Here is a 144,179-nt window from a genome sequence, read left to right as displayed (position 1 = left end):
CAGTATAAATATAAATTAAAAATCCCACGAAAGAGCAGAAAATTAATTCGTAGACCCAATGAGAATCCGTGTAATCTATCGTATTACAATACTTCAGAACGATCCTCAACATACAGCGAAACCGATAAAAGGTTAATATTGAATTCGCCAGTATAAATATAAATTAAAAATCCCACGAAAGGGCAGCAAAATTAATTCGTAGACCCAATGAGAATCCGTGTAAATAGACCGGAGTAGCCCCTAGAAACGCAACGACAGAGGCGAGTGAGAAAGGGGCCGACAGTAGTCCAAGTCCAGGAAGCTGAGACGAAAGATCGGGCGCTATTACGTCACCTGGCCAAGGCTGCCACCTTGCAGCTCGCGTCCGCACGGCAATCGAGGCGAAGCTGCGGATTATTAATGTTTGCGTCGGGTCGTTAATGGATCGGGGTCTCCCATTCGAGCGCGGGGAACGTAGAATGCGGGTCCAGCTGTGAACGCGTTATAAGATCCTTTTTTGCGCGGTACAATGTCCTGGCGACTCCCGGATGCGGCATCATTAAGTCACCTCCCTCCTCGCGTTCCCGTCGCCCTTCTTCTTCGTCTGTTCCGCCGTGGAACTTTTGCAACAAGCTCAGCCGGCGAACCGACGGAATCGAATATCGAAGCTGCGGGGCCCGTGACCTCCCGTTTCTCTTCCTTTCGTTAGGTTATTAACTCTCGCCGGGGTAATTAGCCACCGTTGGTTAAACCGAGTCAACCGGCCTAATGGTCTATCGTCACCTTCGACTCGCCGTCCTTCCTCGCCCTTACCGTCCGTCTTCACTCCTCGTCACTTTTATGCCACCTGTTAGTCGACGAAATCGGCTGTTTGGAAATTGACGTACGACTTGTTTGAACATCATTACCCGACTGCCTTGTCGGAATCGAATCAAGGACGACCCAGGTACGATGGATGCCTCCACGCTGACGAATTTGCAAACATCCCGGTGGTCGAACGAGGTCGGACGAGTTCGATACAAAATTTGGTTTCCTCGTTTAACGACCTTCTTCGGCGAATATAAATAAAGGAAAATGACGGAAGCCGAGTTACAGTTCCGAAAGCGAAAGTAATAGGGTCGAAAGGTGAGCTCGGAACAAAAAACCAATATTAAGTCCTGTTTTAAACTTGGTAAAACGTTCCGAGGAACGCATCAATTGATGCAAAAAGCGCACGGTGGTAATTGTTTATCTCGTACGTGAGTTTACGACTGGTATAAACGGTTCGAGGCGGATCGGGAACACATTAAGAATAATCGGGTTGCCCGAGAACGGGAATCGCGAAAAAAACGACAAAGTAATGCGCGAACTGATACAAATTTAGCCAAAGTCTTGGCAAGATTATTGGAAAATGAGCCGCCATTATTAAAAAATACAATTTATGGCGCTTCAAACGACCGTTTAAATGTTCGCATAATTTCTTGATCTCGTTAAAATTGTTTGCGAAGACCTAACTTCCTCGAATCGATTCCTACTAGTCGTCGTTATTGGTTGGTGAAATAATAATTGACGAAATCACAATTGTATATTCATAAGACTTTATATACAAAGAAATACGTGTTCGCTTTAGCTGTCGACACAAGACTGTACAGAGAGGTCGACAACGTGCACAGCACTTTTCTAAAACCTAGATGGCACCAATACAATGTCTATTATATGATAACAGATATCGCGATTAGCTCCATACTCGAATTTCCATATTCCAACAGTCGTTTTTACAGAATCGACGATAGGACAAATTTTAAACTATATCTCTAAAAAGAAGGATCTTCAAACTTCTCGATGTCAATAACCATAATTTATCAAGTACCTCGCTGACGTTATATTTTTGAATATACAAAGTATTTCGTGTCTTGTTTCCATAGTTTGGCCTACATACGCTGGCAGTTTCATGCCGGATTGCAACGATTAGATTAGTTTTAACCGTTACGGAAGAGTGTTTCGACTGGATGAGAATTTCATAGACATGCTACGCTCGAACAACAGAACGAAGCTATAATATATCGTGGATTTTAAAATACGAGGGTGTGGTTACGCTCGTGCGAAATCCATAAGTTATTCATAACAGTAGATTCGCAGAATCTATTCGTAATGGAGGTCTGATAGGGATGTTTGCGTCAGCTGGGTCGCGTTGGGTGTGTTGATTCTGGGGCTATCAGACATCGTCTAAAGTCAGACGCGTGCGATTGGACCAAATGCTATAAGTGGAACATGGGAACAGTCCGGATTTCTGGTCCACGATCACGTCGCGCACGTCGGGCTCGTCAACGAATAGATAACGAAGGAGAATGAGCTAGTTGAGGCGGTTTGATACATCGGCGACATCGCCGCAACATTCATCTGCATAATTCATTCTTATCAGTACGATTCCCTCAAGCAGGGATTCTCAACCATCGGGCCAACCGTTCTACAACCAACTTATCTACGATCTATTCGATCTTCGACAGTATCACATCGTTCGAACGTTCTCAAACTCGATCCAATCGCGGTAGATTTAATTTCCAACCTGTGGAATACGCAACGTTTGTCGTTGGGAAAAAATGTTTTCGTACGTTTGTATGTTTGTACAAACGAAACAATTTAGATTCGATTATATTTTACCAATGCTCTCACAGCTTTTTCGACGGACCGTTAATTTTCAACGAATGCGAAAGTTTTGGTTGGTCGTTCGGAAACAAAATATGCCCAAGTCTGTGCACCGGAACAGGAACGTTTAGCTCGCCTCTCCCGTTAAAGCGCCGACGTCGTTAACGTCGTTAAACCTGCCGGGGTATCCGTGGATAGGCGAACCGACGCCTTTGACGCGATGTCGCGATATTAAGCGTGGTTCACAGGTCGCGGGATTCGCGTTCACAGCACGTAAGAATAAGACGCCCACCGTATTTACCCGCTCTGAATTCCTGAGTCCGCGGTTCGCCCCCTCGCGAATTGTTGCGCAGCGCAAACCCAAACTCTTAACTCTTAAGCTCGCATGACTCGCCCGCCTGACCATCTACGGGGTGTCCTCTAACGTTCGATCGCCGAAATTTGTCGACGTTTGCAAACTACGCCGTTCGAAACACGTGTATTTTTATCGAGAAAAATTAATAGCTGAACGTCTTTTTTTTGGGAGGGGGTTAATTATTTCTACGGTACAGTTCGCGATGGGGGACTGCTAAATAAACTGTTTGTTCCGTTGTTCCGTCAATGTCGTTGTAATCGTCGCGAGTCCACTTGCACGTCAACGGTTGATTTCTTTATTTTCTGTCCAGGATGAAGGCCACCGCTGAGGCAGGCCGAAGATAAATCGCGATACTTCAAGAACACCCCGTACCTACACAGATGTTTAAGAGCTAAGCAACTACTCAGAGCGAGTGAGTTGATGCGAGCCGCGTATCACGAGAAGGAAGTTCAATTTAACCCAATAAAGGACAATCAGAGGCCGACGGCGACCAGAGACGAGTACCTACTACTCCTCTGATGGCTAAACGGATCGACCGAGGGACTTCGCCTTTGGATCTTTTCGGCTCGGAAGACGGAATATTTGTGGACCAATTCAGCCTCGAACGGCGTCCTACCGTTCTTCGACCATCTTCGATAACTAACAACTTTTTCGTTTCACGATTATCAAAACATTGATTGATGAAGTTTGAAGAAGTTTGGAGACAACGAGAAGAAATTGAAAGAAACACTTTTAGACATCGTTACCAATTTCGTACAAAAATTCGAAATTAAAATAGTAATAGCACCATGTTCAAAACAATAATTAAACGAAGTCTGAAGTAGTTGTTCGTCCTCAAACACCGAACACGATTCCCAAGTATTTCCCTCGTCTTTCAAACAATTTCAAACAATATATCAAACTGCGAACGATCTTTGATTCATCGACGAACCAGCCAGCTGGTCCCGTCGTGGTTCTTTCTATGCATCCAGGATTATTCGTTTCACTCGTCGGGAAGAGTTTTCGATTGGTAAACGCGTATTACGGGAAAATGGAAAAGGCCAATTCGACTCATTCTTCCGAGGAAGCGTCCAGCCGTCCAATGGACCGTGAACCTTGTGACATGGGCCAAGTGGATTTTCGGGAAGCGTGTTACTTACAAAAGGCCACGAAAAGGCCGCAAAAAGGCTGGAACGTTCGGCCGTGAGAAGGAAAAGGGGGTTAGGGCGAAACGGTCCCCACAAACTGATTCAAAATCGCTGATCGGAAACATCCCTCTTGACAGATTCGAAGAGAGCCGATCACCGGCGTATTAACGATCCCAGAGTTCGATGATCCGCATTTATGGACGTTTCCTTAACAATAAAATCTCTGACCAATACGTATAACGATTGCAATCTCTCTTGGTTGACCCTCGACTAAGATAATGGCGATTATAAGAACTTATCGAGAGTTGTGTGCAAACAGTTTGGTAGAATCAGTTGTAGCCAAGTTTTTGATTAACCACTTGACGCCCAGCGTCGGCCACTACAGAATTTCACAGCGACGCGTCTCACATGCCATAATTATACGTTATAAAATAGTACGAAATACGTGCATGCATGAATATTCAGGAGACACCGCTAGTTGTACATAACGCGTTATTTGTTTCGTGATTTATTTACTCTTCATCGTTTCGTCGACATTTATTTGTAACAACTTGCATCTTTAGACTATTTTTATAACAGATAACCCGATGCTATTTTACTATCGACGAAAACTAAATATTACCGCGATTCTTGCGATGGTAGGTTTCGTGAAGGACCATTTCTGGTCACAACTATATCAAGTAAAGATTTGTACATTTATATGTACTATACAAATGTACAGATAAATACAGACAAATTCAATAAGCATAAAAACCACTCGACCTAGAAAGTACCATTTGTACTATACAAATGTACAGATAAATACAGATGAATTCAATAAGCATAAAAACCACTCGACCTAGCAAGATTATTTTTAACGAGAAACATCAAGTTGATTGCTAAAAATCTGAAGGTGGGCATTTACGGAAGAGATTGTAGATACTCGAGATACTCGACAACTTATGATTCCTTCACACAATGTCCACTTCGGAAAAACACAGATTGGGCCTTTCCCCTGTTAGTACGTTTTACGAATAGTTTGAACATTCGGGGCCCAACGTCTCGGTGGTAATATTGACATTGAATATTGGCGATTGCAACGAATTTAAAGATCGTGCAGAAGAGGAGGATGACCGGAACCGATGGTGTCTCCAAAATCTCACTGTGCCCATTCACGTCGCCGTCGAAAGAGCGAGAGACACGTACGAGATTAGCGGGGGTTCAGCCTCAGCCCTCCCCGTGAATGGATAAGGGGGTTTGAGCATTAGCGATTATACGCACCGCGGAGCCCATACATCGAGTGTCTCCGTGTGGAACTAAACAGACAAAATGGCCACGCTCTGGCTCACCCTCAATTCCGTTTTCCTTTTACGAGCCACTCTAACTGTCTCTCTTCTTCCTTCCTCCCGTCCTCGCGGCTTCTCCTTTTTATCTAGATGGTATTACCATGACAGGGAAGAGGCGAGTCACGAGATTTTCGAAAGTGCTCCCGCCTCTTTCGCGTGTCCCTCTTGTGTACCTCTTTCGAAAGCCTAGCAATACATCTCTGTGCATTTACAATCCTCGAAATATCTATTGGATCGAATTGCTACAATATTTTATCGATATTTTCCTTAAGGGTGTCTTTTACTGTAAAACGCGTTTTTTTATGTTCTCTTTGGTATTTTTTTATAAAGAAACTATGCAAGTTCTTGCATCGACATTTCGCATGTATATTTATTACTCTTTCAGTAATATTCACAAATTTTTACAACGAAAAATAGTCAAAATTAGTGGCAGTACAGAGCCTCGAAAAAGTGTTCTAATGTCTTCCATGATTCCAGTTGTTCTGTTTGTCTAAATCAAAAAAATGAAAATGATTCTTAATTTGGATACATTTTTCTATAGCCGGTACTAAAAGGACAGAAAAAAATTGATAATTAAAAAAATGACAGCATTTTGAAGTTGAAATATCGATTTTTTCTTGTTTTTAATTTTAACAGGCTAAACAAAAAATAGAAAGCTATAGCGACACATGCACTTAAGGCACACGTCAAATTTGAACGAAATCGGTCAAGTAGATCTTGAAATATTATGGAAACCAATTGAGAAAATATAGTTTTGACAAAAATGCATTTAAATGCAGCATTGGTAGTTCTTAGACGCCCATGAAGAATGAAGAATTTCATTCTGATCGATTTAAACCCTTCCCAAATCGGGTATTTTCATCAACGTTAATAGTTTCAAAGATTTATTTGTTTTTCTATTTTATTTGCACAGTTTAGACATAACCTTAACATGTATTTTGCGTCATTGCGAGGTGTCTCATATTTAATTTTAAGATTTCACTTGTACCGAGGGCTCACACTCGTTAATTTAATAAAATAATAATAATAGAGGAAATTGAAAGAAAAAGAACTATATTTGGAATTTTATAAAAGAGAAACTGTTCAAGATATCGATTTGACACTCTACATTATTATTTATACATGTCTCACCGAGTTGCAAAAATTTTTTCATAGTAGAATACACTGTAGTTTCAAAGAGCTAAAAAAGAATGTACTCTTTGGCACCTCCAGTCGATCGAGTAGACCATATTTGGAATTTTATAAAAAAGAAACTGTTCAAGATATCGATTTGACACTCTGCACTATATTAATACATGTCTTGCCGTGTTACATACATTTTTTCAAAAAAATCCGTGCCCTACGTGTTCGTCAAAGTGCCGCCATATGGTTGGCGTTGGTCCGCAGGAATGTCCCGAAGGGTCGTCGGTTGTCGCGGCATGTTGCGGTATGCATCGCCAAACGAAAGTAGCTTACCCGTCGAGGGTAAGATCGGTGTCATCCCCTTAAGTGGGGACAATGGCTCTAAATCCGATTTTCGAAATGATCGCGTTAAACGCGCCCGGGGATTTACCGAGGGCGGATGCCCTTCTCAATAGCCGATGTTTACCGGGTCCCAATGGAAAGGGATTACCCCGTGCATATCCATTGCAACAGGAAAGAGTGCGTTGCGACGGAACCCCGCGGAGACGAAGGGGGGATGCTCGAAAGTTTAGCGCCGCAGGGTGCACGGGGCGTGATCTCGTCGAGTTCTTACGGCGACCCTGTGTCCGGGTGACAGAAACTGGAAGATGAGTGCAAAAAATTGGACCAATACACAGCTGCCTCGTGTGAACTTTCGTCCCAAACAATATTCGTAGACACGGTTAAACGATTCGATACGATATGTTACAGTAATCAAAGTATAGTTCTCGATATTGTTCGCGGGAGTCACCAATTCCTAGAACTGCTTTGTCTGGACGAAAGAACAAAAAAATTCCTATTTGGAACTGTGAAATTATTTTAATCGCAAGGGTATATTTCCTGTTACGGATCAGAATTGCAAAAGATTATAATAGTAACGTTAGTAAGACGAGAAATACCAACAAAAATAAGAAAGTAGTACTATAACTCAAGTATAAAATAAATATTATACAAGGTGATCGGCCACCCCTTGGAAAAATTTTAATGGGAGATTCTAGAGGTCAAAATGAGACGAAATTCAAGAATATTAATTTGTTGATTGAAGCTTCGTTAAAAAGTTATTAACGTTTAAAATTGCTTAATGACATATCGATTACCGTTCTACAGGCGGAACTTTAAACGTTAATAACTACGTAACGAAGTCTCAATCAAGAAATTAGTATTTTTGATTTTCGTCTTATTTTGGTCTCTAGAATCTATCATTAAAATTTTCCCCAGGAGTGGCCGAACACCTTATATATGAAGGACCTCGATACAATAGTAATCTAACCGATATAACGTGTTGAGGCTCCCACAACATTGGACCAGGACAATAAAGTCGTCCAGTGCTGGTGACACGTTAATTATTTGTAGCGTCGTGCGTTCGCAGGAAATTTCGTGCGACGTCGGGACGGTTCACGGATCGAGTTCGAGTGTGCATTGATCGACGGCGTCTGTCAGGAAGTTCATTCAGAAATTAAGACAACCAGCATTCGGCCTTTGCCGCGACGACTTTAATTGCGGCTAATTGTTACGAAGGTCGGAAGCGGCCTGTAAAGACGCGAACCCACGCAACTGATGGTCACACCACGCGATAATACTGGGTGATCGAGTAGTAACGGGTCGCTTTCCCATTAGAAACCTAAACAAGTGCTACGATCATCCGAGACAAGACGAGAAAATTCAAAGTGACGATAAACGGAGAAGCACACTGGAGTTTCCGAACTCGGGAGAATATAATCTCCAACCGCGACGAATGTATTCGTTCGCCAATAAGACGCAATATCCATTTTCGTCCTTGAATGCTCGAACGATATTTTATCGAACGTATCCAAGAGACAACGAAGGTAGTGGGGGGGACTATTGCCCGTAAACACGTCGAAAGTATCAATCACCGATAATTTATTTCTCCGGGAAGCTCGCGGGATCGTTGTAATTACTTCATTAGTCCTGGAATTCTAATCCATCATTGTCAGCCGGTTTGTCCTTTAGTCCCTGCCCGATACAGTAAGGAATCAATTATAATGGTGCCCCACGGGTAATCGCATTAGCACACAAACGCCCGCCTATACGCTTCCAGCGGCGGAGAAAGAAAGAAGGAAAAGAATCTGTTCGCGGTTGCGTAACGCGGATGAAATCACAGAGACGGTTTTCCCAAGAACGGACGGATATTTTCCCGTGAAACCGCGACAAGCAAGGACACGAGGCGTTACTTAACGTTCATCGATCGACTTTTCCGCTCGTTACGCGCGCCGCGGCCGGAAATTTCGCAATTATTTTTCGTTCGCTCAAGAATTTGCATTCCCGCGTTTCAGCTTCGATACGAAAGGCTCGAGAGGTCGTGCTCGTTCGAAAATCTTTAAAAATTCGATCTTTTCTGGTCGAGTATTTTGTCATTTGCAGTCTAAAAACTAAATACTTTGTGTCATTGGATTTGAATATCTGTCAATATTCCGTTCAAGGACAAATTTAGACTATCCAGTAGAGAAATATTTTTGGTACTTGATTTTTATCGAAGGCTATCCACTGCAAAGTACGTTCTTTTGGAAAGCACTCGTAACTTGATCATTCTTGCATATTAAAAAAAATGGAATTAATAGTACATAGTCTACTTCATAAAATAAAAAAAAAAACATTGACTGCAAAGGTTTTAAAAGTTTTGAGAGAAAAATTCCCAAGGAATATCACTTTTTGTTAACTCCCACGCATAACCCCTTAAGTGAACGCATTGTTTTACTCGTTATAAGGACACTAGTGCAAAGTTTCCAGGAAACGAGCTAAGATCAAAACAGAAAAGTATTATTCGGTTTTTATGATTGAAACGAGTAACCTGAACGTCGATTCCGTGAAATCCTCGCCGTATCCTTCAAGGTGGCTGGAAAGGAACTTAAGAAAAGTCACGGGAGCGCAGAGGGATAAAGAAGGGACGAAAGGGAGCCGCGAATGAGACGAACGCGAGGGAAAAATCGTAGCGTGCACACTCGCCCGTTGTGTGCATCGTATTCGACTCTTTTTACTCTCACCTTTATTCCACTTTACCGAAGGAACTCGCGAGGTCTCTCAAGGCTGCGGCTCTCGTGCTTTTCGTGCCGAGCCACGCAGACGCAATTTGCCTTTCGGCCATTGTCATTTCTGCACGATGCGAGCCGCTGGTACGCGCCGTCTCGTGCGTGTATCACTCGTGTTTCCTTCCTCGCATTGGCGCCTATAAAGAAATATTTCAGGCGACGCGTAGCTTCGAACGTCGCAGAAATTCGAGCAACTATCGAGGTAACCGATCCAATAACTCTACACAGTTTATCCCCACTACTGCTCCCAACTTTACTTGTTGCCGTTGGGTGAATAAATTTAATCCTAGCTTATCGATAGAGTTTGGTTCTAGATGGAGGATATATGGGGTGGGAATAAAAAAGGTAAGTTGTCAAAGAGGTTTAGTTAGTGCAATTGTGTTTAAAATAAATTATGAAGACCATAGACTTAAATTTACAAAATTATCAGTTGCCCCTTCACAATTAGACAAATCTAAATAGTTCATTTAATATTTTTACGCGATGTTGGATAATTCTCGCGTTGTAAGAAATTAGATTGTGGTCGCGTCAAATATTTTATTCTTTGCGTATGGCTGAAATAATTAGCGAACAAAATAAAAGTCGACAAGGAGTCGCGTGAAAGAGCACGTTAATTTTACCTCTGACTGATGTCAACTGAGTGTTTGGTACTCCAGGCCATTCAGGGTTAACCACATCCTGACGGAAGTGGACTGACGACCCCTCGATTTCGATTTCGTTACCTGTCCTTCCGCCTCGCGTCCACCCGCATAATTAAGCCGCGAGTACCCGTGACGATTTCATTCGAAGCAAAGATCGAAATAAATTCGAAAAACCGATCTTCGGGCGCCACGAAAATCTCGTTCACGGTGAGTTCAACGCGTTGATCACATCAATATTCATAAACCTACGCGCGAGTCCAAATTCTTGAGTTAAAATCATTGGAAATTATTCAATATTAGCAAAAATATTTCTTTTTAATTTCTATAATTTTTTTAATTTATGGATAGAGTATCTTTCGAATAAGAAAATGGTTCTTTTCATTTAATATGGGAACGGAAATATTCATTTTCGAATACATTTCGGACGAAATAATTGGAGCACCGTGCGTCAGTAACGAAGGAAAAGTGGGAACGAGATTCGTCGCGTTATTAAATTGGTCAGATCGTCTAATTAAGGGCCATGTACGTTCCTTTCTCGTCGACCTACAATTGAAACGACGGTGACCAGCAAACGAAGCACCTTTTCGAGCTTCGTAGTCCACCTGCCGATAAGAAAATTGACGGGGAGAATGAACGAAAGAAAAAAATAATTGAAGCGTACAGTGGCAACTTTCGAGGTTCGTTCGGGAGAAAAACTGGTCGTAATATCGGGGTGTCTCAGAAAATACCGCGCAGTTCGATCACTTTGCTTCCTGGTTATTTTTATACCGCCGGGCGAAGTCTTTCATTATTTGTTCTTAGATCTTTTTTCTTATGGAACTTATTACGCGGAAAAAATTAATCGTTACAAAAATTTGAATTGCTCCAGGAGATATTCAAAATTGGGGGTGTACGCTTTCACGCTAAGAAACGCTGCTTCATATGTAATTTATTTACAATTGTTTAACCGCCTTAAAAATTTCTCAAAAGATACATAAAAAAGGTCAACAGATACGTACGTATATTATTTGAGAATAATTAAAATCTATGTAGTTTTAAAAATTTGTAATATTTTCTGGGACACCCCGATGGGTTCGCGAAGAAGATGGAGGAAGGAGAGTAGATCAGCTCGTCGACGAAGCAGACGGCAACTCCGTGGCCAGGTATAAGCCGATGGGATTCTGGGATTCATTAGCGTAATGAACGGTCCCTCATTAAGCGTATTATGGAATGAACGGGGCCCGTCCTTGCTTAGCGAGCCCCAGCATCGGGTGGCTTTCTGCAAACGGAACCACGCGTCAATTAGATTCGAGTCGCGTGCTACTCGTTTCACCGTGTGCGTCCGTTTGTCTTTTGCCATTCGCCAGGACCTGTCTCCTTTCCAGGGGTAAAGAAGTTCGCGCACTGTTTTGTCGTAATTAACCCTCTTGAGCTGGACGCCGAATTTAATTCCACGACGTATTTGGTAGTAGAGCTTCTGGATATAATAAGGAGAGCACAGACAATTTTAATCAACCGAGCAATTATTAACGTTTCGATATTCCTATTTGGGATCGCCTTTAGAAATGCAAAAAGGCATACGAATTGTGATATAAATAAGAATTAAAACCTAATTGTCCAACGTATACCGATTACTCGACAACAGCTGTCGGAAACATTTAGAGACGGTTCTGCTCCAGATAAAAATCAAGGATGAAAATTTCGTTTCATATTTTCGGTGTTCTAATTTGGGATCGATTTTAGGAATGCAAAAAGACGTACGAACATTGTGTTATAAATAACAATTAAAATTTGATCGTCCTACGTATACGGATTGCTCGACAACAGGTGTCAGAAACTTTTAGGGATGATTCTGCTCAAGATAAAAATCAAGGGTGATAAAATTTCGTTTCATAGTTTTGGTATTCTAATTTAGGATCAACTTTAGAAATGCAAAAAGGCGTACGAACATTGTGATATAAATAAGAATTAAAATCTAATCGTCCTACGTATACGGATTATTCGACAACAGGTGTCGAAAGCTTTTAGGGATAATTCTGTTCCAGATGAAAATCAAGACAAAATTGAGTTTTTATATTTTACATCTAAATCGTGATGACTGAGTTATAACGGCGATGTATAGAGTATTGTACGGCCGCGATAATTATCGTCTTCGATAACATATCTTCCCGTAATGAATTTCTGTCTCGTGCTGAATTTCAAATAGGACTCGAACGTTCCGCGTACTCGCGCTATTAATCCTAGAGCACTTCGGTGGGGTCTGACAGACCATAGACGCGTATTACTTTACAAGTAGTAAATGCAGTAGATGCACGAGCTTTTATATACCTTTCAAGTGATTCACGGTACACGTGTCAACGCACTGACAGTGTTTTCCGAGCCTATAATACTTGTAAACTAAAGATAGAGAGCAATTCGTGGGACTCCACTTCATCACCGACGCGAATTATTTCGATCGAAGCGAGTATAAAATATCAAACTGAAGTGTTATTTGTGTTAGTTTATCGATGAAATTTGAGAAGCACGAAATATACACGAATTTCAACCCCCGATTTTCTCCAATAATTGAGATAATATTGTGAAATTATCCCTGTTTTCTTGTCGAGAATTTATCTCTCTCAATATTATGGCTGACAAATTCCACCGTGGCTTTTAACTAACAAGTCCTCTTATGTCGAATGATAAACTCGAAAATAACAGCTCGACGACCCGTTGTAAAATAAAACGCGCGATGCGTGCGCCCGACAAAGGTCGAAGGGTGCCGCCGTAAGAGGGGTTGGCACGTGCCACCCGAACCCTGAAATCGGAGGCGATGATAGATTGAAACGGTGATCCGTCGTCGTAGCTTCGACTGTTTCGTTATCGGGGGATCCTTCTGCTCTACGCCCCTTAACTTTTCAACTTACGCGTCTCGAGCGTTAAACTCGTTTTACCCGATGTACACCTTACCTTTATCAGCCGTAAACATCGTCCGTAAGAAGGTTAGAAACCGAAAATGGGGGCTATGGAAGAAGCATGTGCTCCTAATTTATACATCGCATGAATATGTAAAATACGACAAATTGCTGTTATATTGCTTCAATAAGAGCCGACTTGCAGCCTCGAAAACACCTTAAAGTAGTACCTAATATTCGTAGCTTCGAAACGAGTGTATCCTATATCTGGAGAAAAATTTATTTTAAATTTATTTTCGATGAAAAGTTTAGATTAATATTTTCAACCACGGTATTTGATTGAAAATAAATTTTTTTCGGATTCAAAGACGATGTTCGGTGTCCAACGAGCGAGTCTGGAACGATTTCGCCCGCTAAAAACGCGGGCGTGGCGCGAGGGGGGTGCCGACCGGAATATTTTATAAATTAATGTCAATGCGAGCGGCGATATCCGGTTACACCGGAAGCACCCGGTACTGTGGCGCACGCGGCCGACTTACCGCCGGGGGGGTTGCCACCAAACGGAGAAAAGACAGAAAGAGCGAGTGAGAGGGATGCAGGGCGAAGAAAAAACTTACTGAGGGAGGGGGGGGGGCGCGCACAAAATTCCTCCCACATTGTAAAGTACCCCTGCACTCTCGACACCGGTCGGCTTTTTCATCGCGAGCTTTTTTTCTTTTTTTCTTTTTTATTTTTCTCTTTCACCCTCCTCTCAGCCGCGACCCGATCGCGATTGTGTCCGAGACACCGGGGGCGTGAACTCGCCGATGCTGACGCTGGCCTCGAGGCGTTTTTCGCATGTACGAGCGTCCCCGGAGGACCGTTGGCGTTCGCCAGTGCTCGTCCACCTGGCGACCAGCGAAACGCTCAAGGAGATTTGTGCGAATAAATCGAATTCCGTATTTTAGAAAGACGGGAATTAATTAACGATGTCGTAGCCTTTGTTTTAAAAACGAAGGGACGCTTTAAAATTGTTATAGACTATGTTGGGATTCGAATGTCCCGCCAAAACTACTACCTAAACGACAGTGATCATGCTCAAAATTATTATTCTAATCTCCTCCCATTCTATTCGTTCATTTATAGTATATTAATACCACAGACGACTTATACGAGTATACCTTTCAACCAATGTATTTTTTCGACCCATTTTTCTGGGATCTCGAGACCCCATTACCATTTTCATGTCACTCGCAACATTATCAACGGGTTTAGAAATAATCACAAGAGAAAGTGAGACAGAAAATGAAATTACAAAAATTTGATTATTTTTTAACGGAATGAAAGCTGTGCGGTCCAGAATTGGGGTTCAATCGATTAATTTGTTTAACGTTCTGCAGAAATGTTGTTTAGTACTTTTGTTGAGTTATGGTAGTTTTAAAATTGAATCATTTTTATGGTTTTTTCCCACTTTACGGGGTCAAGGAACAACTTTTCGAACATTCTTAGATTTTCTAAATTTTCTTCATCAAAATACGCGTTGTTTGATTTTTGAAACATTAAAATCCTCCAATCCGTTCAGGAATTATGATTTTTTAAACATACACATAAAATCGCCTCCGAATTTTCAGGCCAGTATGACAGTTAGATTAGAAAGGTCTACTTCTATACCTCGTCTGTGTTAATACCAACTAAATATATATTAAAACTAACCTTTTTCCAATCTATATAACATAATACATGTACTATTACAAAAAATTCAAATATCTTCCAAAGTAAAAGTTTTCTGGCACAATTAGTTTTATACTTTCTTATAGAAAATGACGAGCTAAATCGATCAGTATATCAAAAAATATATAATTTCGATCAAAAAAACAAACTTGACCTCTAAGTGTTGTCCATGTAAAAAAATACAATACTAATTATATCGAATAACAGCCGCTTTGAAACCATTCAAGTTAATGTCTTTTCCGATATGACTGACAGTTTCGAAAATATTTCAGATTCCAGTCTCAGGTGACTGACCCTGTATACTCGTTACACTGATGGTGAAAAATAAATAACCAAGAATATATAACGTAATGGTAATTGGTGTTTTTCAAAAATCGATACATTTTTTCTTGCAAAGATATTGACGTGTTCCCTTTCTCGTGACTCACCATTGTTTTACAATCCTCGACCGACGAAGCGAACCCTCGCGAAAGCAGCGAGTAATTGCCTTCTTCGATTTCCTTTCCTTTGATTTGATTTACAGAAGAGGAGAAAAGAAAAAGAAAAACGCCAACTCACCTAACTTCTCCAATCATTTATTTAGCGTATAATCGCGCGTTCGCTTTCCCTTCCATCTTTTCCTCATACGATTTTCAACCGTTCAATCTTCGGGGGATCTAGCTCGTGTCTCGAAGACGCTTGGGGTGCCTCTATTATGGGTGTATAGAATATTGCAGTTCAGGGGTGGCGAGCCGCCTATTCCATCCCCTCGATCTTAAACGTTGACCTCTCTTCGTTCCCCTGAATAAATTGTGACGTACGATTGATTTATCGATATACAACCCGCCCGGAAATTAATGCAAAAACTTTCAAAAGTGACCAACCGACGACACATCGCAAGAATGAAACAGGTTTCGCAACATTCTTAATTTTTATTATAGAAAACTTGAGACATTCTTCGGAATAAGAAACTTCCGAGAAACGTTCTATTCTGTTATTCGAATTTTAGTAACTATTTTAAATGCGTACTTTTAAAATTCAAATCTTTAAAAAAATAATAAAGTGAGTTTTCTAAAATAGAAGGACACCCTTACAAGAGCAAGAACATTTCAAAAACAACCGCAAGTAGATGATCGACATCGTCCACTTTGCGAGTGAATAATGCATGGAATGTTAGTCTTTCCTGCACGACAGACAAAGTATCGACGTAAGAAAAACGCACGGGGTACAGAATGTTCGTTTAACCCTCGTCAAACATGCACGAACAACAAATATACGTATCCCGTCGAGTCTAACTCAACTAATTTCTACCGTTCGATTTGATTTAAACAGTCACTACAGCGTGGACGATGGCGTTTCTAATCATTTCTGGGAATCGAAGAAGGCCAAATTGTTAAATAAAATTTCCTGCACCCCTCATTTTTGATGATCGTAAATTCATCGAGTCTCGATAAATCGACCAAGAGTGGTCGTTACCGCGTACTTAATTTCGTCCTTGTTCCAGTCCCTTAGATTCTTATCTAAGACGATCGTGGGGCCCCGTTAACGTCAGATTAGTGTCACCAGCCCTTCTCCGAAGTGACCCCACTCGAAAGAGTAGGTCAGAGGGTCGGACGCGCGCCCGCTGTCCAATGGAGTTTAAATTCAGCCGGCTTTGCGACTACCGTCGTCCCCGGTCGAATCCTGTAAATCTGTTTATTTTTGCACGGCTTTGGTCGACAGATAGAGCAGCAAAGAGGACTCGTGTTCCTTTGGAAGCCGTCCTAATCCCCTTTAACCCTTCTTAACGTCAGAAATAAAGGAAGACTTCGATCAGTTCGACGCACTTGACTTTCCACACGAACGAAATCGACGAACGCGTTTTTCGATTTCCAATTGACCCGAGCTCTTGCAAATTTCTTCGTTTATCTCCCATATTTGGATAGATGGCTGGTATCGAGGGGCACTTCGACATCACAGTGAATAAAATAATTAATTTATAGTCTAGAATGCATAACCAACCGAATACAAAATAATTGTACAAAAAGTGGATGGTATATTTCGGAGCATCGAAGCGTCTCCACGATACCAGCGACGTTTTGGGAGTACAGGAACACTGATTGGGGCTACGGTCGAAGATTCTGCCGAAAAACGAGCGACCAAACATGCGGCGTTAAGGCACGAGGCGTTTTATGAGGTCAGAAAAGCGTAAAAATTTACGAGGAACGAGTACTTACTTGTAATAAGAAACGAACCGAGACACGATACGACGGGATTAGCCCTGGCTCCTTAATGAGCGTTAATAGCACGTGATTTCTTAATCACCTTAACGATCACCATGCGCATAACTCGTCACCGTGGACAGTGGGGACCAATAAAAACCAATTTATCCGATATAGTCTTCGTATTATGACGATTCTTATTTCTCCTTATTCTTTTTACTTCTGCGACACGTCGATGATTCATCGACGATCGTCGCCAATCATTATTATTATTTTCTGCACGTTTTTTACATCGGCAAAGTGATAACTTCGCCGCGACTCTAATATGAAGTAAATCCAGTTCACAAAATTGCGAGACGAAAAATATCAGAAAGAACGAAGAATTTTATGGAACAATGCGATATACGGAGACCCATGGAATTTATAGGGCCACGATATATCTCCGGAGGGTTAAAATTCAGCTTGTGTGCGTTCTTCGGCCACGTGGCTTCAACCCTTGCAAGACAAACGATCCGCTGGGCGGAGTTCCGCGTTCGTTTCCTTTCGACCTTTGTGCCTCTGTACAGCGTAACTTCGCCAGCTGGGTGTCCAGAAGGCGTCGCGACGGTTCAACGTTCAACCTACTATACAGTGTGTTTCGTTATTAGCGGGCACGTTACTCCTGCTCTATTTAAAATATATCGCTTTTACTCGAATTTATGACAATAAAAATTCTCTGTACCGAATATTTGAATTATCAAAATAATTTAACAGTTTAATCAATGAATCATGTTGTATCTCGAATCAATCGTTGACACTGATGACGTATAATATTCTCCACGTAAATAGATAACTATTAAATAACGATACGTTAAGACGCGACAACTCTAGTTTAATTTAATTAAGCGTCGACTATATCGTGCCGAGCCTCGGTAAAGAAACGATACGACGACAAAAGTCGACTGTGAAACAGATAATTCTCAACCACACTCGTATTAAGACGTTCTCGTTCCTTTTTATCAGTTCTGCTAGCCGGTCGAGTTTAGTTTAATACCTGTAATTGCGAAAGCAACTGTGACACCGTCGCTGGTAAACGTCGTTTCCTCGAGTTGCGGTCTTCAAGGGCGAATTCATTGGTTTTCATCCACATAAGAGAATTACTGGATTAGCGCGCGAGGGTCGTCGAGAGAAAGATGGCAGGGGTGGCCAGGAGGTTAGGGTCGGCCGACAATGTCGCGCAAACGAGCGAGCCACCCCATGCGCGAGCCCGCCACGCCCTTCTTGCTGCGTGGAATCGCAAATTGGCACCCCCAACCTGACCGCCTCTTGCTTCTTCCGCCTCTGGCTTTTCCTCTTTTTCCGCCCCCCCCCCAACCGCCCCTTCCGCGAGCCAGGATCGTCGAACTCGGATTCCCATTTCCCACCGATGGAGATCAGACTTGACAAAATCGTTAAATTTTACAGACAAGCCAAAAAGTTTCGGAGCACCACAGGGTCATTTTTTAGCATTCTGAATTGTGATCTCGATATTACATTGGTAGATTTATGGTATGATCCGAAATGTAATCTTCTTGTTGCTCTTTGGTCTCAACCCTTTGCACTCTAAAAATTTATTTTGATAACCTGGTCGTTTGGATGCAATTTTGTCTAATTAAAATTGTCAAAAGCCTCGAGGTACCATAGGGTTAATTTTTAGCAATTCTGAAGAATTCTACAACATTTAACCTCGATATTAGATTGGTAGATTTATGGTACGGTCAGAAATGTAGCTTTCCTGTTGCTCTTTGGTCCCAACCCTTTGCACTCCAAAAATTTATTTTAACACTCGGACTCCAATGTAAGCTCACATAAAATTTTTTTTTGTATTCGTCATTTTGGTAATCTTCTGGTTTTGGGTTAGCATTACTATGTGATGGACACTTTTCATAAGATGAAATTTCACTGTCACTATTACCTTCACCATTTATCAGCTCTTGAAAGACTTCTTTATTTCCAGACGATTGTTCTTTCTTATGAAATGATTGCAAAACGATATAACACGCTCAAATAACGATGATCTTTTGATCAGGGCCCAGAATACGACTTTGCGTTTAGAGGTTTCGCAGAATACTGTCGAGAAATAATCCTCTGAGCTGTGTTCGTTTTGTTACCGCTCTAACGTAAACACAAGGCAGGACATGCCAAGTATCTAAGAAGCGAGCGTTTACGTCTAGAGTGTTAATAACGTAAACACTATCACGGACGAAAACAACCACGGTAGAAGAATGAACGACAACTAAATCGTACACAAAGATGAACAAACTGTAAAGTCGATTTTCTCGAAAACGAAGCTTCGGATAGAAAAATGTTATACCAAATTTTTTCTTCGTATTTTTCGAGCGCTTATGTCTACAGTGGGGTCCGAATGGACCCGGGCGCCGTCAACCAAGTATTAATAGACTAATCGGTTGGATGCAATTTTGTGGAATTAAAATTGTCTTCATTCCCAGAAAAATGTATAATTGCTTAAATTTGTTTATTTGTTTCGTTAATTGAGCTTGTATTATCATACGTAAGTCTCGAATCAAGTCGTGGTGGATACTATGTGCCAAGTAGCTCGTATCATTTTTTAAATGTCTTTCACGTTTCGCTGGTTGGGAGGGACAGAAACGTTCGACTTACGAAGCACGTCTGGAGTTCATTTAAAGAATCATTACTGCACCGCTTTTTACATTTCGTCCTTCACGTTTCGTTGACTCTAATTGGAATTTACTTAGTTGGGAGGGACGGGAACGTTCAACTTACGAGTCACGTCTGGAGTTCATTTTAAGAATCATTACTACACCGGCTTTTAATACATTTTTGCACTGTTGTATTTTGTATTCTTTATATGATAATTTTATAGATAATCTTTATGTGACTATGCGAGGTTTTTATAAGAGTTTAAAGAAAATGTTAAACTAGATACGTGCTGTAATAGTAGAATAAAGGAAAACTAAAACTAAACTACGCTTTCTAAATTTCGTCCTACACGCTTCGTTAGCTCCAAAGGGGATTTATCCAATTGGTAGGGATAGAAACGTTCAACTTACGAGTCACGTCAGGAGTTCATTTAAAGAATCATTGCTGTAACTCGACGAATTAGTAAATAGTATCAATTCCTTGTGGTTCTAGTATTTAGCAAAGACTTTAAACCACCCTTTGGGGAATATCGGGGTACGGCGATTGAACCGAAGGACACATTTATCAGGCACTTGTCACCGGCCGTCACGGAACTGTGTCGTCCCAAAGACAATCTAGCGACGGCGACCGAAAGAGGCTCCCGTCTAACGATGATCCACGGTAGATAGAACGTCGCGCACGGCGGTGGAAGGAAGGGACGAAGTAATAGAATTAGTTCGACCAGACGAGGAGGCCTCCTCACTTAGCTCGCTATAATACGAGCCAAGTTCCGTCACGAAGACCTTAATATCCGCCACTTCCTCCGCACTCCCACTCGTTCGTTTGTTTATTCGATATCGTCCGCCGTCTTACGAGGCCGAGGCTCGCTCTTCCTGACCCCTTGCACGATACTAATTCCCTTTCCTGCTCTACAATACGTCTACGAATACGTGCACACGTACAGGGTGTCCACGCGATTAACTCAGAAACGACCACTCGCGAGGATACCTTTTTTTCGCATTCGAGTAAATTTTACTTGAAACGTCGCTTTTAAGTTACGAATTCACCCTCTCAGCATCGATTCCTCTTTCTTTCTTCTTGGCAAAGATGTTCTCAAAGTTTCTTTGCCTTTCTTTTATCTGTCTTTCGTACTTTCTAAGAATTTCTACAACTATCGTCGATACCACCGCTTGAAACTGTACAGCGTTGTGCAACCCGGCCATCTTGAATGCCATATTACTATCATTGACACTCGACTCGTAGAATAAATCGTTACGTCTGTGACCCTATTAAGGCACTCCGTTCTCTTTGTTGAAAGTAAAACTCTAACGTCATTGTTCCACACAAAAGGAGCATAGAAAGTTCACGAGAAAACAGCTAGATTCAAAGAACACGAAAGTCGGAAAATCGAAATATGCTTAATATTTATTTTAGCGTAAAAGAGAATTGGAAAAAATTGAGCGGAACGATCGAATCGTGGAACGAGCTCGCTTTCGTTTTAAATAAATTTTCATCGCGTCTGACGCGCGAGTGTAAGCGCTATCTTGGATCGACGTAACTCTGTTCGCGAGCGGGATGGTCTCACGGACAAATTCGGTTCCGGGCCGAGGCGAAATCCGATGTGGGTTAAATGCTAATTGGTCGAAGTCGAGCAACCCCGGTTGGCCGGGTCGTAGCACGATCGCAAACTACGATAAGAGGGAAACTACACGAAGTCCGCGCGTTCTTCTCCTCACCTACGTACTCGTGGCCCGACTGAGATGATCGCGACGCGCGATACTTAACTTCTCGAGCACTTTAATAGTTTAATTCTCTCTGCTCGCCTCCTGTTTGTTCTCCGGCAAAGATTCGGATCTCATCTTCGGGAATGCAATTAAGGGAGAGGGGGGGGGGGGCGGCTAATAGAATAGGGGATGTTGAAGGAAGTTGAATTAAACGAGGCTTTATATACACGGCTCGGAGATTCGTCTAAATCGCGAACTAACGCGTCGATTTTTTTTGAAACACCTTACTGAGACAGTTAAAAGATTCTTCAATTTTGTTTAGAAAAAAAAAAAGAAAACTTACTTTGTATGTGCAAAGCTTGTACTTTGGAATATGCAATTTCAGTGTCGTTAATGATTTTAACTGGAAGATTTTAGCAAAATGCATATCTCGATATTTCCTTGCAACGATGTAGATCCGATCTTTCGGAAAGATAGCAATCTAGATGTGTGTAAGGAGAATCTATCAACCGTGGTCTTTTACATAATGAGATAATGTTGCATGCGTGCGACGTATCGAGCAACTTGTTAGACCTGATTCTACTGGTTTGTCGATGTCTACCGCGTGCACAGTTCGAAATTTAATGCAAGATTTCGACTCCTTTTCCAATTATACAACGCAAGCTTGGTTTAGAATTCTACTATTCCAGGAATTAGTGTAGTATTCCAGGAATTGTCGATTCTTATCTTTGTCAGATTCATATCTGTGTCATAAACACTGAGAGTGAATGAGAAAGGGAGAAGTGTTCAACGTTTGTTGATTCTGTTGAGTCTGTTGATTAAATTCTAAACATTCCTTTAACGTTTATCTGTGTTTCTGTAATCGGTACGCGTCAACCATTTACGACTGCTATTAATCGAACGATTAGAATGTCTGTAGACTGAACAATTTTCCAATTATGATTAATATTATTATAATTAAATACGAATACATATTCGATTCAGATCAGTCATCGAAGCAACTATTGTAACTTTGTACTTGGAGCAACATAAGTGACTTCCTTTTAGCCTTCGAACGATGTGCACAAGTAAAGGTCATCTTTGCGCATTTATAATATCGCAGTATGATTGATAGTAAGAAACTTCATGAAAACAATTGCAAAAACACAAACACGATAAGTAATAGCAGCATCTGACGCAACTGGTAATAATGTTGCTCGTCCTTGAGATTAGAACAACGTTTGACGAACGAAAGTCAGCATTGACTAACTGGCACAGAAAATTACGTTCCGTTCAGGGTTGATTCACGAACTCACATTAAATGGACATTTTTGATTCATTCTCCTACCAAATTATTATACGCAAATTTAACGATAACATTCCCCTTTCTTGTTACGACAAATAGTAAAACTGGTTTCACTAAAAATGATTACAAAATGATTGGCCAAAGTGTTTTTAACTTCCATTTATGTTTCGTTTGTAAAGATATTCGTAAATTGGAATCTATAAATTAATGTTTGAAATTGTCGTTCCGGCGAACGAAGCTGCGGGTTAAGTCTAGACTTAGAACGTATCTAAAAATTTTGTTCGTTAATCGTGAATCGAGGGTGTCTCTTGAGAGCATTATAACAGGTGTTTCGATTAATCTGTACAGTTTTACAAACTTTTACACTCGCCATATCTACCCCTAAGAAGAATTTACAAATCGCGAAGGTCGATGAAAATGATGATTCTTAAAATGAACACGTGATTCGAAAGTTGAGCATTTCTATCTCTCCGGGTGCAGCTTAAAAAAGTTTTTATATGGACCATGACTACCGTAAAAAAAATTTGGAAATCAATGATGATTCTTAAAATTTCTATCGTTCGCAAGTGGAGAGATCCGCCTTGGAGCCACGAAAGAGCGACGTTCATCTTACGAATAATTACCGTTTCCCTGTGTTTCGCGATAAAGGGTCGAATTCCTAGACAACGTCGAACCGTTCCGACGCCGTGGCATTCTCCAGGACGTTGGAAAAGCGGCAAACATCCACTCGACATAATCTTTTGGAAGGTATAGCGGTATGAATAGCGGCGCCTTCCAGCCGAGATCCATCGACCATTGTGTCCATTATAAGTTTTTGTCCCCCGTTTGCAAGGAGGTTTCCCGTGCGTCTTGTGAGACTTTGTGCCGCTGCATTGTCGTGTTCTCTCTGTCTCTGTCTCTATCTGGTCGGGTCTGCGTTGCTCCGCTAACCTTTTTTTCCCTTTTCACCGAGTATAAGTTTACGTTTGGAAACCGCGGCGAGGCGCGCACGCCTGCATTCATCGGGAACATCGGTACACCTTTTTCTGCCGATGGTCCCGCACGGACGGGCAGGCGTAGTCGCGCGTAGCGAACGGCCGAGAGCCCGAACATGGCTGCTTTTGTCGGGAAAAAGAGTGGCTCTTTGTCTCGCGAAAAATCAATATCCAGATAAACGAACGATTTAATCGCTCCGGATAGATAATCGCCTTATTAAGCTCTGTCACGGTTATTACCGTCGGCCAGAAGTGGTAACGGCCGCGCATTACGAAGTCAGCGGACATTTGGATGAGCGATAATCGATTCTTGATGGCGTTGGTCGAGTGGGACAGGGATTCTCAACGGGGCCCGCAATCAGCCCCTGAAAGATCCAACGAAACGGGAGCTTCCGAGAGGATCACCGTAAAAACGGTTACCAATTTTGTTTAAAACGAGAAGTACACGGACGCGAGTACAAATTAAAATTTTGTTCACTTACAGCATACGATACTTACGGTTCGTCGATGGGAGCGGAATCGATCGTAAACAATGCGTCGCGCCGATGCTAGAAAGTCGTACGCTTTGTTTCCCGCGAGCTTCCCGCGGATATGACTTTTCCAAGACACCGGGTAGACATCCAGCAAGACGTGGGATAGTCGGTGGCTTCGCTTTAAGCGAGATAGGAGTACAGTTATCCATAAAAGTAGAGCATGCGTACGCTGACTCTAGAACGGCAGGTGGTGTCCGCTACCGCTGAACAAAGAGAAAAGGAGAAAAAAAAAGGAACTGGAACCTACCATCAGGACACTGCGCGTCCGTTTGGCGGTCGTTCCTCAGAAATGATTCGATAATTGACCGGTAAGCGCGAAACGGCAACTATTTGTCGGAAAGCTTCGCGACGGAACGGAAGAGGGTGAGGGATGGAAGAATAAGGCGGTACGATCGTCGTTTAAATTGAATTAATTAGTTATTATTCATATTTTATACAATAGTAATCATAATTAAGGTATTTTAGTCCTCGTAATATCTATATTCGTACAAGGGTACTCGATAAAATTGATAAATTGGGATCTGCCGTGTTGTTAACCTATATGTATATAGACGATTTCTGGCTTCTCTCTCTCTCTCTCTCTCTCTCTCGCTCTCTTTCGCGCTCTTTCTCTCGCTCTCTTTCGTTCCCATTTCTTTACACTCTTATCACAATATCGTATTTTACACAAATTTTTTCATTTACGGCTTACGTGCTAAGGGTGGGATTTGGGGGAGAGTGGGGAGGAGGAGGGGGCCCGGTGCAATATGTACACGCGTTCGGGGGTACGATCGCCCTGTCCACGGTGCTCTCGGATCGATCCCCGTGGCTTGCACCGAGACTAGTAACGCTAGTAAACTCTACGGACTCTTTCTCTCCATATTTTTTCATTTTCATTTATTTTTTTGTCGCCTCTTCGAAACAGCGCGTTCGCTTGTTCCGCGTTCGCTCATCGCGTTAACCCTTTGCACTCCGCTCGATGCTCGTTCGAACAAAGCTTAAATCGAGTTCACAAATTTTGTGAGGACACGCTCTAATTTTCAGAGTCCTACGAATGCAAAGGGTCGAGTCTTCCGGGATCACGGGACGGACAAAATTCTCTGGACAAAAATTTCAAAATGTGGAATCAAAAACCGATCGAACAGATGTCGCGTACGGTGGAAATTATTTTCGAGTGGAAAGATCGAGCACTCGAAAAGCACAAAAATTTGTCCTACGAAATTCGGTAACGATTAAAGAAAAACACACATTTCGGTAGTTTTCTCAGACAACCAACCATTTCCAATAGTAATATTTTTATCGATCGACGTTCCACCGTAGCCCGTGTTTCTGTTCGCTCATCTTCGAGTAAAATTTCGCCCGTCTCTGTTCAACGACCCGACGAAAGCGTGACGAAGCCGAACGAAGCGAACGCGTCCTCAGGCGTCGTTTGATTCGTCAACGACAGAAAATTGCGGACCGTTGGAGACGTTTGTCGACAACCTTTCGTCTCTTTTTCGTTCCTCTTTTTCTTCCCCCCCTGTTTTGCCCTCGCCGGAACCTTCGAACGGGGAAATAAACTCGCAGGATAACGGTTCCGTGGACATTCAACGGCACACGCGAGCAACACTTTCGTCCAGCTGCGTCGTTTTACGCTCTTTTCGTAATTCGCTCGCGCTCTGCGCGCAATTTAGGAACTGAGGGAGCTTCGTCTTAAATTATACACGCGCGCAGTTCTTTATTGCACCGAATCTAAAACGCGACCCGTCTCTTTGCCCGAGGTCGTTCCGCGCCTCTCCAGCTCTGCGGTCGGATCTAACGGCACTTATTAGCGTACACCGAGGAATCATCGTCGTCATCGTCGCGCTGGAAGTTGGAACGTTCTCCGCGAACCGGGAATCCCGGATCGATCCCGTGCGAATGATCGATCATTGTCCTTCGTTCTCCACCTTCTACGAGTTAATCCTTTGAAACCCTGTCGTCTACGTTTTCGAAGCCCAATTAAATCAATCAGAATATACTGTGGTAACACAGCCTCCATTTTTATAAATCAACAAAAATTTACCCTATTGTAGAATTTTGTTAAAGTAGAATCGAATGATTTTTTGTATTGGATACAACTTGGAGGGTTAGGTCTGGGATAGGGTCAGTCAGAATATATTGTAGGAATACAGTTCTTGTTTTTATAAATCAACAAAAATTTACCCTATTATAGAATTTAGTTAAAGTAGAATCGAATGATTTTTTATATTGGGTACCACTTGAAGGGTTGTATTTGTTAAAATTTATTTTTCACTTTACACCACGTTATTGGTCGTCGTATAATTTGGATTATAGGAAAAATTAACTACTTTTGTTAAAGTAGGATCGAATGATTTTTTATATTGGGTACCACTTGGAGAATTGTATTTGCTAATATTTATTTTTCAATTTATACCACGTCATTGGTGTTCGTATAATTTGGGTTATAAAGGGTTAAATAAAAACTCGATTGGGTTCTCATCATCCCCTAGTTAACCAATTCTTTAATTCCTGAGCCTACCTACCACGGAGTGCTTCGTCATTTTGATAGAACTCGGGGGAAGTACCGGAACGCAACTTCGTCGATCCTCGATAACGTTCAAAAACTTGTATTTTGAAATTTCCCAGTGGGCTACAAAATTCATAATTATCGTTCAGACAGTTCTATGGAACGACATTCACGAAGGTCTCTTTCCACAGAAAAAAATACTAAAAAAAATTGTATACCCTCGCAAAAGTTAACCTCTTCGATCTTAATGCGCACAAAATTATTGTAAACGATCCAATCGTACCGTGAATGGTAAAATCTCAATCTAGATAAAAATGTGGGATAAGGGGCAGCGGATTGTTCTATCGAGAAAACGTGACGAGTAAATTGTCGTTTCGTCATCTGTGTCTCTGACTCTGTGACTCCGGTTGTTAAACGAATGCAGACCAATTTCTGATGCTCGTTTAGAAAATGGTGATTCCGGTCGAGAAAGAACGTCCTTTCGAAAGGAATCCTTTAGACGTACTTAGTTTCCGCGGGTTTCGTGAAAGAGGGCAGAATCAGGAAGTGGAGGGACCGCGCGAGACCGCGTTCTCATGAGACGACCATTGTTGCACCGACACGCTGAAGGATTTGGGTCAGCGGTGGGGCTCGCTGGCCCTCCCAGTTTCCCGTGGTCGCAAACCGCAACCGTCTTTTTTGCGGTTTCGTGGCGTCTCTTTGAAAGCTAGCTGACGCTCGCGGGATGCAAGATGGCAAAGGTGACGCAGCATGGCCGACGGGAAAACAGTAAAAACAGCGTAAAACACGAAAGGTTTCACGGATACCCCGGAGCGCTCCGTAGTGGATGATGCGTGCCCCAAACGGAATTTTATCCTAACTCGTCCGCCACTCGACTATCATTAGACCCAGAAAATATTACACGTTTCGAAAGTTAATTTGTTTAACGATTACCAAAGCGAAACATAATTTCCAGATCGACGATACCTGCGATTTTTTGCCACCATTTTGAAATCGAGTGCATTCCTTTGCGACAGCGTGGCGCTTCTGACGCAACGGGCGCCATTTTACTCGAAAAAGAAAAACCATTAGAACTTTGATTAAACTTTCTAGAAATTTCGTGCGTAATAATTCGTACAACTATAATTGATACTACTGTTTGAACGATAATTGTGAAGCATACGATAGTGCAACGCTGTTATACGATTATCGAACAGTAAATTCTTGCGTTTATGGCTTCTGTTACTGGCCATTATCAGAGACGACGTACTGGCCATTTTCAAGGACAACGATGCACATGCACGAATGTACTGCAAGAAGCTATAAAGAACGCCTCTGAGTGATGTTCACGATGCGAGGGAATATTTTTTCGTCCATAAATTGTACTTTCATCCTGATCGGTAAATGTGAATTCCATCTAGAGGCAGTCTTCTCGACTCTTCGGTACCAAAAACATTGTGTATTCATCTTTATTATGTCACCCATCTATTACTGAGAAAAGTTTGTATTCTTTGAATGAGAAAAATAATTCCATGTTAAAATTTAGATTCAAATAATGCATTCAAATTGTATATTATGCAATAGACAGTTCAATCAATTTTGTTTTCATTAAAAGAATTTAAATGGCAACGACGTTTATTAATTTTTACGACATAAGGTAAGTTTCGAACGACTATTTACAACAACATTTATGTTAAATGCGTTTAAATTCTTTTTTAGAGTACAACGGGGCATCGAATCCGTTCGTTAATGTTTCTGGGGCATAAGAATTTATCATTTTGAAACGCATCCCACAGGTTGCGTATCCGAAGCAAAACAATTCACAGAATCTTGCGTTCGTCTCCGAAGAGAAAGTGTTACTACGCGACTTACATAAAGAAATAGAAGAGACGCGGTTAAGGAAATAACTCCTGAAATGCATGCAAATGTGTACCATGCCGCAACTGACCGATTTGACGTTTGCGCAGATACCCAGCAGCGTGCTTGGAAACCAGTAATTATAGTTTGTAAAATCTTTCTTATAGGTTCTCAGGTTTGTGCACAGTTCCTTACGATGCAGATAAGCGATTCGTTTGAAACTTAATCGATTTCAACGAAATAGGTACGTTTGGTACACTCTTACGTCGATCTTGAAAGAACAAAATTATGAATTATGAAAGCTACAGAGGACAATTATTACTTCTTCAATCGAAACCTTTGTTCCAGTCGGATCAGCGAGGCAGTGGACACGAAGAATGTTTCCACATTTGAAATTCGATCGAAAGGTCTTCGTGAATTCAACCCCTTTAAACGATTCGTTTAGTACATCGAAGTTCACACATTTTAAAACAGAGTGGAAGCAATTTTACCCCTATTTCTATATTTCTTACGCGTATAAGAATATTAATAGTTTAATACAAGTTGACACTTTGCGAAAAAAAATTAAAAAATATATATATGTAACTTGCATTTTTAATCAAAAAGTGTTAGTGACTTTACTGAACGAAGTAAACCATTTGCTTCCCAGTGATTTCAATATAGTTTTTCCATTTTTTTCTGTAACAGATCGATTATCGAATCAAAAAGAGATCGAGTACTAGAATTTTCAATGTTGACAGGTGTCGCGTTCTACAGTTTTCGCAGAAGATTCGACATAATTACACATTGCACGCACGATATATTTTAGCCTTGCGAGATAATAAAGGAACAGTTGGCACGTGGATCGAAATTTCATGTCATCGTTCAAACAAAACTGAAAAATATGTACAAGTTCTTGCGACAATGTTCTTTCAAACTATCAACTTCTAGGAACGTTTTATCGTTTCTACAGACAAAATTAGTGTATTTTAATTTAGTTTCCGCGATAACTCGTAGACCAATGCAGCAATTCTAGTCAGATGTTGGCAAATTTGAAACGATTTAACCTGCTTGTTAACAAAAAATCAATTCATTCACAAATAATAAAAATCTTGAGCGACACTAAATGTGATGAGAAGCAAGGGGACGTTGAAAAAGATGTGCCTCTAAGATATTGCTTGAAATAAATTGAAGACAACGACTCGCCGCCGTATAATACGCGCAAAAATATCAATTCAATAATTTTACCTTTCCATATGTAACAAAAATGTATGTTCCTCCTTTGATGACGACTTTTTTCAGATCAATTTTTTCATTATATCTTTATGAGAGCATCATCGATGGATCGATGATGTTTTCCCAATTAAAACGAGCCCAAACAAAACCCTATTCGGAGACGCTTCTATTTTTGAAATTCAAAAATTTTTCGTTCAACACGCGATTTGAACAATTGATTCGAATCTGATCGTATTTGTACTCATTTTCATCAAAAAAGCCTCACCGAATCTACTGATGAAACAATTACAAAGATATAAAGCAAAATGCTCTCGATGTTCAGCCAGACGGAAAAATTCTGTCCCGAACCAAGGGACTATAATCTACGAGTTCAAAAACTTTCGGCAATTTAAATATTTTAGAAATGAAAATCTATGAATCTCGACGAAATTTTGGTTGAAATCAGCGGAGCCTTCGGGCGTTGGCGTAGTCCCTGATATTGGCTGCGTTAAAAAAAGCGACCACGAATAATTATGGTACCTCGCCGTACCCTTTGAAATATACGAAACTCCGCGAAGAAAGCTACCTGTGCGAACGTGTTACGAATCGTGTGTCCACTCCTCCCGTACGATTCGCGCGCGTCTCCATCTCGGAGTTGGGTCCCCGCGTCGATTGCCCCATCCGAACAGGAGGGACCCGGTGATTACGTCGCGCCACCGTGATCGCCGAGATCATTCGACTCACGAAAATGTCATTAGGATTTCGTTGCCCGCCTCGACCGCCTCGAGGAACGGCTCGACGAAGTTTATGCAATGGCGTCCCCCACTCGTCGCCCCCCGTGTTCGTGTTCGTGTTCGTGTTCGCGTTACCCTTTTCCGTTCTCCGCCTCTCCGTGGCGCTCGTTTCGTCGTCGTTCGATCCGCGTAGATCCAGCTTCCAGCGCGAAGTGACCCGAAGACCCGATCCAACGTCGTCGACGATTGACATTTACCAAGGCAAACGGGGACGGGGGGACGCGGGTCTCGTGACGGACCCCCGGGGTAGCAGGGCTAGGTGGCGAAAATATCCCTCGTCCTCTCCGGATAATCGTTCGCCGGGGTTTCGAGAGACCGACCGCCATCTTGACATTTAACGAAGGAGATTGTCCCGTTGGAGTGCGTAATCGTTCGCGATCGTTCGACTTCTAGCGATGCTGCCTCGTTCCTTGCCATCGATCGACCCGTTGTTTACGTTTCCTAGCGTGACCGGCCGTCGTGCGATTAAAAACCCATTTAAGATCGACTTTGTATTCGTTGAATTTGTACTCGATCGCGAGAAAAGAGGCAGCATAGAGCGCGTCCTGGTTCCATCGCGAGGACGGACGAAATGATTGCAACGTCTAGGTATGGGAACGAGATCTTCCGGCGTCTCCGGGGTGGTGGGAAAGGAGGGGTTTGTCTCGCGCGAGTCGTGGTCGACGCTCCTCGTTTCCGTTGATGCCGTCGACCGGGAGCCATTTTTGCTCTCCGTCAACGTTTTGATCCTTCGGGAAACGAGCCGCGAGTTTCGTTCGTTCTCGCGTGCTTCGTCGCGCGAGGCTAAAATTACTATTATCGTTATTAGTTCCCTAGCGGACACGTGTCACGACGTCGCGATTAATCTTTCACTTCGACGGACGGGCCGCATGGGAGACCGGCCGGCCTCCCTTGTTAAACGAATAGAAACAATATTAACATCGAACGCGAATTCCATCGCGACAGGTGCTACACGTATTCACACTTTGGGGCTGGGCCGCTGGCGCGTCCGCGGCGCTACGAAGAAACGGTTCCTCCTGAACACAGCTCGAAGGACATCTTCGTTAAACCGCCGGCCACACCCTGAAAAATACGACAGACGAACGACCGATTAAAACCCAACCCTCGGAGCCACCGAGGGATATGTAAATAATCGAGGGGCAGAGACGTTACTGACCGATTTCTTAGCTTCCTTCGATCGTAATGAACTTTATGTCTATCGATTGAGACGTTACACTGTTTTCGTTGTGGAATACCAAGTACAGATATTCCTCTTTATGAAAAGAATTCTTATTTTATATTTTTCGACAGCTTCGAGCTTGATAAATATTATGGAATTCGAGTAGTATTTTAGGAAAATTACATTTTCTAAGTTTAGACACTAGAAACAAAGAGGCGTCTCTACCCCCGTTACTTTATATCTCAAACCAATTTTTTTAAAACTAAATCGAAATTGAAAATTTGTATACTATTGTTTAAAAATCTGCGGCTTAGACGATGCAGAAAATACTGAACTTTTTTTTTAGCCCAGTTTCACCAAGTTCGAGTCCTTGACTTTATCGAAAAGAAAACACTACCCTAAACGTCCTAGTACTAAACAAGATTTTTCTTATACAGACTGGACCGGAATTTGTAGTACAAGCGTGTGGGGGATGATTCCATGTGAACAAATGAGGAGAAAAGTTAGTATAACATTTTTCTATCCGGAGCTACGTTTTTGAGAAAATTTACTTTAAAGTTTGTTTATCTTTTTGAACGATTTAGTTGTCGTCCATTCTTGTATCGCTGTTGTTTCCGTCCGAGGTACTGTTTATAAACATTGACAATGATGGTCAATTTGATTTACTAGATAATTCGATTTACGATAGAAGACACAGTTTATTCAGATATCGTTAATTCACCGAACAAACCTGTCTATGCAATAAAGAGAAAGACATTTTCAGCAATACTTGTAATACTGTATTGTAGCATTGTAATAAAAAGTAGTAATAAAGAATACAAAAATAATTATCAAGTAAAAACACTTTGTACTGCTTTAACACTCGGACGGTGGATTTCACAACGTAAGCTCACATAAAATTATATGTAATTGATTGTTTTTACTGATTTCTATTGTCCGTTAGGGTTTCGTCGGATTCTTCAATATGATATTCGTCACTTTGATAATCTTCTGGTTCTCTTCTACTCTATAATTAACATTTTTCATAAGATGAAATTTCACTGTCACTATTACCTTCTCTATGTATCAACTCTTTAAAGTCTTTATTTTTTGACCATTGTTCTTTCTCATGGAATGATTGCAAAACGATATAACACGCTCAAATAATGATGATCTTTTGATCAGGACCCAGAATACGACTTTACGTTTAGAGGTCTCACAGAATACTGTCGAGAAATAATCTTCTGAGCCGTATTCGTTTCGTTACTGTTCTAACGTAAACACAAGGCAGGGCATGCCAGGTATCGAAGAAGTGAGCGTTTACGTCTAGAGTATTAATAACGTAAACACTATCAAAAATGTTATATCAAATTGTTTCCTTATATTTTCGCATAGAATCACTCCTTGCTGGGTTGTACTACAAATTCCGGCCCAGCAATATTTCGAAAAATATTCTAAAGCTTGGTGAAACGATGAAAATTCAGTGTCCTCCGATTGATCGAATGGTACAGAAGCGAGACTTACGTGAGTAGTGCGGGATTAGGATCCGCCTGGTACCAGGAGTACTGTGGCATGTAACTCGCGTGATGTGGCGGTGGCGGAGGCGGCGGTGGATGGTGTCCCGGCGTGTGGGGGTGGTGATGGGTGTGTGGCGGCGCGTGAGGATGCGGATGGTGCTTCATCTCGCCCGGCCAGGAGGGCGCGGGTGGGCTCTCGTTGTGCTGAGGCGACATCTCGCTTCCGGGGCTAGAACTACCGGGGGTGTGACCCCCTGCACCACCGCCCATGCCTCCGAGGTAGCCCGTCGTCGGACTGCCCGACACGGAACTTCCGCCTCCTGAAACGTAACGGAGAACGTTCGAGATCGATCTTCCAGATACTCCCTTATCTTTCCACTGACGCCGCGGAATGTATTTTTGGGTTGCCTCTACGCGATACGCATCTTCCATCGAGATAGTGCGAACTTTTAACCCCTTCACGGAACACTGACTTCGAAAAATATTTTACCGTTTTCGATTAGTTAGTCTTCTTATTAGTACTTTGCGCCAAGTTTCGCAACAACGAGCGACGAAGTCTTGTATATTAAAATCAACGTTCGTTCTTTAGCGTAACAAATTTAATCCTTAAGCGGACTCTCAATCTGAATCATTTTACTTAATGTTGATTTTTAACGAATTGGTAAATGGAAATTAACGTTTCTTTAAAGCATTTGATCCTTAAGTGGATTATTGGGACCGCTGCAAGTTTAAAATAATAATTGTTTAATATATGTCAATGTAATTATATGAAAATTTATGCAATCCTCCATTAGTTCATTGTTTTCTAAGTGCTTTAAAGGATAGTTGATTTCCATTTATCAGTTTGGTAAATATCAACATCAAGTAAAATAACTACATATACTATACCTACTATACGATTATACCTACATATAATAAATGATCGACTTTATATTCCAAGATATTTGCAAAAAACTTTGAGTATCATTACACTGAATTCGATCACCTATTATACGTATAGGAAAAAATTGTCAAAAATATCTTTAAACATATTTCAGGCCCATCAAAATGCGTGAGGGAGCGGACTTTCAACAGGTTGACCAAAGGAATGACTAATTATAAAAAATTTATTTAGTAATTTTATCTATCAATCTGAAATATATGAGAATATACGTAGTAAAACAATAAAGCGTATTATATGTGCTGTTGAAGAAAGTACTATTCCTGGTCCATCAACAGAACTACAAGAAAAGCGGATGAAACGTTCAAGTTGTCATTTGTGTTTAATAAAGAGTCGTGTCTTTTAAATTTGCCGAAAATGTACACAAAGAACATTCGAAAATAATTTGTAGCGACTGTTTAAAATAAAGAAGCATTGTATACTCTGTGTTTGACATTAGTCATAAATTAATCTCACCTACTTCAGTTTTCAGATTTCCAATATCTTCATGTATTTTTAAACTTTTTACACCATAAAACAATTGGCATTTTAAAGAATCTGTTGCATGGTAAGTGGAAGAGAAATATGGGCCCAACGATTAACCTAAACTTGAGAGTCCATTCAAGGGTTAAAAAATAATGAATAAATGGAGGATTACATAAATTTTCAAAGAATTACCGCCCCAATAATCCACTTCAGGGTTAAACAATATGAGTTTCAAATTATGCTTGTAACTAAATCGTACGCCCAGAGGTTGATACGAGATCGCTCGCGAGATTTATATTTTGTTGATTTTTCACAGGACTTTTTCGGGAAGATTGCTGGTCGGAAGCGGGATTCCAAGGATTCTTTTGAAAGTCACCGTGACTAGGAAGCTCCGATGAACGGCCACGCGTCGATAACTCGTTGCGAGCTTCAACGAAGCAACCAGTCGTATCACGAGGTCAATCCTGAGATGTGGATCGACAAGGTTGTCGAACGGTTCTACATCGGTGGCGTTAAGATTCGATCTCCCTAATTGATTTATACCTTCCGACTGGATACGCGAGTTTCGCTCGTGCCTGCGGATCAAAACGCCACAAGTGCCTCGGTATTTTTCGTCCCTGGAATCGCGGCGTCTATTAGTTCCAGACAGCCCAAGCTCATTTCTTCGGTCAATACTTTACAAAATGGAAAATTCTTTTCCCGTTCTAGATTACGAGACTCTTGATCGATCGATCTCCATGATACTTTCGGTATAATTAAAAATGTATCGTGAGCATGTCTATCTCCGAAACGACGCGGGATAATTATTACCTTGTAAACTTCGCAATACGACGGAGAGCGGGCTCGTTTTCTGGGAGCCAATGTCACCGGTCAGGGTTTCTTAAAGTCCGTTTTCACGTGACGCGAGACAAGATTTCGCAACGACCGTTCACAGTTGGTTTAACGCGACGCGACGTCTGCAATTGCAACGTCACGACAATGCTGTATTTAAGTTTTCACGATTTTTCGTATCTCGCAACGAACAATTTTTACTTTCAATGGCACGTTTTTACGATTTTAAATTATTTTTACCGAGCAAAAATTCATTCTCCCGAGATAATTAACGAAAGGAGTCGCATTTATTGCAACATCTGCCGCATCATGCGTGAAGACGCAGCTTTGTATCGCGTGAAAACGGAGCTTAACGGATCTCCGTGGATCCCGGTCGGGCGTTCGATATTATTCATAAAGCGATTATAAAGCGACTGGTACCTCCTTGCATGAGACTTCCGGGTTGGCCCGGTTGAGGGGATGGTCCTCCGGGTAGAGCGGTCCCACCGGCTAGAAGGCTGCCGTGCTGCCCACCGCCGCCACCGCCGCCTTGCTGGGCAGCCTTCATCATCTTCTTGTACTTACTCCTTCTGTTCTGGAACCAGATTTTCACCTGCAACAAAAATCGAAAGAACGCCCGGTCAGGTGAAACTCGTTTCGCGAGTTGTCAGTAGCTATTGCCCAGGAACGAACAGAGGGGGTACGAGAGGGGCGGATGGAGGTAGTCCGTCGGTCGGGTTGATGTACTATTTGACGTAGTTCGAGAGACGTGGGAAGCCAGCAATTTTCACTGTCTCTGCCGCCGTCCTTCCGTCCGTCAAACATCCGATAATTACAGACTCCGAAATAAAAGTTTCTGCGGGGTACACACGTACCGTGTAATGATACACGCTTGTTCGTTCGGCACATATCAGGTCATTTCACGAGTCCTTGCGTATTTAAGCGTGGCAAACCTTTTGACCCGCGCGTAAGCGTACTCCCATGTGTTCCAAATCACGCGATCCTCGAACGCCAAATGTTGAATCGAGCTTCAGCGAGATACGCGAGAAAATTACGTTCAAAATAAATAATCGAGGAACTCTTTCTAACGTTGGTAGTTGATCATAATATTATTTGTAACGTAAACAGAATAGGAGGCATTCTTCCGTCGACGATACGAAGTCTCGATGAAGGTGTAGGGGAGACTGGGGCTAGAAGTTCCGGGGATAAATTCTTTACCCCAAAAAGTCGGACATAAGATGATTTTTTAAATTTGACGTAAACTACAATCTTTTTGCTGTTTAAGGTAGTTAAATATGTGAGGAACATTTTAACAACATTCTTTTTTCATTTGTGCGCTCATCAGCTACCATGCTTCGTAGAAAGTAAAGAGATTTTATGGCACACGTTTCTACCTTACCTATTCTCTGAAACACTGTTCGCTTATTAATAATTTTTACATGTTCCAGTGAAGTTGTATAAATTTTTTCATTATGGAAGCTTTTCAGTTAAATATACAGGGTGTTCGGTCACCCTTGGGAAAAATTTGAATGGGAGATTCTAGAGATCGAAATAAGACGAAAATCAAGAATACCAATTTGTGGATTGAGGCTTCGTTAAAAAGTTATTAACATTCCAAGTTCCGCCTTTAGAACGACAATCTGCGAACAGCTGCGCATTGTTTACATTTTGAATCATTAAAATCCATCAATCCGTACAAAAGTTATGATTTTTTAAACATACGCATAAAATTTCGGGGCAACATTTCTGGTCACACATTATATTTTCGGCAATGAATTTTTTTCTAGAAAGTACGTAGGATTTCGAAGGTATGTGTATTGACCAAAAATGATTGTAATTGATCCCCGTAACTAAAACTAATTTTTTCTGAACGATTCGAAATTTTTTTTTCGCCGAAAAATTTCAGTACCTACTTGAATTTTTTTCTCGAAAGACCGTGGGATTTCGGTGGTATATGTATTCACCAAAAATAATTGTGTTTGACCCCTACAATAGAAAATAATTTTTCCAGAATGATTTGAAACTTTTCAATTTCGCCGAAAAATTTAGGCACTTACTCGAATTTTTTTCTCGAAAGTGCGTAGGATTTCGGGGGTATGTGTATTCAGCAAAAATGATTGTAATTGATTCCTGTAACCAAACATAATTTTTCCAGAATGATTTGAAACTTTTTCATTTAATTTTTGGATAACTTTTTAACGAAATCTCATTCAAGAAATTGATATTCTTGATTTTCGTCTTGTTTTGGCCTCTAGAATCTCCCATTAAAATTTTTCCCAGGGGTGGCCGATCACCCTGTATACTACACTTTCGAACAGCTTTTACTTTGTCTTCGTATATATTTATACAGTTATTAATACATTATTTGAAAATTACCAATAATTCAGTAATGTTCTTTACCATTATTTTGACTTCATTAACGATTTTGTTATACTGCAGGGTGAGTTTGAATGTGGCCTTTGAAGTTAGTTGAGTTAGTTGTCTGGATATCAGAACGTTTAGAAAGAGGAATATACGAAAAGAAAAGAACAGAATAAAAAGGGTTTCCGGACGATAAAGACGTGTCGTATAAAAATTAAATAATTCCTACGAAAGACTCATCAGTTTTCGTTGATTATTCTTTCTTTTTATTAAAGTTTGTTTGAGTTAATCGTTGATTAGTGGATAATTTTAAATGATATGAAACTCTACTAACAATATGATTGTTTCTCCGACATATACATTTGTGTCAATTCGAAATTAATAAACAAACCTTATTAATAAAATTGTGTTTTACTTCATCAGAGAATGAAATGTCTCATTAGAAAGTGATACCTCTTTCTTGGTAATAACTTACCCCAGAGCGATAACAACATGCCCCACGACGGGGTAAGAAGTTTCTGTGGCAATATATTAAACTTGAGCTGAAAATCTTAAAATATAATGAATTTAACAATAAATTAGTCAAGAGTGAAAAGAGTATCTACATTATTTCCTAGTTATTTTTTATGTTTTCTCAAAATTGGAACTTCTAGCCCCGATTCTAGGTCTCTCCTACTAAAATTGACGACTCGTCGTGTGGTGCCAGATGCAATCTTTTTCGCTGCAAGCAATACATCGCGAGGTTCGATCGTTTGGTTGGACCGGCGGTGTCCGACATAACGCGTCGTATCATCTCCAAAGCGCTACCGGGTCGATGAAATGGGGGAAAAAATGGAGACGAAGAAGAAGAAGAAGGAACTGCTCGTTTCGTAACTGTCGTTTCTTTTGCCTGTCTCTGCCTACACGCTGCATACAACGGCGGGTACGGCCTGCAGCGGATACTAATGCGCGTGTGCCGCTGTTAGGATTGCACATGCGGTATTTTTTTGTGTCTTCGCGATCTATACATACGCCGCGTGCACGTGACGTGCTGCTCAATCTTACGTAACCTTGCCTCATAGAGGCTAGGCGCTGCCGAGCGAGAGAAACAGACGGGAGGAACGTTCGTGTTTTACGCGGACTAAATAAACGGCGCTCTTACCCCGCTTCTGAAGAATTGCAGGAAGAGGAAGAACACTGTTCGCTCGGCTTTTTAAGGGAAATCGGCGCAAATTGCGTTTTCTTTCCATCCGCCGTTGTCGATTGGGAAGCACAGAGTCCTACGACTCTGCGGATTTCCACCGCTTATATTTTTAAATTGGTAAAATGTTTAAACCTGGATTCGTAGATCGAATGTATCGTAAATGAAAGATGAGATCCGAGTCAACGCCTGGAACTCGATAATTGGACAGGGGAATAGTGTATAGAATTAATTTTAATAATAAGTTTTCGTTTAAAGCGCGAGATCACCTTGACATTCTTAAATATTATCACTAATTCCTTTCGATACTACGGACGGGATCGAAACGAATGATGATGCATAATCTCGCTTTTAATTGCATTCTGTAGGAAAAAGACATTAAAGGTATACCATTATAGCGCGATGCTATAATAGTAGACTGAACGGACAGGCGATATAACAATATTTAAAACGCAACGTGATGCGTAATATTAGGTATTTGCAAACTGGTCAATATGTAGTCCATTTTGCGTGACAAAATGTTCTACCTTTTGTAATTCTCTTCTAGTTGCACGTATTACACAATATTTAGTTTCAAACATTAAATCGTGATATTATTTAATATTCGAGGGCTACTTGTTGCAAATACATTTCCACTGCATGAAATATCTACTAAATTTTTTCAGAAAAGTTTCAAACGCCAAAGTTTGATAATTTCGTAGCGTAAATTCTTACGGCTAAAAATACCGTAATAAAGTTTTGTACGTCAGTTGGCATAATTTTATTTAGACTCTACGATCTTGTGCGCAACCAGCAATTAACCACTCGAGAAATTGCAGATGTCGGGATCCACATGTAATTCGTAATCCGTGCATTTAGTGGCATTTTTAATGGTCGGTACTTATACCTTTCTATGATTGTACCTATACTTTCACTTGGCATGTTATTATTACTAATATTATTACTAAGCGTCTTTATTACGCCTACGTATATACATGATTATTATATAGATAAAATATAACCAGAGACCCAACCTGTATTCAAAGCTTTATCTCGAAAATGACTCGATAATCATATAGTATTATCTTCGTTTGTGGTAGATTTAGTACGATTGAGACATTTCCCTTGGAAAAAGTGATCACCCCTTATAAAAAGTTTACGTACAACGACAGTACGGTTCTCCAACGCCATCGCATGCATTTCTTCTGTGTTTGTCAAACGCAAACAACATGTATGCCTTCTTCGTATTGGAAATCTATTCGTTTTATACGTTTGTTTTCCAGACACTCGATCCGATCTCTACTAGAATTTAAAAAAGTCAAGATGGCTTCTGTGTCCTAACGAAAATCAGTAAAGTTCTGTGCAATGTTCAATCGTTGATCAATTTTACACGCAACTTTTCTTGTGTGCTCACGTTTTGTACATGTATGTATACGTTTGTTTACTAATATAGACAAGGTTATATATAAATACAGATAAAATGATAATAAGAGACGATAATCTTTTCGTTCCCTGCACGAGTATGTACAAGTTTTTCTAAAGATCCTCGTTTATATGACACAGTTTGTCACATACGGCTATAAGAATAGTAAACACAACGAAACATTTTCAAAGTTCTCGAGTTCGAAGACTGTTTTGGTGTCCACGATTGTTGACCTTACAACCGACAGTAATTCGGAGACTTCCTGGTTTCTAAATGTTTGATTATGTCGAGGAAAATTTCGAGCGTCCGAAACTTGTTCTAGAAATGGAAGATTCAGGTTCAAACTGAGGTAGAATTTAAACACCAGTACCGATTCGAGCGCGATTATTCGACGAACGGTTCGTTCCCCAGGTCGCGGTTGACGGGCACAAGGAGAAGACGCGTATCGTGACGTATGTCCCGCTCGTCAACCCTTGTTTCCGGCGTTGCGTAATCGTGTGCCGTCGGGACCCCCGGGTGCCGAGGCGTTCGCGCGTCGGCGACTTTTTACGCCTCGGGCGTCAATCAAAAACCTTACGGTTACTTTAATTAACTAAGTCGGGGGAGATGGGGACGCGGTGCTAGAGCCGCGAAGCAGAGGTGAGCTACGACAGGATGAGGGGAGGAGGTGAACGAGCGGGACGTCGTCACGTCAAAACGAGTTCATTAAAACCGCAGTGCGGGTCCGTCTAACCTCGAAAGAAACGCATCGGCTCACCGCCCGGCATTGTTTCACGTTTCGTACGGCGAATCGGCCCGCCGAACGCTCTCGCGAGGCTTGCGTGCAAGCACATCCCGTCGAGGGCCGCCTGGTATGCGCGACGTACGGGTTAGGCCACGTCTAGACACGTATCGATGGCTCCCAGACACACGTTCTACCTCCTTTCCTCAAATTTACCTTTTCGTACGCCACAAACTTCGCTATTTCTACGTACTCTATAAATATCACGACTCCATTTAACGTACGAATTTCTCGTCACGAATGTTGGTGGTTCTCCTCGTAAGTATAGTATTTGTTCTAGGTTGCTTATACGGAAGAGATACAAGAGTTCTAGATGGGTGTTAATTTATAAATAAATTTATGAATGAAACTTCTTACATAGTATTTGTTCGACAGCATCTTGGTTAAATTGTTTACATGGAAGACAAGGTAGGGACTAGAGTTCTAGGTGGATCTCAATTTACAAATGAAACGTAAACAGGAATTGGTTTAAGGGGGCAGTCTCATGTGAGACCTGAGAAAAATCAATTCCTTTTTAATTTCATTTTTTGGAGGTATATGTATATATTTAAGACTGTACTGTTAAATTATGAAAGATAAGTGTCAGGTATTGTGAATTGTAGAACATTTTTTATATAGCCATTGAGTAATTACGGGATTTATTGCTCTGGACGATTACCTTGCACAGAGCCTAGACATTACTATATCGAAAAGTTTACGACAGGGTCAAGAGACATCTGCTATTTCTAAAAGTCGAAATTCTAGCGTTTGTCTTTGTGTAAAAATGAATAAAGATGGTTAAATTTTGCAATGTTTACATGAGACTGCTCCCTTAAGAACGACTAAACTATGACTCCAGAAATTCTTCTCATAAGCAACCATAGTAATCGTTCAACTTATACCTAATTTGCTTAAATTGAAGAGGAGAGTAGACCACAGTGTTCCAGGTGGGTTCTGACATAACAATGAATCAATGAATGAAACTTAGACTAAAGAAAGTTTGCAGATCGAATAAAATATATTTAGTCCGTGTAAAATGGCGGCGGTTACGGCCAAAAAATAAGCAGGCGCTGCAGTACCGCGGGGGTTTACCCTTCTCTCTCGGCTGGGTCTTATTGGCGAGCGTGCGCCCGGCGTGCCGGCGCAAATAAATCTCTTTCTAATTGCTCGCTGAAAAACTCGACCGCGGTTGCGCCGAGTAGATGGCGCCCGACAAAGGGCCCAGCGCTAAAACCTCATCTCGCCGTGGTTTATTTAGCCCCGCGGCGGAGTCTCGGGCATCCGCCAGCACCACGGCTTTGTTTATTGATATTTACAACCAACGTGACACGGGATACGACGCCGCTGCCGATGGTACGCTTTTGTCCGCGATGCTGACTCGCGAGTTACGTCGGTTTTTTCGACCGCGAAACGTCGGCGTCCCCTTGTCATACGACCGCGCGCAGGTGCAGATTCTTGACCGTAAGGCCTCCGCTGCCACCAAATAGAAAACAGGGGCAAGAAAACTTTGGGCATTATCGAAATAAAATATTTGAAAAATAAATATTAAAATAATAATCTCACTCGGGGTGTTACTTAACCCTTAAGTGGGCCCTCAATCTCAACTGAATTATTTTACTTACGTTGATTCTTATCAAATTGCTAAATGGAAATCAATAAAGCATTTAAAAAATGAGCTAATGGAAGATTACATAAATTTTCAAACAATCACATTGATATATATTAAACTATAATTATTTTAAATTTGCGGATTAAAAGAACACAGACGAGGTACCTTACTATCTAACCTCAATGTTACGACACTATGCAAACAATTAAGATGGAGAAAACAGATCGTATAATGGTTCCACTTTTGTTTTAAAAAGTCTCTGAAGCTCCGTGGAAGTTAGCAAACTGAATTTTAGGGCAGTCGACGATACTTTGGATCTGTATTAAGCACTCTTTCAAAACTACAGTCTATGTAATGGCGTCGCCCTAGCGAGGCTCCTCCAAGTAAGGCGAAGCCGGTCAACCCATGAAAAACGTAATGGCTACAATTTCCTGAGATTGCTGGAGCACACTTTTGATTGATTTTAAGGAAAGCAATACCGCGATAAACGGTGAACGTTACCCTAATTTATCGCGACAATCGTCGAAAAGACTTTAAAACTCTCTAAAGGCATGCGACTTCTCAGCAACGCATCGATTCGTACGTTTCGTGTCCGTAGCGATAAAAATATTACGATTTATCAATATTAAGCAACTCATTTAGTACGTACCCGTCGAAGGTCTTTGTTATTCGCTCGCACCAATAATATAAGATAATTCTACGGACGAAGAGTTCGTATTTGGACCTAAGTATAGTTGAACAAGTTGAAAGAAACGGCTAGACTCGTTTCGACGCTGGTCGTTGTCACGCTTCCATAGTCTTACATATTTTAAACAGTATTAGACTTGCCCAGCCAGGCTATAAGCCTAGGTGATAGTCTAATCGTCCGGGCTCATCCTTGCCAATCATTTATCTACGCTCGGGCCACTACCTCGGGGCTCTTATTAAACTTGTTGAACTATACCAGTTGAGTATGAGATGCATTTTAAATTGAGGTCTGTGAGATTCTGCCGCCTGGCCTCTTCCTTTCTCACGAGATGAATTCGGTTCAATTCTAATTGGCGAACGAGTGGAAGTGTATAGTACGATATTGGATGCAGTCACGACACACCGTTGGATACTGAAATTTGTAGGAAACGTGAAAGGGCTCAAAACTAAAGACGAACGCGAGTCGAAGTCGTGGAACCGGAGATTAGGCAAGCATCATCGACGTTTCCCAATCTACGATACGTTAAGCACGACCGTGGCTGGGTGTATCTGTTGTCTACTATTCCAAGAAAATTTCACGATCTTTCTCTATATAATGCATAACATAGAATTCGAGACTGCGTCCCCTAAGGGGGAGCATCGATTATCGCGATCGGTCTAGCCGCACGAAAGGACATCCGTGGCTGTACGGCAACCGCCGAGAATTCAGGTAAAAAACGCACGGTCCGCGGTTCGAAATTTATGCAAATTCGCGTGACGAGTCAGCACCGCCTTGCGACGGAATACATAAGCACACGAGGCGAACGCAGAAGCGAGAGATGATGAAGAAGCGGCGAAGGAAGACGTGTTCGGACCGGGCATAAACGCCGATGGCCACTGGAAAGACACGGTGGCAAGCTGCTCCCTTATCTCTTTCCCTCCAAAATTCTTATTTCAATAACGAACAACTTATCGTTTGCTACTCATCGAACGAAATTAAAAAATTTCTAGCATAGATTTCGTTTTCGATCGACTTAAAATAAAATTCGAGATTATTCTGTAAACTCTAGAAAAAGAGCATCTGAAATTTGATGTTACGTTCCTTTCTCAGCCACAATGTCTGGTTTATTACACTAGAACAGACCTGGATACTTCTAAAATAACACTAGTTGAAATATTATTTCACATACATGTCATTTTATTTTATAATTATTTTCATGCCTGTAATCACTTCCGAAATAATATTATTTGAAATGCTATTTCAAATAACATGTTATTTTATTTTATAATTATTTGAAATAATTATGAAATTAACATTAATATTTGGATTTTCGAAATTTTGTTCCTCTTATCAATTCTGCGGCTGGTTTATACTTTTGTTGACTGTTTTTTCGATACAATATTAGATGAACTTAAACAAAAATCTTTTATTAATGAACTTTTTGAAGAGAGAATTTTGCTCAAAGCAAATTCTCATAATGATTTCATAGGATAAAATCATTTATTGATTATCTTCAGGATTATTTCTTTTGACCAATTTGAAATTGGACATTATTCCTATTTTCAAATAAAGGTCTAAAATAAATTATTTCAAATAGTTATTTCTTATTATTATATCAAATGAAATTTGCCCAAGCTGCATTAGAACTATCGACAATGCTGGTGTATTTATTTGTACCAAAGAAATTAAAATGATAGATACGCGAAGAAATGTATAATGCAATGAAAATAAGCGTTTACTCGTTCTCTTTTAGAAAATTACGATAAATTTTTTTCAAAGTATATTAGAAATTAAGAATGGGTAATTTTGATTTGCTTTGGCAGTTCCTAGCGTTAATCGAGCCATTTCTCTTTGGCGCGCCGCGAGGCTGTGCAAGCCGGTGGTCGGTTTTCTGCGACATTTAGGATGAAAAACAAAGAAGAAAACGAGGAGGATCGCGTCGCTGGGTCGCTGGGACCAGCAACGGCTTCCGACGTAGCTCCCGGCGGGGCTGGTAACAGCCCCCGCTGTCGATATCGACGATGCATACTCAATGAGCGACAGATCGTCGCCGTAGGGTGAAGGGGCGTGAGGCGTCGGAGGGGGAGGAAGGCGAGGGGTACAGCAGCAGCCGGGACAAGGTTTCAGAGTAAAAAATTACGCCAACGTTTCGCCTGCGTGAATCCGAGAGCGCGGCCTGTTTAATATTTATGAGAGGCATCTAGGAATAATCTACGTCTAAATGAAAACGCTCCCGTCGTTTCGAGACACCGAGATTCACCTGGCCAGCTGCTTGATGGAGTTCCTTTGCGCCAACACGCACGAAATTACAACGTAATTCGAACCACAGTGGTCACTCGCTAACGTTCGCTACACCCTTTCCCTCGATATCATTCGCGAAGTCATCCCCATCGATTCGTTAAACGTACGTACGTATAAGATTCGCCAGACTTCTTCGAAAACGTGGAAAACGAAGTTTGAAAATAAATAGATACGAAGCAATTCAAAACGCGATACAAAAGAATAAACAAACACCGATGATCGTTAGTGAATGTGTGTTGAAGGCGCAACATTATTAAAAATGTGAGACTTTGCTGTTTTAAATTTGTGAAGAAAACTATGTACTTTGAGTTTTAAACGATTTTAGTACTTGTAGAAGAAAGAAACATTCGATATTTTACTCACTTTCGACTGTAATGCAATCAATCTTAACAGAGATAATAAACGACAATTTTCAAGCACCTCCCTCGATAACGTTCGCGTCACAGACTCGAGTCAACGAATATTAACGAGGGATCGCTGTATTTGTTTTTAAAGCGCTTGTTCATAAATTAGAATTCATCGACGGACCTTTGTACATCTGAAATTGGAAACAAATAGGAAAGAAATATTTAATTTTGGTACTTTAGTATGTATATGGTGAAAAATAAATTATACTGTAAAGTACTTTGTCTACGTTTCATGCAGAAATAATAAATTCATCGCTTGATCCTCCAGTGGCTTATGTTTGCTCCATTCTACTGTGCACGCAGGAGAACCGTATTTCGAGAGCTCGCGTCTGATCATAGACGATCTCGATTCACTATCTACTTACGAAGCCCAGCGCAGCGTTGAACTCTATCCTTGCGAGCTACAAGATACTAAAACTCTACATTCTATCGTTTAATTCTCGGTTAGAAGTTTCCAAATCCCATGGGATCTTTAACAACAATATTCCTTACTTATGGAAGCTTTTTAAGTACTCGAAAAAAACATAACTTATTTTGCGATTGAAATTAATTGGAAAATGAATTAATAGCATTGACGACAGGGGTTGGTATACGTCTAACGTGTACGGTATTTCAACACGAAGCAACAAATATTCGAAACGAACGTTCCGGGCGATATTAGTAAGATTAATATCTTGGAGAACGGGTCGAAGGGATATGCTCGCGAAGCTTTGGCCTTTCCCTAGCTTCGGTTGACCGATATTCGTCGCTGCTTTTATCGAGTGATGTATGTGAGCCGTGGATGCCGTAATTGCTGCTCGCGAAAATGTAGTCCTTGACTTGATAATACTCGCCGATAGCGCCACTACGCTTCAACGCGGCTCTGTTAACTGTAGTTACAACCTAGTTACGACAGCGCCAAGCACGGACGATAAAACTTTCGGAGGCTTCGAAAGATTATGGCGAATGCTGACGCAAAAACGGGGAATTTTTGTTCCGTCTGATTAAAACGCCCCCCTGCTCGAAATAATTGGAAGCATCGCTAGCAAACAGTCACATTTCATTTCATTTGTTTTGTTTCGAGATTTGTGTAGTACCGTGCCTTAATAAACTTCTTAAAAAAATATACAATTTCGAAAAACCCCAATTTCAAGACCTTCGGAATAATAACTTGTTTTCTTTAGTGCACGTGATCTATCACAATATTTTATAGATGGAAGATAACTCAAAAACTCTGAAAAAAATAAAATAAACGTTGGAAGTAAATTTCTTATTCCTACTTGCCGAAAAAAAAAATGTTGAAAAAACCTCTCGATAAATAAAAACTACGAACCGTGTCGCGTAATGGTTTTTCGACAGACTTCGCGCCGCGCGAAGGTTATCTATTCCATTAACGGATTAGCTGTATCTCATACCTCGAATAATCGAAACGGGAGCTGGACAATTAAACGCAATTACTCTAATGGCGACCGGCTGCGTGAGCAATGACGCGATATGAAACCAATAGAACGATGGCTGGACGCTATAATTTCTCCAACATTGATAAGGCCGATGCCTGACATTGTTCCACGTTTTTAACACACTCCGTTTGACCACCGGCTACGATGTTTATCTACATATAATTACTTTGTTTTCGAATGAAGCGCATCGGCAAACCAGTTTACGCGCCGTCCAACCTACACGAGCTTATACGGACGCGAACTGCACGGCAACCATAGAAGCTAATTTATCATACTGTTATTACGTTATGCAGCAGCTTTCTAAACTTTAAAAATAACTATTTAACCCGTTTCGATCGCTGCAGGAATATCATTAATTTACTGTGAATTATTTCGGTATTAAGGGTGTATTCTTGTCTAAAATATATTTTCAACTTTTTCCGGCATTTTTTTAAAAAGAAACTATAAAACTTTTTGTGCATCGATTGTGACACACATATTTAATAACATTTAAAGAGTACAAATTATTTTTGTAAACAAAAAATAATCACAATTGAACTGTGTTTTGTTAACGAAAGTATTATAAAGAAAAAGTGTCTTGCTGGTGTGCATGATTCCGACCGTTCCTTTAATCTGAAGCAAAGAAACAAAATGGCATGATAGCACTTTGAAGTTATAATACTGGTTTTTTTTTTATTTCTGTAAGTCTATAACATATTTAAAAAGTATGAAAGAATAAACATTTTTTAGAAATCCGTGGTTTATGCGATAACAGCACGTCTGCTGAAGATTCTGTGCAAATTTGAAGTTAATCGGTGAAGTAGAACTTGAGATATCGTACACACCAGTCCAAAAAATGTGGTTTCGAGAAAAACGCGCTTTATTCGCTACAACTACGAGCTGTGCTCTTCAAACGGCTGTAACTTTGTAAATATTACGAATTAAAATAAATCCTAGTGCACACATATTTTCAACGACATATACTTTAAGAAAGTGCAATAGAAAAAAATTGATTTTTTTTAAATTCCAGACAAGAATACCTCCTTAAGACGGGGTTGTAAGGAAGCAGCTTAAAATTGTGTACGTTTAAAATTTGGTAGCAGTAGGTTTATTAATTTGAAATTTTTATTCACTGTCGCGAGTAATTTCGATAAAATGTTCACCTGTATTTGGATTCGGCAATACCAAAAATCTCCAAATAACAAATTTGATCATAATACGTTCAAGAGAAAAATTCATGCGGTAAAGAATCCTGTACAGATATATAAATATATAGAGAATGCTCTAAGTGCTATTTGACAAAATTACAATCTTTGTATAGAGGGCAGAGAATACTTTTGATAGAAGTAGCGTGTTGTCGGTGATAGATAATAATTTCCTAGTAATCATATGTTTCCATAAAATCAATGTCACGGTCATCCCCGTGTGAGCCTCTTCGAGACTAATTAAAGTTGCATGTAGATACACGTGCCCCGTATCTACACTTTCCGAGGGGAGATCCTGGGGACGACGCCCACGCGAATCGTGGATACGTGCACGTGTTTCCGCATGCAACATTAATTCTTCCTGAAAAGGGCCTAACATTTTACGAAAACATATTTTTATTAAAATGAAAAAACTGTTTTAAAAAAAATTTCAAATTAAAGCGTACGGTTCCAGCGATCTTTCTTCGCCCTCCCGTGGTTAGCCTATTCACGGAGTCGACCGACTTCACCCCATCGGTTAATGGCTAAATCGTCGTATCTGCGGTCGCAATTAAGCTTTCAGCATCATCGGCGTGTCAGATACGAGTCTCGATCCTCCCTTCGAGTCCCCGCTGTTACGCAACAGCGCTCGAAATCACAGTAGGAAATACAGCCGCGAATTATTTCACCAATCATCACGATTCGCCCCTCCAATCCATCCAGGCCGCGTGCAGACCCGTCGCTGACACAAAATTGGAGGTTATATCGCAGTGGCGTATCGCTCGTTGGATCGAGTTATATTCCCGCGGCGGGTCGATCCCCGGGCGTACAGAAAGGGACCCCCATCGGCGTGTTCTGAATGATCCAATCTGTCCGCACAATAAATAATCACGCGTATCGGTACGGCCTACCTGCGCCCTCCGTAAGCCGAAAGCCGTAACAAACTAATCCGTCATCGGTACCGGACGACGGCCGCCCGTACAAATCGCTGAAGGGTTTTTCGACGGCCAGCAATCAGCAACGGCGGCCCCGGGAATCGATGGAGAGGTGAGAGGAACCGCCACGCGAAACGTTCGCGAATTCTGAACGCGCACCCGACGAAACGAGTCTGTTTAATCGTCCTTTGTCGCTCGTCGAGAGCCTGCAACTACGGTGGAATCGTTGTTTTCGTTCAAATACAAGATTCACGATTTTTTGGAGGTCAAAGACGCCGCACGAGACCAGTAAATTCGACTTGTGGGGTCCATCGCTTCCCGTGCTCGCCGCCAGAGGGACTGTTCCTCTCGCAAGCACTCAACCGACCTTCCGTCTGTATACAGGGTGTTCGACCGCTCCTGGAAAAAATTTTAATGGTAGATTCTAGAGGCCAAAATAAGACATAAATCAAGAATAGCAATTTGTTGATCGAGGTTTCGTTAAAAAGTTATTAATGTGTACCGCCTGTAGATAGGCAAACTGCATACAACTGCGTGCGCGCGATTGTGGTTCTCACTCAGCATGAGAAACTCTACTTACTTAACGTATCGATAGCTTTACAGTTTTCTAAGTGAGAACCACTAACAGCTGTTCGCAGATTGCTGTTCTACAGGCGGAATTTTAAATATTAGTAACTTTTTAACGAAGCCTCAATAACAAAATTTGTATTCTTGAGTTAAGTTTCATTTTGGCCTCTGGAATCTCCCATTGAAATTTTTCCCAGGAGTGGTCGAACACTCTGTATATATGATCCTCGACCGACCCCAAATATCCTGGCGTCTAAGGCAGGGTCTGCTAGGATGCCTTACTGACGAGTCCGCTAGCACACCTGGGACGAAACGCTTTTCGTATCCTTTCTTTATCATCTAATCCACAGGACCCCCAAAGACTCCTTTTCCAACGAGTGTTACGTACATAGTTCCAGCTTCTACTCCCAAGATTCCGCGACACGTGCTGCAACGCGTGCAACACCGGGACCCATTCACAAGGTGTTAATGTATACATTGTTTTCATCCAAATACAGGATTCACGTTTTTTTGGCGATCAAAGACGCTGAATGAGACCAGTAAATTCGACTCCTTTTCCAACGAGTATTACGTAGTTTCAGCTTCTGGTCCCAAGATTCCGCGACACGTGCTGCAACGCGTGCAACATCGGGACCGGTCCACAAGGTGTTAATGTATTCAAATGTATACGCGAACGGACGACATACATATGTCGCGATTTCCTAACTCGGTCGTCTGGTCGAGCATGCGAGCAGGTATCGCAGATACCTACGTTTCCTACCCGACAGAGAGGAGGGCGGAGGGGGGAGGGGGATAATAACAGCCGTGTAAATGCGTCACTAGGGCCCCGTTCGTTCGCATAATGCTATAATGCCTCTTTTTTTTTTTTATTTCGCTCGCCCGCTCACTCCCACAATGCAACGTCGGGTTCCCCTGTGCCCCGTGCCCCTCGCCGCTCACCCGCGCCGTCCCCCTCGCTGCTTCGGCGATTCCCACTTCCTGCCTGGCATCGGTGATGCGCAGTGCCACCTTAACAACAACGAAATTCCCCAGTGGTGCAACGGCCCCGTCGCTCGCGCTTTGTTATTCATCATTGCTTTTCTATCCTTCCTTTTTTTCTCGTCCAACGCGAGTTTCACGCATGCGGACCAGTGGGTCGACAAGATTTTCATAGTGAAAATGGGACCGGTCACGGCGTCGTTCACTTAACATACACGAGTGACGGGACTACTCGCTATGGAAAACAATTCTCAAGTTGAAACGTTAAAGGAAGTACATTTGAATAGAATTCGTAAAGCCAGATTACGAAAATAAGTACCAAGACAAATTTTAGGTTATGTAGTTTACTATTGTTTGAAATATGTTTTGGTCTGGCAGCGAACCGTGTTACTGTTAGCACATCTCTTCTGTCATCTTAATTTATATTTCAATTTTAATAGCGGCCATTGGCAATAATTTCCCATACAATGAGTATTTTCCTTGCAAAACTGACAACCTATCGTTCCGCAAACCTTACCAAACAGTAATAGACTTGGTTGTAAGAAGAAATAATAATTTCTAACAATTTTAATGGTGGTTATCAGTAATAATTTGTTATACAATGCGCCTTTTACCCGTAGAAGCGACAACCTACATTCGACAAAGCTTGCCAAACAGCAGTACACTTGGTCGGAAGAAGAAATAATAACTTCAAATAATTTTAATAGTGGCTATCAGTAATAATTTGTTATACAATGTGTATTTTCACTGTAGAAGTGACAACCCACGTTCGACAAACCTTGCCAAACTTAATCGTAAGAAGAAATATATTTAGAATTGGAAAGTCCAAAAGGGGGTAGTTGCCCAAGAAAATGAAGATGACCAGACACAAGTGTTTGGAAACGCTCGACCTATTATCGAACGATCCAATCTCATTGTCGTGTCTGAGCGCGTCAGTGTTTTTCTTTTTTAATTAGGGTCGCGAGAAGCATTTTGTTGCTAGCGACGATCACAATGGAGCACGTGCCCGTCGTTTGTTTGTCGGTCGAGGGAATCTTAATCGGAAACACGATTATCGCGATCGTTATTACGGCGTCCCCGCGTATCCGTGGCTCGCGACGCGGTATCGAGACGACGAAAAATGGCTGGAAATCGAAACACTGTTTTACACGGCGATCACGTAGCGCGCTACAACGGTGACACGGTGCTGTGACAGCCGGAATACGAGCGCGGCAAAGCGGTACACACGCGTACCCCGTCACCGTTCCTTTGTACTGGGACCATTTGTTATTTTGTACATATTCATAACGCCGTTACATCACCGCGTACCGATGCATTCTCTCCTGGCGTTTTCCTCTTCTCTCTTTTTTCCGTTTCTCGTTCCAGCCGCCGCGGACGACCGAGCCCCGTCGGTTACACCGTGCATCGATAGCTGCTGCTCAATCCGAATTCATAAAAAGGGATTCTGCACGCTTCCACAGCCGACCGTTCGACAGCTTTTCGATTTACAATTATTCGCTGAAAACTCGACATCCGCGTGTTTGCGATTCCCCTGTAACTCCATTTTTGTTCGGACAAAGTTTCGTTTAGTTGCTCTTTACCTTCCGACGGAAAACACAAGTTTCATTTAACGCGTTGGCTGATAGCCCAAACCCCTCGAATCGTCCACGAAAACGAAACATTGTTTCTATACTGTTCGATTATTAATAAATAATCATTGGCAAAACTGAATCTAACAATGAGAAACACTGTCCATTGTCTGCATACGAAGACCGTATTGGCACCATCAGGTCTAAGGGCCTGAGACTGTTTGCCAGCGAGGGCCAGGGAAATAAACATGGTGCAGGCAATGGTTTCTTTTTCTTTATGTGGACGCCGGATTTTCTTTTCGGGAATCTAACCGTCACCTCACTTCTCGTTTAGTTTTAACAGAGTAAAGACGTCCTTCCAAACCGTTAAATAAAGTTTCACTTATAAGTTATAAAAAAGTATTGTTTTCTTCACCCATTTCCAATATATGTATACGATTGGAAACTAGCGTACCCACAATTTGTCGTTGAACTTATTTTTACTGCTTCCTGTCTAGGTATTTATTTTCATTAGCAACTAATCTTGAGAATTAATTTTGTTTGACTCCTTAGTGAAAAATCACCCATACGTGTTAAGGAAACACTAGCTATGGAGCCTTGGGCGAATTGGTTCTCTGTTAACCCCTTGCCATACAATGACAAGTCTGACTCGTCACAAGTCCTTGATTGATGTAATAGTAGGATGCCTGCGTATGTGTGCAAGGAGTGTGCGTGTAAGAAGACGGGGCAGTCGACGAGGCTCCCCCTGCTGGGACGTGGCTGTAAGCCTTAGATATAAAGTGAAGTATTGTATCTTTATGTTGAATAAACTATCTTAAGCACAAACGAACATTACATGGTGTCAGAAGTGAAGAACATTAAATTAAATTAAAAAGAAGAATTGCGAGAAGGTCTCGTTAATCGTGGGAAAGGAAGTAAAGTGGTAACATAACCTAAAATATTCAAAGACCACGTGGTAACGATGGATAATTTTAAGCCTCCAGTGGGACTGGATTTGAAGGATAATGCAGCAAATAATTTAAAGAACTTCAAACAAAGGTTTGAAATATTTGTAACAGCTATTAGCGAGAAAGAAATAAAGGAAACTCGCAGAGTGGCAATGCTGTTGAATTGCATTGGAGAAGATGCGTTAGATGTGTTTAATACATTTGGACTGCTGGCAGAAAGTCTCACAACTAAATCCATATTTGAGAAGTTTGAAGAATATGTGAAGCCTAGAGTGAATATAATAATAGAGAGACATAAATTTCACACAAGGCGTCAACAGGTGAATGAACCATTCGACAGTTTCCTTACTGATCTGAGAAAACTGCGGACTAAACTGCCAATGGTGAAAAAGTTACTAAAACCAAAGATTCGTACTGTAATTCATGCGCTAAGAGATAAGCAGCGAGTAAAAAAAATGTATTATGATCGCGGTGCAAAAGAGAGAAAGGAGTTTAAGATAGGTGATACGGTAGTGGTAAGAAATAAGACTGAATGGGAACCGGCGGTGATAACGGAAATATGCAAAAAACCGAGATCGTACTTTTTAAGAAATAAAAGGGGCAATACAATTAGGCGTAATTCGTATCATATTAAAAAGTCTGTAAACAGCGCAAGTGATGTCACCGACATTAATATTGAAGACGAGATAACTCTGTGCGAGGAGAAAGACAAAAAAGATATAAGCGATAAAAATAATATTATTACTAGAAGCGGTAGAATTGTAAGAAGACCGGCGTACTTTAACATTACCTAATATTAAAGCTAAGGAAGGGAGGTGTAATAGTAGGATGCCTGCGTATGTGTGCAAGGAGTGTGCGTGTAAGAAGATGGGGCAGTCGACGAGGCTTCCCCTGCTGGGACGTGGCTGTAAGCCTTAGATATAAAGTGAAGTATTGTATCTTTATGTTGAATAAACTATCTTAAGCACAAACGAACATTACAATTGATGCCAAGTTTCACAAGCATGAGGCTACTCACTCGTCATCGAGTCTTATTAATTAAAATCAACACATTTTCACATTCACGAGGTATTCGTAAAACGAATCTATTCTTTTTCGTGGCCATTCATCGTACGAAAAAATTTAAATAAAATTGTAATTGGAATTAAATCGTACGTCAAGGGGTTAAACGACACCCTGTGTGCTTTCAATATTAAAAAAATATAATACTGAAATGTAAGAATTAGAACAAGTGAATTTTACTTGTCTAACACTTAAAAGACGAACGTGTTTTTAAGGTAAAAATGATTGAAAACGTCTCCAGACGTCGTAGGACCCAGATGACACAATGTTTACAAGTACAGACGACGCAGAGTAACGACGACACAGTGTTTTCAGGCACAAGGAAGTTTTCGACACGGACGAGAATCTTCGATCGACAACATTATTGAAACGGTTCAGGATAAACCGACCGAATATTGCTCCATCGAAAGGAAAGATAATTTTAACAGAGTCTAATTGCGAAACATCGGGGTCTTGAACGAAGTTCGAGAGGACGCGAGAATGGACGCGGTCCCGTTAGTCGTTTACGTAGCTTTATGATAAAATGTTAGATGCAGATCGGAGCGAACGTTGAGCCACATCTCTCGGCTAGGAGATCCTGCATTACGTGAGAAATCTTAGGGAACCGTTATTGTATATCCTACTGGCTGTCGTTCGCAAGACACAAAGGCCCTATTCATCCGCATGCAATCGCATGCATAGGAACCGATCCTGACTTCCAGCGTGCCTCGCATCGCTTCGCGCCATCCTCTTCGGGTACCTCCTTGCTCGCTCAACCTCGTTAGATCGCGGCAAAAGAATAATATCCGGCGTCAGGACTGCCGTTCCACAAAATGAGATCCCGATTAGGTATACCGAGCTTCCACAACTTTCTCCGAAACCTCCCGTTCTACAGGATGTTGAAGAAACTTGGGACCAATCTCTCCCGGGGACGTCGAAAATTCTTCAGACCACCGTTGTTATACAAGTTTTTAACATGTATGATTACTACCGCTGGTGTTCGTACACTATAATAGTGATTTACTTCGCTAAATGGAAAAGAAACTTGTTTAAATATATAATTTTTCTTTCTTCGTACATTGAGATAATCGAGGGCTAAGTTTAAATAAATTAGAAATATGATTTGTCGATCTTGCCACGTTGGACACCGATTCTCGTCTGATTACCAGCGTTAAACTATGTTGGCTGTGATCAGTACTAACAATAAAATGAATGACTGCTTTTTTAAAATAAAAATTAAAATAAAATCAACTGAAATCAATTCAAATGATCTAAACTTAAATTACAGCAAAATGAATTAAACAAGACAGGACAAGACGAAACTACTTCGTAAATGTACACAGTTGTAATAAACAAACATTTGGTAAAAACAAATGGAAAGAATTTATGAGAAATTCATTTCTTTTTTTTCACATCTTTATGATACTGACTAATTGTTTCGACGTTGAATTCTGCGGAGCCGCTGAAAATATCGAAGGATTTATCGTTGAGCTGCGGTGGCCGCGACCAGTACTAGGATGGGTAACCACTTTGGAAACTATATCCTTGACATGTTATCATTATTGTACATTGTTTATATTATACCTCTCTAGACATTTCTGTGCCCATTAATATTAAAAAAAATAAATAATAAAAACTACTTTGTAAATCGAAGTAAAATTACAGTATATGTATATGCTTTCGACTGTATTGAAATTGACCTCTGAAAAAATATTCCCATATAACAACCCGTGATGCAACGTCGTTATTGGACACTTATTAAATTAAACCCTAATTATCTGTCACGTAATAATTAATCCTATCTGTTATTCTGTTTAAAATTCGGTATTCCTTTCCCAGGGTTAACCGGTAAAAAGTTTCAAAGAAAAAGAGAGCTTGGTAAGAGAATCGAACGTAGTTACAATGTTGCGAGCGGCTAAATAGCTGTCACCAGAAAAGAGAAACTTCACCGAGGAGGAGGTAATGGGTTAGGAAATCGAGGAGCCCGTGGTCAACGACTTGAGCCCCTCTGTTTCGGGTGGTCTGTCATTGGCATAATCAACGATGAAACGACGGAGGCGAGCGGTCCCGGGTCGATTCCCATGTCCGTATACGCGAGTTTCCACGGGCTGCTCTCTCGGAATAAGTCCTCGTTTGTAGGTGGATACCTTCGTCACGGTGAGCGGTTCGCACCATGGTTTACCGGACAATCGTGGTGGACGCGCTCGAGGACGATGAGCGGAGACAGGACAGGCGAGCGAGAAAGAAACGTTCGGGCAAGAAAGAGGGGAAGAAGAACCGAAGAGGGACAAGGAGCCAGCGAGAACGAAACGAAGAGAGAAGGGACCTTCTTCTTGGTAGCGAGCCGCGGAGGAAGAAAACGGTGGAGACCACCAGGAACAGAGAGGCAAGGGGCAAGGAGAATGTCGTGCTGTGCTCATCGAGGTGTAGATCCTCGTCCCCTGGGTCGTTCCTACGCCGTGGTCAGCGTCCCACTAAGCCACGGTCACGTTTACATTCGCGTTCTGACTACGTTTAAATTGCAGTTGCGCGTAGAAAAATGAGCCTCGGTTGCTGCTCGTTCGTCCTCGCCGCTACGTTCGCCATGCGTTCCTTCGACAAAAATATCCTCTTCATCCTTCTTCCTACACCCAACCCGTCTCTCTTCTTCGACAACTTTGGGCGAAACTTTGCTCTCCAAAATGGTCCATATCAAACTTAGCGATAGACAAGATCAGGTGACACGATCGATCATTAATAGCGGTCATGGATGAGAGGATTTTACACAGAATTATTTGTGCAACTATCATGAGTTATTAATTCCACGAGTGCCTTGGAAGTAGAATAGAATCTCGAAAATCTTTGTAATAATCCAAGTTTTCTTGTATCCCTAACGCAGATGGCAAGAAGCAAGGCTATGACATTCGATACTTCAGAGCGTAACAAAAGGAACTTTTCTTTCAACTTATCACTGTACACAGCCTTTTTCCTTTTCACTTTCTCGGTAGATTGGTGCACAAACGAGAGCACTGTTCAACATCATACTGCAGCGAAAGGCGTCGGACAACTGGCAATCGCTAGTTCGATTCTCATTCGGTTGAGAAGACGTCGTGTAAAGTTCTTGCGACACGACGATCGCCTGCAAATTCGAATACTCTTTTTTGAAACTGTTCATATTGTTTCTTAGGGGAAAAGTTCCATGTTGTTTTAATTGAAATTTGACGCAAGTTCTGGAAAAGATTGATATTGGAAGGCGAATAGATCCCTAAGACAAGGCGAACAAAATAAATGCATAGTAAGCGAAGTCAATTTAGCTCTACCGACGGGTCAAACGCGAGAAGATAAATCTACCGTCTCCGCTGGGAACGTGTTAATGCAACTAGTCTTCTCGAGAATTTTACTCTCGATAATCGCTATCGACATTAAAAGCTCTTTGACACAGGCACGCAGCAAAGTCTGCACGCTGACAGTTGCATGGGCACTCATGTTCCCTGCTCCCGTATACACGAGTGAAAGGACTCTTTCTCTCGATGCTGCGTAGAGAGTTTTCTCATCGATAATTAGTCTCGGGGGAAGAGGATTCTCCAATTGCAAAACTTTTAGAAAAATCGAAAAGAGTCGCGTCATTGCGAGAAATCCGGAAAATGAAAGGAAAACTGCTGCGAAGAGAAAAGGGTAAATACTCTCTCTGGCCGTGAAAAATCGGCACCATTACTGGCATTCTCGCAAGTGTAAGAACGATTCGGAGAATCTTGAAAGGATCATTAACGCGGATCACATGTGGATGAATAAGAAACCCGTTTTGGCAGAACATCATGGACCACTCGGGACTTTGTATCCACACGAGCTTGGACGTTAGAGTGTGGAAGCGTTTCTGGCGTTAGGAAGTCCAGTAAAAAAGCTTCCCCTTTGACAAGATCATCCACCATACTGCGTGTCAAACCCAAATACAATTTCGAATAATAATCTTGCTGATGTATTAAAACTTGAGACGTACCTTCGCTTAAATAATAAAATTTATTTTTAAAATACTGGTAATCGTAAGTAACTCGAATATTTCGAACATATAGTTAGAAATATGTATTTTATGGAACGTCACAGTCAGGGTTTCCCCCGTGTAAGTGAAACGTGTACCTTCAAAGTCTTCGAATTTAGCCAGAGGACTTTGAGGCGGTCTCAGCGTTGGACGCCGCGAGTAACGCGATCAGCGGCGTCTCCGTCGGCGTCTAGACTTTAGAGGGACGCCGGTGGATGGATTAAGATGTAAATGACACGTTGTAATGCGCCGGGCAGGCCGCGATAGGTCGACCGGTCGGTTGGTCTCCCTTTATTTCTCGTTCGTGGAAACAGTAAACGCCATTTGAAGCGCGCTCACGGTGCGCGCACCGATGGGCTGCCAGAGCGTTTCTGGACTTTTACGGAAATCGGGAACCTGGGAGTAACGTGCCGCCCATGTACAGTGCTCGGCGTATGGTGGCGAATGACCTAGCCCCATCCATATGCGTATCAGGCTGCCCCGGAGCACCCCGCTTTCGAGCTCGCGCGTCTCCCGTTTCTGGACACGTTCGACGGCGAACCAAAGCGGAAAAAAGAAAGCAGATTGAGATATCGGTGCAGTGACTGATAAACGAGCCGGCTCGAACCGTTTTCTTTTATCAAGAACACGGCCGTTACGTGCTGGGAGCCCGGAGAAATTGAAACGCCTGGAATCGTTTCTTTTCCCTCGAACGCGAGTCGATAGCCTTTTTTCGAAAATCTGCAGACGATTATCGTCACCGAAAAAAGGAACTTGGGATGGAAACGATTCTGGTACTATAAGTAAAAAAACTATGAACAGGAGTAATCAGAGGCCTCGCAATGATTGACCAAAATGTCTGATCCAGCACGTATCAGTGGATACAATGTACTGTAAGGATGTCAGGGATGTTCACAAGCATATGATCTTTAAACGTAACTTTATAAACTATATTATTTAGTATTACTATAACTATTTAACATAAAAGAACGTAAAAACGTGAGCGTAAAAACCATAAGTGACTACTCTTGACCAGAGTTCGATGCAGAGTGACGTTCTGCTGTCGAAGTCGAATCCCCTCGATTCCTATCTACATACTATAAACAAATGAAGTAATTGACACGGAGGACCCCTTTTACAACGCATTTACTAAACCTAAATACTTCTATCAACGCTAACGATAATGCTTCCACGGTTCAAACACATATACACTTCTCACAGTACAATAAACACTGACGTTGAGTGTGATAAAACGAAAATCAGTCAGTTTGTAACGAAACTTAATAAAGTCTGAGCAGAGTTCGATAGAAAAGAATTTTAATAAAGTCACGTTGCACGGATGGAAGAGAACGACTGCGGAATGAGGTCACCGGGTGAAATCGTATTGCAAACTCCGGGGAAAAAACGCGCTCGGAAATTTTTAAACGCCTTGAAATATCTGCTATCGCTCGTTGTCAATCTACGCGGCGTATCAACGCAAGATGAAACTGCGGATGACGTTCGTCAGGAAATGAGGTCGCAAAAAGCGGAGGGTAGAACCGATCGCAAGATATAACGCATATCTGAGGCAAGGAGATTCGAGATACCGCTCTATTGCAAGGCCCCGTTGAAAACTAAACGTCGAGACTATCTGATGACGATTAAATAAATTTGATTTGAACGGATAAGCTGCAAGAATTTTTTTTTAAATGGACAGTGGTTCGAAACTTGATCGATTCACGACGACCGGAATTTTTATAAAAACTATATGAACTACTTATCGTTTATGTTGAATATCCTAACCGTCTCATGATGTTACAAAAATCATCTCCGGTGACGACTGTATATGTCTAAAGTTTCTTTCCCGTTTTGGCCATGGGTTCTACGAACTCATGGTGTTTATTATAAAAAAAGATAAGAGTTCACTCTCACCATTCTTCAGCGGGTGAACTGCACAGTTTAGAAACCGATTTCAGACCGAACGGATTTATCTTCGCGTTACGAAATAAAGACTGAATATTCTACAGTTAAATATTGTTGTTTAATTCAATCATACACAACCCATAGCCCTACAATTCCAATAGTTCGTAAGTACAATTTTGCTCAGAATATAACGAAAGTATAGAGGATCGTCGCGTTTCTAGGCTCCAGTGTCGGACAGCGAAACGTTAAGCTGGGATGAATAATCAATGAATACGGGTTCAAAAGTCGCACCTTTCGAATACCATGTTCTCCTCGCCTCGCGATACGCGAAAGATTAATCTACTCTAGCGATCTAACCGCGATGCAACAGATGCCGGTGCGTATGTAAATCGACGAACGCGACGCGTCACGTGGCAAAAACTCGACTTGGTCGCTTGTGTTTACAGTAATAAATAACAAGGAGGCTGGCGAGGACCGCAGCGACGAAGTGACATCCCGTCTTGACCGCTGGATGATGAATTGGGCTCCCTTGTCACGGCCAGAATATGCATTATATCGCGCTCGCGAGCGCGTCCATGCGGTATTCTAACCTCGAAGCGTGACGCGAACCGAGATAAAACCTTATCGCGCGGTCGTGGATCAGCGTGTATCCCGTGATCTCCGCTGGGGAAATCCCTGGTCTTCGTTAGCATCCGCGGCGCCTCGATTTAGATCCGAGTTTCCATTCGATCGCGCTGGAAAAACAATGGCGGCCGACCAAATCCCCCAAAACATTAATTTTGCAATTCTTGACCGCTCGTCGCGCTTTAAATTCGGTGCGTTTGAATTTCATACAATTCAAAACCGTGTTGTTTATCTTACAATATTATTTTTTTAACCCTTAATTAATCTTTTAATCTCAACTGAATTATTTTACTTAATGTTGATTTTTACCAAATTGATAAATAAAATCAACTTTTCTTTAAAGCATTTAAAAAATAATAAACTAATAGACGGTTACATAAATTTTCAAATAATTACATTTACATATATTAAATAATTATTAGCTTAAATTTGTAGTTAGAAGGCCCCAATAATCCACTTAAAGGGTTAAATTCAAATATTCACCCGATTATATAGTAATGATTCGTAAAATGAGCATGGAACGTCGACCATCAAGCTGGGCCCAGGGGCAGAAGGTTCAACTTACGAATCACGTGTTCATTTAAGGAATCATTACCGTTGTTGTTTTATCCGCACGAGGGTTTCGCGGTGATTTTTAGAGCGTCGCGATAAAATCGTGGATTAAATACCGCGGCTCGGTTTGGTTTTATTCGGCCCCGGGATTCCTGGCTGAAACGCGACCGAGGCGCTTCGATTCTTATCGGCGGCGGCGTGATTATCGGCCGCGCGTGAGCCCCGCAGGCTTATGAATTTTGATGATATCTGATCGATGCTTCGCGGCCAGAAAAATCCCAGCTCGTTAAACGAAAATTTACAACCGACCCTATTCCATTTTCGTGCCGGGGATTCTACGGACGTCGGAACGGTAAATTATGCACGCGCGGTTCGCCGGGTGCACGCATCCCGAGCGACGAGAGACCGCAGCTTTCAGCGGTACCGTCTCTTGTAAAACGATATAAAGTTTTTTTACCAACGGGGAACGCTCGTCGAAAGATGTTGCGGTGCCGGGGGAACGTCCGATGGACGCGGAACACCGCGTTCGCGAGCACTCGCGTATGAAATTATCTCTATCGGGCCGTTCCTCGCGTAGACCAGTCCGCCGTACACCTTTCAAACGCAAAAACTAGAGAAGATCCCTTTGTTACATCAACAATTTACATATAAATTTAACAATCTTTGAAAGGAAACAACTTTTGCCTCGAGAAATTTTTTCAAAACTGTCACATTGCGTAGCGAAAAGCTAATCGGATCGTATTTGAAAACAAACACTGTGTATTCTACTAGAAAAACACTGTTCGTACAATGGGTGTTCGGCGCAAAGGAATAGATAAATTGATTAAATATTGGATGCAATATTTCACTATAAGAATTTACCTTCTTCCATAAATTCTTTCATAAAAAATTCACCACAAATTCCTACGCATCGACTCTTATAAGCTGGGTAGTCCCATCCCAGTTACTTGCCATCACTATGACCGAATTTTGTCGAGATTGAAGTTTCCTACGCTTGAACAACGTAGAACTATATGTATATGATATGTTATTTATTTATAAAATCATCAATAACTATGTTAATTGTCCAGCAAGAAATATTCGAAATATGGAATTATGTATTCCATATTCCAACATTTAAACGACATTATAGATACAATAATTGTATTAACCGTATTCTTGTCCAAGGTAACCTATTTAGCCAGCGTCTGGACTTCTTTAGCAGTTCTCTGTATTCCTTTAAAAAGGAATGTATCTGATAACATACACAATTAATGAGACTTTTACATATATTATGCAACAGCATTATATCAAAAAGTGCACAAACCCATAATAAATAAATATATAAAAAATGAATGTCTCTCGAACACGGAATAAGATGGTGGAAAATGATTCGAAGCGGTCTCCGCATTTTTGAACGGTTGCTGGATATCGAAGGAGGACGTCGAGAGAGCTGGAGAGGGAGGGTAATTTTATCCGGACCGCTGGTAATTTTACGCTTTTACTCGGGCAGGTTGGCAAGCCGCGGCTCGTTCTCGTGGAAAATGTCGTCCTCCTCGCGACGCTCGCACGATCTTGCCAGGCCAGCTTGCTCGCTCGCTCGCGTCTTCGGTAAAGGCCTTCGAGTGGGTGCGCACACGAAAACCGCGAGACCGTACATTCAGATAGTTACGGGACATGACTTCCTCGCTCGCAGGACTTTATCGCCCTAGAAATCTGCTGCCGTGTACATGAACACTCGCGCGGTCGTCCATGCACGCACGGTGCGCACACCAGCGTACCGTTTCGCGTTCCCCAAGTTACCGCTGCCCCAAGATTTGCTCGCTCGCCATCGGTCCGGTTGGCGAAACGTCCAAACAGACCAACGCCTCCATCTTCCCGGACTCCCAAAAGGGCACGAACCTTCAACGAACATCGTCGACTTGAATCTACTCCCTGGCTCTAGCGATATCTTTTTTCTAAGTTGGTTTTCATGAGTCTTTCTTAGTTACAGAGCCCATAAATCAACCACTTCGCCCCTTAAATGCACCCGTGGTCGCGAAATGACAACGTTAATACTGTTACACGCATTTGGGGATAGTCTACCAAAGTTGCAAATTCAGCCACAAATACAGGATGACTTCGTCAATAATTGTAACAATTATGTGTATAAATAATCACTATGAAAGAAAATCTGTATGTGTTAGAGGAACGAGTGTTTGGTATTAAAAAATGTCATGTAATCAGTTATCTACTACCTAGAGTCTGCACGAACGACGTTAATAATCATTTTATTTAACAATATTATGGAGAATCCATTTTTGAAGGTGTAAATAAAAACAAGAATTTGTTTTGTAATCATTGAAAACTATAATAAAATTCATACGATAAACGCCCGAGCTCTACGAGGATATACTGGAACCACGAGTCTGAAACATCGTCGCTTATGCGTGCATTGAAGTCTCCCGCGCAAAGAAATCGAACCACAATCGTTTCTGACTTCGCGACGAGAGAGGCCTTTAACCGCGTACCTAAATTCTCAATTTCGATATTCATCGACGAAGATCGAAGTTGCTAAGAAAACACTAACACTGTTTGTAATATACCCAGTGTTAAAATTTACCTAAAAATAATTTTAATTTCAACTTAATTAGAATTCCGTCAATAAGAACACGATGGCACCATTTGTAATTTATCCAGGACTAAAATTCAGCTAGAAACGGTTTGAAAAATCTTACGAGTATCCCAATTATAATTTTCGTTTCTTCATAGGCCTCTGTTTATCCGAGTTCTTTTTACCGAAGCCAATTGCACGCACGTGTGGACGAGTGGTCGATACGCGTCGCTCGAATGGACTCGCGATTTTCGCGGGCATCGTTTCATGAAATTATTCCGGGCTGTTCCCGGACTGTAAACGCGGCCAATTTTTCCCCCTTCGCCCGTTTTTGTTTCCCTTCGTTCGCGTAACGGATCCGCGAGAGCGGCCAGCGTACTTACACGCGGGCGTTTTACGCACGCACGCACTCACGGGGAACTCGCGCGAGAGAGGAAGGATTTGCTCGTCGCCCGATTCGCGAGACGACCGTTTGTTCCTCGGAGGGCCGAGTTGAAGGAGCAGTTGTTCCCAAGGAGCAACGAGCGATCGTTGATAAGGGTATAGATGCGCCCCGGGCGTAGGCGTAATAAATTGTTTGCTGATTCCATTGAGCCTACACGATGAAAACAATGGGGCAAATGAGAGATGGAGGGCGACCGGGAGGTACCTAGGAAAATGAAATATCGCCTCGCTCACGGATGTCGCTGACGAAACACGTTCGATTTCTAATCGGAATTTTTTCAAACGACCCTCGCGATGGCAATTGCGGCGACGCTCGAAAGGAAATCTCTCGAGTTTATTCAACGTTATTTCTCTATTTTTTAAATTCATCGTCTCTCAGAAACGCACGTTGAAAAATATGCAAGTATTTCCAGTGTATCTTTCAATTTAGAATGTCTTATATTCAATTTGATAATATCGTAATTACAAGCTTCTGAACGCGAAGTCGTTCGAACCGTGGAAATTGCGAAATGCAAAGTGCTCGCGTTTTCTCACGAGTATTTGTAAACATCGTTTACGAGCGGAAAATTCAAATATAATTAATACAACATATTATGTTTCGAGACCCCATGTTTCGTGTTCGATGCATCTTATCGTCTCCTTTAGCGGGCATAACGTCTCATTTTCATAATTCCTTATTTAATTGGGCTGTTGGCGTACGTCCCACATATTTTGTAATTAAGCATGATTACTTCACTAGGCGCATTCCTCGGCGATAATAACAGAGTCCGTAGTAAAAATACACGTTTTCCTCAGTTTCGAAAGTAATCTCTCGAATCATCGTTCGAAAATTGGAATCAAGGTGCGATGACCGAAGCTCCTGCATGGTCCTCGAGAAATTGCAGTTACGAAGATTACGCCGTAAACTAGAGCTGGGACTATACTTCGCCCATTGGAATAGAAGATGAAGCGATTCGTAACGCGAACAATACGAATTTATAATGCAAACAGTACTATAATTACACAAGAACTGACCCGATAACAGACAAATTAGTAGAAAGAAAAATTGTACAGAACCAAGGATTATAGGGAAGAAGCTCCCATACTTACGAGATAACAACGAATAATTACGATAAATACCTGTAACGAGGATTTTTTTGAAAATTAGCTGTGGGTTGCCTACGTCTAATTTTCGTGACTTACCTGAAACAAAAGAGAAATCGAGTTAGAGAGAAAGGAAAAGAATCTTATTTTTTGGCAGAGGGTGAGGTTATTTTGTTAAATATTTTCTACTGTCATTTTAAGAAAATTATTAGATTTAGATTCTAAAGCATGGGTGCGACAATGGAAAGGCTGGGGGTGTCAGAACGCTTCTGTTCTGACCACTGCCAATATCATATACAAACAAAATTGCTGTCAACTTTCGAGTGAAAGAATTTTTGGTTCGTATCATTTTAGTCAGCGTATAGAGAACCACCCCTGTCGACTAGGAACCTTATACTCTTGGAAAAGATAGTGACATGTTGGCACTATGAAAATGACGATGGCAGAGTAATCGGAGGATGGTCGTGGCGCGTAAATCATTAAGGTTGCTCGTGAAAAGAGCTGAAGAACGGTCCCCGTATTCGGTACTCCGCTTCAGGAGTCAGGCACCGGTGAGATCGCGTATCTCCGCCACCTCGCGCTGTCTCGCGCGAGAGCATTGTTTCACGTTTAACGGCAAGGTGATGTTACGCAATCTCCCCCTAGTCGCGGAGGCGCAAAGAAGAGAACGAGGACGAAGGAGAAGAAGGAAGAAGAAGAAGAGTAGGTGGCGAGGAGGAAGGAGGCAGGAGATCGTATCGCGGCGTACGATCACCGTGGCTAACTATGATGCGCCGTGCATGTGTATTTACGTGCACCCGCCTTTGCCTCGATGCTTCAGGACGCGAGTCCTCTTCCTTTCACGGAAGCCAAAGGGTTCGCCAAACCCTATCGAAAACGCGAAACATTGGCCAGAAAATTTTCTATCGACCTTCCTGTCGCGCGATAGTTCCGTACATAGAAAAGTATTGTTTACGTTCCAGGTCGATACCTGAAGGCTACCTTTTCCTATATTTCGGAAGTTCATTCTGACGATTGAGTATATTTTGTGGAGGAGAGCCCCGAAACATTAAGGTGATGATAGTCTTTGACTGGAAATAAAATTTGATACATCGATTTGCTCTAAGCGGACCCGAGTTTTCGTCACAAAACGAGGGAATACTGTAGGATACTTTGTTTGAAAAATTGCTCCCCGTGGCAGCGACGAAGCATTTCGCGTGCATTTTGCCGAGTCGGTGCGAGGCAGGTGGAAAGCGTGACGCAAGGTTAAGAGAAGTGGGTCAGATTTTTGCGAGAACGTAGCCGGTTATCGATCCTCGTATTCGACCGGGTCAAATGGTCCGGATAACCGCGAGTTTCTCGTAACAGGACGACGGAGGATTTCCCGCGCGGACGGGAACCAGCATGCTCGTTAAACTCGACTCGTAAAGGCACGATTTTCGCGCGGGACAATGCACGACGACCTTAAGAAGCGTCGTTTTCCCGGCGCCTGCACGGCGCACGTTCATTAATCTCGATCGGTGAGTCACACACCGTGGAGAACTTTCATCGAGGCGTGGGCCCTTGTCCGTTCGAGCAGTTTGCCGTGATCCACGCAGAGACGCTCGATTCGCGCTAGGAATAATTCCCATCGAACCACGGGGGGGCAGAGTTCCCACAAGCCAGCGTTTGATAAGGAATGGAATTGTTTGATGTTGACGACACACGTTTGTAAAATGACGGGCTCCAAAAGGTGCTTGAGAATTGGTAGTTACGATTCATCCTTCTTACGAGTTAATTTCCATCGAACCATGGGGGACACAACTCCCAAAACACAGCGTTTGACAAGGAATGGAGTTGTTTGGGGCAGATGATACAGGTTTACAAAATAAGGGAATCCAAATGGTGCTTAATAATTGATAGTTATCATTCATAGTAGTGAACCATGAGGTACGGAGTTCCCAAAACTCAGTGTTTAATAAGGAATGGAGTTGTTTGGAGTAGACGACACAGGTTTGCAAAATGAGGGATTCCAAAGGCGCTTGAGAATTGGTAGTTATGAGTCATACTCTTTACGAGTTAATTTCCATCGAACTATGAAGGGATACAATTACCAAAACTCAACGTTTGACTTGGAATGGAATTGTTTGATGTAGTCGACACACGTTTGCAAAATGAGGGGCTCCAAAAGCTGCTTGAGAATTGGTAGTCACGATTCACCCTCTTTACGAGTTATATCAATATTTTGGAAACACTTTTTACGAACTCTAGTAAAGATCGTGTGCGTTTAAAAAATGTTATTATACATATAGTCGGGGTCTATGAGTGGATTGCTGCGTGAAGTTGGCCAGGAAAGAGATTAAATCGGTCCGTGGGGCAGGATCGCATCAGATTCCCCGGCGCGCGGCACAGTGGAAAGCCGTTATAAGGTGGCGGGCCGGGGAAACGGTGGTTAATAGGACAAATTACACTAATAAAAGGTAACAACGTCGGCCGTTTTCACGGTAGAATAACAATGGGCCTTCGCAGGTCCATTTGAATATTTCCCTAATGCCCCGACCGCTCGGACGGCGGGCTGCGGCGGACATGCGCGCGCTTTTTCGCACGCATCAATGCCCGCGGGTCCCGTCCGTTCGTCGTCTGTCGTCCGGAAGGGTAGGTCCTGCCTACCACGAAACAGTTCCCGAACCTCTGTCTCTCCCGGGGAAAGCGGCCAGCGTGTCCGACGACGTGGCATTAAATTCGTTCTGCCACCCCGACCATTCGTCTGCGAGCCCGGAGCGTGTGAGCGTGCGTATCCGTTCTTGGTCGCACACTGGATGCTTCGAATTTATTGTCTTTCGTAATTGGATTGTCGAGCTGTGACCGTGGTCGCGCGTTTGCTTTTTTCATAATTTATTGGTACTTAATTTAGCCGGAGGAGTAGCCTGCTACGTAGCTTTTATTCACGTTTCTTCAGGAGTTCCACTGTCCCTTCGCGTAACATTATAAATGTAAATCGAACCTAATAACGACTTATCTATTTACCCATTAACGACCCGAGGGTAGAGTCTCCTTCGATCGTAATTTTTCCGCGACTACAGCCGGAACCGTTTATGATTCAGAGTACTTAAATTCAACTTCAAAACACAGGCTTGCTGGTATTAATAACAAATCTGTCTTAACAGTAGATCGTAGCTATTTCTGAGAAAAGAACTGTGCTGCGAATAATGTCCATTGCGTGCCTCGGAACGTGTAATGTCTCTAATTAATTTCTACAGCGTACAAAGTAGAAGCTTACGGAAGAAAAATTCAGTGAACTATGGGCCCGAAGGTCGTTGACCTTTCGACGGAAAAGAGAAAAAATTCCACAGCTAAACGGAAAAAGAAGATAAACGATTATAAACTAACCTAGTAACATTTTAAAAATCGCCCAGATTTTCCTCTTTCAGAGTTCTAACAAGGAACTGTTTTAATTTTGTTCGGTATGTTTCTATAGTGGCGGTAATTCGGTTCAAAGGGGTGAAACAAAGGCCCAAAAGTGTTGCATGCGACAAGAACAATTGGAGTATCCCTCGAAAATACCGAATAACCCAGTAAGCAAAGTCAGTCGATGCTGAGAGCAATGGAGGAGCGCGGCGGATCCATACGCCATGCTTTGTCGTCGTCGGGGTCTGGTTAACTCGACGGTATTGGACGAGGATCGATTGTCGGTAGGGCGAGAGCCGGTCGAGGGGGTTCCTCAAACGCGGGGCTGCGTTAAAAGCACGCTTAATTTCACCGTGACACGGAGGTATCGCGTTCCGGCCAATCGGAGCATGGAACGATCGCGCAGGAAAAAAGAGAACGCGATGACTGGAGCTGTATGGTGTTCCAATAGCCATCGATGGGTCGAAACCTTCACGGTTTGGAGCACACGGTCGCCTCGCTCCGATCCATCATGGTGTCCTGATTTCCATACGTAGCGACCAAATTAATTTACACAGTACTAACTAATAACAGTACGTCGATACTATCTTGTCTTCCTAAAACGTTTCTTCTTCCACCATTTTGATCCATTCAATCTTTTACGAACGGAGTACTATAAGAGTTGGAGGCACTTCTATTTGATGCACCAGTAGCAACTAAATTAATTTACGCATTATTAATAAATAACAGTACGTCGATACTTTCTTGTCTTCCTAAAATGTTTCCTCTTCCACCATTTTGATCCATTCAATCTTTTACGAACAGAGTACCATAAGGGTTAGTACTACTTCTATTTGATGCACCAGTCGTAGAGCTCCCGATCGCTCGATTCACTCGTCCTTGCCATATGTTTTATATTTATATGCGATAATAAAGACGTATAACGATTTTGACAAAGATGGCTGTCGCTTAGGGAACAGAAGCCTCCGCGGCGCTAGGATCTAGCCACAGGGTCTGCCGACGTTTCGTTCTCTCTCTGTCGGCGGTTAAGCAGTCGAAGGGAAAAAACATACCCCGAAGATGCAATTCCGAGCGTGCAGACCGCATCCGTGGCTCGTTAATTCCATCGTGCGCGGCAGCGGATGCACGAGTCGCTCGTTTCCAGGCTACTTTTCACGAGCTGTGCTCGCTCGCGCTCGAGCAGGCCTCCTCTAACGGCGATCAGGTGTCTTCTGCGTCGAAACGCTGACCGTATCGCACTGGAAGAGCGGAATGGGCGGCGTCGACCGAGTACGGAGACTTCACAGCGCACAGAAACCATAAACTTTCCCCCGTAACTTAGCGACCGAGGGCCAGTAAAGGTACCCAAGGACTTCTAACGCCCGGCAACTGGAAACGACCGCGCCGATACATCCGAGGGACGTAAAATGGAGGCTCACCAACCCTTCCTGCCGTTTCGCAGGACTATAAAACGCGGCTGCATCCTGTAGAAGCAGCGGTACTGACGGTTTTCTACTTCTTTCTCCCAGTTTCTCACCTCCCCTATGTAGCATCAACGCGACTCTCTTAATAACACGCTCCTACTTTTCAACTGATCGTTTCTGACGTAATTTTGCTCGTTCCGAGCGTACTATGCGTCGGCGAAAAGTTGACTAGCAAGAGGAATGTGGGTCTGATTGGTTCCTAGATCCCCGCTCTAGTCGCGTATCGACGTTATTGGCTAAAACGATGATGCGTCATAAGGCGAAAGTGGGGCTAGGTGGAGCAAGAAAAGTACTCCTTTGTCCCCTGCGCCGTCCCGCTAGCCAACTTCTCGCGTACGCACAGTATTTGGTTAAAAAAATGGCGGAGCTCGTCAAGGTTTTGAGAAAAACAACAATTCGAAGCAAGCTAACACGCACAGAAGGATTGCAAAAAATTTAGTAAGAATACAAGTAGGTTTGGATTCTGGAACTAAGAAATAATTTAATGTATTTGAACGGCAATTTGCGTAAAGATATACTCGAAGTTACTCCAATAATCCCTATGCTAACAAAGTTACTGTCTTAATTAGGTCGCAAGTATACTTAATGTTTAAATCGCATCGCGTAATAATGCTAAGAACTTATTTCCATACCTGTTTTATACCACAACAGATTACTTGGAAATCAATATATATATCTGAACTAATGAGTATGTTATTGGATTGACCCCATCATTATTGATCAACGTCTAATTGAACGTGATTTATGCTCGAACGAGTGACTACGCACAGATTTCGTATATTGCTACCGTCGATGATTCAGAATCTATTTAAAACCGTAGGTCCATAACTGTAGGTGAAACTGTGTTTGATACTGTTTAATATGAAGACACCGATGCAAGAAATGAGTTCGATTATACGTTACGACGGCAGGAAAATTAAGTTCCACGCTTTTCTGTTTGAATGTATTAACCTTTGATCGATTGTTGGCATCGACTATGCTCCATGAGATCCTTGTATTTTTTTAACGCGATACGAAATTCTTCAAAATCTATTTAAAACTGAACGTCCATAACTGTAACGTTTTGTTTGTAATTATTTTATTTTATGTCACATGCCCCCTTTTGGGTATTAGTATCCAGGGCGTTCGGCCACCTCAGGGAAATATTTTAATAGGAGATTCTAGAGGCGAACATAAAACGGAACTCAAGAATACTAATTTGTTGACTGAGGCTTCGTTAAAAAGTTATAGAAACATTTTCGGCCACATAGTACATTTTCAGTAAAGAATTTTTTTCTGAAAAATGATTGTAATTAACCCCCGCAACCAAAAAAAATTTTTCCAGAACGATTTGAAATTTTTTAATTTTGTCGGCTTTGTCTACCTACCTGAATTTTTTTCTCGAAAATGGTTAGGATTTCGAGGATATGTCTATTGACCAAAACTGATTATAATTGACCCCTGCAGTCGAAAATAATTTTTCCAGAATGATTTGAAATTTAATTTATTTTTTTAATAACTGTTTAACGAAGCCTCTATCAAGAAATTGATATTTCTGATTTTCGTCTTATTTTGGCCTCTAGAATCTCTCATTAAAATTTTTCCCAGGGGTGGCCGAACTCCCTGCATAGTGAAATACCTATACTAGTGCCTTACGATTTATGTCGAATCATTGAATCGTAAGTTTATATAAGATTGACGATTCCCATTTCTTTTAAAACTTGTAACGCTTGATAGTGGTTAATTTAAAGAAAACAGGTGCAAGAAATGAGTTCGATTATATGTTACGACAGTGGGAGAATTTATTTCCAGCTTTTCTGTTCGAATATATTGTTCTTCGATCTATTGTTGGCACCGACGGTGGTCTGTGAGATCATCGTGCTTTTTTAACGCAAAATGAATTTCTTTGGTTGTTTTGTCGAAATGTCCCACATGTTAGGATACACCCTGTATATTCCGCGGCCGGTTGCGCACCGGTAATTATCAAAGTCGTAAGGGGCAACCGGCTAATGAGGCCGCCTCGTTACGACCTGTCGATTAAAATCGTACCGACCGTCGCTCGTTTCGCGCGCGCGCGCGCGCGCCTTCGTACACGCGCGAGCGACGCGCGATTCGCGATTCGCGTTCATTGATACCGTCGCGCGATGCAAACGAGCACGCTCCATTCGGAATTCGAGACGATCGGAACAGCGATCGATTCGTGATTCAATCAGCACGCGCGGCTCGTTGTCCCCCGACAAACCATGAAATCAGTCTTCCAAGAAAAGAAATCTTAATCTGTTTTCTCAAAATAGTAAACAGCGTGTTTTTTGTAACCGTGTTGCATCGATAGAAACGTATGTTTTACATTTATTTATTTTACGCTCAACGATGTGTACGTATGGTAGATGATAGAAGCGCGAGATCGTTTGTTCAATTGCTAATTACCCTCAGGGTACTTTTTCTGCTGGTTTCTTTTACCATTGCAATAGCAATGTGCACGATGATAATCGTTATATATAGGGTGATCTACCTAAATGTAATGATTATTTCTCTTGGTATTAAAAGACGAAACACTTTAAGAGCGACGGGCAAAAAATTGCAAATTTAAATAAATATGTTTGTCCCCCCACAAATATCTCTAGCAGATAACATTTTACGATATTTATTTTCCGCAAGGTTGTACAAAGATAATCGTAATACCGATTTATTTGAAACAACAGACACGTCGAATAAGTTATGAGATGATAGCAACGTAATCACACGAGGAATAAATATTTATTCGCCTATCTGAAAGTGTAGTCGTCATTTGCAAATAAAGAGCCTAATAATGAATTCGGTACGCAAAATTAAAGAAAACAATATGCTTAAGAATTTACCGTATTTGAAATTGTTTTCAATTCAAAGACATTTTTAATGTTAATAATTCTCCCATTCCAAGCTTTATAACTAGTGTGCACCTTTACTAACGGATCGTAGACATTTTCATAATATTTAATGAATTACTTCTGTCTATTGTCTAGCTAAAAACTCGTCTAACGTATCTAATACAGTTCTACGATAATTTCCATTTGAAACGGTAATGGCAGACCACAGAAATGCAGAAATGGCAGATTGCATTTGACGTATGTGTTTAACAGTCTTGCAACGTCGTTTTGGCTAGACACGTGTACTCAAAACGTTTTCTTAATGAACGTATGTATGTCAAGCTGGAAAACATTCGAAATAATATAGAAACGCTTGCAAGGTACTGGGTTATTTCAATTTGTTGAAAAGAGAGTTCCTCGACCAAAAATAACTGCATCAATAAACGACTGAAAACTCGACCATCGAATAATTATTTATTAGTAAAATAATCGTATTATTCCTCTCGACAAAAGAAATCAAGCATAAATCCCAGCATCGAAGGTAGAATGTAATTATAGGAGAACGAGGTCGGTTCTCTTGCACATAGGTACAGAAATAAAATATATTAACTAGGCATCTGGCCGAACTGGTAACAAAAAAACTGCATGGTTGTCCGACAAACTATATGTATACAATACACACGCGAACTATATTTTATTCACCTTCTTTTGCATATCGAAGATCTCGTTCCTCTGTATTAATACATGAATAAATAATTGTCTATTCTTTATTAGGAATCAACGAGCGTCAAACATATACTTCGACCCGTTGACATTTCAAACGTTTTTCGTGTCTCTCTTCTTGGTAACGTTTAATGTTAATGCGAAACGATTGCACACGATTTCCAGCAAATACTGTCAAGTCAACTTTTAACCTTTCGACGCGTTATACTTATTATAAGTTTTCTCACGGTTCACATTTAAATCTATTACTCAATTAAATCCTTGGGGAGGCTCGAACCGGAGGCCTTCGATCGATTTCCCATCTGTTGATTCGATAACTGTTCGTTGAATGTTATAGCATTTCGAACGTTATGTATGTACAATGCCGTCGCATCGAAATTCTTGGGCACACCTGCTGTTTTTCGTCGGCTATGCATTTTCAAATACTTTTGTTATCCAATAATTGTCAACGTATGTCTACGGTTAGTTACTTGGAATAAATACAGATACTCCCACTGGTATTCCTACATTATAATTGGCGATTCACTATTAATGGAAATGAAACTTGCTTCTTATTAATTCTTTCCATTTATTATATCAAATGTTATTTATTACAACTGTGTTATACTTCTCCATTTACGGAGTAGTTTTGTTTTGTTTTTTTATTTTACTTTATTTTATTCAAAAACCCATACTCTAGATTCATATCTGCCATTCGTTAATTAGTCACGAACTTGACGAACTGTCCAACGTGACACGACCGTCCATAAGTTTGTATTTAATTTATTCAAACATAACTCTTAAATATCAAAATGCACAAAAAAATGGATTAATATATTTAAATAAGTTTGTTTTCATTTATAGGAACACGAGTGAGAGTGACTATAGTTAAATAATTTAATTACTTTCGAGCGTGTCTCCTAAACAATAGACAAGTTCTTTAGGTTTTTAAATCTTTCAATTCGTTGGAGTTGTGAAAAGTCAATTTATTAAATACGCAAAGCACTATGCGAGTTCTTTCACCGACCCCGGACCTAAATTATTTAATTTCGAGCAATTCGACACGACTTAGAAACCACGGCGTAGGATTCAAGGGGTTAAAAGAGAGAATTGCCCTAAAACAGTGAGTATCAATTCAATTAAGTCAACGAATTATTAACGAAGTAATGAGGCTGGGGTCACTGATGGACCCCGAGCGGTCGTTTAAGAATTAAATAAAATGTTTCATGAGATAATATGATTTTTGTATTCACTGCGCACATTAATTTAATGTTACGCTCCACCCCACGCGGTGTCGCAGCTAGCACCAACGAAGGGACGAAAAGTTAACTCGATTAATTCTTTTGTGATTTTAAGCTTTTACTCGTTTAAAAATTTAACCTTTAATTCACGTTAATATTTCCGTTACGTAATCGTGGGTTTAATTGTTATAATATTTCCTCCCGCGTCCTTTATCTTAGATTAGAAATTTACGCGCTCCCTGTACGTATTATTTTAAAAGGTTTTCTTATACTCGAGGAGGGCCGTCCAACCTGATGGCCGTAACGTCGTAATAAACCTTTATTAATATTCATGAGTTGCTCAATATTACCAAGGAACGTGCACCGCGTGGACACTTATCCTTGATTTGTACAAGACCAGATAAAAGTAAAACGATTTTTAATTTTTACGAAACACCCTTCGCTGGTGGACGATCACTGATTTCTCTCGTAAAAGGGAATTTTCGAGCTTTCTCTTTTGCACGCGTGCCTCTACGGTGACATTCCCACCTTTTATCGTCGCGGAACGGGTGAAGTTTGGAACCCCTAAAAGGGAATCGGTCGAGGGAATCCGGTGCCATTCGCGGCACCCGAAAACTTTCCTCTTTTTTCGGCGACGTTCGAACGAAGTTCGCGCGAAGTCTGGGCCGCTTGTAAGAACGGCGCTGAACGGAATCGGCATGAAAGCCAGATAGCGATCCGACAACTTTAATTAACTTTGACATTGCCGCTGTAATTACGGGCGTCATTAAAGCCACCGGCATTGTAATTGAGTTAAGAAAAGCGATTTGTGCCGCGAGGTACGGGAAAAGTCCCTTGCTGCGGTTCGAGCGTGGATTCTACGTCTGTCTCTTCGTTTCTTATTTTACGTGGCTCGTGGCCACCCACAATCAACGGGACCCAGAAAGTGCAACTTTAAAATTTTCTACAAACACTCGAGGGAAAAAATTAATTTTACTATTTTTTCAATGATCCAATCTGGCTTGAAATTTTTCATACCGTGGAAGATCGTAAACTAATAATCAGAAGCACTGATATTATTGTTTTTATTTTCTTTGTTAAGCAATATATGTATAATCTGAATAGAAAATTCTCAGCATTTAAAACCATATAGGTTTATGTGCAACGAAGTTCTTAAACGTGTAATTTACATTCTTTCGGGAAGCAGAAAATATAATTTTAAAGTAAACGGACCAGACGAGAAAGCTCATTGGCGATTGTAAACCTAAAAATGTTGTGTCCAGAGACCAGCGAAAACCTTTTGTCAGCTTATCGTGTAAGTTTGAACATAGAACTTCGATCAGCGTTTGGAGATTCGGTGCCAATATGGCGACGTCGCGGTTTTCCTCGCGCGATACCTTTTCGCACGCCGGCTTGCAATCTGCCTCCGATCTCGCGGGGTCAAGAGATTATTTTATGAATATGCATAGGCCGTTACTCATACATATACATGCCCGAGTAATTCATAATGGTCCACTCCCCCTCGACGTGCTACGACGCCGCATTAATATCTAGTTTACTCTCACATTTTGCGCACCGGTTCTCGGAGGAGAGACCGGCGAAAAGAGAGAGAGAGAGAGACCATTTTAAGTGGCTTGTCGACACTTTGACAGAAACACGGTTACCACGAAACTGATATAACGTCATCCAGCGTAATTTCGCTTATGAATAGTTATCGAGCGAGGCCGTAGTAACACACCGAAAAGGAAAAAAGAAATACGCGAAGAAGAAAAAACGAAGATTCGAGGGCGGCGATAATGAAAGTCCCGCGCGAATAAATTCGTTCGATGGCTGATAATAATTTTCGCGGCATCGGGACCGTTTAACTCGAGCAACATACAACGAGCAACAACTGCATACAAACAAATATTTCTACTAACTTATGAATCTATTGTACTAAACGTATTGTAATTAGTTTACTAAATTTTATAAGCGATTATATTTTCTCTTGCATAAGTTTTATTTTGTGTTTTGTATTAAAGGGTTTCGAATAAATGAATAATGATAATTAAGTTCAGAGGCCTGCTAACAATTTAAAATTCGGTTCGATTGTCAGCTGTTCTGCTCGCGAAGCTCCGATGATGGACAGTGGCTATTACCTTGATGTAATTGTTTCTACAGTTACTAGGCTAAATCCGTGGTAATTAGAAACAGAAAATGTGAAGCACACCGTTTAAGATCGACGAAAGATCTATCGAGTGCTCCATGTTTGGGTCGACTGTTACGCGTTATACTTGTAAAACTCTGGTTAGCAGCTCCGACCAAAGCAATTGCGATGGCACTCATAACCCTAAATCGATGATAATTAGAACTTGGAAGGGTCGATTATTCTGCTTGGACTCTATCGAAGGTCGACTTAAAGTTGAAACATTCGACTGACCGTTCTGAATGAAAACTGTCCAGATCTGGCCATCGATAGCAGTCAGTCATTGTTTTGACCAAAGCAACTGATCTGGCAGTAATAACCTTATTTTTTCGAAAATAAAATGCGATAGAAGGGCCAAACAAGCGAATTGGTCGGAGGGACGGTTTTTTTATTTTCTCCGGGTATATAATGCCATGTTCTCCGAAAAATTCTACGTAAATATGGCAACCACAACCTATCAGAAATATCATACTTAATAATATATTTCGTGACATGGTAAAATATGAGTCATCCGTATTCCTGTGACACTGTCCCCTGTGGATTTTACGTGTCATCCACATCTGAGTGACGTGCCAGTCAACGTATTAGTACATTATTGGAAAGCAATAAAACGTTTCGCGCCCGATAAAGGAAAGTTTTCTTGTGATTTGTATCGCGTTCCCTTCGTTTATTTTTAGAAGTAATTTGCGACAAAAAAAGTTTTGATGCTTCAACGTCAATAGGTATTCAAACGCTGCGAACGAACTTCAAATATTTTTCTTCGAATAAGAAAACATATGTGTATCAGCGCTATTTGAATAATGTAGATTCTGGTAATGTATTTGAATATCCCACACATTTTGTCATCGGCTAATTATTGAGTTAGGAAGCGTAAAAAGCATGCAATAATGAAACAGCATTTACGCGGTTTGGCGTTAAACGAGGCCATACTGTATTCGAATTATGTTCACCGAATATTTGAATCACCAATGCGTTCAAATACTTAAAATTATGTTAACATGTTTAGTATTACGTTGATAGTAGACTATATAATGATTATAATTCGCAGTAATTGTAACTCGAGCTATCTTTATAGGAATAAAGGAAATACATACTATGTAGGTACATGTAACAATTATTTTATTTTATGAAACACTATCGTTCAAACACGACACTATTATTTTTGTATCAATACACAATTATTATGTTTTCGTAAGTTTATTTAGATATATGGCATAGACTCTTGTTAGTTCAAACTTCGACGCTTTACTTGTAGATACTTCATTTCGCTCACAAAATGATTTTAGCTTAATTCTCTTTTAAATTATGGTCTCTTCATAGACCGACAGGAAAGTAAACGAAGACGTTTTAATAAACCTTGCTCAGACTAGATTGGTTATGAATTATTATAACGAAATTATTACTGCCCAGGGAATGATAAATAACTTGACAAAATAGTTCCATCATAATTAAACTTTATTTTTGTTAAAAGTTTCGGTCCTGGATCGGGATCATTTGCTGTAACATTAACCTGTAATTATGGCACGACTAAGATTAAGTACGACAAATGGAGTGTAAAACTAACGCAAGAAAAACATCATTAAGTAGTATGAATATTAAACATACGCAATATAAAAATGTATCTTTTTTATTATAGTTACTCTCAACATTTCTTACGTCTAATGTTTATACTATTTAATGACGTTCTTCTTACATTAGTTCATTTGTACTCCATTTGTCGTACTCAATCTTGCTCATTTCATAATGATACAGGTCACCGAAACGATTAACTGAAATAAGGTTAAATTACGTTAGTGGCGCTGTTTCCACGCGTTATTCATCGTTCATTCGCTAAAACATGCACTCATTAATTATTTCTGCTATTCAGCTTCCTTCGTTGTTTATACATGAGACCAACAAACTAAAAGTCACTTTTATCAAAATTACTTTCAACAGTACCAATTTCGATACAACAAAAAAGATTCCACGATTAGTCGGAAGCCCCAAAAAGCTCTAGTCTCGAATCGTCGCTTTCGAGCGATTGTTTAAACAAAACTGCGCTATCATTCATCGATTGTACAACGTGAAAACCGCGTATACGCGTCTCTTGAATTATACATGAACGCTGGATCCCTTCCCACCCCGTACGAGCATCTCTTTTCCTTAAGCTGTGCACGCGAGGGGAAAACAGAGAAGGAAAAGTACGTCGGAGCGAGACAGTTATACAAAACTGAGCGAGAGGGGAGGAGGGGGGGAGGGGAAGGAGCATGGGCGAACGCTCCGGTATTGATGCATAAAACGTGCATATTTACGAAGCCTGTTTTCACGGATGTGAACACCCGGTATGCGCCGCTCGAGAGGAAGGCAACCGGGCCCCGGGACTGCATCACGAGCGCCATTTATTTATTTTACCCCGGCGGATGGATAAAACTTGTTTACGGTACACGGACACCGGTGCCCGCGCGGAGAAAACGCCAGGTTAGTAAATACGTGCAACGAGCGTTCAGCGGTGTACGCGCGAGCAGAAAGCGCGGATTTTGCCCGTAATGAACGACGACAGCATCCGACACACTAGCGGCGAACGGAGGCTGCCTTTCGTTCATTTTTCTACCGACAAAAAACCGCTCGGGTTCGCGCTGACGATGGGTGACTCTCCTGCGACGCGGAGAAATCGCGGCCTCGATCGCTCCAGGACCCCGAAGATCCTGCGATCCTACGATTCCGACGATCCGCGAACCCGTGGACAAAATTCTCGCGTGGGTCGACGATTAAAATTTTAATCAACAAACGAAATATTTCACGACGACGAAAGAAACATTTTATCGTCAACGACGCGATTAAATTTTTATACGTTTGTTCTGTTGATTATTATTCGAGTAAAATTGTAGTAGTTACGATTCGGTTTGGTAACTGCCATACTGCAAAAATAGGAGAACGCAAGGGATCTACTTTGATTGGGCCCGTAAACAGATGCAAGCAAGGGCCCCCGTGTAGTAGGGCCCGTAACCGGACGCAACATGCAACGGAAATATTTTTTTTATATTTGCCAAAGTGGTCAAAATAGATTTGAAATTTAAAGAGAATTGGCATTGCAGAACTAGATGAATAAAATTTTCAGAATTTACGGTCGACATTCAGCTGTTTAAAGTGCGTGAATTAGAAACTATTTCAAATGTATGAAATTTGTAAAATAATATTTATTCAGAGGTACGTCTATGAAACAATATTGTTATCTGTTAGATCCAAAACGGAATGCTAGACTTTACAGAAATTCTTGTGTCAAAATATGTACGTCCTTTACATAATAAATAAATACTTATACGACATACAACGCGAATGGTTGTTTACTTTTGTATAATTAACACATAATTTCCTATTCGTTACAGACGACCGCCGCGAATAGCGAGTAACGGCTGGAATTAAATAAGTATATAAACAAAGATTTATTTAAAAATATTCAAGTAATCTAACTGGAAAATGAACGGTAATTGGAACGCTTTTTCTGTCTAATTATTGTAATGACTCCCATTTCTTATATACTTTCGCGTATTAAACACGGTCGAATTAATTACTATCACTCGCCATTATAGGAAATTGAAACAAATAAGTATTTCATATAAGCAATGATAAATAAACGTTTACATTTAACCTAAATCATGCGAAACATTCAATAGGCAATAAACATGATCTAAAATTATTATTTTAGCAATCAATTTCGCAGATACTACCGCAAAATAAATATTTCATTTAAAATTCAAATTTATGGTATTTCAAATAAATATTTTACCGCTTTGATATGTTAAGTGACATACTTTTAACGTTATTTAAATATCATAAGTGCATATAAATTTCGTGAAATAGCTATATTTAAGAAATTATAGCAAAATGATTCGCATCAAGAAACTTATATTTCCTCGCAACTTATCGAAAGATCGGAGCAAATAATAATGCTTACGATAAGTAGGTCGAGAGATCCATAAAATCCAGTAGACCGTACGCCAGTGTCTGAAGTGCCTAACCGGAGGTTATTCAATAAACCCATTCAAAAGTTAAACCTCGAGGTTGTCGAATTTTCGTTCTGTCGCGGGATGATTGATTCCACCGCGATACGGAAACGTTAGCCGTTGGAAGATTGATTATGCCCGCGCAGGCAAGTAGAGGCTTAACATGCATAATCGTTGTAATTTGCATACGTTTAGTGTGCCACTCGATTGTGGGCATCTAATTATTAATTTGTTGCATCTCGAATGTGCATAGACTGGTCATTTCGTTTCGCGAAACGTTCTTCATTATCGCATGAACATTTCGAACGCACTCCGTTTCCCTCTATCTCGCGATTACGTTTCAGCGAACGTTTAGGCGCGTTTCGAGGCCGTCTGCCAGCCACGTGGATTTTCACTTTTCACGGGCTCGCGTTATCGCTGGATGTTAATCGACTTCAAAATGGTTAGCAGCAAAAAATGAAGAAAAAAGAAAAAAAAAATGGAAAACGGCACGTACGAAAGGGAACGCATGACGCAACGATAACAGTTTTTAAACGTCGCAATTAGATCGGAATGGTCTGAAACGTATCTCTTGCATTTACGAGCGAACAATGCCTAAATGGAACTAACAAACTTCGTTATTTTTATCTATCGAGAGGGTTAAACGTAACTCTCTCGAGATATATTTCATTTAAATAGAATATTAATAGCGTAGGGTTGATCGTTTCGTGGATTTTTAAACGATTTAAATTTTCAAAATGAAAAGGAGGGTTAACTATGGTCGGGTACGCTTCTTCGAGCGAAGTAGCATGGCAGATCTATCTTCTAGCGCGACGCAAGAGTACATTATACGTGTCATATGCGTGGGTAACACGCACTTCCTACGCGTGTCGTGCACAGCTTCCCACGTATCTGGATCGCCGGTAAGTACGCGTCACGGAGGATAAAATTTTACGTTTAATATCACGCATTGCTATGTGGGACACGCCACGGTCAAACACGAGCGTATCAAGCGTGTCCAGCCGATAGCAAGGAATCAATTTTCCTCGTCGAACGACTCCAGCGAATCGATTCTTTTCATCCTCGTTGATATCGAGTTTCGAGATATCGAAACAAATGCATTCTAGCGATATATTCGTCATTTTGCATTTGGTACTTTCAACGACAATGCATTCAACGAATGCTGACTTTCGTTTAAAAGCTACTAACGATTCTTAACACATATTTACTTGTAATTAGACTATGAATGTTTATGCATTCACGGAAAATTTTAATACAGAATGCACTTGACATTCAAAAATATAAGAAATATATTCCCATTTCATTATTATACTCCCATTTCATTAATCCTATTAATAAAAATATGAATTTGCATAAAGATCTGCAGTCTACTAACAATAAAATACAATTCTAAAACCAATATCGTTTTAGATATACTACAAGGATACAAGTTAATACTCCGACTGCCATGCCCATTCATACACGACTATAAAATTAATTCTCAAGTTGATATGTCGAATAAAATAAATTCGAAGCGAAAAAAATGTGTACCAAGACAAATTTTGTTTCAGTCTCTTTTCAGACCTAACCTAGACCTAACACCAGCGAAACGATTCTTTTCATCCTCGTTAATATCGAGCTTTAAGATATCAAAAAAAATATACTGAAGCGATATATTCGCCATTTTGAATTTGGTACCTTCAACGACAACGAATGCTGATTTTCGTTTAAAGGCTACTAGCAATTCTTAACACATGTTTACTTGTAATTAGACTATGGATGTTCATGCATTTATGGGAAATTTTAATTCTAACAAAACTACAGAATGCATTTGCATGTCCGATACGAATTATTGTATTTAGGGGTTGAGACAACCCTCTACAAAGCTCCCATTTCAATAATCCTATTAATAAAAATATGAATTTGCATAAAGATCTGCAGTCTACTAACAATAAAATACAATTCTAAAACCAATATCGTTTTAGATATACTACAGGGATATGTTAATACATTGACTGCCATGCCCATTCATACACGACTAGAAAATTAATCCTCAAGCAACAACCTCGAAGCAACACAAACGAGTATTAAGATGAATTTTGTCTCGTAGAACGTATATTACGGTTTTTGGTCGACGCGTTGAAGAATAAACATTGAACGAACAGAGTTCGACGGAATAAAATTACGTCCACCTTTGACCGTAAACTTGAGCGAAAGGTGGACACGCAACGATTTCCACGGGGAGGACGAAAAGTGCGGGCACCAGCCGGCGCGCAGCCAGTTGCGAGCCACTAATTCGTCAGTCGCCAACTGTTGCCGAAATATTCGGTTGCCCCGCTTTTGTCGTCAATAAATTGCGTTTCCGTTCGTCCGCGACTGCGATCCTCGTTGATTCGACCGTCGGGTTCCGGCGGCCGCGCTCGTCGGAGTCCTTGGCAGAAATTAACTCCTCGAACGACGATTAACACGCGACGTCGATTCGTCGGGACGCACGAACCTCCGCGAACCCGCGTGCGCTCGCGGCACCGCGGAATCGCAAAGTTTCATTGTTGCGAAACGAGGAGGAAATAATTTTCAGCGCGTCCACGCCACGAGGGGGAGGGGACATTTGTCCTCCCATCCGCCGACGGGCTCTTAATGGGTTTTTAGCCTGGGCCGTAAAACGCATTAAAACTCGTACCGATGACGAAGGAGGAGGTTCCTCCTTGCCAAAAATCAGGCTGTGCATCAAGCTTCTCCCCGCTACACCCCTCCCTCCTTTAGAATTCATGGACGGCACAGTGGTACTTAACGCTCTCCGGTTCGCGTCACCTCGCAACCACCGAATTAATATTCAATTTCGGAATAAATAAGGACGCTACGAATTTCGCAAATATCCAGTGTCCTTCGAAAATGTAAGTTATTAACAATTTATTTTTTTTCTTCACGACTTGGCGATCCAAAAATACCCAGTACCTCATTCCCGAAGAAAAAATTATTCTATCCTTGCAACGTGGATCTACGCGATCTACTACGATCCAAGAAGAAATAAAAATTACTCGACTCCGCAATTACGAAATTCACGATTTCTTTAAAATGATGAAACGAGTTTGGAAAGCAATGAAATTTAACGAGAAATATTTTTCCCCAAAACATGGACTGTGAGTTCACTAATTTTGGAAGAATACACCGTCCCGTGAGAACGTTTTCTTGGGACCGTGAGAGGCAACGGGTCGTTGATATCCTGGTGCATTGAGAAACACTGGCAGGACCATCGTGGGCGTAGCTCAGCACATCCCATATACCTATAGACGTTATATACTGCTATCCGCTTTTCGTGTTTAGGCGCAGTCCTGCGGGCTCGCCGCTTCCAAAAACCGCCGCGGTAAGACGATACTAATTTTCTATTAGGGTGCAAATGTGCAAAAACCGCCATTATTAGGTGACGAGAATCGATCCCTGTCCACGCGGCCCCTTTTCGAGGAGACTTCGTGTTCCTGTTCCGCCCAGAAGACAATAACTCGTGCACGTCACGTGCCTTTCTTCGTATTTTACTTACTCGAGCGAATATACTTCAGCCCACACTTTCCTCTCCCGTTAACCTGTTCGGGAATACCGAGCACGCGTACCTATAATTCTTAACTTATTTTATGCATTCTTACGTGCACGTGAACGTCAAAATCTATACGCAGAAATAAATCTTCTTCCTCGAACTTTCCATAATTTTGGATCCGTTCGACGATATCAAATTCTCAAAAACGACTCAACATTCTTCCGTGGACGTAAATGCAAAAATCAATACGTAGAGATAAATCTATGAGAATAGTTTATGATTTTCTCTCCCTTTTCCTCGAACTTTCGGTATGTTTGGGTTTGTTTGATGAAATCAAAACTAAACGGAACATATCTACAATTCAAAAGATAGTAAAATATTTATTTTCGAACGCAGAACTGTATCCCGAGGATGCTCAAGGATCCTAATGACGACCCTAACCGCCGCGGAATCGAACCCAGTTCGCACGGTGTTCCGTGAAAACGTGCTTAAGAAACTGGTCCAGCGGTTCGCAATTTCGCAGCGACGCGCAAGGAATTCTCGCCTATTGAGCCGTTGATCCGAAACGTAAACTCGTCGCGTTATTGGCAACGCATAATTAACCGAGCACCCGTGAACTGCTCGTTAAACCGTTGCCCGCTATATGTCGGATCTCCATAATACTCGGCTCCGTTACCTTCCTGGTCGTCCCGAAGCAAACCGCGTTTCTCGTTCGCGCGAAACGAGTCGCCAGGCAATTTGCACGCACTTATTTCCTGCTAAACACGCTGTCGATCCGCTGTTTAGCGTTTTATTACTTAATCGCGTCCAAAGCACCGAGCCTCTTCGCGATTACACTGTCGCCACTCGTCCAGGCCGACAGTTTCGCCGTAATCGCTTTCGTTGGTTTGACGGAAAATTTTTAAAAACATCACGGTGTTACTGTTTTTTCGACGAAAGAGATTCATAGGAATATGTGCATCTCGAGTCGTATATAGCGCACAGCATAATATTTGATCGAGTATGGCATATAGGGCTATTATATACACTCAAGTCTAATATACCACATAATTATTACAAGCTCTTCAAATTCTTCACGAACGACATTTTAGAATGAAATGCAACGACTGTTACTCCAACATAAAAAATATACAAGCAGGTGTCCCCCAAGGCAGCGTCCTGGGACCCGTACTATACGTAATATATACTGCCGATATCCCTGAAGTTAGCGGAGCACAACTAGCAACATTTGCAACAGCCCTTTTGGCAACACACAAGGAACTATCCCAAGCTACGGAATTATTGCAGAAAAATCTAACCGAAATAGCATCCTGGGCTCAAAAATGGAAAATAAAGTTGAATTCAAATAAATCAGCACATGTTATCTTCACAAACAGACGAATAGAACATACATAAATACTTTGGAATGTACCTAGATAAAAGATTAACCTGGAAATTGCACCTTACAATCAAAAGGAAACAAGTGGACATTAAATGACGTAAAAAGACCTGACTACTCGGGTATAAATCTCCGTTATCACTGAACAATAAACTGTTACTTTATAAAACAGCACTAATACCCATTTGGACGTAAGAAATTTAACATAGATATGATTCAACGCTCTCACAGCAAAGCTTTTAGAACAATTACAGCTGCATGGTTCGCCACCAACGAAAGTCTACACAAAGATCTAAACATAAATTATGTATTACATAAAACAGTATGCCAAATCGCACAAAAATAGACTGCAATCACACCCCAACGAACTGACAAATTAACTACTCAACGATAATGATAATACAAGAAGACTTAAAAGAACTAGACCAAATGATCTAATGACTGACCAATAATCTCCACAAGGAAATCAACGAAGGAAGAAAGAAGACTCTGCTGAGAGTTTTATCTGCTCACGACATTACCTCATTTATCAAAATTACTGGTAGGCTCCCTTTAAGCCTCTTGTAATTCTAAAGGAAAAATAAATAAAAAAAAAAAATCGAGTTGTACTAAATTTTGTACGTGAATAGAGCAGTGAAAAATTTTATTTCTTCTACTAACTCTTTGAGTGAAAACTACGAGTCTCGATCGCAAGTTTACTTTAACGGGATACACTCGCCAAAATATTTAAAATATTTAGATATTTGGGTATAGATTGAGAAATTTAATAATAGCGAATAAATTTTCAAGGGGTTAAATGGATGCATTATCCCATTTAATAGTATGTAGATACTTTGGAAACATCGTACCAAAGAACCAGAGTACCTTTTACTTTCGTCGCGTACGACCGGTATCAGAAACGGGAATAAGACCATCGCGAGAAATTATCGGTTAACCGTACCTCTCTGACGTAATTATCGTTTTAAAAGGCTAGTTAACCGCGCGGGACGCGCTTGTAAGACGGTCAAAATGGTTTCCGCGCGACGATGCGCCGGCAGGGTGGAGAAAATTGATCGGAACGCGATAGAGGGACGCGTTCGAACGCGAGCCCGAACCGACGTTGCAACGAAGTAGAAAAGGAATTTCCGTGTAGCCAACGGAACGTAGGCGGGACACCGAAGGCTTTCGCCACTCGACGGGACCAAAGTGGCTTTCACCAGCGGAAGAGGATCACAATGGTCGAAGGGTTCCCGCGCAATTTTCTCGGGAACGCCGTAAAAATCACCGCTTGGAAAACAGTACCACGGTGAAGTTCGCCGGATTCACGATCCTCCGATACGATTTCTATGCTTCTGACGGACGGTCGAGAGTTCTGTTTCCACCGGTCGCGGTGAATCGAGGACTCGGTTCGCAAGGTGATCTATTTTTATGAATTCTACGAGCACGCTTCGCACCGAGTAGGTTGAAGAAAGTATGACTATAGTGACGGAAGTGTATCGATTTAACGTCTCGATGACGTTGTATCGAACGGGGCGGCAGTAGAACTGGCTCTATGGCTGAAAACTAACGTACGTCAGGAATGTGTTTGGACGAGGAAGATTATAACTCGCGTATAAATTTAAATTTCGTTCGAGTATCTGACGATTTGTGTAAAAAATTTTAATGTCGATGGGGTAGCGCAAAGAATAATCGCAGGATAATAATTTCAGTCTTCGGATATAGAGTGAAACTGAATGCTAATTAAAAGTCAACCGCTACCTTCGAAATTGTTCAAGAACTAGTTCTTGGATGGTGGTTCCCCTCGGTTGTACTATTACTGATGTCTTGGCTTCCACACATACCTGCAAAGAAAAGACACTTTTGAATACACGTTTTCAAAAAGTTATTTGTTAATACATCATACTATGTTAAATACTTTTATTTTTCACGTTTGTATTAAAGTAATCCTTTTATTCTAGTTTTACAATACTGTGACAATTTTTCCTTTGACGTCTTCTAATCCTGCTTTATAATTTTCCGAACCCTTTTTAATATTAAGGTTCTTTTATTCTTTTTTGTCAATTGTTCGCTTTTTGTATTATTTCATATATTTTTTATATTAAGAAACTTTTCTTGTTCGCTTGGAATTCGCAATTATCTCAAGAATTTTATTCCATTTCGACTCGTTTTTGGAAATGGTATCGAGTTATCTCCGGTTATACAACGGATCACGGGTCACCGTGTGTAGAAAATCGAGTCTATACAAATTGGAGGAAAGACAAGAATCGTACGAGCGATACGCAAGCGGGGAGGACGGAAAGAGAAAGAGAATGGCATCGAGGGAAACGTGTAAATTGCACCGGCGGTCGTTCGATAGCGATCTAATATGGTCCTGGATGGAGCTGATTAGAACACGGCTCGAACCGATTGAGCACCGCCGATCGATTCGATCCGCGGATATAAATCAGAGCGTCGCGCTCGAGTGATCTAGTACGTGCCAAACTAACGGATAGTTTCCCGCGAATTACGCAACGCAGATGCACCCTGAAAAATTGCCACCTATCTTTGTCTGGCTTCCGACATGCAGTTCACTGAGATGGATTCTACACAAGGAAAACAATAACCAAAGTTCCTATTTGACCCTATTCAAGTTATAGTTTCTTCTTGAACACATTATATTTATTTACTTTCGCAATGTGTTTTCAAAATGACGTGAGCCTAAAGTCCTATCATTGGCTTGACATCTTTGCTTGTCAAGATATTATTTATAATAATAAACACTAGTCAGAAACTTCCCATTTTCACACACGACGTACAGTTACTTCTACTCGTATTCATACACTATAATGGTGATTCACTGTAAATGGAAATGAAACTTGTTTCTTACGAATTTTTACCAAATGGTGTTTATTATAACTGTGTTACTTCGCCATTTACGAAGTAGTTTTCTTTTGTTTTTTATTTTATTTGAAAAAAGTACTTATTCTAGTACTGGTTGCGATCAACGCAGCTTAATTTCGATGATCAGACGAGAAGCGATGTGTCCAACGTGGTTCAATCGTCCCTAAATATTTCACAGTAGAAATTTTAGTTTATTTAATTTTATGTAATTTTTAAATTGAAAAGAAAATGGAGAAGCATTGTATTTAGCGGCGAGGAAATATATTTAACCATTAAAAAGTTTTCTTTCTAAAATTCAACCATAAACCCTTAAATATCTCACTGTATGAAAAAATGGACTCGTACAAGTTTCAAAAACATCCAATTCGCAAGAAACATGTTTTCTTTCATTTACCGTGAATCACCATTATAGTGTACGAATACCAGTGGGAGTAACTGTATTTCAATAATCAAACACCTAGTTAACGTTCACAGGAAGCGTTTACAGAATCAAAATATAAGATTGAAGTTGAGTTGAGTGAAACAGGAACCTCTATCCTTATTTTCTTGCATAGAATCCATCTCAAAAGTATAAAATAAACATTCGCGAGATAGTCGATACGTTCTTGAGTCTCTTATTCTTATTCAGATCAAAAACTTGGACGAGCACGATTTTTCCGGCTACTCGATGAATAAAAATTGGCGCGTGTTTGTTTTGCTGGTTGGCCATTATACGAGCGAATCCGTTCTCTCCGTCTAAAACGAACGTAAAAGACGAAAGCAGACGCGCATAACGGCCGGTATCGACCAGAGCGGAACCTAAGGTGCATACAAGTGCATCCGCACACGTGGCTCGTCCGTATAGAGGCGCAGAAGTGGCCAAGAGGTAAAAGCGGTGCGATCTTCTGGCCAGGTTGCCGCGCTCTGGACGCGTACATGTGTACCGGGCTTGTCGAGACTGAATATTTATGCGCGACCTCTCGAGCATCGGAGCCAGCGAAGAAATCCGCCGCATTCTGGAAAAGATACCGACACACGCCGCCAAGCTGCAGCCCGTTCTGATTTATACGCGTGGCACCGCGGATTGGTTAGATCAGTGCCGCTCAATCGACCCCGTGTTACCAATCGGTATCCGTCGAAACAGATCGATATCGCCGGTGCCAGGCGTCGTTATTTATGCGTTTCACCTCTTGCTGCTCTTATCTTTAATCTCTGCTCGCCTTCTACGCGTGTAATGCCCGGCCTTTTTTTACCCTCGACCGTCGCGGTCCGCGTCGTTGCATACTGCACTATGCACCGTTGCCAATCGAACTACTTCGTGGAGAACCGGAGGGGGTGGGAGGGAAGGAGTGGAAGAAATTTGTGTCGCCCGTGTTCGATAGGATTACGGAGATCTATCGATCTACACTCTCGAGTCGTGTATCGGTTCGATTGATACGAGCAACGGTAGTGGTTGTTTTGCACATCTGATAACGCGCGACGCGATGTTTTATCTTTGGGCATCGACGTATCACGGTATTAACGCGAGAAATATCGAGTCAAGTGGAATTTTACAAGAATCCTTTTTGCAAATTAATTGAGTCGTTTCGCGAATCCCGCGGCGCGACAATAACCCGTAAATAAATATTTGTAATTATAAAAGCTGATTCTTCTAGGCAAAAAATGTTGCTCGAGCGAAAGAAACGGGTGGATAGGTGTGGAGGGAGGGAACCGGTGCCCCGGCAGCATCCAGGAGGAAACGACGACCGATTAATCGTCGCGATAGCCAACGGTTTAATTAGCCGGTGAACGCGATTTATGCTGGCCTGCCGCGCCGCCAGATACGAAATTTCCGTTTCGTTCGAGCGATCGAGCCGGCTAGAAAGGGATCATCCTAGAATCGCTACCACGAAACCATCCAGGAAGAGGATGCTGCTCAACGCCGGCGTATCGTAATCCCCGTTGCTTTCGTTAGCATAATTTCGTTCATCCGTTATTGTGGGATCTCGTTAACCCTACTCCTTAGGTCTTCATCGAGGATCGTCGAACTTTTTTCCGAGAAGGACCAAATATTAAAAGCAACCACTAATCCGGACGATCGAATAAATTAGAACAATCCCGGAAATGAAGTAATCGAAGAATCAAGAATGATTACGTGTCCAAGCGTCTAAACTTTTTAACCAGTTTGTTAATTGCACGTCAGAAAATTTATGTAAAATTATTTTATCGAACCAAAGTTCTAAACATTAAGAAATTAAATTTGAAGAGTAGATGTTAGTATTTTATAATTTAATAACAAGTGAAATTTACGATTCGATTAAATTATAATAATGTATGAATTTATTTTCGAACTGGCCATATAATTTAAAATTACATTCTGGTAGGATCCCGGTTAAATGAGAAATCGGTTTTACGGAGTCGTTTGTAATCGACTTTCCACTTGAAAACGCACGCCGCGTTCGTGCGATTATCATTGGAAGCTCTGTCGATCAGACTCGAAGATACCTGGGACCGTGTTTACCTTTCCATATTAATTACACGCGACTTTAATCGGCGTAAAATTAACCACACTGACCGAGGAACGAACCGCACGCGGCTACTGTTTAGCACACTTTTACTCCCTTCACCCCAACGATCTATTTTGAGAACCTTGAAATCACGCGGCTCGATCGAAATCGCAACACGTGGAAGGACCAGACGAACACTGGCGAACAGTTTCACCTGACACGAATGAATAAAATTCTATACAAGTATAGTAATCCATAATCGGATCATCGATTAACAATACTACATTTTCGTTTCTTGTTTCTAGTAAAATCATACAATTTTACGAGTAAAAAACAGCGTCGTACGCTGTAATATTGACTTCTCGCTCTGCTTAAACTACTTTCTCCATCTTCGTCTTTAATTCGACGAATAAAATTGAAAAAAATAAAAATATTATAAAACAGAACTTCAACGAATAAAAATGTTACCCCAGTTTTACGCCTGACAAACGACGTCGAAACACGTGTCGCATCCGTCTCATCGTGATTAATTAGCAACGTGTATGGTAAAATAGTACGATCGTTCGTCGTCGCGACGTCCATGAATAATTAAATCGTAAAACTATGTTGCACGATTAGGAAAAAAAGAAGGACGTCCGCGGTCGAGGGGTAGAGACGCGGAAACGGGGAAAAAAGTCGGAATGCCGCTCATTAATTGTAATGCTGTGATTAATCAGGATCGATGAGGATTGCGCCATCGGCGATACGTATTCATGGATCGATCGTCGGATGCGTTCGCGCGAGTTTAGAATCGCATTAATTTCCTGGCGCGAGGAATTGCATAGCCGATATTCCATCTACGTGACTTTGATCGCGCGTGGAAGCCGATAAACGCCTACTTAATCCAAATCTTCTTCCTCCCTTCAATTTGTACGATAGAAACAATTCCACCTAATTCCATCGTACCGTACAATTCTCTGGAAGACTAAAATTTCTTTCGGTATTTATTTTTGTAACTATTCAAATTTATTTCCCGCAGTGTATCAATTTGTGAATTAATTTTTCTGGATCCATAGTGGAAAATCCTGTCCATACGTGGCAGTCAGAGTGTTAAACGATCCTCTCGAACGACGTATCTTCACGTTGTTTCGATTTTTTCTGTCAACGATGCTCGAGAGCCAGCGAAGACCAATGGACGAACGCGTTGCATGCAAAACTCACGGTGAGATCTACGATAAGAACTATCCTTTCGAGAAGTTTTCTAAGACTTTCTTTTCCAAGAAAATATACATTAAAACCGGCGTTACTCGAACTGAAACACGAAGCTAATGAGGCCTCAGCCTCGGAAGCCTCCGCGTACTGTGCGCAGCGGAAAGGATGGCGGACGGAACGCGGGTTCGATTGGCCGCAGTAGATTATTCACGCCTATACGCAGACACATTTTCGGTCGACGTTTATTGTTAACCGAACCAATAGTAAACCTATTCTATATCAGAGCGTTACAAGGAGGGCCAAATTGTGTTAAAAATAGGAAATGTATCTTTCCAGCTTTACACAATAACCTATAAACTAATTATTAATGATATAGATGTGTTTCATTTTATATTAAATAATTTTATACTTGATGTCTACGTTTTTAACTCTAGATTTACGGACATTGGTTGCACATATTTTTGTTAACCCTTAAGTAGATTATTGGGACCGCTGTTGCCCTCCACAAGTTTGAAGAAAATTAAGATTTATCAATTACATAAAAATCAACATTAAGTAAAATAACTCAATTGAGATCAAAAGTCCGCTTAAGGATTAAGATACACTTTTTCAATATAAATTGGTAACAAATGATATTTGTGAATCCTGCAACGTTAAATATGGCTTCCATAAATTTAGTGTTAAACGCGTTGCGATTAAGAATCACCGGAGCAGAAAAATGGCCGTGACTTTGGGCGGGGATGAAATAGAGCGTGCGTTTTCGCGAAACAAAAATGGCAGACGATTTTCAGTGTCTGTTCCCGAGACCCAGAGACCTAGACTTGGTCGAAAAGCGAAACAGTGGCTCGAATGGCACTAATTCCCGTTGACCAACCGACTTGCTCGAACGATCGACGGAGAGTCAAAGGACTTCCGGACCTTCCTGTGTCCCGTCTGAAAGGGCCGGATGCGCCGAAGCGTCCTCGTCGGTCGCGGTTCTTACGCAACCTGTACTACTGCGTGTCGCCGGGACCGTCGTCATCAGCGTGTTCGACGACAGAGGCAAAGAGGAACGTGAGCGCTATGGAAACGACGGAGGACAGAAGGATAGACGTCGACATCTCGGTTGTAAGTGGGGAATCGCTTACGTAATTTCTTTTTCTTGGAGCAACAGTGCCGCGTACGTAGTTGCACACAAAGGAGACGACCGCTGGTACGCGTGAATAGATTGGAAAAGGAAGCCGCGTGACTGTTGCGTATCCATCGTTTCGCGGAAATCTGACGAATCGTCGTCGACGGTTCGTTAACGCGGACAGCACGGTTTTTCGTGCTCCGTCGACCGAGGCGACGCGGCGGAACTAGCGATTGTGTTTTCTGGAATTTTTCTTTCCTTGCTTTTCGGAATTTTCTATCTTCCTTTCCTCTCAATAAATTATACAAAATCTGTAAACGCGTACGATATGTGCATGAATTAAATAACAAAGAAACGGATAAAGATAAAGATCGTGTGAACTAAATAAATATAAAAGAAAAACACGAAGCATTTATGGACGTATTACTTAGTCGGGTCCTGCGTTTGGTCAGGAGTGTTTCAGAAACGATATCGAAAATATCCACGCTATTTAACTACCGTATGAAACGTTAGTCTCGTTTACAGCACGCTTCTATTTGGTGGCCTACATACTCTAAGCATGAAGTAACGTTGGAGAGAGTACAACACAAAATTCTAAGATTTGCATCGTACGAAGTATATAGTAATATATTCAATTTAGATCTCGACCAGATTCCGATATGCAACGTTCTTAACATGACAACACTGGAGGAACGCAGAATAGTAGATTTGATTTTTTTTTTTTCAAGATCATTAATCACCTCATAATAGATACTTTAAGAGAAATCCAATTTTCCGCTGTCTAACTTATAAAAGTACGTATGGCTCTCGTAATTCAATTAATCGTATTGTTTCCTTTGCCAATAATTATTACAAGAATTTTGATTCCTTCTTTGAAATCCTTCAAGAATACATTAAAGCAAGTATTTTACAATCGCTACCATTAAATTTTTATTCTAAGTTGTATGCAAAATTTATTCCAGTTAATTGTCAAACTAACTAAAAAAAAAATACAAATGCGTATGTCTGTACGATTTAAACGAAACTTCATATTTAAATTTTATATTTCCATTTCAAGATCATGTCGTTGAAAAAAATGATTATCCTTTTGCATTTATTAATTATTCCGATTATACGAGTAACAATATAATTATTCTACGCGAAAAAATGAATCGAAACTGTAGAATAAACTATTTTATGCGAGTCTTTTTTCCTCAATAAATAACGATGAAAATTCACCAGGTAGCGCGCGACCAAGTACGACTCGTCTAACGTGTCTGTCCATTACTGGCTATTTCTACTTGTGTTGGTCGTTTGTAAGCGCAGATGATGTTGTCACGGTATTATTTGTTTCAATTGGTTCTAACTAGCTAACAGACGATAGGTTTACGAAAAGTAGATAATACCATACCTTGTTTAATATCTAAGAACACCAACACAGACAGAAATAACAATCCGTACCCCAAGAATTTTCGAAATCAATTTTCTTGAAAACAAAGCGTCGCTCGAAGAAACTTTATCCTGTATTTCTTATTTACATTCTCATAACCATACCCCGTATCACCGTTTACCGAACATATTCGACATTTATGCACGTTTAGAAAAGAATTTTAACCAGATTTTACAGAGACATTTTACACGAGTAAAATAGTATTTAAAATATCAGACTAATTTAAAAGCAACGTGCCGTCTACTATTCTCTCAAATTTTTTTCCGTTCGTTGGCAGATTCCGTGCGACACCAGCGTCAGACGGAGACTCGGACACTTTAATTGAATCGCAAATAACCGAAGAATCCGCTGATTCATCGGCTCCGGAATGATTCCGAGTGGCGTGATCGTTCAGATTTTAGAAAATCGAATGCAACCTGTCCTTCGTGGCTCGTTTCTGCGCCGGTGGCTTTAAGATCCGCCGACGTCGGGACCCTGTCCTTAACGATGATCGTTACTTCGCTTTTTTCCCCCCACGTGCGGTGGCATTAGCGATACACGTTCGCTCCCGTTTTTGTCGAGATTCTTTAGCGCTGGAAAAACACATTTATGTATACGATCCGCGTGAAATGAAAATTCAAGAGGACGGTGCGTCAGCCTCGTCGAGCAAACTCCTGGAGCTGTTGTCGGTTTGTTCTCTATAACGTACGGTGGGACAAAATCCTCAAAATCCTCTTCATTTAATGCTTTCGCACACTACACGGATCGAGAGTAAATAAAAAAAGTGCACAGGACGACACAGAACTACGATTTTCCGTCATCGACAAGGCCAATTGCTTTTCGTGGTAGCAACGACCGCGCTAATAAGTCGTTGACGCTGATCGTCACGTCAGCAGCGTATGACTGGCATTCCGTATCCTCCCTGAAACGGACTGCACCCGTTCTTCTAGCTGTCTATCATTCGATGAATTCTGAGCGTTCCCGGACTCCCGGAGTCATCGCGGAATTCATACCGCACACAATGCTGCCGCATTGTTCCACGTTCCTCAATCACAATTATTCCAAAGCAAGCTTCTTTTGCGGGCAGAAAAACCGGCCGATTTTTCCACGCTAGGCTTCATTGCACAGCGCTGCTCGAACCGACTTCGTTCTCTATTGAGTCGCCAACCGAATCCTTTCTGGACCGCGTTTTTAGGCGATCTCTAAATTCACAATGTTTTTAAAACCGAGCGAGTTAGTTTATGAAAAACTGCGCAAGGAAACGAGGCGATAGAGTGACAAATATGATAGTTTCTTAATAACGATACTGCTTTCTCACTGTATAATTACATTAAAGGGTACGGTTGGTAAACCAAGTAATTAGATAATTCCTATATTTTAACAACCAACCCGGTTAACAAGTTCTAGGAATCGTGCGATAAAATCTGCAATTTATTGGTCACATTGAGATCATTTTATATTCGCTATTATTTAAGTCTCTTATTATACGTAACCCGTACAATTTACGATTGAGGTTTACGCGATGCGATTGTTTTTATTTCTATGACATGATTTTGTTAATTATCACCGACGTCTCTGTCTATTTGTGCATTTTACGATGCGATACGTTGGGACTCCGAGAAATAGGAAGGCGAGACGACAGACATTACAATAGATCGTAGAATAAAAAAACAAGCAAGTACGAACTTGTTGTTAAGTCGTAATGAATTTGCCGCGCATTAAGTTGGCCTTCTTTTCCTGATTTCCCTTTTTATCTCCTTTTATTGTGCCTTTTTTTATCATACACAATCACATAATTTATAACTCGTATCACGCAACGTGCACTTTATGACACACTCTGTATAAATACCACACACATATGCCACGGCAGAAATACCACACGCACTGCGTAACACATGCCAAACACATCACGCAAATACCACACATACCACCTAAACTTATTGATACGTGTATGATACACGGGTGCAATATATATGTATACATGCAAATATATGCACATTTATGCAAAATATGTGAAAAATGGTCACGATATTGGTAAAATATGCAAAATTCCTAGAAGACGAAACAAATAACCTACGTCCTATTATTTTAATCTTGCCCTATTAAAACATGCATATGCATCCAAATCTGCTCTGAGGTCTAAATTACTTTTACGCATACATGGTCGGATAAGGAGTTAAGTAACGATATAAAAATAAAAATTAGTCGACTATTTAATCAGAGGAGATATATATCTCTAATATATCTAAGTATGTACCTCTGATTAATACTTATAAATATGTAAATTCTGACCCACTAACCAGAATCTGCACAGCAACAAATTCTTTCTTTAAAATTTAAAAGACTCGTTAACCGTATTATATAAACCATACAATTCATAATTCTTATCGATTTCTTTTTCTGTACTGTACTATCTGTCTACTGTGACGGGGTTACCCGTACGATAAATTATTATTATCTTCACGAAAAACAAATAAATAGCGATAGTACGTTTTTCAGTCGTGTTACGAAACGTGTACCAAGTCCCTGGCACGAATGCGTTGCGGGAAAAGAAAAGAATTGTCTTCTTTCGCGGCCTCGCGTTGGCCGAATAACGCAAACACATTAGATCGAATCATTATCACTCGGTTAATTTACGGACGCACAGGTCCAAGGATATTTATCGCGACGCGTAACGCGCGAAAGTCCGCGTCGTTATTAACGACATCGCGTTTCCTGGGGAACCGTGAAAGGGCACCAGAGTACAGACCAGCTACAGGTGGTTCTGCGTTCTCCATCTCCCCTCCTGGCTACCGATCGCTATTACTCCGCTTCTCTCCCTTTTAGCCTCTTTTCTTCCCCTTTTGTCGCAGGCGGCGCGTAAGCGCGTGTGCGTTTCGAAGCGCCGCGCGAAACAACCGCCGCTCCAGGCATAATTGCTCGGAATTACGCCGAGCGTGATAAAGTATTTCACCTAGACGACGCCACCGTGAATAATGGTACTTTTCGAATGGCGCGGATGGCCCAAAGGTTCCATCTTTGGAACAACAAATCATTCGTTAGAGATTTTGGTTTTGTCAAGTTTATACGATAATTCAATTCGTACGATACAACAACAGTTTGTAGTGTGAAAGGCACACCTTGACAGTAATGATTCGTAAAATGAACCTCTACCGTTCAGCATGATTCGTAAATTGAACATTTCTTTAATTAAATTGTACAAAAAATGAACGTGTCAACCCCCGATGCGCTGTTCATTTTACAAATCATTACGGTAGTCCCATTTCGTAGCAAACCACCGAGCGTCCCATCCATCTTCCGATACCAGCGATCGACGAGATCGCCGGAGCCGGTGTTCTTTGTGCGTTTCGCGTAAATGACTATATTTTCAAGCATCGGTTCGTCAAGAACCTCCCTGGCCGTTCCGTGCAGGCACAGGAACGCGTCGTACACGGCGAACGCACGACGATTGCGCTGCCCAGATGCCGACGCGCGCCTCCTTCGATCGCGGTGGTATAGGTGTGCTCGTCGTAATGACCAGAGCGCGGCAAGCAAGGCCGATGGATCGCTCGAATGCCACGGGAGCATCGTAAAGCCGCATTTTTCGCGTAACTGGAAAGACCGCGAGCGCCCTTTTCATCGCGGGCAACGCGAAAGAACAAGGAACGACGAAACAGGAAGACGGATCGAAGGTCGCCGCGGGAAGACGAGCGTGACTATCGCCGGGGCCCGTTCGGCGAACGACCAAAAAGGAAAATTCTGACTCGTGGACGACGGTTCTATCTGGTCGATGGGAAGGAAACCTCTCTGGCTTCTGTGGCAGCTCGGAGCGCGGAGGAAAGATGAACGGCCACGCTCGAGGGAGCCTCTGACGCGTCGCATCCGCAGCGGAATCTTACGTAACACGCGCCACCTCTCGTTCCACGTTATTGTTGCCTTCGTTTCTGTCGTTTGCTCGAAATGCCGATGTCGTCATCCCGCGGCTCGGGAACGGCCTCGAGCAGCGGAGACGTTCCGTTTGGAACGGTTGCATTTCACCCGGCGACTCAGTAGTGTCCGGCTACATGCAATCCTTTCGCCCCGGACACATGCGAAAGAATCGTCCCTGGCGCTATCTATGTCTATATTTATTCTTTCGCGCGGGAGATATCTCATTTTCATTACGATTAAATTCCTTAAACTGTTATCGTGCACAAATTTTTTAAACGACGTGTGTCGATAGGTATGGATCTACGATAACCTAAGACAAGTCTAATTGCGCGTTTTGAGTTCTTTCAATCTTTCGTGGTAAACGTCTAGTGTTAGGTAGATATTAATTACAGAGAAATGTCGATTATTACATGGTGGCAGTAGAAGATAAGAAATAATAATTGTGGCATCTATTGTGTATGGTTAATCTACTCTATTAACTTTAGAACTACTAACAATTATGATGTATTCATCTGTATCAAAGAAATTGGACTTCACTTATAGAAAACCATGGTACATTTGCAAAAATTCAGTCGAGTAAATTTTATGCAATTTTTTTTAGAAATTATGAATTTCGATCACTTCGGTAGTTCTAGTGTCAAGTACAATCTCGTTTACCTGTAATACAAACAGTAAACATGGTATACCATGCTTTCCACCGTCCAAAATAATAAAATCTATTAATTAATTCGATTACTTGCAGAAACGTACATCCACAGAATTATTTCTGAAAAGCTCACGATTACGTACGAGCGACATTTTGACTTCCAAAAGATTGCAGAGCGGTCGATCAGAGTAAATTACCATTGAAAAGCGGGACTCGATGCCCCCTCGCGAGATTCAGGGGATCGGATATCGATGCCAAAAAGCGGCATCGGACGTTCGGCGTCCCACGGAAGTTCGAACGATGACTCTGATTGATCGACGCGTTGGACGGGGTAAAAAGTGGGACGAAAGGAGGCGCCGCGACTCGTACGAGGCGCGAATCTCGCGGCATGAAATCGCCGCTACGAGAGAAAACCTACGGGGCCTTATAATGGGCCCGATGCTGGCTGAGTTCTCGGGACGCGGTCAAGGAGAAAGAGAGAAAGAGAGAAAGAGAGAACAGGTGTGTGACGTCAGGTGGGCAGCACCTCAGGGCCGCGCGAGCGAGGCCCCTTTGCAACTTTTCGCTGAAACAGATCGCTGGTCAAACGGTGCCGCGCGTGCCCAACAATTCGCAACGTTCTGTCTCGTCTTTCGCCGCTTTTATGGAATTTTCGAAACCATTCTCGAAAAAGAGGCAAGCAAAAACTAAATTTTGTAAGCGATAATATTTTCTCTTGTATAATTTTTATTTTGTTTTCCGCTTGCGTACTAATTCTATTTGTACTAAAGTAATAATAATAAAAAAAAGTTTCTCAAGGAGCAGAAAGATACACATATAACTAAATAATTACAGCGGTTCGGAGTGGCACTCGATCGGTTCGATCCTAATTGGAAAGCTCCGGGAGGTGTAACGACCGGTTAGAATCGTAGAAAGCATGAAAGCAGCGGCTTTCCCGCACTCGGAATAGCCGCTGAAAGGAAACGGAGAAAAATCGAGAGTCACGCGAAGGGACGAAACGGTGGCAGCGGAACACCCGCGGTACCATAAACCCGTCTCGAGGGTAAGACAAACGATCGGGCACCGGGGGTCTTCGAGGAGACAACGACGCACGCCACATTGTGCTCATCCTCGAAACGAAAAACGCCGCAGCCACGGGAAGGGAGACGAGGAGGACAGTGGTGGCGTGCTTGTAAATTATGTATGAGAGTGTACTCACGGGGGATTGCGTAATGGCTTGTTTACGGCCACATGTAAACAGCAATCAATGGAGCGGCAACGGTCGCTCGCGATTAGTCCAGGATCGCGGGGATCCAACGCGAGAACACCTCGCGAACAACGTTGGCCTTGAAACGGCGCAAAATCGAACTCTGTGTGGGCACAGCGATGCGCGTGTACCGGCTCGTGACGCGGAACCTGGACTGATAGGTTGATTAATTATTTATGGCGACCGACTGATTCTTTAATCGACATCGACACGCGATTGATACTCGATCGGCTTTAAACACTGTCCCCGGCTGAAATTCTTCAGCCTACATTTTCGGATCGAAATATTTTAATCGAACGATTTCGACTTTACGTATACGGAACTAAACGATGGATGCAAAGGCAAACATTTCGATTCACCGATCCTGGAACCTGTTGTATACACGCCTCTTTGCATAGAATTAACCTAGAAAATTGGAGCAGCGACAAACACGTTGAATTCAACGCCCCGATCGTATCGGTCCTCGGCAGATCGCAGCGCCGACGATACGTTCGGTCGCTAACGAGAACGGACACGATCGTTGCTCGGTCGACTCGTTCTCTCGTATCGTCCACGCTCGTTTGCTGCACCTTCGACCTCGGAATTAACGCTGCAAGTTGGAAGAGTAATTAACGCGTCGGATTACGTCCAACCCGTACCGTAAACTTCCGAGTTTCCGGTCCGGTGACTTTTGGTACGGCGATCGGTAATCGTATTATAGAATTCCCGTATTCGACAGTGGCTCTAATGCGAGGATATACGAACGATAAGGGAGAAAAGAGACGGGCGTAACGGTTTGACAAAAATGCGAAATCCTTAATGATTATAACTCTTCGTAGCATCGTCGCCGGGAGTTGCGTGCCGGTGGCACGCTAGGATTGTAAATTACATGAATTAATTCGACGGTTTCTTTAAAGGCTTCTAGCCGAGCTTAACGAGCGTTTAACACAACGGGGCCCATGCGAACGATTATTAATGACTGGGAATGCATTAAGTGCTGTATGAGTGTCTCGGGAAATCTATTAGCATCGCGGACGGCTGCGAGGCTAACTGGCCTTCCGCGATTCGCTATTCCTTTGCTGCTCGTCTTCTTTTTATCATTCTTTATCTTTCGCGAATCCGTATTATCTCAGCGACACTGTCGCTCAAACTATATTCAATTACGCCGCATTAATCTCGAATTTTCATATCTCGGATTCTCCGGTGGCGTTCGCTCGAACGAAGCCGGTGAATCGTTCGATTTTCACCAGCGGGATGATAAATGAGGCGAGGCGTCGATTTTTCTAATGATAACGACATTACGCTGCCCTCCGTTGAACCGTCTCTTCATCCGACGATTCTCAGGATCTCTGTGGTCTTTCCTGTGTGCCCTCGCGCCGCTTCTTTCACTATCTTTCTCCGTCTATCTATCTGTCTTGCCAGTTGCGTAGCAAAAATGTAATTAAAGGCGTGCGCTCGCGCGGGCTCACACACGTGTAATGAAAGTGGATGGCAACCGGCGGCTCTCGGGCCGCTGCGAGTGAATGACGCCCGAAGGCCATGAAGGTGCCGCAACATGTGTGCAGTTGCAGTGGTTACGTGCACGCGCGCGCCCGCAACGATGCCTCGCGAGTGCCAGTTACACGCTCGTTTTACGTCTTTCGATTTTTATTATTCGGGAAGACACACGCCGCCATCTTGGTTACGAGATAAGTGTCCACTTAATAGATATTTCCCTCCTCCGCGTCAAATACTCCGGGTACAAGGTCTACGTTCTTTGGCAACACGACGTCAAGTTGTCCGGTTCCTTCCAAACTCTTGCGTTTCTCGAACAGCATCGTCCGACACCTAATAATTACCCTGCAAGTTCCCCAAGATGAGGAGAACGGGACCCATTAAAGAGGGGTGCAACGTATCTAGAAATTTCTTGGGATAATTTGAGAAAAACAGAGTGACCAATGGAGCTCAAAAGAGGTGGATGTATGATTTATACCATGAACCTGTTCAAGCACTTATATATTCACAAAATCTGGATACCACTAATCAATATTTAGGATTGCAATTAGTAGGCTAATTTCTTCAGGTACCAGGAAAGAGAGGTGCATCGTATCTAGACATTTTTTGAGATACCTTGAGAAAATGGAATGATCAGTGTAGCCCAAAAGAGGTACATAGATGGCTTGTACTACGAATCCATTCAAACACTTATACACTCACGAAATCTAGAAACCTCTAGTGAGTCAATGTTTAGGTACACAATTAGTAGGCCAATTTCTTTAGGTTCCCCGACAATCCGACTCACCCTCTAGAATTCTCAAGTAGGTGGCCACCCTACGTGAAGGTCTCTGAAGATCAACACTTAGCCCAACTTAAGGTTACCCATGTGTGTTCGGAGAATCCTTTTGTGTGATTTTCTTGAGACCGCGAACGTTTTACTCAATTCTGAGTAAATACTTATGAAAGAGTGACTATTACTCGAATAACCACTCTGCTTTCGAGGGTTTACCTGTATCGAAAGAAGGCCTACTACAAAGGAGTGTGGTTAACATAGTTGCACGTGTAACAGAAGAAACACGGCCGACCGCAACTACTTTCCACGTGTAATTGGGTTAGCTACCACTCCCACCTTTCCTTTTTCACCCGCGAGATTTCCCATTATTCCTCCGTTGGTTCTCGATCCGCCGCAGCCTTCGATTCCGCCGCCGCGGCGATCCCTCGTTTGTAACCGGAAGACCGGGAAAGGTTCCGAGAGAAAAAAATCCCCATCTCTCTCTCCACGCTCGCCAAGCCGTTGACTCCACGCTAATGGTCTATCTCTCTCACTCGCCGTCTCTCGTCTCCCTTTTTCTTAATCAGGTAGACGCAACCATTATCCTCGTTTCCTTTCCCCGCGACCGCGGCGAGGAACAGACGGCCACGCAACTTCTCTGAAAACTCTTTCCTTCTCTTTCATCCTCGACGACCCTTTTCCCTGCGTAGTCTTCTCCTCTGGCTTCTTTACCCGGCGAACGCGCAAAACGACAACTCGAGGATTTAATAACGGTCGCGGGGAGGGGAGGGAAAATCTCGCGCGATGCTCCGCGATCGACTGTCTGTCGCGAGAACGATCGGAGTCCAACTGAAAGGGTGTGCCGTACCAGCTGAACGGGAATCCCAGGAAAAGATGCTCGCGAGGCGTGAACGCAATTAACGCGATAGTTCAGCCTCGGACGTAATTGCTGTGCGTCTTACGTTCGGTTTTCCATCAGGCTGGATCGCGATAACTTTTACATTCAGCTTTCAATCTGCGCGCAGAAAGCACCGTTTAGAAGGGAAAGGCCAGCGCTCGTTTCTCGGAGCAATCGAAAGAGAAGGATGCACTTGGTACCTGATCTAATTGCTCGAGACGACTCTTAATAACCGAGTTCGAGTTATTTGTAACACGTGCCAAGTTCTCGGTTAACGATCCTTGCGCTAAATATGCAGCTCGTAGGTCTTTGCAAGGACATCGATTTACAGTGATCCCTCGTTAATGTTCGTTAGCTCGCGAACGTTATCGAGGGAGGTTTGAGGAATCCGACTGTGAATCCGGCTTGATCGTGTTGCAGGTAAAAATAAGAAACACCAAGAACGTTTGAGAGTACCGGATAATTTCCACCGACAGAAAGTGACTTTCGACGAGACGATCGAGACCTAGGTAACCTGCTAGAAACGAGTACAGGAAGATCGACAGATTTTTTAATAAGAGGATGCAACTGCACGAGACGCGACGCAGTTGCTTTTGTTTTTGGAGGTCAGAAGGAAAGAAGAGTGTTGAGCAGCACTAATTGACCTCAGGGGCCCGACTGACCCGGCGTGCGTCCGAGCTGACAGCCCAGACCAGCCGACGATTAAACTTCCCGTTAATATTGCTCGCTCGTTCTCTCTTTTTGTCCCTCATTTCCTCTCTGCCTCCTCCCATGCTATTTCTCTTTAGCTCATTGTTCCAAGGCCCTCTTCTCCGCCCTGCTCCCCCTTCTCTCTCCCCTTTCCTCGACGCGTTCGTCCTTATACGCTTATCTTATTCATCCATCCGATTCCCTCTTCTCTTCCCCGATTTCGTCTCTCTTCCACGAGAGTTCCTAACCTCGCCTTCTCCCGCGCTCACCTACACCTTGGACCCAGCCACCTATGAATATTTCTACCCGCTGTAATCCAATATCGCGCACTGCAACGCGTATTGCCGAAAGTTCTTCGCGCGCGAGGGGATTTCAAATCACTCGACAGCAATGATTTTTAAGATAACACCATGACGCTTCGCTGACTCCAAGGGGGATCCTATCGGTTGGAAGGGATAGAAATGTTCAACTTACGAAACGCGTGTTCATTTTAAGAATCGTTACTGTATGTCGTCGGAAACGAATATTGTTTCAGTGTCGGTCGATAAAACAGAGCGGGGCCCTTCCGGTCCCATTAAGCCCCGTTTCCCAGAAATCGCGTACCCGTTTTTGGGTCGAGGCTTCACGGTTCGGGAGACCCTTCACGGTTTCGGAGCCATCTTTCGATTGACCCGACCGGAAGTCGGGCCTGGCCGGTCGAGTACGATCGAACGCGTGCGAGGACACCGAGGCGATTTAGCGATGAAAAATTTTCCCATCCGTTTCCGGATCTGCTCGTCGAGCCCGTTGGGACCGACGAACGAGCGAACGAACGAGTGCGCGCGAGCACCGAGGCGCGGGGCCCCTTGTCATTATTTCCCACAGCCGCCGTATGTTTCTACGGTTCCGCTACGCTAATCCCGTGACTCGAAGAGAGAACGATAGAAGGATAGAGGGGCGGCGAAACGAGAGAGGGAGACACAAGCCACTGTGAGAGGAAGGAAGGATTCCTCGAGGGGCCCCGCGTACAACCTGTCGTGCCCGCCTTGACAAAACAGCGAAATTGCCTTGGGGGATAACGGCGGCGGCGACCGCGGCCAAGAAGAGCAAATTCTTCTTTATCAAACACAGAAAGAAACTACTGGTTAGAAAGCAGGAATTTCGTGAAACTCGCTGATAGTCATTTATCACGGCTAGGGAATCAGTCCAATGGTATCGATTCCCAGGTGTAATGGACGGTATTGTACAAAGCAAGTCCACCATACGACAGACTTAGCTTCTTATATGTTTTGCAAACCAATGCTGGTTTGCTCCTGGGGGTTACGGAGTTGACGATACGCGGAAAAGACTTGTTTAACAAGGTTATTTTTTTACGAGACTCCAAGAGATAAAAACGGGAAACAATAGTAATAGAAGACACCATCATCGATGGATGCAATATATTGTCTCACAGATATATCATGCCAGGGGTACACAGGTGCCACCAATGGCTGTGTTTGGAAAGGTTATTCGCAAAATTGAGTAAGATACGAAGTCTATAAGCCTCAAGGTATAATAAATAGATGAATTAAACATTTAAAAAGAGTAAATATAATAAAAGTCAGGGAAAGATGAACGAACGCGTTGACTAAAAATTAATTTGATGTGAGCGAATAGTGCATTGGAACAGGAAGGTAACTTGGACTATTCCATTGTTCGCGGGCCAGAAGCTACTAGTTCCTTTTATATATGTAGTCTGTTACGTATATCCGTAAGGACTCGATGTGAATTATGCAGGTGAGGCCAGATATGAAAGCTAGGTCGCCGGGGTTCGTAGGTTCGTGGTCGGCATACCGTGGTGCAGCGGCATCCTGCCTTTGTGAATGTTTTTCTAGCTCTCTCTCTATCATGGTACTATCGCCGTAACTGTTGCATCGCGCACCAACCGTGTGCAACCAAACAGCTGTATCCACGAGCGTAGTGGAGGCAACACCAGTCGAAGGTACGAAATAAAGCAACAACCGAACGAAGATTCAAACTTGATCCGGTACAACAATAACTATACCCCGCGGTGGTGCATATAGCCGCGTCAAAGTAGGGGAAGATCGATGCACCTGTGGTACGTCTACGTCGTAAATCGTGTAATGAAAAATTCGTTTCGCCCGCTGTACGTCCTTTGCAGCCATAAAAACAGGACTCGTACGGCTAATCCCGACTATCGAGGAATGTTCGATTGTATTACTTGCGAGGGGTTGCACGGATTGATGTCACCCGCGTATAAGTTTCCACCGTCAGCCACCGAGAGGTCGGCACTTAACTCTGGAGTGGTAGGTGTATCGACCTACCTAGCACGGCATGAGTTAATAATAACAAAGAATCCGGGGGCCCTCGTTTCGCTGTCGTTGCTCGCGTCGCTCGCAGAAGGGTTTGTAATGAAAGAAAGTTCTAATCGTCAGCAGAGTGGCTCATCGATCCCCGTCGTTATCGCGGCCGTTGTCGAGAAAAAGTTTGCGATTTAAATTGCCGGACAGCTCGCCGCGCGTATAACCGCCCCGCTGGCCGTACGTTTGATCGTCGTACGGAATCCGAATCGAGCGAGACTAGAACCCTCGACGTCATCCCCTATCGCTGACATCGTCCGACGTTCTCTGTACGAACAGAGTCGATAGAAAGACACGTACAAGGCCCGTTGAAACACCTTTCTCGACGTTTCCGTCACGGAAGTGCCGTGACTATAACGTTACCGCTCGATGAAGTTCAAGTGACTGTTCCGTGACGTTTGATAACGTCGCGTTTATCCGTTATCAACGGGTGGTTTTTACTCCTTTTCGCTGTTGCATACGTGAGAAGAAGGCGGATATTAGGGTATATATTTTCCACTTTGAATTTTTTCAAAACGAAGAGGAAAACTGGTCAACTTTATGTTTGGAACTAGTCAGAAACGTATCTTACTTTAAGAATTTTTTATGTTTTTGCATATTAAGTGTATTCTGTAGTTTTTTGAAAATTAAATTTAACCCCTTTAACGTTTCAACTTGAAAATTAATTGTTTTGGTTCCACAGTAAAAAATCCTCTCAAACACGTGGCAGTCGGAGGGTTAAGGTTAAACTCTGACCTTTCCACAAACCTGCAGAATTTTTTAAATCGAAAGAGAAGCGTCAAGCAGAATGAAAAATCTTTTTAGACTGTAAACTATACCCAATTTGAAAGATCGGTGCACTCTAATGGGGAACAGAGCGAACCGCGGTAGACTGAGACTCTGAATTAGGTCTGGGTTAAGGATCTGTGAAATCGTTTTGTGTTTTAATTCCCCGCCCTTTTTTTCACGACCTCCCGATGAAAGTAAGCGACACCGGAAAATTATTCCAAATTAAACGGTTCCCGCGGTCAGATGTTTTTGCACGCGACCATTACCGGTCTCGTGTCGTAACGACGAAATTAACGATCCGTGAAACCGATGCCGAGATCTCGATGCTCGACCGTAATATGCGCGATTACGATTTTTGTGTTTCCACGGCGCGTCGCGGATTGTGTCGTAATTTCACCGTCAACGATTATTAACAAAACAACGAGCTATTTAAAGACACTGAACGGTACCGGCTCTTAATTGAATCTGCGCTCACGATACCGTAAATTCAACCAAGTACACGTTTCTCCACAATACATTTTACACAGGTTAAATTTATCGAATTTTATTCGAATAATACACGATCCATAAGACCAACGCACAATAATTTATTGGGGATGTTTATGCGATAGAACGATTAAACCTTTGTTAGTACGTAGTGGAAAATATTTTATTTTAATTCAATTAGTAAATTACTTTTTTTATGAACAATTTTAATTTATACGTGCTACATATATAACTACATTCGTTGTTAAAAATTTGCACTTGAATGAGAATTTTGACCATGAGAGCACCTTCGGATAAATGCTTGACGGCGTGTATTTATAATAATAGCATATCAAATAATTGTATTAAAGTATTTTCTATTAGGAAAGGGTCCGCTATAAGTATCGAAACGGCCTCGCGTTAAAACATTTGGCGCGAGTCGATTATTGCATTATTAATTCGAAGCATGAATCGAATCATTAAAAGAAGAAATCGTTTGTAATTTGCGATATTTAGACTACCGAGTTGAACGTACAAATTAGGGCTACGTGTTCCAAGCATTACAGTCCGGTTATGGCTCTCGAGGGGTAACGCGATACCACCACACCGCGATCTACAAAGGAGATCGATCGACAAAGGGCACATCTGATAGACTCCGCCGGGATCTTGCATTGAATGGGATCACGGTCGGTTCGTGGTGTGGTTTACGCGTTCCGAAACACGAGTGGTATGATACGAAGGGTGTAAAGGCGGCGAGCATTAAGCCTGACTTACACGCGACACTTGAAGGCAAATCGAATCGTCGAAAATGTCGCTGGCAAACGACCATCGCCACAAAATCTGTAGATAAAGATCTCGAATAACGAACAACAAATAAATAACGTTCGTATATTGGTGACCGCATATTTCCGAAGACCACCCCTCGCTGAATCGCTTTTTCGCGATTCCTATAATCGATTGGACGCTACAGTTACCCTCGGGTACCTTTTCCAGTCGAGTCGTACGTATACAATTTTTCTGCGAAACGATTGAATCGCGTTCCGAGTTAAAAGAAATCGTCTTTACACCCTAACTATTAACACCTTCGTGCCAAACGGTACCATTTTAACGTACGCCACTTTCAAGCAATTTGTATCGTTACCGCGATATCGCTTCTGTGTTTATCGATCATTCCTTAAGAACGATGCTAATGGTGGTCAATTTTTTAATCGTGAAACTCAATATTTCCAATTGCAATCGATGTTTCAACCCTTTTAAACTACGAAAAATTTGTTTAACCTACAATATCACGTCAAGTAATGTAGATTTCTGAACTCTCTACAGTTTCTCGATTATATAAAACAAAAATATCGAAGAGTTTAAACGGGAAATTTGGAAGTCGCGTTTTTGATCGAGAGTATTTAACGCCCTCGCGAGCTATACGAGACGATTCAGGAGGATTTTTTCTTGGCGTGAGGCTGGCTTAACGTGCGGAGCCCGATCCTACGGTTTTGGAGGAAGAGTACAAAACGGCAAAGGGCTCGGAGCAAAGACGAGACGGTGGGCGGGGCGCTTCTCTGGCTCCAAGGCGATCCACTCCGACCTCTACCTTCTTACTTAGAGAGATAGTAAGGCGCGCATCAACGCGTTACATCTTTCATGAAACGGCAAATGAGAGTTAGAGATTGCATAAAAAAGCAGCGGGACCCCGTGACCGGTCGTTCGAGAACAACGCAACGAAACGGCAGCTGTTCGAGATACCATCGCTGCGCCGAAGCTGCTCGACTCCGACGGCGCATTAAAATCACTCTTTTTTTCGGCACTTCCAGTCGCAGCAACCTACGTTCGAAACGAGTAGCTGCATCGCCATCGAACGGTGCAACAGACGGACAATAATTGCGACCAACAGGGTTCTTAAGTGACATTCGTCAGACTCGACGGTCGCTCGTCAAACGTCTCGAGTGAAAATGATCGTTAACGATATCTATAACGAAGCAACCGGGGACAAAGAAGATTCGAGGAAACTATAGCAAACGATCGAGAGGTCTTGGCAGGTGGACGATCATTATTGCCAGTTGTGTTTTTAACCGACGCTCGTCTGCTTTGGCGTTTCTGCTCGTCGACTGTCGTCCACGGAAATGGCCGTTTATTGATGCTCTCCGCGTGGCTAGAGAATACGAATGATTCGAGAAAATAGCGAGGACTTTTCATTTTATCTCCTTCTAGCGCTTAAGAGCACCCGTACCCTTTTTTCTTTGAGGCGATTAACCCTAGAACTTTGATACGGAAAAGGTTGAGTAAACTCCAACGTGGGTGGTACACAATCTACGGTCTTTCAAATCGTTCTAACTTTCAATTGTAGGCTTATTCGATTAAAGTTTCACATTTACGCCGATGAAAACGAGGCCCCAGAAATTTATTCATTTTACTGAAGTATAATCCCTGCATTAAAGAATTTCTATTGTGTTCTAATCATCAAGGTATGAGAATCCCTGCGTAGAAGCAACGATTTATTCTACGATGAGCAGTACAGCAAATTGCAGTCGTAATCGTGTAACAGCGCCATACTACCATTCAACGCGAGTCGTACTACAGGTTGCACAACAACCCCACATACTGCAATTATCGTTCAAGGAGTTGTATCAACAGTTGTACAAATTATCCTACGAAAAATCGTTACGTCTCTGGGCTCCTATAAGTCTCTTATATCCGTCTCCTCACACTTCCATCTCTAATAACGTAGATGTGATTTATCGTTTCTACTATTCTTTCATCGATCACTGTGAATTTGTATCTTTGGGGCCTCGCCAAGTCTAAGAAAGCCACAGACCATCGTTAGGCTCGATTATTACGCGAACATCGATCGTTGTATATACCGAGCCCCATTTTTGTGCAATTATCGAGGTTATACTGCGTCTACAATTTTCTATTTAAATGGGAATTTTGCCTAGCTTCGTTCAAGGCAATCCTCTCGAAATCGTGCACGTCTGTAGGCTCCTCCAAGTCCTACAAATCACTGGTAGGTTTGTGAATTTGTGTCTTTCGAACCCTAACTCTAAAAAAGCCACAGACCATCATTAGTTACCTAGATTATTACGCGAACGTCGATCGTTGCATATACCGAGTCTCATTTTCTTGCAATAATCGAGGTTGTCCTGCGTCTAGAATTTTCTATTTAAATGGGAATTTTGGCCAGTTCCGTTCAAGGCAATCCTCCTGAAATCGTGCTGGTCGTTGGGCAAAGAATAAGATGTCGTCGATCGGTTCGATCGATGCCGATTGAGACGTAGCTCGGGGTGCGCCCATGCCGCGCGTTCTTTTTATTCTTCCGCAGCTTTGTGTGCAGAAACGGATTGACGAACGATGTGTCAGCGGTGACAACTGGCGCATGCGCAGCCTGAATACGAAATGAAGCGGTCGTTCGGTTGCCCGTTCGGCTTCTACGGCGGCCTGGACGAACCCACGTGTCTTTGCCCGCCTCGATCCGAGATCCGTACGATTTTTACAATGTAGCGAATGAATAATCGATGCAGGGGGACGGGGTGACGGTTGAATGCGCCGCTCGACGCATTTGTCGTCTCCATTCGGGAATCTAACGACACGTTCCTCGGATCTTTTTCTTATTTTCACTTTGCTCGATGTCTGTATCGCACAAACTTATACGTTGCTGTACGGTCCTGCACCTCGGTGACTTTTCCTCATTTTTACTGTCTACAAACCCGGAACTTGTTACTCCGAAGACAAAGTTTCATCGAACCACGCTTACAACACGTAAGAACAATTTTTTGGAACCTATCTAGTAATACTTGTTCATAAACTCGAATTTGATGCACGTTTAAAAATTTAATGGTATTTAACCAGTGACTCCTAAATCATTGAGTAACGAAACATGGAGAAATTAGTTTCTGATTTCTAGCGTCGATCTCGATCTTCCATCGATTGTGTAAGACGCAACGGAGGCTAACATCGGTCGAGATTATAATCACAGCAGCGGATAGTCAGTGAACCTGTGACGCGTCCGTAGTTGTTATTCCACCCTTGACTCCACGAAGAGGAGAAAAAGTGGGCGAAAAAGCGAATGAAGATGTCCGTACGCGACGCAACTTCATCGTCCGACCGCAGATGCGCGTCTTTCCCTCGCGATTCCCCCTTTTTCCCCCCTCCTTCTCGACAACGTGACATCTTCGCGGTCGCGTTCATGAATACCGCGTTTTTTCGTTCAATTAACGTCGTTCCTTCCGGGAGAGACTCGAGGCCGATGAGCCTATCGGAAGATCGAGGAATAAATTCAATGGAAACGCATAAAACGCGAAACAGCCGACTCGGACTTCCTCCGGTATTCGACTTAATTTATTTCTTATCGTCGGAGCGACGAAAGAAAACGGCGTGCCTAAGCCGATAAATTGAATCGATATAGCTTGTCAATCAAGGTCGTGCCTCGCCTTGCGGAAATTCTCACAGTAAAAATAAAACGTCACGTAACCTGGATTACATAATAACGCACCTGCACGCGGCCGCGACGGAGACAGCTGCGATCGCGGACGTTTTCGCGACAAAAATGCAACCCCTTCCAAAGCAACGTCTTCATTCCACCCTGTCGTAACCTCGACGACGCGCTACCGCCGTGAATGAAGACGGAAACTATTCCCAAACGTGGTTAGGGACGAACGAAACGACTCAACTTTATTTCCGTAAACAGAACTGGTGTCATCCTTGTATTCTCTTTAACACTTTGAACATAACTGACATTTTTACAGCCTGGTTGAAATTCAAGAGTCCTATCTAGATTTATTTTTATCAGCTCCTCAGTGAAAAATTGTGTTACACATGTATAGATGACGAGGCAGACAATGTGTAACGAAGCTTTGCTTCGATTTAGATAGAAAATAGATGTCGTTAACCATTTTTATTGACATCTTCAACAGTTCCAATGCGACGTTTTACGCAACCGTATACGTTTGAACCAACTGCGTCCCATGTCGGGCATTGTAATTGACAAAATATGTGAAGAGACCTCTCAGCTACCCTGTCCCAGGTCTATCCAGCGGCGTATACCCATTGTCACAGAGCGGGTGAACACCTACGGAGGTCCGTACCTCCCCAAGAAGCCTGGACAAGGTTGTAAAACGAGGCCCTGCCCGAGGAGCAATGCCGCAACTATGCGGTACATAGGGCCCCGATGCAATAGGAGGAAGGCGCACCGAAGGCCCCGAGGATCGAGGCTCAGCGACGAGGGCGTAAGGGGGGCAAGGATCGCAGGAAGAAGGACGGGAGACACGAAGGGAGCCGCCATGAAACAAACGAATACCGAAAGGGCTGACCGGTGAGCTGTGCGCGGCTGTCGTGGTGCGCGAGGCAGAGAGACGGCAGGTCGAGGAGGAGGAAGAAGAAGAAGAAGAAGAAGAAGAAGAAGAAGAAGAAGAAGGCGACGGTAAGAAACCGAGAAAGCTAAAGCGCGGGGACGGTGCCACTTCAAACGACCCGCGCATACGTCCTCCCCCCGCCCGTCCTGGCGGTTGCCGCGGGAGTAGAACGGCCGCGGCTGATGGAGGGAGACAGCGGGACCGAGAAAAGGACGACGGTGGATGGGAAGGGGCACCCGGGACGACTACTCTGGATTCCTATAATTGTTCATTTTTGCAAATTCCCGGGTTTTTGCCCGAGGTCCCCGGGAGTTCGGTAACCCCGCGCGCCACGAACCTTTTCGTGGCTACTGCACCGTCACTTTGGAGCACCACCGATGTCGCTATTCGAAACCCGCCTGCTCACTTAGGTGTTCGAGACGCCATTTGCAATTGTGAACCTATAAGATAATTTTCCGTATCTGGGGAACGCTTTTCCTTGCCTCGAGCAAAGAAAACGATGGAGCTAATAGGTGGACGGACGTCTCGATTTGTTTGACTTTGTATCGTTGGTCAAGCTTGGAAATCGTAGGAATTATATCAAAGATATAGACCTATTGTAAAGTTAATCGTTAACGAAACCACAATTACAGAATACAATAAATAGAAACACTTCCAGCTATCTCCTACCCCTTGCATCCTACAGGAATCCCTTCTTGTATACGTTGATAATGTAAAGTCAACGTACAACAAACAAGGAGGAACCCGACAGTAGCAAATCACGGTGAAGAAGATTGTGCACACGGTCAAACAAACTTGGACACCTCTGTTCATCCTTTAGCTACTTCACCCTTGTTAACTAACACTGGTGGACTAACACTACATCATTCATAAACCTATGAATAAAAAGCTATGTTTAACGTATTGTAAACCTTTTGAGACCAAATACTCGCGGAATTATGCGTCCATGCGGTAGACGTTCAAGTTGGATGCGGTTGGTTGGTCGGTGTGTGTTATAGGAATTTCGTAGCCGTTGGCGTCGGTTGCTCCGGGAGTCCATGGAGACTCAGGGTGGTCCAACAACGTAGAATTTCGGAGCATGCAGTAAATCGTGACAACGAATGGTCAGTTGACGTTATATCATCGAAGAGTCAACCTCGACAGAGGCTGAGACAAATTACTGTAATCCTGGCAAACGTATACTAATTACGATACCTGATGACTCATTTAAAACATTATCATTTTTAAACCTCAAACATACCACTATAAGCTACAAATCTATTTTAAATCCAATGTCCCCGATTATTTCCAAATTATTTTTTTCCTCCCGCAATAATTCTATCTACATTATTTCTATACGTGTTTCTATTCACCTCGTTTCACGATACCATTACCAAATCTACGAAGAAGGATTAAGGGGGGAAATCATTGTGACGAATTGAAAGTCGACATTTTTCTTAATCTCTTTTTAATGTTTGGGTTTTTAAGAATGACCCCTTAAAATATTAAAGTAAAATTTGTAAAAATGACAAAGTTGCAGAACTTTTAGTAGATGTAAAAAATGTAATATGCGTAACGCTTGAAACTAACTGCTCTTTACTTCGGGACATTCTTCTGAAACTTGTTTATTATTTTTGTTGTGATCAAGATCGTTGTGGTTTAGATCGAGATAATAACACAGTCAATTTTCATCCGATTTTCCAGTTTTTTGAGATCCTTTTTTCAAAGTTCCACCATTTCATAATAAATTATTATTTGTATAAATCCCTACGTGTAACTGAAGCTACGGTCTTATAATTTATAAAAATTGCATAATTTCTTGCTTTAGAATTTGCAGTGAAAAATGACACGTCCGCCCGTTTCCAACAAATTTTTGGCCTCTCACGCTCGGTTCCTATTACGTCTATAATAATTAATGTTTTAATACGAAATTTTTACAGGAAGTAGTTCAACAAATCTAATTTTCAAAAACATTAATCATTTATTAGAAAAAGTTTCAAAGTTACCCCCAAAAAATTCTTGATAATTGCTTTTATTTTCAGCCGTCACAGTGGTTTCCCCCCTTAATGGCGGCTGCGTTTGTCGATATTTCACATAGAAGAACGCAGAGCCTAGGCCTGCGGGCCGCGAGGGATCGCAAGAGACAAGCGTTTTCTTCATAATTTGATCGTTAAACCTTCCCTGGGCTATTCCCATCGGACTCAGCACGAAGCTATCCTCTCCTTTACCTTCCTTGCACGCCGCCACCGTGACGTTCCTTCTTTCTTCACGGCGCGATGCACTTCCGAGAAGTCGTAAAACGGTGGTGATACCGGCAACTGGGCCCGATACTCGCATGCTCGCGTGCGAATCGCGAGAGTTTTCGAACTGGGACGCCTCGTTACCGGATCGCAAAACGCGCGAGTCCTCGCGAGAGTATCCTCCACTTCCCCTCTTCCGTCGAGCGGTGCCGTCCGGTTTCGCGGAATCCGTTCGGCGAGAGAGTGTTGCGAGGTAGCTCGAGACCGAGACGAAGCCGAAAGGTTCGGGCACGTAGGTCGCGGAGCTTCGGGGTAGAAAGAAATCTCGCTAAATTATAGTTCTCTCCGTCACGAGATCCGGTCGCCCCTCGAGCTTTCTTTCGCCGATGTCTCCTGGGTTCGTGCACGAGACGCGAATGCTTCGGGCGTAGAGAAACTAACGACGAAGGAAACCAACCCCTTAATATCAAATGTTTTAGAGTCCAAAACATTTTTTATATTTCTTTAAATATTTGATAATCGATATGAAAATCGTGAGAACCAGTTACACGGTTGACACTGACGCAGAATGAACATCGAGTACATTATTATCTTCTTAGACTATTATACATATTTGCGTAGCATAAAAAGGAACATTCTGCAGACAGTTGATTCTATCTATAAAAAGTAATTGCTATTATTTCACGATTATTATGGATGTAAATATATGTATAAATTATGGAACTAGGACAAGGTAGAGATTTTCTCAGCTATGGATATTTTTATAGTTTGGTAAATTTTCATGCAATTTTTACCTTGTCCAAGTTCCATAACTTACACGTGCCTTTCGCATTTAATAATAATTATTAAATCGAAAAAGTAGTCGTTCGTAAATAGTTGCACTTTTCATGTCTAAATACACCTAATAGTTTAAGAAGATAAGTTTAATGAAAGTTTCTACAATCTAACCTTTTAGCGTTTCCATTAATCATTCCTTTTAACTTTGACAAAATGGAATAGTTTTTAAAAAGTATCTACCCGTTATGTAATCTATATCTTTGTGCGCCAAATTTTTACGACTGCGGTAAAAGATCGAAAAGATTTCGAGGACGACTTCGTTCGTTTGTATGGAACATTACACTTGTCATTCTGTAGGGTAATAGCAACTTTCAAACGAGTGCAACAATGCCGTTTAAGGTATTAAACGCGCAATAAAGTGACCTTGAAAGTACATCCTGCGCAATCATTCTTCGCAGTAGGTAACCAAACTTCCGACCCTCAACTTGTCGATGAGATGAACCTTGAACAGGTCACTTCGCCTCGGATCTTGATTAATACAGTGTCGCGGGTCGTTGAATTCGTGTTAAAAAAAACAACATTCGTTTGCAACAAATGACATTTATCTTAAACCTTAAAATAGCAACGTGTCGTATTGTTTGAGAGTTTATAAGCAAAACAAATCCACCCTTTTCTGAGGACACGATAGCCCGTCGAATTTGGGTGGTTCCTTCTTCCTCGAATTCTTAGATCCTCTCCAATTTCACCTCGATCGTGCGCAACTGCCACGGCAGAGGGTTCGGATTTACCGGCGAAATGTTGGATTTATTAGATCGAGATACGCGTGGGCGTGCCTGGACGCGGGCCCCTCTGCACCCCTTCGACCTTACCGTTAGTCTACGTTGCACGAGATTCTTCCAGCTCGCGGTACAACCTGAGCCAACCTAGACAAGCGAGGAGCCGTCCCCGCACACGCGTAGGTCGGCCCTCAGTCAAGATTGTTAAAAATAGTCGTGAAGCCAATCTGCATTTCTCATTTTCTAACTTTGCTGCACAAACTAAGGACACTGTACGTTCGAGAGAGTTTGAAACAAGCTTTTAGCAACTCGATACACGGGGAATTCTTAAGTCGTAATATTAAGAGGGCCACGAACACACGTGGGTCGTTCGTGAGGGAATCGAAGGTGGACCATCGCAGACGCGAGCTTGATGAAACTTCGAAACTCCACACGCCGGGACGTTGCGCGTCGTTCTAGGAATCGAAGGACGCGGGTATCGTGAATTCGATCGTCGGCGCCGAACGATGATTTACGAGAAGAGCGAGAAAGACGACGAGCGAAGCGGAAGACGAATGGTGGAAGCAGGACGGGGAAGAAAATGCGAGAAGGAAGAAAAAGATCGACCCACCAAGGGAAAGCGAGACGGAGACGAGGCGGGACGTTGCGAAGGTTGCATCCACGTTCGTGGGAAACGCGATTCAACCCCTCGAACCGAGACCAGGAACGTACTACAGTAGTCACTCGCTATAAGACCGATATTTTCCCCCGATAACAAGCCGAGAATTGATCCACGACGCTAATCTATATCTTTGGTTGGCAATTTTTCGTAACAAAACGCAAAAAGTTCACGCGATCAAATAACGAATACATCAAAGTTATATTAGATACCAGTAGTGAAAATGATTCAAACATTCTTAAGGTGACTGGATGTACCTTTCATAGTTTCTATATACAGTAATGATTTTTAAAGTGAACGACACTCCGGGGTTGGTAAGTTCATCTTTCGTGGAAGTGAAATTCTACACCGTGTTTTAAATGTCTTTGCACTAGCTCTAAGGGGTTTACTCTCGACTGGGAGAAATAGAAATGTTCAACTTACGAATCACGTGTTCGTTTTAAGAATCATTGCTCTAAGTGTATACTTTGTTCCACTTCGACGAGCAATCGATGTTACGTTGCTAGCAAATGTGTAACCAAAGATTTGAGCAAACGTTAGATGGCGTGTGGTTAACGCGACAGGCGGAGCGCTAACGAGATGCGTAACGCGGCCGAGAGTGGCGAACGGAAGTCTCCTGGCCCGATAGCTTCGACGAGGGAAAGTCCAAGGCAGGGTAGCACGGTAGGAAGAGAACGTCGAGACCTAACTACGACCTATCTAAGACCGATTCACCGACACAAAGCGCTCGTAGAGGAAGCCTTTCCTTTACCTCCTGGTGGCAAGCAACGCCGCTGCAACTCGCCAGGTTATTTACAGCTTCTTGGCATGGAGGTGAGCTCTCTCGCGGAGCCCAGCCACTGCCAAGCAAGAAGGAAGTAAGGATGATTTATATCCGCTGCTACCAGTCCTGCTCCCAACCCGCGATAATACCAATCATTATCATCGCTTAATAACAGGCATTACTGCCAACATTGAAATAATGTGTGTGTACCCCAACCTGGCTCAGCCATGGCTGACCCATTCCTACCATCGCGGAAGGTACTCTATCGTTTTCTCTCTCTCTCTCTTTCCTTCCTCTCCTTCCACGTTCACCGCCACCTACACTTTTCTCCTCTTTCTCTATGCCTGTCAGAACTATATGGTACCCCACAGACTACGGGCCGTGATCATCCTCGGTATCGTAGCTTTCTTTAGTCCCTTACCATAAAGTTGGTCAGGTGCAAGCGCGCGCCACAGACGAAACGCATTGCGCCGCCGGTGATCTTCCTGAAAGATCTTCGAAGAAGGCGGGGAACGGGAGGAGGCTTTCGTTCCCTTCTCGGTGCAGGGATTCCTCGCACGAGGGAGGAAGGAAGAGGGCGCGCTTCTGCCGGTCGAAACCCCTCGAGCCTGTTTTGCGCGAATTCTTTTCGTCTCTGCCGTGGTTCTCCACTCAAGGACTGCCTTAGCCTTCGTCTCCTGCCACGGATAGAACCTCCTCGGATTATCGCAAGCAAATGTGCCTGAAAATTTCTCCGATCTTCAAAATCCTCCGATCCTCTGAAACTTGTACAAGTGTCTTCTTCTCCATTCCTTTTCTAAATACGAAAACGAGTAAAAAAGATCCTTCGAGTTCCAGTTTTTAATTATATTTTTTTTATTTTATTTTGATTACGGAACCATTTAATCCTTCTGTTACGTTCCTTTGCGAACGCACCGAGTGATCAGTGGAACTTTCAACGTTTGTGTGTCTTCGGCAATCGTTGCGTCGCTTCCGAGAAGAGATCCTCCGGGGTTGTTCGGGCGGCATCGTGAATATATCGTGTCCGGCGCAAAAAAGGATCCTTCGAAGACGCGCGTCGACTCGGAGAGATCGCGGAGTATACACGCCACGTGAGAACCAATAAAAAGAACCCCCTCCTTCCCGGGTCTTGATGGCGCCCCCTTATTCCATCGACACGGTGGCGGTGTTTTCGCGTCGTGTACGCGAAGAATCGCGACGGCCACGGTGTTTCTGCAAACATCGAACTCGTCTGCTGGTAATTATTGGCATTTGAGACACTGTGGGAGGTCCCGCGAGGCACGCCAGGATCTCTCGATGCAGGTACATGCACACGCCGTTGCGTGAAAATAATTATCGGTCTCCTCCGTTTCTTCGAGCGCCGGCCAACGGAAAGGAGCAAAAGAGAGAACCGCTAGGAGGACACCTAGGCTGACTTCGATATAAAGGAAAGACGAGTTCCCGCCGTTCTTTTTCCTCCCTTTTCCTTTCTCTCGCTTGGAAAACTCTTGGACGGTTCGCTACGTTTTCTTTTTCTTTTTTGTTTTTACCGGATAGGAAAGACCGGGACTGAAAGTAACAGAGGCTCCGAGTAGGAGATGAAGGTCAAAGCGAATAGAGATTTTCAATCAGCGTCCCAATACGAACCAAAAAAAATTTTATTTTGCGAGAATTATTTTGTAGAAATAAAAGAAATTTCAACCCCGAAAGGTTTGATAAATTTTGCCATTCATCGGGATCGTAATTGACACATTTTCGTTCCGTTAGAAGGAAATCATAGCCACAGATTTCGATGGAGACGAAGTTTCCATTGAGCCGGACTGATTGAAAACGCCAATTACGCGCGCCGTCCGCGTTCTCCGTGACGATAAGAAGATTTAAATTGAACGTCGTGTTGCGTTTACTCAATTTAGACGAAACTACCGACGTCACGAACGTCGGTGGGCTCCGTGACGGGCCTGGAAACCGCAAAATCCATAACATTGATGATCGAATAATTCGTGCTTCGAGCACGAGCCGCCCGGAGTTCTCCTTATCGGCGGAAACTGGCTCAAAAAAATTCACCGCAATTCGCCGTGTTGGTAATTACACCGAGACGCAAAAACGCTGGTTACGGCCGAGAGTTTTGATAGAACCGTGAAAGTCGAATGGGAAAAGATTAAAAAGATTAATAAAAGTCGGCGGTTACCGGCGACGTTAAAAAAAAAAGAGTAACCAATTATTCCAAGGATACGCGAGTTCTGTGCAGGAATCGATAATATTTCTGCGATTTTATTATTCGCCGCATTGAACACTGTTAATTACATTCTCTATTTTTCATCCGCGAAGAGCGCATAGTTCGCAACGTAATTACGTCAAGCGCGTGAGACACGCGTGAAATAACTCTGCGAAACAGTGCGCCCGACGTAAAGTTTCGTAGTCAACGAGAAAAACTAGTATTACTGGATTCACTTTTTTATCAGCGAACGGCTGAATGCGTTTCCACGGCGTACGATCACAAAAAAATGGTCGGCGAAACGTGACGTAAAATATTAACGGACACGCCGTACGATACCGGCTGATCACTAAGCGCGAAATTCGCGGATCAAAGCCTAGGAACGTCGAACACTCGACCGACAACAACCTACTAACTAGCTCAAAGTAGTTTCGTCGGCGAGGATAATGCAAGATAAATTTTAATTGCTCGCCACAGGTTAGACTTACAATCGATTCCACGTTTCGTTTGAAAACACCGGTTCAAAGTATTTTGTCGGTTCAATGTCGAATATTAATTGACTCTTTCGTGCTAGATGTCACTGTGCCAAGGGTAGTACGATTCGACGAAACAGCTGGAGCGTATAAACAAAATCGAGCATCGATCGAAAGGGAACGTTTACGTGTCCCAGCGAAGGAAAGCACACATCGAACCAGAGGACGCATGATTGCTACGACAACACAGCCTATTTAGACAACGGAAGCATCAATCCTCTGGCACGTCGCATCGTACACGACAACTTTCGTCGAATCCGAGGGAAAGTTTCGTCGTGTCGTTACAGTCATGCGATAGAACACCCTGAATGAAAAAAAAAAAAATCTCTATAGACTCGGCGACTCGAAAGATCGAACCTAGTAATTGAATGTAAAAAAAAATTACGGCTATTTGCTTTCGATAAACATTATATAGAGAGTACAGATTGACAGAAAAATGAACGATCGTATAAACTATTTTCTGAAAAATGTAAACATTACAGTATTTTGCGTTTTCAATTGCGAAAATTAATTTTGTTTTACGTATTCTTCCGATATTGTGAGGTCCTCGGAAGAGAAATACAACATGAAACACTAGCGCCGCCCCCGTGACGCCCGCGGTCAGGCAAGACCCACAGAAAACGACGCTTATCGGTTAAAGCGAACGCGTGTCTGTGAAACAAGCCAGTCACCGGCCAATAGGTGATACTGTTTATGATTAACGTCAACGCAACAATGGCGGTGTCATATATTCGGACGAACAGGCTCGTAAGAACTTCTGGAATTACTCTCGATCTCCCTACAGTACAACGAAGGTCTTTTCTCAGAGCAAAATCCGAGCTATCTCTGAGGTACGAATGATGTTCTCCTTTGACGTCGCTAGAATTTCTTTCAATCTCCCTACAATAGGATATATGCACTATTGTTCCCCGTTATCGTTGACTCTAATTTATCAAACGAGATAAGGGTTAAGGAAGTACGTACGTCCGTTGACAAGGTTAACGAGAGGAATAAAATTGAATAAAATAATATCACAGTGGATTTACGAGGATCGCGGGTTCTGGATGCACGAAAATACGCAAGGGCGCGCACGTGGGCTCACGAACGGTCGCGGAATAATAAGTCGTGCCATGCTGCGGCTCGCGTGCTACGAAACTTTCCCATTTGTAGCCGGGTGGACGTCGTTCGGACAGGTACGACCCGATAGCGACATGTCGGTCGAACGTCTATTAGTTTTATTGGTCCCGCGTCGATAATACAGGGAGAGCCTTCTCTGTGACGAGCTCACGGATGTTTCCGCTGACACACGGAGACAGGAGTAAAGCCGCCTCGGACACATCCCTATCTCGACACGCACGAAACCGCCGACCAACGCGTCGATGAGATAATAGTACGATAAGCTCGTGTTCGATGCTGGTTCGGTCGACTAGAGAACTCGAGAGAGAGAGCCAGAATGGGAAAGAGGGAGAGAGAGAAAGAGTCAGAGTGGACGTGGAAACGTGGAAGGAAAGAAAGAACCGGCTAATCGCTCTACTTCGACCAGCGATAGAAGGCTTTTTTCGTATCGAGTGCTACTCCAGTGCTTTGAAGCGAATCGCGCGTCTTCCATTGCGTTTCAAGCGACTCCGAGCTTGGACGGTTCGGATTCTTGCAACTAATATTTATGACTTTCACACGGCGAATATTTTTATTTTTATTTTTCACAGGCCCCCTAAATCCTCATCGTTGATTGTAGATTCTATTCCACGTTTCGAGACTCCCATTTATTATTAGATTCGAGCAGGAGTAAACTAGATCGAATTACAACGTAACAAATTGGTGTTAAGTACTGAGTACTTAAAATTAAACGAATGCGCCAAGAATAATATTCCCAGTGCTATGTATACTACAGTGTTTAGTTACAGTTTAGTTTAGGGCGTGTAAATTGGCATTCACATGTATTACGCTATTAGGCTATTATTTCTAGGGTGCAATGAAGCAATCAGTCTACAGAAACACTTTATGATCCTCAGTCAATCAAAAACGTCCTTGCTGTCAAGTCACTGTAATTCAATACTCAGCACTTAGCGTCGATTACTGTCAGCCTCTATACTTTGTTGTGAATTTTATATTTTCTAAGTAGTACCGACACGTGTGTGCAGTAAACCGGGTATCAAAACCCGCCCTCTGTGTACCTTGTTCGAAACCCAACGATAAATTGGTACCACATAAATAAATTTTCGAGAAAATTAAAGTTACATTTTCTCCGTCTTCTCTAATAATGAGAAAGTTAAACCTTGTTCCGTGAAGGCGCGGTTTTGTTAATTTTTTCGGTTTCACAAACCCTTTCACTCCCTCTTTCTGCGTCGAACAAATGCATATTAATTCCCATCACCGAGGAAAGTAATCACAATATTAACATGGCCGTTAATACCCGGAACAATGCGACCGACACTCGAACTTGGCGTACCACTTTCACGCGCGGCCGTCGCCTAACCCAGCCACGAACGAGCGGCGTTCGCCTAATGATTCATACACACAGCTCCGTCCACCAGAATCATCAATTATATTCGAGCCATTGTTCCGCGACTGGAGACCGGGCCCATTATCTAATACATCTAACCTACAAAACCTGTACCCGACGTTGGAGTGCCCCGGCCACAACTCGAATCCACGTTGAATCTGATAACGCCGTCAGGGTGGCAACGCTTGCCGGATAAGGTCGCGATCGGATGAAAAATTCACACCCTAGCCAAGTTCGCACCCTCGACTCAAGAATCCATGCGAATCGCGCGCGACGTTTCGATCAAGACTTCGCTAATATTCAACGCTACGAACTATATTATCAAACACACAAAATAAATAAATATTAAATATTGTAGTAAGAAGCAAGCGAGAGAGCAGGAGGATTAGCCGCCATTTTGTTACGCACCAATCATAATTTTAATTTCTACATTGGGTATATCGCTCTAGGAAATTTGTAAAAATATTTAAAACATCATTCTACTTCTATTACCTAACATAGAAGCCTTTCTTTATTTCAATACTGTAAATTCTTTTTTATACTTTATTTAAAGAAAAGGGGAGCATTTTCCTGGGCCTCAGACAACGGGACAGTCGATGCTTATTCGAAGAATGTACATATATGTAAAAATAGTTGAACGATCGAGCACTTGTGAGATAAGTACAGATTGAGCGTAGCCCTCTGGCAGCGAGCACAAAAAATATCGCCTATATCAGAGTGGATGGATCGAATCATTGAAAAATCGTCGAACATGCTGCACATGCTCGAGGTCTTAATTTTTCTTATTCCAAGCGTGAAGTTGCTCCCGTTGAATTCCCGCTTCCTCGATTCGATCCTATGCGCGTTAATTAGCCGATTCATTGTCGCAGCGGCGAGAAACTGACTTCGTTATCTAGTTCATCTGGTCCGATTGCGGGACGAAAGGCTCGGTGAAGTAGCACCGGCGGCATGTGCACGGGCGACGCCAGCGATAGTCAGATAAATGGACGCAGATAAACGAGCGGAAAGCTAGGGAATGGCGGAGATACGGGGCGGAGGGACAAGTACCTACGTACGCACGGTTCTACGCGGATCGACGTCTGCCGCGACCGAGCGTTTCGCAAGTGATCCGGTGTTACGTGGCGGTAGCCAGTAAAAGGGGAAAAAATACTATAATGCTGGCAATAACATTTTTCTTAACCGTTTCTTGTTCCACGGTACAAAGAGTAACTTGCAAGCGAGTACTGCACACTGTCAGACTTTGTATTCGTTGATCCTGAGAACTACGGCGTATATCGTCGTTGCTATTTGTCGTCTTCAACCGAGAAATCATCCCTCTATGTGTTCTAATTCTAATTCAAGAAGAAAAAAAGGTTTTGACTGAAAAAAAATTCGATATCGTCGACAAGAACATGGAGAATGTTGAGTACCTTAGTTGCAGATATAGTTGGAAATAAAATGACTGAGTCTGATACGAGGGAAATTTCCCCCCTTAAAATCGAAAAGTAGGAAAAATAAAATACACTAGCGGTTTTAATTTGCGCTAAGTTTCGTTTGATAGTTCTCTTTGTTAGAGACGGGGTAGCTCTGACAGAGTTCATGGAACTTAGACGCTGAATATGGTTTGTACAAAGGTTTCTCTTACACTGAGAAATTAAAATCGAGCGAATATTATCGATGCAGTGACTGGAAAAAATATAATCTAGGTGTAAGGAATGTTTCCCGAAAGTTTGGCTACAGTATTCTATTTTGTAAATAAGATAGCTTCACCAGTAGTCAACAATACGTCACTAGCAAGCAGTCTGAGGAGAAAAATATAGTCTCGGGTCAGTTCTTGCCATCGACTGTCATTAAATGACACTTGCAGCAAAAAGTGCACGATGGAAAGAAACAACACCTTATGTTTCTAACGTGTTTACGCGTCGATGTTTGGACTCAAGATACCCAGATACATGCGTTGTAATTTAACCTTGTATCGATTGTTCACAAATTTTTAAAATGATTTCAGATCGAATAGATCAATCAAGACGTTACTTCGTTCTTTAATGAATCTATTTGCCTTTCTAGGTCTAAATAAGCAAAACTCGCAACTCAGGGACGCGAATAAACCATAACGGAACGTGATTTGGGCCAATTCGTTTCTTACCCATGGTGAGATCGATTCCTTTGATCTCTTCGATCTCATCGTCGATCGTTACCACTGTTCTCTAGCTAGTGGTTTTTCGTCAACGCTTTCCTTTTTTACCTTCTTCCTTGTTCGTGCGCGAAGATCTCGGTCATTGGATTGAATTAAAAAATTATTTTCCCTACCAAGAAAACAGAAATAACAAAACAGAAACTACAGACATCTGCTTCGAAAAAATGGCTTCTAATTTACGAACGAATCTGAAATTTTTGTGCGTTATTCGCGAATAAAATTTGCCCAACTCGGTAATCTACGCGCTGATCTGCCCTGCACGGTGAGTTTCCACGAGGACGACGCGTCGCGACGGTTAGCTTTTCCACGGATCGAGCACGATCCATTGCGTGCTTCATCAGCGAGACCTTGATTCGCGATTCGCTGCGTGATACGAGCTACTTATTAGTCGCGTTTGAGAGACGCCGAAGATGTCTATGCTGGTAGAAAAAGTATTGCATAAGACAATGTTCCGTTACGGTTTATTCGTGTCCCTGAACACCGAGTTTCCACGTCAATATAGACCTCGAAGAGCCGAGCGAACAAGTTCACCGCAGCATATTCTAATGTTCTGACCTAGTAAAACGATTTTAAAAATTTATGAACAAACGGAATCAGGATCACTGTGAAACCCAAAGAGGCCGAAACGTCTTATTAAATAATAAAAGTTGTCTATACTTGGAATCGTTAAGAATAGATTTATAAAAATTCTATAAATATTTGTGTCCAGTGAGTACGAGAGTAACTTTTAATAAGATGGTAAAAATCTTGCTGGTATTCTCGCGTTTGCAGTCATAGAGCCCTGCAAGAAAGGCGTCGCACCGCGATCGATGAACGGTTTTATATGTCGCCCCTTGAGTGACAGCATTATCTTATTCCCGGACCATAGGAGTTAACTGATCGATGTCAAAGAGGATAGGTCGATTCGATCGTTCGCCAATGACGACACGGGATATTAGGCGTAGGTCTTTCTCCATCGTCGTTATCAATAATAAATAACGAGACACGAAGAATCCGAGACCGGGTTTGTTTCGATTTGCGCGACGACGTCAGCGTTGGGGAACAAGAGCAGGACAGTGGTTTTAATCCTTAACCCCTTCATACACCATGCTATTCAGGTAAGAAAATATTTTTCAGGTGCCTAGAGTTATTTGTGGCTCGATAAATGTAATAGAATTTTTAAAATTACATTTACGTGAAATTACGGTGAAAATCAAAGAGTGTCGGATCCATCGTTACCTTTGGAAACCCTTGCATGTAAATTTTTTGAAATTTTAAGATCACGCTCGTGAACAGGTGTCTTAACCCTGGTAACTATCTTGAGAATTGTAAAAAATAGAAATTAAGCGAGGAACCAAGTTCCGAGCGGGCTCCTGGCGACGCAACATCTAGAACCCTTGGGGAGCGTTCACCCTAACCCTAACCCGAGCAGAACCCGGAGCCTGAGACCCGGAGAAACGGTTTTGGGCGACGGTGGTTGGCCGAGGATTCAGATTTCGAATTCACTTCGCGTGTCCGCTTCCCTCCTGCGCGACTTTCGAATCTCGTTTCGACGCGTTGGCATTCCCGGGGCCAATGAGGAGAGATCGGCCACGTTGGTCGGCGAAGACGAAGAAAAAGGAACCACCACGCCCAAGGTACGTGGCAGGAACGCGCAGACGGTCTCTGTTGGGTACCTACGTGTCCGCGTTCTACGTGTCTATCCCCCTTGCACGTACACGCGAGACGGTTCGCAACGGTGTGCACTTCGCGTGCACAAGTACGCCCTGTCTTTCTTGCCCCCTCCCCCACCCCTCTTCCGCTGCCCTACCCCCGTTCCCCGTCCCACCCTGCGCCCCCTCTGTTCCCCTCGTTCGCATACAGCGGCGGCACGAAACGCTATAAGCCACCGCGTCCTCAAATTGAAGCCCCGAAGAAAAAGAGATGCGTGGCCTCACTACTCTCGTTCCTTCAACCCTCGTTTTCGTCGTTTTCCGTGGAGAAGTCTGAACGCCAGTGGTAACGGAGGGGGAGGGACGCGGACGCGGACGCTCACGAGTAAGAAGACGCTGGCGAAACAGAGACAGAAAGGGAAAGAGAGAGCGAAGATCCGACGGCCACCGAAGCGGGAGGAGGAGACCCAGCGACCAAAGGGAAGATGGAAGAGTCTGAAGGCTGCAGGCGCCATGTTGCTGGCGATGACAAGAAACCCGATGCGACGGTAGCTGGGCCAACAGTGCAGGCAGAGGCGCTTGCTCGAACGCCTTGATTGGCCGATTACAGATTATGCACGCTGCACCCTGGAGAGATGCGCCGGCCGCTAGCTTCCATGCGACTCGCCGCGTTGCCACGGACCTTCGATACGCGCGGGGAATAACCGTCAAACGTGTTGCGCGAAACCTCTACGGATTCTGGGTTTGCCCAACAACTACCCCGCGGTGAGAAGAAAAAAGAAAACGCGGACGTTTGTCTTGTTTTTCAGGAATATCGACGATATTAACAATTGTCAGTAAAAGATGAACCCCTATGGATCAATTAATTAAAATGCACGACTGGTTTCTGAGGGAACTGTGGCCCGAATACCAATTTAAGAGATAATGTAAACGCTGGTAACCTATCGGTGGGGTTGATAATTTAAGAAATATCTGGTGTACGTAGAGCAGGAGTTGCCGAGAATGTAATCGTGACGAGGCTGCGGGGCCCTCCTAGGGTTAACGAGCGTTCACGAACGGAGTGTATGCAGATCTATCACAGTTGCCCCGGATGCTCTTTTCAAAATCAACGAGAGAACGTGGTTATTTTGCAAACAACCTGACGCGATGGTGCGATTACTCATCAGCTTGCGTTGCGACTCGATTCTCTCAATGGGGAGAAGGGAAACCGACTCCCGCGGTGCTCAGACTAATGAAATTATCCGGTCCGGGACCCCCTGCGATGACATCAACAAGCCACGACAGCCAGTTATCCCGTGATTACGCGATACTCGGTTACGTACCACCAAGCGCGTACCTATGAGAAAGCCTTTAGCCTTTTGACGTCTTCGGGATCGAGGGGTCGCGAGCGGTTAAATCAATCTCCATCACCATCGATGGCACTACTAGCGCCATTTTTTCCACAGAGTCCTTTCTCTAACAACATCTGGGATCGGTAAACTTTTTCTAAAAATTTTTTTTCGGCTTGTCTATTTGCAGTCAACCTCGTCTGTTAACAAAGTAGTTTAAATATAAACTTAACAATATTCGATTCCGTTCTATCCACACCAACGCGTAAGATCATCCTGAGAGTTCCCTGACCCATTGTAGAAATCATATTTTTCCAAGTCGTGCTCCAGATTTCGTGCCTCGTCGACAACGAACAATTGAATAAGATGATCGAACGCGTAATTGGCCCCTCCGGTGATCGTGATCCCCGAGCTTCTCGATAAATCGTCAACGCACGAGGCCAAGATGAGGATTCGCGGTCCTGCGGAGGTTCGCTCCAATTAACTCAGAGGCACGATTACAGTCTAATAAATCGGTAATTGGAAACCGTGGGACTATTCGCGAGAAATTCATGGCTCCTGGACGACCAGCGCCCAATTAGCTTTTGACCGCGGTTCCCCCGCACGGCTTAATAAATCGTTAATTGGAAACCAGCCAGGGGTAATTAGCGGAAAGTCTTCCGACGATCGCGCGAACCAGTCGTCGGTCGTGAAAAGCCTGAAACAGTCCGCGGAATATTTACGAGCGTCTCGTTAGTCTCTCCCGTTGGGTTCTCCTTTCCTCGTACACCGCTGGACGCTACCGGCAACCCTATCCCCGATGTCCAGGGCGTGGCGGATCGGTGATTTAGTAAAGTCATTTGTGCCGATAATGCTGACAGATGCCGTCCATCGAGGGTCCTGTTACGCCGGACCGTCCGTGCAACAGGATCTCCTCGTGAGTTCACCCGACAGGGGTGAACGCGAGACTCCGTGTGACCTTTCAAACATTTCGCGAACCTCATTTCTACCTTTTCCAACGAACGTCCTCTATTTCCGATTTGGAGGCCTGTCCAGTAACTGTTAAAACTTTGTCGCGCACTGTTCGGTATTACAAACCAAAGGAATCAAGTCCTATCGTGGCCTCTACAGGCTATGTAGAATAGTTTATCAAAGTTATATTTACATGCACGTGTCGTGTGCTCGAGAAGTACGTAATTCTTCGTGATACGTAATACGTTTTCGGTACAAAAATAATGGAGTTGCTTAAGGTTACTTTATATGTATCTGACCAGAGTATCGAGACCAGTCGACGTAACAGTATTTCATACGCTTGGGAGATATATAATGTTCCGTTTATTAACACGTAATAGTAGAAAACGTGCAGAAATAATTTATCTAGACTTTCGTCCTGTTGCACGAATCACAGTTACAACGCGGTATCAAAATTTATACCACTTCTTCGCGGTTGATATTTCTATGTTCATTGATAATATGCACTATTCGTTGCTTTCCCTGTGGGTCGTAATCGCCCGAGGGTTAAATATATCGCTCGTTCCAGCGAGACGAACTACGATTAAATATAATATACTTAAATGATTTCAACACGTTCTTTGGAGTCTAGAGAATATTTTTAAAAGTTAAACTTCCCATCGCAAAACCACCAACAGGGCAGCGATAAACAGATGGTAAACAAGGTAAATCTAACGGAGAAATTGGAGTAAACAAAGTTCCATTGTACTCCAATTTTCACGTAGTTATAGCAAAGTATCGCGAGATCTTTTTCGCCACACTCTGCAACCCCTGAAGTGATCGCTGTTCGCTCGAGCGATTTTTCAGCGATACTCCCGTTACCATAAACCGTATAAAATTTTCACCGCGAACAAAGCCTAATTACCGCGATAACCGCGCGAATACAATAAACTACGGAGCGCAAGGAGTCACGGAACGACGTGCTCGCATTGATTCGCGTGACGAGACCGGCATATATCCAAGCGTTGCATGAATTTCGTTCGTTGCACGTGAGAACATCGTTCGAGGGGGTTGGCCAGCGGTTCGCGCGAATCGATCACAGGAAAAGAACGGAAAGAAACGAGACTGACCTGCGTTTGCGTGAGTCCCAGGCTCGCCGCGAGCTCAGCTCTCTCTGGCAGCGCCAGGTACTGCGTCCTCTGGAACCGCCTGTTGAGCTGCTGCAGCTGCAGACTGCTGTAGATTGTTCGCGGTTTCCTCATCTTCTTGCCCTTGCCGTTCCTCAGGGAACCGCCGCCACCGCCGCCGAGCTCGTCGACGAGGCTGCCGCCCTTGTCGCCCAGCGGCGAGAGGTCTGCGAACATGCACCACCCTAACATCAACTTTCAGAGTCCTCGTCACCGGTGGCGTACGAACTAAAGAGAAATGCAACTGAAACCTGACCACCGGCGCGACGCGAACGGAAACCTCACATATCGACGCGGAGACCGGAAGCCGCAGAATCTACAAATACATCCGAGTGAATCTACGCGCTAAAATTAGTCGAAATATTTCTTATATTCTTTCGTTTTCAAGCTACCCCTCTCAAATTACAGGGTACAACGTTCTCACTAATTTCTGCTTATTCTTAAAGGAGTTATATCAGAAAAGATAACTACTGTATTAAACGTTAAAGTTTGATCTATGAATCTAAAAATAATACTAGAAACTGGCAACCAAGCGCAAAGACTCTCAGATCGATATTGTACGGTCATCGGACTCGAATGATCCCGTGTGTCTAACACTCACCGGATGGCTACTGTTTGGACCATTTAAAATCTATTGTGAATTTGAGATTGTTCGAAAAACACTGGTATTTTCGAAAGAGCCAGCAATGTACAATGAAACAATGAAATCTGCAGTGTATAAGTCGAAGAACGCATTGAATTATAGTCGCGTGCATTAATACTAATTCTTGCGTGTGCTGGTTCTCTCTTCGCGAACGAAATAAATTGCTAAATAAATAAAATTAAACGAAGCAAGGGTGGAACGTACGCCAGGACCGGCGAAGCATCGAACTCGCCAGGACAAGACGTTCGAGGCGATAAATCATCGTTGAACCCGCGTAATTCGCCGGCCGATCCCTATCGCCGCGAACAATATCGTGGCGCTAACTACGACGTAATTAATTAAAGTAGAATAGCAAATAAAAGAGGAAAAAAAGAAATTGTTATAAATTAATGTTAAAATAATTACGCGCTGACTGAGTAAACGCATCGTGCCAGCCGGCGACGCTATCGTCGACGCGATCACGCCATTATGTTTATACCCTAATTACAATGTAGCCGTAACGCGGCGCGGTGTGAATCCTTGAACGTAACACAGTCATTTAGAAATCCAAACAGGCTGCCTTGTCATTTTCCGACGGTCGGGGACCCGTTGTTATTTTCAAGGAAACGCGAGAAAATCCACCATAAATCGTGACGCTAGGCGTGGCGTAAGGGGTGGGTGGGGGTTTTGTTGGTCCGCAGGAGTGAGATGTCGACGACGAAACTCGGAATTATCCGCGTAACGTAACACCGGGGCTGCGCCTCTGCCCGCGGAACCTTTCGCTGTGTGATAATAAGCGTGACTATTAATTAACGTAATTTATGGCGAACGGCCGGACATGCATACGTGCATACGCCGTATGATTCTCGTGATTTATTGCTACCCGTGTCACCGGCATTCAAGTGTGGGGGGAAAGGGGGGCGTGGAGACCTGACCCTTAGATCAACGAGTTTCAAGATCGATCGCGACCTGAGACCATGGAATTTTCATTTACACCCTTAAAAATGGACGAGACCTAGCTTCGTTTTGATCGTTAAGGTTACCGGTGTCCTCTGGGTCGATGAAACGATTTCACCCTTTCGTCGTGTATCGCATCGTCGAATAGATTAGACCTGTCGCGCGACGATGCTTTCTAGGTGGACGCGATAAACGTTGGCCGTCGTTTGTTTATCGTTTTTCGAAGTTATGTCATCGGGTATCTGGCAAATAGTAGGACTGGTACTGTTCGAACGAAGAATACTCGTACGCCGCGAATAAAATTCAAACGTCTTTGTCAACCCTATTAATTAATTTATCGGATAGGTCGATAAGCAAAAGAAGTTAATATGTTTCTCTGTCTCCGACTGGACGTTTGAGAAAAACGCGCGCATCGACATTACGCCTATAAATCGCGAACGAAGGAAACGACGAAGAGAAATATGTATCGTTAGATTGACGCGAATTGCCCTCTTATCACCAATCACGCTCGATACAATGAATTTACTGCCGCGCTGCCATTGATTACGAACAGTCCGAGCGCACCTAATCACAGCGTTTGATGCAACTCCGACCGACAGAAGTACATAAACCCTCGAGCAGCGTTCTCCGGTAGAAGGTGCCGTGTTTAACGATATACAATTTTTCTTGCCACCGTTCGCGACTGGTAAGAGGTTATAGTCGTCGGACGCAGCAACAGTATGCAAAGCAGTCGCTGAAAACAACTCGACCGCCTGAACCTACTACTTTACCGTAATTCACACGGGTCATTTGCGAACGTCGGTGCGTTCTTGGGCTCCCTTTGTACGCGGCGTACGTCCACCACCCTGTTTTCGAAGTCGCGCGATTCGCGCGTGCACGAAATCGATCCAACCCCGATTATTCCCGCGAATAATCGCTCCGATAGGTAGCAATTTATTGACCTATATCCGCCGACATCACGATACCAGCGACGCAAAGGGATCGCTTTATGACGAAATAAAAATCAAGAAAGCTCCTTTCTTCGCTAAATTGTAGGTTTTAACCCTTAAATATAATGTGAAACGGCGCTTCTTGAAAGGGGTCAACCACTGGACACCATATGGATCGACTAGTAAATCGGTAATACGCATTTTCGATACTTTACAGATTATTTCATGAACTTGTTTATACATTGGAAAACCTTGTAATTTCTCTATCGACGAGATTCGCATTTGCACTCGTTATGAAACATTTCAAATTTAAATGTTGCGGTAGAATGTAGTTACAAAAATATACCTAATTCAGTAATGATTCGTAAAGTGAACACTACTCCAGAGTTGACATGTTCATCTATCATACATCGCAGGCGAAATTCGAAACCTGATATTTAAACACAACGATATCGTTCACTCTCGAAATCGCCTTTATCTTTTACCGACGGCCATAATCGACAACCAAAAAAGAGCACAATATGAGAAAACAAGTATTGTCTCTTCTACGAATCATCGCCTTCCAGTTCGTATCGTTTTTTAAATGTTGTCCTTCACGCTTCACTGACTCCATGAGGGATAAAAACGTTCAACTTACGAATCACGTCTGGGGTTCATTCAAAGAATCATCGTTGTACGCGTGGTCCAGTCTAATTTCTCGAACGTTCGGGGTCGGTGGAAAAACTTTTCTCGAGCGTTCCCGCGATTCCGCGACTCGCCCCGTAGGAGGAGGGAGAGAGGGAGGAGGAGGACCAGAAAAGCAGGAATTCGTCGGCGGGGACGCGAAGTTCCGCGAAACGCGATGAAAAAGCAAGAGTCGGACGAACAGTTTATCGTCGTGGCCTGCGGAGCAGCACACGGTGCACTTTGCGTGACGAGCGTTCGAACCCTACTTTTCTCATTGTCAGCTGGGGGACGAACGAATTCCCAGGATCCGGTTCAGCGAGAACCGCACGATATCTACGGATGTATCTACGCCGGAGAAAACACGACTTCCGCGCAAATCCTCAAGAGCCCTGGCTTCCAGTCGTCGTCGTCACCACCATCCCCGAGGTCCAAGGCCCTCCCGTCGGGATCTAGCCCGATCCCTGGTACGGGAGTGCTACGGCTCGGCGCTCCTAATCCTTGTGAAAACAACCGTTTAATACCTAATCCATCACCCTAACCCGGCGGCTGCCCCGAGACTCGAGAAGGCGCCATTGTCTTTGAACCGTTCCGGATTAATTTGGCCTCTCTGGTTCCGTAGCCGGCAGGTCGGTGACTAATGTAGAACTCGGTAAAAGTACGAGGCACCCCCTGGCTAATTGGATTCTGGTTCGTGGCTCCTTGAAACGTCAGGGACCGTTCTTGGCCGATGACGGGAACAAGGCTGGACTAAACGCAACAATGTTAATGGCTGGTCCATTTGTCGCCTGTGCGCGTTCAACAATCGAGGAGACCGCTGTATTTGGGCATCGTCGACCGAGAAGCGCCTGGAATGGATCTCGGTACCACCGAACACGTTTGGACTGCTTGAATCTTTCAGCAAATATAATTCGAAACACGCGTGAAGCTCGTTACAAAGTAGAACGTGTCGTTTGTGCTTTCAGACCCGACTAAATAACGACTTCTGTACGTCGTTTTGTCTTCGAAAACTGAGACCAAGCCACTGGACACTCCACGAAGAAAAGGTATAATTTAAATCGAAACATTTATAAACTCTTCTAGGCGCGTTGGAAATTCACAAAGTCACGAATAACGGAACAGCGGGTGCCCATACCGCGAGGAGGATGTGCAAACAATAGCGTGCTCCTTGGTAATTAGCTCGATCGTGATTCCAAAACGATATTTATTATTTAATTAATCCAATCGCCTCCATCAGCGTGTCGCCGTCACCCAGAAACAACAGCGCCGAACCTCGACACGCTAATTGGATCTAATTGAATCGTGTCGTTGTTGGATTCTTGCAATTTATTGCCCGCGCGAAACCATTGCATGAATTTATTATTAACAATGTTACGATTAATTAAAACGATAACGGAGAAACGATAGCAGATGGAAACCAGAGACGGGTAAAATTTGATTCGTTTATTTGATCGGATAAATAGTTATTCATCATTGCACGACGTTATCTTAAAATAAAATAAATATACGAGTAAGTTTGTGTACCTAGCGTTCGTGCACCTGTCAAATATTCAAGTGTTAAATTACTTAAACTCTCCCAGGCCAAGTTGTGACACGTGACCACTCCACAATTGTTTGGTATTGAAAGCACTCTGGGAAACGCGAAGAAGATCAAAAGGGTCGTTGACGTTGTGACACGAGGGAAAAAAATACGTTCTAAATTGACATGCGATGGGAAAGCTGCATTAGACGCGTCTGAAGTTTTTTGGATTACAATTCTTTTCGCAACGGTTTGTTTTACAGACAATTATCCACGAAGTATATTTGACAACGAATGTTTTAAAATCACGAAAAAATTAAAATTGTAATAGTTTCACCATCGTCCAATTCAAATGACCCGACCTATAACTTTATAATTAAATTTCCTAACTTTAGAAAACGACAACGTTGAAATGAAATGGATGCTTACAATCTGGACGAAATGGTAATTTCTATGAATTATTATGATTTTATAATGTCCCAGAATTCCAATCTGTAGAATATGCACGATACCTTTTTTCTTCATAGTTCAATGTTTCAAGAGCCCTTTTCTGGTCCGCGCAATGATTTATGAAAACCGAACGCGGATAAATTGTTATATCGGCTAAAGAAAATGACCTGTAATCTATCCGGAGGACCGTGTACCGGTGATCACGAACGCATCAAAACGCGATCGCAACCCTTCGATGGCACATGATTGTTCAAACGGCGGGACAACTTTTCAAATCGCCGTACGGGAGAAAAAGAAAATATCACCGAGAGTGCAGAGGGGACACGATCGTTTGCAAGATTCTTCGACGAAGGGAGAACCGTTCGCGTAAGGACGAACCCTTTCCCATGCTCGACATTCTCTTCCTTTTTCCTTGGTAATTTCGACAAGCCTGCTGGCCTCGGGATTGCCTATAACCGATGCTCTTGCAGTTCTAACCGCGCAAGGGGGTGGTTCCGTCCAGCAAATGTGTTCGTGGTTTTCATAATGCAAAGACGCCGGACCCTGGACGTTTCCAAGAGCAGGAGACAGGTGGAGAGGAAGAAAAACTCCGCGTTCATTATTAATTTACGCAACGCTAGGGGTTCGCGGGACTGTCGCCAGCCGACGGAGGATCCTTCGAAACATGCAAATACGGATCAATTTGTTCTTTCCTCGCTGCTCTTTCCTATCGCGAATCCCGTTCATCTACGCGCCCGTGTCGAGGATGACGGTTCGATCAAGGAAACCGGCGCGATATCAACGACGGGAGTCACAATGTCGACGGCAAATGCTCGAATCACTGATTTTAATCGGACATCGAGAAGCGATACTCTTTTTCTGTTAAGGTCAGCGAGTCTCGAACCCGATCGATGCTTCGTTCTGGAAGTTTGACGCTAGGAAAAAGTCTCTAGCAACCCGAGAAACGTTGATCAGCCTGACTGGTAACTCGCTACCTTAATTTCTTCGAAACAATTTTGAAACTGAACATCAACGAAGACAGTGTAAGGCGTTAGAATTCCGTTATATTTTGGAAAGAATAGATGCATTTATTTTTAACAAAATAATTCGTATTGAGAAGGGAAGTTTTACGCCAAGAGATAACGATGATTAGTCTGGCGCTACCTTAATTTGCTCGTACGTAAAACAATTTAGAAACTAAAAACCAACCCTCCGAAAGCAGTGCAAGGCGTTAGAATTCCGTTATATTTTGTAAAGAATCGAAGCATTTATTTTTAACAAATTAATTCGTATTGAGAAGGGAAGTTTTACGCCAAGAGATAACGATGATTAGTCTGGTGCTACCTTAATTTGCTCGTACGTAAAACAATTTAGAAACTAAAAACCAACCCTCTGAATGCAGTGCAAAGCGTTAGAATTCCGTTATATTTTGTAAAGAATCGAGGCATTTATTTTTAACAAAATAATTCGTATTGAGAAGGGAAGTTTTACGCCAAGAGATAACGATGATTAGTCTGGCGCTACCTTAATTTGCTCGTACGTAAAACAATTTAGAAACTAAAAACCAACCCTCTGAATGCAGTGCAAGGCGTTAGAATTCCGTTATATTTTGTAAAGAATCGAGGCATTTATTTTTAACAAAATAATTCGTATTGAGAAGGGAAGTTTTACGCCAAGAGATAACGATGATTAGTCTGGCGCTACCTTAATTTGCTCGTACGTAAAACAATTTAGAAACTAAAAACCAACCCTCTGAATGCAGTGCAAGGTGTTAGAATTCTGGTATATTTTTGAAAGAATTAAACTGATTCCAAAATAAAATAATATGTATTGCGGTGGGATGCATCCTCGAGGCTGGATGATCGACGCGAAGAAAGACCGCCTGGTAAACGAGAAACGATAATTAGCCTGACTAGCGATTTCACGCACGAAAGAAAAGTCGCGATCCGTCGCGCTAATGCGATTCCAAGAGTAGGTTGGAAGAAGCAACGGAAGAAAAGAAGAACAGTCGCGTATCTGGCGGACTGAATGTATCTGGAAGCGCCTCTCGAGGACACGGCCAGCCCGCGACTGTTCTCGTTCAGCCGGGGGCTTTTTGTTTCGTTCGTTAGCCGCTTTGCGGGACTTTTTCGGGTCCCTGAGAGGATTCTCTTTCCTAGCCCGTATATCTTATTCCGCTTCCCGGCGTTATTGTGCCCGTCCGCGGGCAGGCCGACGACCGACCGCTACCTGCTACTCTAGATTCCCTCTTCCGTTTTCGCTCCTTTTTTTTCTGGAACAGCCGCGGCAAGGAATCAGCATAGACCAGGGGTGGAGAACCTTTTGGCATTGGAAGGCCGTATGTCACTTGACGAATTCCACCAGAAGACAACACCGCCGGTTTCTTACGCGATCGATGTTGACAAAATTGCGAGAAACGATCGAGCAAAGAGAACCGTATCGAACGTTTTCGGTGACCATCTTTCAAACATTGTGATTTGATAATAAAAAATTACAGAGAAAATGTTGAATTGTATAAATACAGTAGAGAGATGTAATTACTTGTACGTGAATTACAATAGAATCGCGTTATTATCTTATAGCGTCTGTCATATAGTGTCCAAGTACTCGTAGTAAATTACAAACATCACTGTTATATAAATCATTATTTACTTTGAATCATATTCTGATAACGAACGTAATGAATTATTAAGAAAAGTAGTCCATTACCATGTAAAATAGTGTAAGAGAAGCATGAATAATGCTTACATCTCCATAATCACTGTCATAATTAGTTTCGCCTGCATTAATTCTTTCTTCAGAGATAACAGAATTTATTTCTTCTTCTTCGCTAATCGTTCCTTCAGACTGACTCTTTGCCGCGCAAGAATTTCAGTGGTCTTGAGAAACTTTTTGCACCGGGAAAATTCAAAATAAATGAAAATGGTGGATCATATTTATTTATACGTACTACCAAAGCACATTGGAATTTTAAAGGAAACTGAACATCGGCAAGAGTAACCATGAAAATGCGGTATTCTTACAAGATGGCGGAAACGCGTGGAGCAAATTGTTCAAGCAATCACTGATGTTATTCACTGGCACGGACCTCGTTGTAAATGAACATAAATAAACTCTCAAATATTTAATTTCACCGTCAGTTATGATCAAATTTACTTTTACAATTTCACAATTACACATTTCGACTACTCCTTGGGAATTCTGTCTCACTGTATACTTGAAAAATTACTAACATAGCACAGGATAGCACAGGATAATACTAAAATTTTATTTTAATCTAAAAATATGTTACCCCCTAATACTTCATCATGTTACTCAGTTTAGATGCGATATGAAAGTTATAATAAACACGACCGAAGTTCTAAACCTCGAGTGCAATTCTGTCTTTTTCGAACCACTACCCGTTTCGGAATTATTCGAGAAATTGATCAAAAAATACGAGTAAAACCTAGGAAAAGGAAGAAATCGTAACTGTTTCTACGAGGGAACACCAGCTAACGCGTTCCGTAACAATTTTCCTTTCTGCGAGAGTACCTAAAACAGTCATTTTCCACCATTGTGTGCGGACGCATCCTTGGCGAACGAGATACTGTTGAGTTGTTCCTTCTCTGTAGCAACAGTTTTATGGTTACTCAGTTCTACTACACTTTCCATAGGCTTTAAAAACGACTTCCTGAATAATTACTTGTGAAACAGATCGTCGTTCGAAGAAGACAAGGATGAAACACATTAATTACGCGAGTTGTGCTCCCTATGACATTTCAATGTTTATGCTTATTTACAGCAACTTCTCTATCGTGTCTTCATTAAATAACTGCTATGTCTTTGTTGCTTGACGCTGTACGAACGTCAGATTATTTTTACAAATTCTTTCGATCCACGAAACATTGCAAGCATGGTCTCGGAATTTTATAAAAGAGTTTTGAGAGTTTTTGATTTATTTCTGATTACAAAGGATTTCTTGATTGAAAAAGTTGTGAAACAACTGACCATTTGGATTAAAATTCACTGGCGAACGGAGACGTTTGATTAGGTATAACCAGCACTACAAGGTGGATTGCAAATTCTGTCAATATCTGGCAGAATGTTCAAAAGTAAATTAAAAATATTGTTGAAAACCTCTAAGAGTATTTATTGATCAGAATATTTGCAAAAGATTAGTTCACCGTTGGTCAGGATCCCATGTTGCATAAACTAATGACTAACGCCATTACTATCATAAAAACGCATTTTATGAATGAGAAGATGAATTGCTACCGCATCGCGAACATCGCTTAAGTGCATTCTTCGTAACTTCGAGCGGTACGCGAAAGTAGAGCTGGCACGACGGTTTCTCGATTTTTCTTCGCCTTACAACCTAATGTTTCGAAGAGCCTACGGTGAATCCCCATCGTTGAAAAACACACACAACATAGAGGAATCGAAACATTGTCAAAAATTTCACGTTCTTTATGATATCCGTAAACAAAAGTCACACAGAACTTCATCGTAGACTCTTCGATGATTCCCGGGCCCTAGAAATCACTGAACACTGCTTCCACTCGATATACTCCGAATTTCTCGATCCTTCGCTCGAGCCAAATAAGATCCTTGGACTCGATTAAAGTCGATCGTCCTTCCACAGTCTAATTACGTTTAACCGGTATCGGATGACACAAGCCAGTCAAGCTATACGCTCCGATCATCCTTATCGTCTTCCCCGCGCGAAAGCAATTAACCCCGGACGATCTTATTAAACTTGTTCTCGAACCTAGAGCGACTTATGTGAAAGACGATCCAAAGCAGAGGATCAAAACGTCGGCTAGAGAGAAGGTCGTTCCAAGTCCAATCGTTGGTCTTTGCTTATCGAAATTATCGAGCCGTAAAAGACGACCGAACGGAAGCGGCGAACTGGCGATTTCGATCCCGGGATCTAGGTTAATTATCGTCTATAATAGAATAGGAATAAAAAAGGCTGCGAATACATACAGTTAGGGTACTCACCGTCCTTGGGCGGCGAGGGGCACTGGGGCGCGTACGATCCCAAGTGATATCCGTAGGCGTTGTGCTGGTGCATGGGCGCGAACGGATATCCGGCTAGCGCGGACCTGGGACTGGGGAATCCTGCCTCTGCGTGCTGCTGGTTCCCGCTGCCGGGCCCGGACGTCTGATGGCCCAGCGCGCCAACCTGGTGCGAGAACTGATGGGCACCGGGGACGTTGTGCCCGCCGGGGTAACCGCCGCGCAGGCTGGCGGGATTGTACAGATTATTGTGCTGCAGCTCGATGAACGCGGACTTGCCGCTTTGGGATACCGGGGTGCTGGACGCGGTGCTGTCGCCGCCGTTTCCACCCTGGGGTCCTGGTGTCACCGAGCCCAGGCCCGTGTGATGAAGATGCTGCTCCATGTCGGAACCGCCGCCGCCGCCTCCGCCGCCGCCAGCACCGCCACCGCCGCCGACCGACGGTCCACCGCCGCCCGACATGCTGTTCGGGGTCGGGGTGCTGGACGGACAGGGGTCGCCCGCCCCGAATGGGCTCCCCAGGTCCGTGAAGTTGAGCGTCGTCGTGCTGCCCGGACGCTCCACCTTAGTCGCGACGTCGATGCCGCCGCCACAGCCCACGGTTCTCGCGGACAAACTCGCCGACGACGTCGTCGCCGCCGCCGCCGTCGCGCGAATGCCGTACGGGGCCCGAATCTTGGGGCCTCTATTTCACGCTGGTCGACCGTGGATACTGACTACGGGCACGGCGTCCTGGACTTGGAGATACGAACGGTCGACATTTGATTCACGAAGATTTGTCCGATCGTTGCGGGACTAGTCCTCTCGTTCGTCCTGGGTGTATCACTGTTGGGATAGACGTAGGATCATCCACACGATCACACGTGTTCACTGTTTCTGAATTCCTTCGCGTTCGAGTTCGAGTTTGCTATTGTCAGATCACTAAGCACTTCACCCGCGTAGCTGTTCGCGACGGGAATCCAAGGATCGTTGCTCGACAACCGCACAGAATAGTCAGCCACGAGTAGCTTCGTACGTCGCTGGACGATATCGAACTGTCCATCGACGCGTACCGGTTCTTTTCACTGACCGATCTTCTTCCCGATCGCCGATGGAAACGTCGCCGTCACTGTTTTGACCCGCGGATGACGTTCCGTCGACGGATACGCGCCACGGTCGCGGCACTGACCGTTGGTACGCGGCTGATCGATCCTGGACAATCGGAGTCGGTCCAGCTTCTCCGACGGGAACCGATAATCTGTCGGTGGCCACTGGTGACAGCACACTCGCGAGAACTGCGTAGCCCTGATTTAATTGCACGTCGCCGATGACACACGCGTGCGCGCGCGCGCACGCTCGATCAGCAACCAGCAAGTGCTTTTTACACGCGCGTCGCGGTGATTATTCGCGATGGAGCATCGTGGATGCCCGACCTGGTGACGACGAGAACGGCCGCGACGATACGCCCGGCCAGCGTAGAGAGAAAGAAGAAGAAGAAGAAGCAAAGAAGAACGGACGAGATCGGACGACGAGGAAGAGAGAAGAGCACACACGCGCGCCTGGCCCAGTAACTGCAGTGCACACCGCGCGGCGCGGACCGGTATAATGATACATAATGAAGCCAGAGCCTCTCCCCGGAGCCCGGTGCGCGGTTTCTGAAAATCGCCGCGGTGGCGCCACAGGAGACCACGCCTCTCGCGGCCGTTTCAACGCCGTCCGATTGGCGCGCCTCGCTTATCCCCACTGCGCGCCCGTGACGTCGAACCGACTCATTGGTCGCGCGGAGGCCATTATGGTGTCCGCGTGGGCGGTCACCGTTTACAACCATGCCCACATTTTCCTGACGCCCTCGGGGCACCTTCGACTGCGGAGGTGTTCTCTCTACCTGTCCAGGGCCCTTTTCGTTCGTCGTGCGCGCGCTATGCCGCCACTACTCTCGATAGACTTCGTCGGGGGTATAGCTCGGGAGGAAACACAGAGACCACGCTAGCTGAGCGGTCGCTTCTACAATGCATGGAGCGCAGAGTTTCGGCCACCGTCGAGATTCTCCGTTCCCTATCGACCGCGAACACGACGGGAATTAAGGGTTGAAGGCTCGGTGTCATCTAGAGCGCAAGTGAATTCCGTTCGACGAGAAAGATCCGATGTCTATGACCTTCGTTCCGTTGCTCGAAATTGCACTCGGATGTCGAAAATACCGTTCTCCCGAGATTTCTCTGTAACGTTCAGCTTCGGACTGATAGGAATTTTTAACCAACGACGGTGGGCATGGAATAAGACCATATGCAAACGTTTTAAACGATCGCCCAATAATGGATTTTAATAATATATTCTCTATATAAGTGTAAATTGTCACTTTCAACTATGAAAATAGTAAAAAGCAAGTATAGAA

General features: G+C 42.8%; 2 protein-coding genes across 2 annotated transcripts; one reads left to right on the top strand and one right to left on the bottom strand.

The window, feature by feature from the left end:
* Nucleotides 1–24,622: 24,622 nt before the first annotated feature.
* LOC122400276 (homeotic protein distal-less) lies at nucleotides 24,623–143,379 on the bottom strand. Its single transcript, XM_043401644.1, has 5 exons — nucleotides 141,775–143,379; nucleotides 131,631–131,854; nucleotides 35,782–35,953; nucleotides 33,133–33,445; nucleotides 24,623–31,532 (listed from the first exon to the last, which is right to left on the bottom strand). The coding sequence occupies exons 1-5, from the start codon at nucleotides 142,268–142,270 to the stop codon at nucleotides 31,514–31,516; spliced, it is 1,224 nt and encodes a 407-aa protein (XP_043257579.1). The 5' UTR covers nucleotides 142,271–143,379; the 3' UTR covers nucleotides 24,623–31,513.
* LOC122400277 lies at nucleotides 53,402–54,585 on the top strand. Its single transcript, XM_043401645.1, has one exon. The coding sequence runs from the start codon at nucleotides 53,639–53,641 to the stop codon at nucleotides 54,416–54,418; it is 780 nt and encodes a 259-aa protein (XP_043257580.1). The 5' UTR covers nucleotides 53,402–53,638; the 3' UTR covers nucleotides 54,419–54,585.
* Nucleotides 143,380–144,179: the final 800 nt, after the last annotated feature.

The sequence above is a fragment of the Colletes gigas genome, unplaced genomic scaffold, assembly GCF_013123115.1.
Source record: "Colletes gigas isolate AHSC1104 unplaced genomic scaffold, ASM1312311v1 Colletes_gigas_Sc00016, whole genome shotgun sequence".
NCBI classification, from domain to species: domain Eukaryota; kingdom Metazoa; phylum Arthropoda; class Insecta; order Hymenoptera; family Colletidae; genus Colletes; species Colletes gigas.
The sequence above is the reverse complement of the archived record's forward strand: the minus strand, read 5'-3'. Positions and strand labels throughout refer to the sequence as shown.

What these genes read in the sequence shown, in the direction of transcription:
- LOC122400277 (XM_043401645.1), top strand. Translation starts at nt 53,639, where the DNA reads ATGGATAATTTTAAGCCTCCAGTGGGACTGGATTTGAAGGATAATGCA.
- LOC122400276 (XM_043401644.1), bottom strand. Translation starts at nt 142,270, where the DNA reads ATGTCGGGCGGCGGTGGACCGTCGGTCGGCGGCGGTGGCGGTGCTGGC. An exon ending in TGGGACTCACGCAAACGCAG is followed by an intron (nt 35,954 to 131,630) that starts GTCAGTCTCGTT and finishes TTTTTGTTGCAG; the next exon opens with GTGAAAATCTGGTTCCAGAA. An exon ending in CGGAAGTCTCATGCAAGGAG is followed by an intron (nt 33,446 to 35,781) that starts GTACCAGTCGCT and finishes GTTACGTTTCAG; the next exon opens with GAGGCGGAAGTTCCGTGTCG.